Source organism: Pristis pectinata, chromosome 25, assembly GCF_009764475.1.
Source record: "Pristis pectinata isolate sPriPec2 chromosome 25, sPriPec2.1.pri, whole genome shotgun sequence".
Lineage (NCBI taxonomy): Eukaryota > Metazoa > Chordata > Chondrichthyes > Rhinopristiformes > Pristidae > Pristis > Pristis pectinata.
In genome coordinates, this window is record NC_067429.1 from 22,516,336 (window position 1) to 22,660,514 (window position 144,179).

Sequence of the window (144,179 nt, forward strand, 5' to 3'; positions counted from 1 at the left end):
AAGATCACTTTTAAATATTTTAATGGACATTGATGTAACGAAGCGGAGGGCACAAGAGGTACACTTACTACTTTTATGGACATTATGAAATATTACTCTTGTTGCCATCCACCTTCAGAACAATCTGTATAACCAACCAATCAGTCCATATGATATCTAATGATTCTGATGTTGAAATTCTTTTAATTTTAAAAGGAGGCAACCACCATCTTGTGGTTTTTAAAAGATTCACTGTGTATCAGTTAAATGATTCCAGGAACAAAATTAAATTCAAGGGCAGTTTGCCATAAAAATTGTTCCTAGATGCACACTGCAGTCAGTGAGGTCATTGCAAACTTTACTGTCACTGGAATACAGTCGATAAAAAGTTTAAAGGATAGGTTAATTATGTCAATAGGTTTACTCCATCTTTATGAAAGTATATTTCAGACATGCAAAGGTGTACTGAAAATCTGATCATGTATACCGAACATTATGATGTTTGATACCTTGCACCACATTCAGTCAATTGGCATTTATATCTAATTTTTTTTTAAGGTTTATCTGAGCTTTGTTGTTATGCATCATCTCAATTATTTCAGAAATACAATTTAATACTTCGAAATTCTAGACAAGAAGTTTTAGTTCCCAGAAAGTAGGTGACAAATGAATTGATAGATGAAGTAAGGCAAAACTAATCTTAGAGCTCTCAGTGAAATGATTTGTATAGTACTAATAAGAAGGAAAGGAAGTCTGAAAAATGAAAGTTTTACCACTTTAGAAGATTATTGCTAAGTCTGAAAAATTATACTTTTGAAATAAAATTGTTGTCTTAGATTGGACTTTACTAGAAATTATTGTATTTTGAACTTTTAAAAAAAGGGCGATGCAAAAGCACTTGCTTTTTAATTACTTGTGGTGTTAAAGAATTCAAATCAAATAGCTCCCATCTCAATCATCAGACTATGCCATGGATTGATTGTGTCAGCCATAGCTCAGTCGTAGCATGTGTGTTTCTGTATCAGAAACATAGGCTGCACTGAAGGAGTGCTGCACTGTCAAAGAAGCTAAACCAAGGTTCTTAGTCCTCTCACTAGGATGGTACTATTTCTTGTTCTTGACAGGCAGCCCAAATAATATTTGTCTCCTGAAACAACAATGCCTAAAGAAAAAATAATCTGGTCATTATCTCATTACTACCTGTGTGATCTTCAGAGGGCAATATGTTCTCTGCATTTCCTGTATTACAACCACTGTTCAAAAGCATTTGGTTGGCTGCAAAGTGCTTTGAGATATAAAAGGGATTACATAAATGTGACTCTTTTTCTTTTGGACTGAGCAGGAATACAAATGAGCTTCAGCATCTCTAGGCTGAAGAGCAGAAGGCACTGATCATTTTAACAGTTCTACAGTGGCATGCAAAAGATTGGGCACCCCTGGTCAAAATTTCTGTTACTGTGAATAGCTAAGCGAGTAAGAGATGACCTGATTTCCAAAAGGGTGAAATTCTGCACCCTTTTTTCTCCAAATTTTGCTGCGTCCTCACCACAAAATTCAGCGTCAGAAGTTTGCAAAGGAACATCTAAACAAGCCCGATGCATTTTGGAAACAAGTCCTGTGGACTGATGAAGTTAAAATAGAACTTTTTGGCCACAATGAGCAAAGGTACGTTTGGAGAAAAAAGGGTGCAGAATTTCCTGAAAAGAACACCTCTCCAACTGTTAAGCATGGGGGTGGATTGATCGTGCTTTGGGCTTGTGTTGCAGCCAGTGGCAAGGGGAAATTTCACTGGTAGAGCAAAGAGTGAATTCAATTAAATACCAGCAAATTCTGGAAGCAAACATCACACCATCTGTAAAAAAAGCTGAAGATGAAAAGAGGATGGCTTCTATGACATGATAATGATCTTAAACACACCTTAAAATCCACAATGGACTACCTCAAGAGGCACAAGCTGAAGGTTTTGCCATGGCCCTCACAGTCCCCTGAACCAAACATCATCGAAAATCTGTGGATAGACCTCAAAAGAGCAGTGTATGCAAGACGACCCAAGAATCTCACAGAACTAGAAGCCTTTTGCAAGGAAGAATGGGCAAAAATTCCCCAAGAATTGAAAGACTCTTAGCTGGCTACAGAAAGGGTTTACAAGCTGTGACACTTGCCAAAGGGGGTGTTACTAAGTACTGACCATGCAGGGTGCCCAAACTTTTGCTCTGGGCCCTTTTCCTTTTTTGTTATTTTGAAACTGTAAAGGACGGAAATAAAAAAGTAATCTTGCTTAAACTATTAAACAAATGTGTCATCTTTAACTTTATGCCTTTTGGAAATCAGGTCATCTCTTACTTGCTTAGCTATTCACAGTAACAGAAATTTTGATCAGGGGTGCTCAAACTTTTGCATGCCATTGTATCCCCAGAGTCACCTAACACTCTGACTTGCTCAGTCCACGCCCGGTAAAATATCGTAACTATGGGCATGTCCAGTTTTATCATTCTCCTCACCAACTTTACCAATATTTACACATACAGTTATCTCTCAATGTACGATAAGCACATATCCCTCACAGGTCTCCTTCTAACCATGGACTAAACATTAACTCATAGTCCCTCATCTCTGCTTGCAACATCAACAATGAAGAATAAATTGACCATGATAACTTCTTTTGTCACTCTTCCTTCTTAACATATAATAAATAAGTTAAAAGGAATCTTGGAAATGTTGGATTTGAATATTTTCATTGCAAGGAATTATCTTGGGTGAAACCCTTTATGAATACATATATACTGAAAATGACTTGCACTAATAAGTGTCCACTTCATAGTATTTTTCATCATTTTTTAATGAGAAATCTGTCCATTAGCAAGTCAGACTTACCCTGAAGGCACAATGTGAAGAGGAAAAAGTTTCAGTACCCATTTGGAAAATAATTGCAAAGTTATGGGCTGCTGTCCTCCAAAATGCAGATTAGTATTACTCACAGCACATCCTGAAATCCATCTATAAATAATTGATTAATGTATTTCCTTGTTTTAACAGAATAGCTCTTGCATGCAGATAATCGGACACTGTGTTGCAATTAAAGATTTCCTTTCCTTCTTATTGGTGCCGTACAAATCACTTCACTGAGAGCACCAAGGTTAACGATGCCTCATTTTATCTGAAGCAATAATTAATTTCAACAGGAGGCATTTTTAATAGGGACAGAGCATAGATTATATGATGATTTAAAAATATGCAAATCTACTAATCAAGAGTAGGATCTTCAATGACATAATGCACTTTGTTAACTTGCAAGGTAGTCTACTTAGCAATTCTACTCTGCCCTAGGATATAAATGATCACTCCTACCTCTCCCCCAGTACTTAATTTCTCCACCTCTTTCCAACGTGTCTGTGAAATGAAATGGATTCAAAATTCCCCACTACCTGCACAAAAGGGTTAGTTTCCTGATTTCAACCTCACTACAGAGCTACTGCAATGGTGGTACCTTGCGGATGGTCTTTAGAGAGCCATAAGGACAAAAGAACATAAAAATTAGAAGCAGCAGAAATCCTTTCAGCCCCCTGTACCTGCTCCACCAATCGATAAGATCATGTCTGATCTTTTGCTTTGGTGCCACTTTCCTGCACTAAACTCATATTTGAAAAGTCAAATCAAAGTACGACTTTCACAGTAAATGGTAGGGCCCCATGGAGTGTTGTAGAACAGAGGGACCTTGGAGTTCAGGTACATGATTTTCTGAAAGCGGAGCTTCAGGTAGACCAGGTGGTAAAGAAGGCTTTTGGCATGCTGGCCTTTATCAGTCAGGGCACTGAGTATAGAAGTTGGGTGGTTATGTTGCAGTTTGTACAAGATGCTGGTAAGGCTACCCTTGGAGGGTTTTGTTCAGTTTTGGCCATCCTGCTATAGGAAAGGTGTTATTAAACTGGAAAGAGTGCAAAAAAGATTTACAAAGTTGTTGACAGGAAGAGGACTTTTTTCTTGGAGTATGGGAGACTGAGAGGTGTATAAATCATGAAGGGTATAGATAGGGTGAATTCACTCGGACTTTTTCCCCAGGGTTGGGAAAACAAAAACTAGAGGACATAGATTTAAAGTGAGTGGGGAAAGATTTAATAGGAACTTGAAAGGCAACTTTTTTTTTACACAGAAGGTGGTATGTATATGGATTGAGCTGCCAGAGGAGGTGGTTGAGGCAGGTATGATAATAACTTTTAAAAGACAGTTGGACAGGTATGTGAATAGGAAAAGTTTAGAGGGATATAGGACAAACATGGGCAAATGGGACGAGTTTGGATGGGCATCTTGGTCGGCATGGACCAGTTGGGCCGAAAGCTCTATTTCTGTTCTGTCTGACTCTGTGATTCAATGACTCGTATCCCTTAATTCCTTTAATATCTCAGAAGGAATCACTGGTGAACCTTGGCTGTACTCTCTCTATCATAAGCACATCCTTCATTAAGTAGGGGGAGTAGACCTATACATAAAATTCAAGGTGTGGTATCACCAGGGCCCTATATAATCTAATCAAGAAATTTTCCAACCTCGTACTCCATCTGCCATTTCCTTGCTTTGTAACATCAGCAAACTTGGATGTATTAAAATAGACCCCCTCATCCGAATCACTGATAACAAAAAATAGCGAAATGCTGGGGCTCCAGCATCATTTTCAGAGCTACCTCACTGACTATAGCCTCCAAACCCAAAAAAGGCCCATTGATTCCTACTCTGTTTTCTCTCTATTCTTTAATCCACATCAATACCATGTTACCCTCAATATACCCTCAATACCTTGCATTGTATTTTTGTTCAGTAATTTCTTATGTGACATTTTATCAATGGCTTTCAGAAAGTCTAAATAAACATCATCGGCTTGTTCACCATCATCTATTCCACTAGTTGCAATGTCAACATGATTTCCCTTTCATAAATGCAATGTTAACTCTGCCCAATTCTATTATTATTTTCCAAGTGCTTTGTTAACAATGCCTCAATATTAGATTCCAGCAATCACCCATCTACTGACTAAGTGGTCTATAGTTCCCTGTTTTCACTCTCCCTCCTGTTTTAAACAATGGGATTACATTTGCCACTTTCCAATCTGTGGGAACCATTCCAGAACATATGGAATTTTGAAAATGATGACCAATTTATCCACTACATCCAAAGGTAACCCCATCTATGCCCTAGGGGATTTGTCAGCATTCAATCACATTAGTTTCTCCAAAACTAGCTTCTAACTAATGCTAATTTCTTAGAGCTTCTCATTCACTTGATACTTGTTATACTCCACGGCACTTGGGAGTTTTTCTATATCTTCCTCCACAAAGACAGATATAAAGCATTTATTTATTTTTCCTGCATTTTTCTTATTCCCCAATATAATTCCTCCTGCCTTGGTCTGTAATGGACCCACATTGATTTTTGTTAAGTTTTTCCAAACATATATAGATGTTCTTATGATCTGATTCTCACTAGCTCTCGTTTTTATTTACTTAACCTGGCCTTATCAATGGCTTGCTACTCTTTTGCCGAATTCTAAAATTTTCCCAATCCCAAGGCTTTCAGATTTTTTGGGCAATATTATATGCCTTTGATTTAATAGCATCATTTTTTCTTAGTAGCTACAGCAGGACCACTTTTTCTGTTATTTTTGCCTTAAAGTACCTTGTTCTTTAAAAGTTAACTACTTTAGGTTAACTGTCATATCTTTTAATGTAGTTTTCCGTTTTACCATAAACATTTCCTGCTCTTGCAGTTTGCTTTCTTCTGATTTAAGACCTTAGTTTCAGTTTACCAGCAGCCAAATCAACCATAAGGAGCATCATGGCTGAGATCAAGCTATTACTACTGTCTACTTTGCAGGTGGAGTCAGTGAATGTCGAGGGACAGCAGGGGCATTGATGTTTATGTCCTCTTCTTTATCAGATTGATTACCAACCCTAGTCCTAGGCAGATTGTAACTCTGCCTCAGTAAAAGCTTGTTTCTGCAATGGTGAGCCCACAGCTGAAATAGCCCTTGAAATGCCATACATTGACCATATAACACACCTTCAATGATGCTCTGCAATTTCCAGATCATTTTGCTCAGTGCCAATAAAAGTATCTTGTAAAATTGTTGCACCATAACCTCTTGCTCACAGTCTCCCTGATATTAGATTACTGAGTAATGTATTACTAGACTCAATAAATTGTTTATAATTGTTAGATTTTACAATGAGACATTCTTAGTATCTATGGTTTGCACTTGTGGCACAATACCTCAATCACCTGTTTGTAGAGCCTTTCTCTAAAAGGCAACCAGGTTTACCTTTTGTTCACATGGTTTTATCATTCTGTCATCTCCCTTGTCTCACACACCTCCACCAGGAATAAGAAACAGCTTTCAGGTGTACTCTGATGTGGAGAAGTACAGTTTTCACCATACACAGGAGAGCAGAAAACTTTGATTTACTACAGTCAGAAGGACCCCAGGTGAGCAGGAGTTGTTGCTGGTTGTCCATTTACTGTGATTTTGTGTCTTCTGTACAATTTGGTGCCAATAACAAAAGTTGTTAGAATAAGCACAACTCAGCAGAGGGCCTGGTGCATCACTATTAGTGGCCTCGAAACTGTGATTCCCAACACTTCACTGTGGGGGAACAAATCTAGAACATAAGAACAGAGGAGCTGGAGTAGGTCCATGACCTCCTCAATCCTGCTCCGTCATTCACTAACATCCAGGCTGATCTGCATTTGGCCTCAGTTCCACTTCCTTCCCCTTTCCCATTACTGTAAAGACCAAAAATCTAAAATGTAGACGCAGGACATCTCCCAACTATTAAACTTATCAGCTTGGTGACAAAGTATGAGGTTGCAATTCTTTTGTAAACTTCCATTCTCTTATAGATGGATGGATGGATTTTTTGAAGCTTAACAGACTCGATTGAGGGATTGACAAATAATTTCTGTGGAAAGAAAACAATATTGTATGTACAGTGTGAGCGCATGGTTAGGGACCGTTCATCATGCAGATGATGATCTTGGTGAAGTAGAACTTCAATAATCCAGCACCCTCGTGACGAGGTTTTCTGGCCCACTAGGTATTACACCTAATGATACTTCTCATGTTTTACTTGTTACTCAGCAGTCTACTAAATTTTCCAGTGAACCCTATAAGTTTAAAGGGAATGGGAAATATACAGGCACTCTTGTGCTTGTTCTTTTCCTGTCCCTGGCTCTGGCCACAAACCTACACACATTCATGACCTCTGGCCTTCGAGGCACCATCTCCAGCCCCAGCCCCACACCTGGCCCGCAGACCAATACCCAGTCCCACACCCGGCCCACAGACCGGTAACCAGCCCCAAACCCGGCCCACAGACAGATACCCAGTCCTGCACCCAGCCCACAGACCAGTACCCAGCCCCGCACCTGGCCCACAGACCAGTACCCAGTCCCATACCTGGCCCACAGACCGATACCCAGTCCCATACCTGGCCCACAGACTGATACCCAGCCCCACACCCAGCCCACAGACTGATACCCAGCCCCACACCCAGCCCACAGACCAGTACCCAGCCCCAGCTGCACTCTGGTCCCCTGTTCTCCCCACACACCCAGCTTGTACTCTGGACCCACAGCACACATTCTGGACTCATGAGAGAGCCAGAGAGTGAATCATCAGGATTTCTAAACAACTGGATGTTGGATTATCTGAGTTTCACTGCAATTATTTTGTAATAAAACAAGTATTTGAGGAGATTCAAAACAGATGCTTTTAATTGCTGCAGAATTTAGGGTTTTACATGTTTTGTTTCATTACTTGCAACCACTTTCTCTTTCATAGAATTATCAGTTAATTCAGTCAGATCCTCCCTGAAAAAGAAAGAAGTCAGACACACTAATTAGAACATAGAACAATACAACACAATACAGGCCCTTCGGCCCACCATGTTGTGCCGCCTTTCAAACCACACCTAAGACTATCTAACCCCTTCCTCCCACATATCCCTCCATCTTAAATTCCTCCATATGCTTATCTAACAATCTCTTGAACTTGTCCAATGTATCAGCCTCCACCACCACCCCAGGCAGCGCATTCCATGCACCAACCACTCTCTGGGTGAAAAACCTTCCTCTGACATCTCCCTTGAACTTCCCACCCATTACTTTGAAGCCATGTCCTCTTGTTTTGAGCGTTGGTGCCCTGGGAAAGAGGTGCTGGCTGTCCACTCTATCTATTACTCTTAATATCTTGTATACCTCTATCATGTCTCCCCTCATCCTCCTTCTCTCCAATGAGTAAAGCCCTAGCTCCTTTAGTCTCTCCTCATAATCCATACTCTTTAATCCAGGCAGCATCCTGGTAAATCTCCTCTGCACCCTTTCCAATGCCTCCACGTCCTTCCTATAATGAGGTGACCAGAACTGGACACAGTACTCTAATCCCAGCCAGTTGATGGACATTCATCAGATGGAGGTCTCTCACATTTATTTATTTGCACAGTGTTGCAAATTTTATTTCAGGCAACTCAGGTTTTGGGAATTCAATATCCTATTTGTACTTTCGTTTATAATATTCATTAATTCCCAGAAAATTGTGCTTGCCATGTAAGAATTTGAGCCCTGCTGGTCTCTGAAGGACATCATTTGATCAGGTGATGAATTGAAGTGTCACTATCAAATACTAATTTTACTTTCCATTTCAGATTGCAATTCTCTCATTAAAATCAAGGCTGCACAATTTTCAAGATGATCTTCACATTATATAGGAGAGGTGAATAAATACCAACTAAGATCTCAAAAGTGAAGTGGCATACACCCACCAACAAGGTGCATCAGGCTGATGTCAGGAATCGCTCCATTGCATTTCCCAATTGGTGCAATGAGACCGGAAATGCTTGCAAATGCTACTCCTGATAAAAATAGATATTCAATTACATAGAGCTGAGAAAGCCAGCACTATGCAATCTAATTTCTAGGCAACACTGATTTAAGTAGGTTTATTAGATTGAAACTGAAGATTGCGGCACTGGCAACTTCTTAAAAAGTGCAGCATTGATGGAGGGGAGATTGACTGTAAGGCTGGTCTCAACTCAGCTCCAAGTACATGTTGTCCCATAATACCAAATTGTTCATTAATGTGAGAATAAGTTGGTAATCTTATCTGAAGAAGTCACAGTACATTATCACAGAATCATTGAATAGTACAACTCAGAAATGGGCCCTTCAGCCCACCTCGTCCATGCCGGTCCATGCAATGCCGATCTGCACTAATCCCCATTTTTCTGCATTTGCCCTCCACATCTTTTCTATCCGAGTACTTGTCCAAGTATCTTTTAAGCATTGTAATTGTATCTGTTTCTACCACCTCTCTCCAGCAGCTTTATCACATGGCTGGAGTAAAGAACTTTTCGCTGAGTTGGGTTTGACCACTGTAACTGTTACACTATAAATAACAATAGGACATTTGATGCCTACCATATTGCAAATTTCATCCTCCAAAAGTATCATTCCTAATTCTGATCCAAAAACATTAAATTCATACATCCTTGCCCACTATTTAGCTCCTCTGAAGACGCATTAGTTAATGGTTCTCTGCTAATAAATCTCCCACCATTGTACACATCAATGAATTGACGTTGTGCAATTTGGTTTTACAATTAAATCCCTAGGGCCTCACTGAGTGCATCCTTGGACTTTGTGGGAGGCTAGAAAAGAAATTGCGGAGGCTCTTGCAGAGATATTTGCTTCATCATTAACCACCGGTGAAGTTCCCGAAAACTGGAAGTTTGCTAATGTTGCTCTGTTGTTTAAGTAGGGTAGCAAGGATAAGCCAGGGAACTACAGGCCAGTCAGCCTGACATCAGTAATGGGGAAGTTACTCGAGAGAATTCTGAGGGACAGGACCTACCAACATTTAAATAGGCAGAGTCTGATTTGGAAGATTCAGCATGGCTTTGTGCGTGGAAAGCCGTGTTTGATGAACCTTTTATTTGAAAGGGTAACCAAAAAGGTAGATGAGGGTAGGGCAGTAGATGTCGTCTATTTGGACTTTAGCAAGGCTTTCGACAAGGTCCCGCATGGTAGGCTGGTCTGGAAGGTTAGGTCGCATGGAATCCAGGGAGAGCTAGTTCGGTGGATTCAAAATTGGTTCATAGTTGGGAAGCAGAGGATGGTGGTTGAAGGTTGTTTAATGCTTTAAACCATCACCGTGCCCAACGGCTCACAGGAACTGAGGGGGAGCCGTCTAGGATACCCTGTTCCAGGGTGAAGCGAGTTTGAAAGAGGAATGGAGCCTGTGACTAGTGGTGTGCCACAGGGGTCAGTGTTGGGACCCTTGTTATTTATTATTCATATAAATGATCTGGATGCGAATGCACAAGGCTTGATCAGTAAGTTTGCAGATGACACAAAATTAGTAGGTGTTGTTGATAGTGAAGAAGGTGATCATAGATTACAGGGGGATCTTGATCAGTTAGGGAAGTGGGCCAAGGAGTGGCAAGTGGATTTCAATACAGATAAGTGTGAGTTAATGCATTTTGGAAAGTCAAATCAGCATAGGACTTATACTATGAATGATAGGGCACTAGGGAGTGTAATGGAACAGAGGGACCTAGGAGAACAAGTGCATAGTTCATTGAAAGCGGCATCACAGATAGACAGGGTGGTGATGAAGGCACTGAGCATGCTGACCTTCATCAGTCAGGGCACTGAGTACAGGAGTTGGGACATTATGTTGCAGTTGTATAAGTCATTGGTGAGGCCCCACTTGGAGTGCTGTGTACAGTTTTGGTCACCCTGTTATAGGAACAATGTGGTTAGACTGGAAAACTGCAGAAAAGATTTACGAGGATGTTGCCAGGACTAAAGGCTCCCTAGTGCCCTATCATTCATAGTATAAGTCCTATGCTGATTTGACTTTCCAAAATGCATTAACTCACACTTATCTGTATTGAAATCCACTTGCCACTCCTTGGCCCACTTCCCTAACTGATCAAGATCCCCCTGTAATCTATGATCACTTTCTTCACTATCAACAACACCTACTAATTTTGTGTCATCTGCAAAAAGGTCTCTCTTAAATCTTTCCCCTCTACCCTAAGTCGAAGTTTTGGGCTCCCCTACCCTGGAAAAAAGACTGTTACCATCCACCTTATCTATGCCTCTCATAATTTTAAACATTTCTATAAGGTCGCCCCTCATTCTCCTATGTTCCAAGGAATAAAGCCTTAGCCTAGTCAACCTCTCCCTATCACTGGATCTGTGTACACCTGAGAGGCAACTTTTTCACACAGAGGGTGGTAAGTATATGGAACGAGCTGCCAGAGGAAGTGGTTGAGGCAATTACAATGGTATCTTTTAAGAAGCACTTGGATAGGTACATGGGGGGGTGGGGCTCAGAGGGATATGGGCCGAACTCAGGAAATCAGGACTAGCTGGGTGGGCACCGTAGTCCGCATGGACTCGTCGGGCTGAGGGGCCTGTATCCACGTTGTATTTCTCTGTGACTATATGACTCTAATTAAAAGGCCTTTGTTTTGCACATACTTTCACTGAAGGATACTCAAAGGAAATCAGCAAAGTCCATGCCTGTCATTGGGTTCAGATGGTCACAGATAAAGAGGCCAAGGTGGAGGGGGAAGGTTGGAGTGCAACTTTGTTCAAATAGTACAAGTGTTGGGTCAGCTGCCAGAGGTCAGGGATGATGGGACTGTAGTCACTGGGGGTGGGGGGGTGGGGGGGAGGGGGGGGAAGGGGCAGGGGAGGGAGGGGAGATAGGATCAGTAGCTATGGGGGGGCAATATAGATTGGTGGGGAGGAGCAGGTAAGTTAGGTAACCAGGGGTTCAGGTTGGTATGGGGGTGCAGCATTGTTGGTGCCCAGAAATGATATGGCTGAAATTGTAACACAGGTTCTATAATTGAGTGCTTATTGTGACCAAACATTTTTAAGTGGTGACAAAGATAATCCCAATCCCACAATGTGACAGTGTTTCAGCTGGCATCAGAATGCCCAGTGTCAGAGATTATTACATGGCTAAAATTTAGCAGATCTCAAAGGCACTATTACTGTCCCTCTTGTTTCAAATTCTTCCAAGTATTTTCAGCTGATCCAGCCCTGAAGTATTTTTACTGGCATATCACAACTCAATGGTGAATTTGTGTAAAGTTTTAATACAAAAACAAGATTATTCAAACCTGTTAAGATTCTACTTGATAACAGTTCAACTAAACAGTGTCGGATAGAAATAATTATGATAAAGAGACCAGTTATGCCTAACCTAACCATTTCAAATGCACCTTTTTAAAAAAATACTGTGGTAGGAACACTAAATATTTTACAATTAAATATAAAACGCATCATATACATGGATAGGTCAGTTACATTTCTACGTGCGAGTTACTAAAACAGCTTCCAGTATGAGAATGTCTCAAGTGTTTACCACATGAATGAATGTAGAATCTCCCCAGTGGTGACCTTGGGAGACAAACAATGTTTACACAGCTAATTCCTTGGGGTGGATTGGTTCATTTTCTGGTTTCATGTGACTATTTCATTCCCAATGAATAGTTTATGGTACAAATGGAATAATCAACAATATCAAGAAGCTGCCTTAACTTTGCTCAAAGCACCCCATACAAAAATCTTCTGAGGAATTTCAATTTTTTGGCTTTCATTTTAAACCTGTCTGCACTAGTTTGTGAAGAGGCACTAAAGATCCGGCTTTAACTGCAAGATGTTCCTGGCATCGGAAATATTTTAATTTAGTGTTGGATGTTGACTTGGGTAAGCGATTTGCATTACATGACACTAACACTGTACTTTCTTGTAAAGTGACTAACAATATGATACAGGAAATATCACATGGGGTAGAAAAGAATCTGGGTCTGTTTACAGAGCTGCTCAGATTACATAAACCCACATCAAAAGGCCTCTAGATAAATAGAAATTAGTCTCTAGGCCTCAGTTGCATAATCAGGATCAGCCTCCACTGACAGCTCTTTCAAACAAGCAAGTAGCATTAGAGGGCCATCTAGCCCACTAATACAGCCCCGAGATTTAAATCATTCCAGAGGAAGAATTAAATTAAATACTCAACATGTCTGCCAGTTCTTTATTTTCATTTATAATATTATCCTTTCTTAAATTATTCTTGACCACACTTCATCTTTTCAATAACTATAAAAAATTCTATTAAGCTTAATATCTCTTACTAATTACTGCCTTGTATTTCAATTTGGCAGCTCTTATGTCTTCCTTTACTACTAAAATTATATTAATCTTTAATTAAGAAAAATAATTCCTCTAAGGGAATGAGATTCTGCGCATGACGTTAAATTTTCCGAATAGTGAGAAGTTCAGCAATATCTATAATTTATTATTGCCATTAGAAACTTCATTATTGCTGATTCTGCAACATTTCTGTCTCTCTTTAGAGCAAAAGCATTGAGCAATTACTCTAAGTTCTGCTCATTGTATTAATTAATGTGAAGATAGCAACAGCAGTGTTGAGTTGTAGGGTATTTCTGTTGGCAACTTGCAGATTTTAAGGTTAATTCTGCATGCCAGCAGTTGCAGTCAGAGAGTGCGAACAGTCTTGTCATCATTGGTAGATCAGAATCAGGACCAATACAATCAAAATTGTAAAGTCCGAAGTAGGGATATTTGCCGATGATTGTAAAACATTCAGCACCATTTGCGACACCTCAGATAATGAAATAGTCTATATCCAAATGCAGTAATACTTGGACAACATCCAGGCCTGGGCTGATAGGTCACATGTGACCTTCACGCCACACAAGTGCCGGGCAATGGCAATATCCAACAAGACAAAATCTATCACCCCCTGACATTCAGTGGCATTACCATCACTGAATCCCCTACTATCAATATCCTGGGGGCCACCATTGACCAGAAACTGAACTGGGAATAGCCATAAACACAGTATGGCTACAAGAGCAGTTCAGAGACTAGGAATCCTGTGGTGAGTAACTCACCTCTTAACTCCCGAAAGCCTATCCACCATCTACAAAGTTAAAGTCAGGGGTGTGATGGAACACTCTCCACTTGCTTGGATGAGTGCAGCTTCAACAACACTCAAGAAGCTCAACACAATACAGGACATAGCAGCCCGCTTGATAGGTACCCCATCCACAACCATTCACTCACTCCACCACCGACACACAGTAGCAGCAGTTTGTACCATCTATAGGATGCACTGCAGCAACTCACCAAGGATCCTTAAACAGCACCTTCCAAATCCATGACCTCTACCAACTAGAAGGAGGAGGGCAGCAAAAGCATGGGAACACCACCACCTGGAAGTTGCCCTCCAAGCCACTCACCATCCTCATTTGGAAATATATCGCCGTTCCTTCTCTGTCACTGGGTCAACACCCTGGAACTCTCTCAGAATTGTGGGTATACCCACACCTCAAGAACTGCAGCCATTCAAAATGGCAACTCACCATCACTTTCCCAAGGGCAATTAGGGATGAGCAATTAAGTGCTGGCTCAGGTTGCAAAGCCCACACGAATAAATAAAAATAGAACAGAAATCAAACTCCCAGTACCTTATGATTTCCACTCCAGAGTTTAAAAAAAACACAAGTGAGGTAATTATAAACATTGCAGCTATAATCTTTCACAGCTCCCTCAATTCAGAAATTATCACTTCACATTGAAAGTTTAACTGGATCTCTATTACTCAGAAAGATTAGGCAAAAATCAGGAAATAAGAGATTTTTGATGTGGAATTTATAGAATGTATAATTAAACATAGTGATGGAACAGGTAGGAAAACTAAAGTTAGAGAGAGCAAACTAACCATGATATATTCAGGCGACTTTCTATAGGTGCAACTTATATGGATTTCCTATAGGCATTTAATACAGGTCAACAAAAGATACTGTCATTTAAAATTATAGCTCATGGACTTGAAGGACAATCATTAACCTTTTTTAAAAAAAGTTTTGAATAAACTGTTATTGATAGAGATTTGGTATAATGGATATGCACTTGAATTGGAATGAAATGATAGTATCTTTCTTAAGAGTTCTAACTATTAACTCTATTTAGTAATGTCTTCAAAAGCACAATATGAACCTGAGAATCCAAGTTTAATGATTAAACAAAGATTGGAGGTTCGGAAGTAGACACAAGTATAAAATGACTTTGATAGATTGAGTGGGCAAAATTATGGCAGATGGATTTCAATCCAGGACATCCAATTTGGACTACAAAAGGATGGATCCAAGTATTATTTAAGTGGTGAAAATGTAGATCGTGCAGGTGTACACAGATCCAGTAAATATAGTAGTCATGTATAAAAATAATGATGGAAAATGCTAATACTTTGTTAACTTTCCCATGTAGGGAGCCTTGTTGGATCATATTCGAGGTCCTGCAGATATCAGAGTTTGGCAAGGATGGAAGGAAAAACGTAGAGCATAGATCCATCAGAATGTCACCTGGAATCAAAGGTGATGACAGATTACATAAACTGTTCCTGGAATACAGAGGTTTAAGAGACGAGTTGTTTATAGTCTTAAGCATTTTATAAAAATTGATAGGGTAGATAGAGAGAACTCTTTAACATCGTCAGGGGAAGGGTGTACAACCTTAAAGTTTTGTATAACATAGGCAAATGGTTTCCATTTCTAAAGGCATCCACAGAAGACCTTGAATCAGAAAGTACATAAAATCATTCAACATGGTCACATTACCTCTACAGTATTTTAATGAATGGCATCAAAAGCACATAAGACTGATAAGAAACAATTACTAAAAGTGGAGAGAGAGGAAACCTTTTCTTCTACTCGTTGGAACAAACAGATATACAAATGTTGGACTTTTGAATTTAATAATATTATGGGACCTTGTTTGTACGTACAGGTGTTCATAAGTCAGGCACTTATAACCAAAGGATGGCCTGTATTAGTGAGACCTCATCTGGAGTACCAAGTACAATATCGGTCCCCTTACTAAAGTTAGAAAGTTAATGCATTAGGAGAAGTTCAAAGAAGGTTTACCAGGTTGATACGTGGAATAGGCTGATTGGACAGGCTCGGCTTGTATTAACTGCCATTTAGAAGACTGAAAGAAGACTATTGAAATACATAAATCTTGAGGATTCTAAGCTGGGTAAATGTGGAGAGGACATTTCTTCTTGCAGGAGAATCCTCAATTAGGGGTCACTGTTTCAAAATAAGGGGTTGCCCCTTTAGGACAGAGATAAAGTGATTTTCTTTTTCTCTTGGTAGATCATGAGTCTTTGGAACTCCCTTAAAGGAAGGTAGAAGCAATGTCTTTGAATATCATTAAGGGCAGAGGTAGGTACATTCTTGATAAGCAATGGGATGAAAGGTTAGCAACACAGAGATGAGGCTTCAATCAGACCTGCCATTGTGTTATTAAATGGTAGAGCATACCCAAAGGTTTGAGTGACCTACTCTTGCTCCTAATCCATATGTTTGCCAGGCCTTGCAGGAGATGTCAGAAAACACTTTTTCATGAAAAGTATGGTAGAAGTATGGGACAATCTCTCACAAATAATCACCACATACCAAATAAATTAATGATATTAAATTTGATTGATAGGTTTCTGATAATGAAAAGTATTAAAGGATTATGTAGTTAAGGCTGGTGGAAAGAGTTAGGTTACAGATCAGCCTTACCTCATTAAATGGTGCAGCAGGTTTGTAGCACTGATTGGCCTGTTCTTGTACCTAATTCAACTTGGAAAGTTACAATTGAAACTGTTTTCATGATCCCTTCAAGCAGTGCATTTCAGATCATAAATATTTACTGCAAGATATTTTTTCACCTTGCCGTTACTTCATTTGCCATTGTGTTAAATCTAGTTTCTGACCTCTGCCACTGGATGCAATTTCTCCTCACTTTCTCCATCAAAATCCTTCATGATTCAGAACACAGTCATCAAATCTCACCTTAACCTTCGCTGCCCTAAGCAAAGCAAACCCAGCCTCCATCTCTCCACATCTCTGGCTCCATTCTCATAAATTTCCTTTGCACACTTTTCAAAGTGTTAATATCATTACTGAAACGTCCAGGGTAATGCTTTCAAGGTCTAAGCAATGCTTTATAACGGTTACATGGCTGTCTTGTTTTGTAACCTAAGCCATTTTTATGAAGCCAATGATCCCATGTGCCTTTTTAGCAGCCTTTATAATTTGTCCAAACACTTCAAAGACTTGCACATGTTCAAATATTCCTGCATTCCCTTTAAATTTATACCATTTAGTTTATACTGGGTTCAAACATATCAGTCTGAGCTCTCTCCCTGACCTATCCTGGCCTCAAGTACAATTTTATTTAACATACTCACTTGCCTTATGGACTCTTTACACAATCTCAATGAACAGGAGATCTAAGCAGTAACTATGGGACTGCATTAGTAATTGAACAATAAGTAGATAAAGGATGTCACAATTACTTCTCTTGGGAACATTACTGATCCAAAATGAATAGTCTGTGGATTTGAAGGCATATACAAGTCTGTTGTGTTATGGTGAATGAGTCAAGTTCTGTTTTTGTAACATGGGAAGGCTGAATTTCATTGATGTTTCTGTACATTGCATTCCCCACAATTATGCATGGGCCCACTCACTAGTGGAGATAAGTCTAATGCTGTTGTGATACATGAGCAATCAGGAAACATTCACAGCCTACACTAGCATTTTGGTGTGCATTTGATGGGTAGTTTAAGCACATCTGCAGGTTGAAAAGTCCAGTGCAACTATGGAACAAGTACTCTGTGTTGAAATTACTCCAAGTTGTGATGATGAGAAGGAAGTTCCTCTAGCAGAACACATCAAAGTTGACACTAACCTGTTTCAAAAGATGTTGGGATGGAAAATTATCCTGGCATCAGGCAGCAAATGTACTAGTCACCAATTATATAGATTTGCTCCATATTTCAGTTTTATTAATGTCAACAGGACTGAATTCTGGGCAGAAAGAAAGCAGATGATGACTGTAATGCCACCTGTTTTACCTCTCTGTCCATGCCCCAAGTATTAAGGGTAAAATGTTCTCTATTCACCTTGGAACTGAAATTGCACAGGTTGTAAGCAGAAATGAGCAAGGGTAGGAGGAATAATACATCACTTGCATTGGATCACTGATATTGCCTATTCTATCCACATAGAAAATCCTACCCCTAGCATCCTCTTCCAAGGCATCATGTACAATAGAGGTTGAATCTGAAATGGCTTTAAGATAATGAGGCTATTCTGCAGAAAGTCCAGATTTATCCATATCCTGCAAGTCCCATTGGCAGGATCCACTTTCAATTCTTGCGCCTGGAATGCCTTCTCTCACTTAATTTGTCAGCCTCCAGCATTAGGAGTTCCTGTCACCCAGTATTAACCTCCTCCAGCCTGGCTGGCATTATAGGTTTGAGCCAGGGGGCCTTCCAACATCAGTTCAAATTTCCCAGCAAAGATCCAGATTCTTGAACTCTCCCGGAACACTTCTATTGGACTCCAGCCTGGGTAACCTTAGAACATTTAGCCCTAGGAACCTCACCTAGCCATGAAAATCTGCTGTCCCCAAAACCAAAATTAAAGGGCAAGAATGAAAGAGTAAAATTCTAACTTTGTAAATGACTGAAATGCCTAATTTTTACAATGTATTGTCTGATATATCTTGACCTTTATTTAAAGGCACTAATGCACAGCAATAGCTTGCTTCCAAGTTTCATTCAGCAATGATCCTAGCAAAAGATAAAATAATTATCATTAAAATCACAGCAAGGAATCAACATTCAGGAAGAGAATCTCCATCAGAGAATCTCCAAGTGCCACCCTGAGGTCTTCTATATCATTACTATCGGCCAGTGAAAAAAGTTAAACATAGTGATTAACATTGATTCAATCTATTGCTTCTATTTCTTATTCTCTTATGTCCTTATTGTGTGTGTGTGTGTGTGTGTGTGTGTGTGTGTGTGTGTGTGTGTGTGTGTGTGTGTGTGTGTGTGTGTGTGTGTGTGTGTGTGTCTCAGTCATGGAGTGCATGACAGCAAGAAAATTGACTAAAACCTCTTTATAGTAGCACAAACCCTCATGGAATTGGAAGAGTCACTATTCATCAGCCTTGTATTACTGACAGAGACAGAGGTAACCTCTCCCCACACAGGCCTGTTATGCTTACATAACACATGGTGAGTTATTGGAAAATCAGATACAGAAGGTTTCCAACTTATGCAAGAGTTTGGTTCCAGAAGCCATTTCTATGAGGTGAATTTTATGCAAGTTGGATTTCACTGAAACCATATGCACATTTATTATTTTACTTTACACTTTAATATTAGTAGTTCCTCTGCTATCATATTCTATGCACTGCATGAATACACAGTATTCCGCACAATTGTGCAAAAATAATCATGGATTAAGCAGACTCAATAGAAATAAAAATAAAACAACACAAATAAACTGGAAAGCAATTTAACATTAACCTCATATGTCTCAAATCCTACTGTTGGTTTGCTTGTTCTAAGCAGTGTTGGTGGTGGTGGTAAGATGCTGTTTAATTCATCAGATGAGTTGGATGAAGAGGAGCATGGAGCTGGCAAGGGCTGTGTGGTTGCTGCTAGGCTGAAGATGCTCACGACCGTTCAATCTTCATTAAGAACTTGTCCAGGCAGAGAGGCAGAGGTGGAAGAAAAATATAGGGGGGATCCTCTCCAGGATTGGGAGACAATTCACTGACTATTAAAACGTTACCTTTCTGTTACTAGCAATCAAATCATTCACTTGGCCACAGTAAGAAGTCAGCACAAATAAATATTAAGAGCTTAATTTGTAAATCAAAGCATGGAATACTACATAGAACAATCCATTATCATCCCTGTGCTATTCCTTATTGCTTGCCTTCTATGTGCCTTTGTTGCTATTGTGCTTATTCCCAATGGCAACCCCATCAAGTGCAACATGGCCCAGCATGGATCGTAGTGGGCCAGATCTCAAATAACAATGAGTCAGAGTACAGGAGGGAGATAGAGAGCTTAGTGACATGGTGTCATGAGAACAACCTTTCCCTCAATGTCACCAAAACAAAAGAGCTGGTCATTGACTTCAGGAAAGGAGCAGTGTACATGCACCTGTCTACATCAATGGTGCTGAGGTCGAGAGGGTTGAAAACTTCAAGTTCCTAGGAGTGAACATCACCAATAGCCTGTCCTGGTCCAACCATGTGGACGCCATGGCCAAGAAAGCTCACCAACGCCTCTACTTCCTCAGGAGACTAAAGAAATTTGACATGTCCCCTTTGACACTCACCAATTTTTATCAATGCACCATAGAAAGCATCCTATCTGGTTGCATCACGGTTTGGTATGGCAACTGCTCTGCCCGGGACTGCAAGAAACTGCAGAGAGTTGTGGACACAGCCAGCACGTTATGGAAACCAGCCTCCCCTCCATGGACTCTGTCTGTACCCCTCGCTGCCCTGGTGAAGCAGCCAACATAATCAAAGACTCCACCCACCCAGATCATTCTCTCTTCTCTCCTCTCCCATCAGGCAGAAGATACAGGAGCTTGAGGGCACATACCACCAGGCTCAAGGACAGCTTCTATCCCACTGTGATAAGACTATTGAACAGTTCCCTAAACGATGAGGTGGACTCTTGACCTCACAATCTACCTTGTTATGACCTTGCACCTTATTGTGTACCTGCAATGCACTTCCCTGTAGCTGTGACACTTTACTCTGTATTCTGTTACTGTTTTTACCCTGTACTGCCTCAATGCACTGTGTAATGAATTGATCTGTATGAACGGTATGCAAGACAAGTTTTTCCACTGTACCTCAGTACAAGTGACAATAATAAACCAATACCAATACAAGAACCTGCTTCAAGTTGCACCACCTTGTCTCAGAGGCAGGAGCGTGGGTTGGCTGACTGGCAGAAAACAACGAGGACACTGAGTGGCAGTGGTAGGAGGATGTTATCCAATGAGAGGGCAGCAGGTTTGTCATAGATTCAGTGTCACAGTCATACAACACAGAAACAGGCCCATCGGGCCATCAAGTCCACACCAACCACCCCTCTACACTAATCTCATTTTATTCTCCCCACATTCCCATCGTCTTCCTCCAGATTCTATCAATCACCTGTACATTAGGGGCAACTTACAGCGGTACCCATGGCCATTCTTGCAGCAAGCAGACAGTTATACTGCACCTCCCAATAGTTGGGTGTCTTTGATTTGTGTTGCAATGGAAGCTTTGATACCTTTGATTTTGCATTATAGTTCGCACCACAGGTGTGTAATAGAGTTCTCACCATTTCCTTGCTGGAAAGAATAAGGTCCAAGCTCTTGGCAAGGCCCTGTGCTAAGATGGTACCAGGCTCCTCAATGATCCTTGATGCCAAACCCAGGCTTTCTGGCAGATTTCCCATGCAACAAACATACTGGCGTGTAGATCCTCTCGCCTTCCTGAAACATCCTGCCTTTCAAATTTTTCAAACTAAATCCTCTACAGGAAATCTTGCATACAACCTTGCCATTTGGTGAAATGATCCTTGACCAGCTTTGGCCCTGCCCTGGCTATAGCAGATTCATGCCTGGTGTCACAGTATGTAAAGATCCCTCCAGCATGCTATCCTTAAAGGAATATTCAGAGCCAGTAAGTGGACCTAATGCCAGGGTGTGAAACCATGTAATGGTGAGCATTCATCACCGCTGACTAGCCAAGGTGAAATATTTGTTCCATGAAAGGAAAAAAAAGCACAAGAGTACCATTGTGATACAGGTAGAGGGGGAAATTAAGGATGGAATGCTTACACCATCTGTAGATTGCAAATCTGAAGACATTCTGGGACATGAAAAGGAAAAATAAATATGAAGATACCATAATCTTTGTGGATTCAGTGTCCCCAGAGGTCAGGGACTCAGCAATCACCCTTCCATTAGGATCAGCACTGACCACATGTGGGCATTAGGATATTCAGCTGCAATTTGTCCCCTTCCACTCAATTCCTGCAAGTGAAACAGAAGTTAATTGCGGGTGCCATCCAATCTAATTGGGTGCAGTCTGTCACAGGAGATTGTGTGTGAGGCAAGAAATTGTGCTGAGTATGTTAATGTTAACTGCCAGTCATGTTCAGTCAAGATCATTGGGGGGGGGGGGGGGGGAGCGGGGTGCAACCGATGAAGATGGGGGAATTGAGCAGCATCTCAGGCTAGTGTAAGTGAGACATCCAGGGAAGCATCAGAAGTCCTTCCATCACCTGCTCTGCCTACAACACAATTTCCTTTTAAGAGATGTATTATAATTTTTAGCAACAATGACTGCTCTTAGGGGATGAGCATTGGATATAGAACAGTACAGCTCAGGAATGGGCTCTTTGGCCCATGTAGTCTGTGCCAACCAAGATGCCAATGCTGGCAAGTTATGACTTGGACCCTCTGTCAACCAGCAGCACATTTAACACTGGTGCATGTAACAAATATTCTATATGATCAGGCAGCACCACGACTGCTCACAGCCTGCATTACCTTGAACATACATGATGTTATTGTGCAACACAATCTTCACATTTGTTTTTAGGGGCTGTCCAGTTAATCTCTCAGAAGCTTAATTTTTTAAAACAGAAGTCATTCTTGATACTGCTTGCTGTACATTATAATGACACAATTCATTGTAGAAAGCAAGAATTTCAATTAATTTTATCATTAACCAAAGAATAAACCATATCTAACCTCTGCCCTTTCTGTGATAGACCTGTTGAGCAATAGTAACATTGGAAGTACACCCCAGAAATAAAAACAGCACCCACAAGGGAAAACTTTTAAAAACTGGCAAAGAAAAATAATGCAAATTCCACTGCTTAACACCAAATGTACCCTCAAAAATCAAAAATACAAAGGACATACCAGTTTCTACCTTATTTACCTAATGGTATGAGACTTGATGATAAACCATGTCATACCAGGCATATGCTTTCAAAGATTTCTAAACAATCCTACTAGCAGGACTAAATCCAATATTCCCACTCACATCACCTTGTTGTGCAAGTATCTTGTTTCAAGCAGAAAATTCCACTGTCATATTTTCTATTAAACAATATGCATATTGTTTGGAAATACATTTCCAACTATTACAAAATGTTAAACCTCAAGATTTCAAAACCACTGTCACCAACTCTGCCTATCCCCCTCCCTCACTCTCTACCTGAGCACCACCTCCCTTCAACCCCCATGTGCCAACGACCATTTTCCAATGAACAGCAATGCCCTGATATTGGGGAATCAGGATTTTTTCAACAATGACTTATACACTGATATATAAAATGTTGCATACAACTCTCTACATTGATAATGCATATTATCTATTGTTCTAGCTTGGAATAATCAAATATATGTGGTGATGCTATTTGAAAAGTTCAGTCCTGCACTAAACTGCTCAGGCAGAGCAATATAAAAGCAAGATACTGGTGATGCTATAAAAATGAAACAAAACACCAGAATCACTCAAAGGTCAGGCAGAACTTTTGGAGGGAGAAACAGAGTTAATATTTCGAAAGACTTTCTGAGCCGGGGCATGAGCCAAGACAAAATGAAATTAAGCATCCATAGAATGTGCAAGGTCTTTTGGAGGATTTCTGTATAGTTTTCTCAATTGTTATAAAATGCACAGAAATGCTTCAGCATACGACTCATATTAAGCACAGCAACCAGTGGTTGAAGTTAAGCTGCATTTTCCCTGTGCACAACAGGAGTAGACTGCTGCTGTACTTGCCAGTGTGTGGAGGTCACATTTGCATTAACATGAGAACTGTAGTCTGGGTTTCAAACACACAGCTAACTGGTTCAGTAAGATAAGAACCCAAATCACCAATTTCACTACACATTTACATTTCAATATTAGCATTGCTCTGAAGCAGAAACTTTTTCAAGTTTATGTACAAATAAAACTGATTTGAAATTAACAAATGGTTATTTTAAGAGGCAACACATGCAGCAATACTAACGTCAACCTATTGGGACTGTGGACATATTACAAAACAAACAGGTTTAAATTCATTCCAACCAAAGATAAGGATTCAAATTATGATTATAACAAAACACAGTCATGGCTACTGCCTATACTGGTCCATTCTGGGTTCATCAGTCCTTTACCTTCATCTGGTGGTTTGAAATGATTGGGAATACCCTCATTCTCTTCAACAACATTTGATGACTTGTCTTACTTATTTGGAAACCTTGGAAACATAATCTGATATCTTCAATGATCAATGGTCAAAAGCCCAGCCAACCTAATCCTTCTCATATCCAGACAGAATAACACTGGGCAGCTTGGAGGAATAATTATCTTAACTAATGCATTCTAGATAGTATTACAGGTGGAATTTCAAGCTCAGCTTTCTTTACAACACTAAGAATCATTACTGAAGAGTTAACATTGAGGTGAACGTTCTAACTGATGGAAAAAAACTGATCTTTGCTTTCTCATAAAATTGAACATATCCCATTGGTTGGTTCACTTAAGCTCTTGGGAATGTCAAAATTCTTCCGTTTTTTCCACAATAAAACTGCTGCAGGTATTTAAATTTTGGACAACACTGAACATAGGTGACAGCTGCGTTACAGCTGGGTAACGGAAGTCCGCCCTGACAGAATTCACAAATCCTACTCAAAAACTTGAGATACGTTATAAAATTAGCTTGTGAATTTATGTGGGGACAAAACAAATAAATAAGCACAAAATGTGAAAAATCAGAGAACATGCCTCACAATGAAGAGTGTGGCAGTGCTGTACTATGAGACATCTACTCACATCGCCTTTGCCACACCCTCTCCAGTCTGAGGAGATGTGAACAGATGTCTCAGAGGGCAACGCTGCCCGCTCTTCATCATGAGGCATTTTCTCTGACGTGCTGCATTAATGGGGAGCTGCAATGGCTATGGCCAGCCCTTTAGAGCAATACCTCGGGTTTACTACACTTACACTGTCACCGCACTTTAACCCATTCCTTTCCTGAACTCCTTCTTCACCACATATCTCCTGTGAACCCTGATCCTCAAATCCCATCGCTTTCCCTGATAATCGCACTTTCCTAATCCACAAACCTTGCGCGTCAGAGAAATTGCCTTACGGATGAAGAGCACAACAGCCCTGCACTCTGAGACATCTGTTCGTGTGCCCTCAGACTTTAGAGGGCGAGGCACAGGAGGGACTCAGCTGTGACTGCCAACCGAATCGACGCAGTGTCATGATTTGCAAACCTTATTGCTCCAAGGCATCGAGCGACTAAAAATAAAAGTTTGTTGCTTCTTTCACATGAGCCTTGTCCATTCCCTGGGTTTAATGTTGGCCTCAGCTGTCGAGTAATGGCAGCAGGTCACTTTGTCATCACTGATAAAATGACTAAATAAAAGAGAAGAGGATCCCATAAGAACTCATCTCCACTTGGATTTAATCGGAAAAGGGGGTTTGTGTTACAGAAAATCCTGATACAGACAGTATTCAAGGAAGACAACCCATCCATTACACAGACAACACCTGTATGTGTTATTAGGAAGTTAAACAATATTAGTAATGTGAACCGTGGATGTTCAGTCCCTACATACCTCCATTCCCCAGCTCGTATCCTCCTATCTGGACACTACCCTGTCTCCCCGGTCCAATCCCTTCCCACCTACGTCCGTGACACAACACATGCTCTCCAACTCTTCCATAGCTTTAAGTTCTCTGGCACGCACAACCTCATCTTCACCATGGACGTCCAGTCACTATATACCTCTATTCCCCGTCATGATGGCCTCACCGTCCTCTGCTTCTTTCTCAACCAGAGACAGAACCAGTCCCCTTCCACTAACACTCTCCTCTACCTGATTAAACTCATCCTCTTAAAAAATAAAGAGTCCTGAAGAAGGGTCCTGACCCGAAACGTTGACCATCTGCTTTTCTCCATGGATGCTGCCTGGCTTGCTGAGTTCCTCCAGCATCATCGTGTTTTTCATTGGTATTAGTAACGTAATATTTAACAAATACAAAACTACTTCTACAGTACTGTCAGTGCCATCTTTCAAATTAATCTGAGGTCTGCCAGACTGTTTCTGAGATTCCATGAGCATCAAACACTCCACTTGAAGAGAGGGAATCCTTCAACACAGCCAACACCAGTGGTGGAATGAACACAAAATGCTGGAGGAACTCAGCAGGCCAGGCAGCATCTATGGAGGGAAATGAACAGTCAATGCTTTGGGCCTGATGAAGGGTCTCAGCCTGAAACATGGACTGTTCATTTCCCTCCACAGACACTGTCTGACCTACTGAGTTCCTCCAGCAGTTTGTGTTTGTTGCTCCAGATTTCCAGCATCTGCAGTCTCTCTTGTGTAACACCAGTGGTGGATCGGTTGGTCATTCCTACCACTGTTGTCTGTGGAAGACTTGTGTGGAAAAGAATTGTGGCACTTTTTGATACTACTAACTCCAACCATATACAAAATATCTGGCGATCATTCTCAGACACTTGATAAACTGTTGAACGTATATTCAGACTCTTGCTTTCAGTTATCAGCACTGATCTGTTTTATTTTCTCATCTACTAATTAATGTTTCATGTCAAAATGATTTTAGTTATCAGAAATGTCGATGTACTTCCCACTGCATCTTTAACACTCCTTGACCACATACAGCAGGACTTGTGCAATGAGTTCAGACCCTCAAGGGTGTTTACTGATGGTCAATCAATGTCACAATTTGTGTATTGTGCTTGGTTAATGAGATGAAATAGATCCAATTATCAAAGTATATAACTTTACATTCAATTGATTGCCAAGGTAGCTGCCATAAGAGAATATTCAAAAAGTTTACTAAATTAAGTTGACATTCTGATTCTGACTAATTAATTCTTTATCCAGCTTCGTTAAACGCATTATGTTTATTTATCAGGGAAGAAATTACCTTGTTTACCTTAACATACTGATCTGTTCTTAAGTAACACAAAGCATTCAATTATCATGAGAAAATCAACATTGTTTGGCCTTCAGGGAAAATGACCTTTCACAACAGCTTGGATTTCTATATTGCCTTTCAGGTGGTTAAAACAAAATTGCAGGATGTTTCAGTGGAGTATTACCAAGCAAAACTTGACACAAAACCACACTCTGAGCTATCTTGTTAGTCCTGGGCTCCCAATGCAAATTCCAAGAGTTATTGAAAGGTCTTTGTACATTTTCATAGTCTGTCCAGGACCAAGGGCCAGGGATTCAGGGAACGATAGGGCCAGTGGTTGATGTTTGGGATGTAGGATCCTATCAGTGAACGAGTTAAGTGGTTGGGAGGATCAGAGTTGGGGCTGCCAGAAGATTGCAGGCTGAGAGGCAGTTATTGATGGATGTGGGGGCAACAGGGTGATGGGTGGGGAACTGGAGATCAGGGCCTCCATCAGGAGTTCACTCGGTCAGGGTCCAGGGTCATGGGTATTGGGATCATTGGTAGGGGTGAGGTCGGGGCTGTTGGGAATAATACTTCAGGGACTGCAGTAAAATGATAGGTGGTATTTGTGGGTCTGTGCAGGGAAGTCCAAATAAGATTTATCTTACAGGGATTCCAATCTGCCATTGTTGTATTAAAACCTTTTGTCCTGAAAATGTTCAACAATGACAGCTCCAGGGACTACTTTGCATAATTTTCCATGCAATGTTCAAAAGGGAGTATTGCCTGAGGAATGACATCAATCCATTATACATAGCAACATGACACATGTGTGTCTGCGTGTGTGTCTGTGTGTGTGTGTGTGTGTGTGTGTGTGTGTGTGTGTGTGTGTGTGTGTGTGTGTGTGTGTGTCTGGGTGAGCTGATACCACCTGATAGGAAGCTGCTCCCAAATATCCATAGTCAAGTGTTAAGATGCAGAAGGTGTTTGCACCTGCGCACACTCAGGGGCTGAGCTCCAGGCCATCAGCAACACTTTCACTGAAACAACTGAGACGATGGGCTTTGCACACAACAAAGGTTCTCTACCAACTTGGCCCTGCTGCACCACCCTGCCCTCTGACGATAGAGGTTTGTGGTGAGACCGAGGCAAAAATGTGGACCACTTCCCATAAGTCAGGAGCTGCCTTTCAGGCATGGATGCTGAAATTTGCCACCACCTTCAATACGTCAGTGCAGACTTTGATCGATTGAGGAAAATGCTACTTGAGGATCAAGACCTCAAACTTGACACAAAATACAAGATCAATTGGGCAGCAATGATCCTGGCCATCCTATTTGCTTTGGAGACCTGGACTACCTACAGCAGGCATCTCAAGGCACTTGAAAAATACTAACGCTGTCTCTGCGAAGTCCTCCAAATTCAATGGACAGACAAGAGAGAAAATGTTGGTATCCTCCCTCAGGCTACCATCAACTGTACTGAGGTCCTAGCTGCACCCAGTCCAAAACATTGGGTAGGCTGATACCCGACTCCCAAAACAGACCATCCATTCCAAGCTCTGTCAGTGGAGGAGATCACTAGGCAGATAGAGGAAAAGACAAGCAAGTGCTTAAAGCCTTCTTGAAGTGCAATGCTCTGCCACTACTCCCCACCATTGCTTCTGACCCAAGCCCAACCCCATCCTCCCAAGTCTGCTTCCCCCCACCACCAACTATTGCCCTGTTTAGCTCCACTGCGAGTATAGCAATATTGACTATAACTGAACATAAGGGTGACACAGCTGAGTCTCACAGCTCCATTGACCTGGGTTCACTCCTGACCTCCAGTGCTATCCGTGCGAAGTCTGAACTTTCTCTCTGTGATCGCATGAGTTTCTCCTGGTACTCCAATTTCCTGCCACAGCCCAAAGATATGCAGATCGATAGGTTAATTGGCCACTATAAATTGCCCCTAGAGGGTAGGTGAGCGATAGGACTTGCGGGGAGGTGATGGGAACGTGGGGAGAATAAAATGCAATTAGTGTAAATGGTTGCTAGAAGGTTGGTACAGACATAGTGGGCTGTGCTATATGACTCCATGAACATAATGTAGCCTATTGTTGGGACAGCCTTGAAAATAATTTTAATCAGATTTTCAATTCAGCAACAGAGACTTTAATGGTCTGTGTACAATTTCAACAAATCAAGTACAAAGACTTAGTTCTTCAGCAGCTCTAAGATTGGGCTTTGTTCAATCAATATCCACGTCCCAGAATTTATTCTTGAAATAGACCAGAAGTTTGATTGAAATATTAGGATACTGAAGTTATTTATGGAGAAGTAGGTTTTGCCGCTGTGTTAATCAGCCATTATCTGCAAGCCTGTGATGTTAAAAGGGAGCAGGGTTTTGTCTGAAAGGAAATGAAACAAAATGCAATGTGTTTCCAGTATTTGGGAATCATTACCAACAAAATAAATTTAAAAATAATCACGTCCATAACTCGCATTAAATGACCCCAAAATTCAATTATACCTTCTTTAATTGTGTGCATTTTCTCCAGTATAAATGAATGACTGACCCACGTTTATGAATTAATCTTCCCAATGAAAGAGTTATTTTATCTTGCAACAGATTTTCCAGCTGTGAAATTTCATAGAGTAGAATCACAGAGAATTTTTGATACAGCAGATCTTTCTGTCCATTGTGTTCATATCAATTGTAAAAGATCTCAGCCTTAATCCATCTTCTAGCTCTTATTCCGTGGTCCTGCAGGTTACAACTGTTCAAAAACATAACTGAGTACTTTTCAAAAGTGATGAGGATTTCTGCCCTTACCACTCTCTTTTGAAAAAATCTTTCCCATCTCCTCTGTAATCCTTTTACCAATTACTTTAAATCTATGCCCAATGGTTTTTAACCCACTGCTAAGTGAAAAAGCTCTTTCCTATTTACTCTCTACTGGCCCCTCCTAATGCTGGAGAAAATTCATTTTGTCCTCTGTTCCAAAGCCTATCAATCTTTCCTCACAGCAAAACATTTCCAGTCCAGACCACATCCTCATAAATCTCCTTTGCACTTTTCTCCACTGCAGTCCGATTTGACCTTCCCTGTCATGTGGTACCAGAACTATACACAGTGCTCAGACATTCAAATGAATACCTGAAATGGATCCTGGACCAAAGATTTACCCACTCTGACCAATTTGAAGCACTATGTGTTCCTACTCTTCCACAAAGTGAACTAATTAAACCACTATCTTTCAGGCATTTTATCATTTCCTCAGGTCTACTGGTCACACATCTGAATAAAACGATGACTGACACTCATAGGCCCATTTCATAGTTACAGCTGGCTGGTGGTTCCATGGAGATTTCTGACTGGCAGGCCAACTTCCACTCCTGACTTCTGCCCCTTTGCTTTGAAACACAGATGTCAGGAATGCGTATGCATCCGACCTCCCAAATCACAACTGGACTCAGTTCCCAGTTTAGTGGTGGATCTCGATACTGCACGTTGTTTCTAGCCCCATATTTGACATGTACAATAGGGCCCCATTCACTTGAATGGCTTGTAAAACTCCCTTGACAGAGCTTGAAACAGAGTGTCTGTTTAGGGAGTTGGGTGACAGGCAGATAGTGACACCGTCTACCCAACATTGTCAACTGAGTGCAACTAGGACCTTAATACCAGCAGTGACTGGCTTTATTCACCATACGTCCAATGTAACCCATTCTTGCAAGTATGCTACACTAATAAACAAATTCCATCAAAAGCTGCATAGCTTGAATAGGAAATGCACGAGATGGCAATTAAGGTGAATGAAGTAATAAAGGAAACGATGTAAAAAACAGAAAGAGATGAACTATGGTAAAGGAAAAACATCATACTACCAATTCAGTTTATCAAACTACTTAATCATACTTCTGCAAAAGGCCATGGTTTATCATACTGTTAGGATAATCTTATGCATCATGGAGTAATTCTACAATAAAACCAGTGCAAATGATTCTGAATGACTTTCTTATCAAATGTCAATGTCACAACTGGACAAAGAACAGATACATTGTGAAATACTATTCCAGCTTCATCAGGCGCATCTTGTCCCTTTAACCCCATAAAATGTTTAAAGGAAGCTTTATATTTTTGTTTGTTAATTATTAGGATATGGGTATGAATAACAAAATTCCAAATTGGATACGTTGACCGGATTTACTCAACTTCTGCTTCTGTCTGGAAGTTCTAAATGTCATTGTCAATACTGTGCACATCACTATCTTTATGCAGCTGCTGATTAGGATGCAGAATTCTGAGCCATTAGTATCCATTACCCCATTCATTCACTCCCAATGGCCACCCCACTCCTGATTACTCAATTCAGATAGGGAAGACAGAAACTGGACCTCAGGTGCATACTGCAAAGCTCTGCCTATCTAAAGGCCCTTTGAATTCTTGTCAGGGGAAATAAGCAGCAAATAATGAGCTCGCTGATTTATAGGCAGTTACTTACAAATGAAGTATAGTTAATTCAATGAATTCTCCAGTAACACCACAAATCACAAGTATCTTTGTTTCCTGCCATCCGGCGTTACTATGACAGCAGAGAGGGGCATTGAATTGTAGAACGATTGTCAAGAAGGCTTCTGAAGGCCCCTTGAAATAAACAGCTGCTTCCACTTTGGATGGATGCATCCTTGGAGGGTGAAAAGCTTGGTAAAATATGGAAAACTGGCAGGGATCAGGCATGTGTCTTTGTGGTGAGCAGAAATCGCGACACAGCAGGAACAGAGATGTGATGCAGCTTTACAGAAGTGGAAAACAGAGATCATGTGTTAAATAGTTTGACAGTGTTATTAACAAACAGGTCCTTATGCTACTCCTAATCTACTCACATTCTACACTGCAATAGAGTTGAGAGATGGTGACACCATGAAGAATGAAGCAGATGGGTCTTAACAAAGTGGAGCAAATAACAAAGATTAGTACCGACTGATCGCTGACTTTCTCTCACCTAGCTCAAGTTTCCCACTGGTGTTAGAAGAGGGCATTGAAACCTACCTTCTAACATCTTGCTTTATGTTAACTGAATTTACATATTGGTTGCAGAAATTAATTCATTTATCAAATTATGGCCCAATGATGTAAAAACCAAAAATATAATTGGGTCAATTCACAGAAAGACATATTCATTTTAAAAACACACTTATGTAATTAGAAAATAATTTTGAATAACTTGGATACCCGAGGCTGGGATGGAGTTCCAGTGGCCACCTCCAGGCAAGATCACTTTAGGTCACAATGTGGCAGCTCTCACAAGTACAATGAAAGCTTGCTTCTATGTGATTGGCCTGAACCGAATACAGACCACACGTGTGTAAAAATTATGGAATTAGGATCCAGGGCTACATTATATGTGTCTGAACTCCACTGAGTGTCAGCACATCAGACATCAGATTTTTAACAACATACAAGTAGGTCATTCAGCCCATTGAATCTATGCCGGACCATGGAGAGCTTAGAAGGAAATCACTCTCATCACACAGAAATCCCTGATTTTCCACTAGAGCTTATTTTCTATTGAAATTCAATCACAAGACATACAAAACCATGGTGCTGCACAATCTAGTTTCTAAGCATAGGAACATAACATTACTCCTGACACCCAATGTTTCCAGATCATTGATAACAGGCAATTCTTTCCCATTTTATAGTTCAGGCATTACAGAATGATTTAATTATGCTCACCCAAAAACTTGAAATTGCAATCGGAAATGAAACTGACAGTAAGTGACAGTAAGTTCAATAACAAAAATACCATCGATGACATGCACTCATCTTCATCTGCTCAATTCTGCGATCTGAGCTATAAAAGATAATTCATGTTGGAACAGAAACCTGATGAAATTTACAAAAATTTCCCTTTTTACTGTGTCTGCCCTTTTTGTTTTTGTTAATTAGGCTACTTGGAAAGATGAGAGTGTTACTGAAACATTCAATTCATACATTGTTGGCAGACATCCTTTAAGGCTGGATGCTGGCCTATGTGTCTACTCAGTGTTCACTTCATTTGTAGGTTAAACCTAAAAATAACTTTTTATTCATTTAGAAATCATTTGTAAACAAACCATGCTGCAGTTGGTTGAACAACAGCTCAGTTTTCTCCCCATCTTTATTCCCTTATTTGAGTCAAGAAGAGTCAAAGGATCAGTAACTGTTGTTTGGCTCAGGTTCATTGATCTTCAATTTAAAAAGCTACAATTACACTGAAAGTCTGAATGATTGCTGACAGCTAGCCGCTCAGGAATTCATGGAATATCACCTGACACTGCTGTTCTGAAGCTAGATCATGAATCTTTTGCCTAAATTCTGGGTATAAGAGCCACGATGCTTGGATTCTTAGCAGCTTTCCAATGTGCTTCCTTGTTAAAATGCTTTTTTTAAATTGTTATAACTCATTGTACTGTAAAAATTTGCCAGTATTAGAATTATTTCAAAGTCCACAAAATACAATTAAAGGATTTCTATCAACCGCAGAGTTATGCTTCACCTTATGTCCTTACAACGTGCCCATTGTGGCATTAGGTATATTGCAAGCTGATTACATGTCCCTCATTTATCTCTCTCCCTATGGCTGCACCCTACATCAGGGAGAGCTGTATTCTCTACCATCACCACACCACCATTATTCTCCAATCTAATTATAAACATTGAATAAAAAAAACATTTTTATGATTGTGCACCTTCTAACTCTGTCATGACCCTGGGTTGGGATGTGGGCTGGTCCCAGTTAAAAAAACCCAGGACCTATTGTAAAGTACAGCAAATCAGTAATGTTGGGTATGGGTGGTGGCAAAGCACATTCATCTTTTTATAAAACCAACAGAGATTTAATGTTCAACAGCAATGTAGTGCTGGCACAAGCAAGTTACATTGTCAACATGAAGTTACGGGGCCAATGGAACATCAATCTCTACTCACAGCAGAAGATGTTAAAAGTAAAGTTTTTCAATAACATGATTTGTTCTCATGCTTCACCAATGGGCTGCATGTATACTGCTTCATGTACTAAGCAAAAGTAGTGTGGGGAATTGATGGTACACCTTTTTCCTAAAAATGTTTCAGGGTTGGTATTTCTCAAATAAAAACACAGATGAGAAATAAAGGACTGCAGATGCTGGAATGTAGATGAAAAGCACGATGATGCTGGAGGAACTCAGCAGGCCAGGCAGCATCCGTGGAGAAAAGCAGGCGGTCAACGTTTCAGGTCAGGAACCTTCTTCAGGACTGAATTAAAAGGGATGGGAGGGGGGTTCATTTGCCAACTTGGGTGGAGGTAAAAAAAAATCCCATGATATTATTTAAAACAATAGCAAGGGAATTCGTCCTTAAGTTGTGGTCAAAATTTAATCCTTTAACAAATTACACTGAGTAGGTTTTCTCATTACTGGTACAATCCTGTTTTGTTCACCAGTTGGCTGCCACATTTCCTCCATTCCAACAGTGACTGCACCTCAATTCTTCTTCATTAACTGCATTTGGGACATCTTGAGGTTATGGATGGTACTATATAAATGTAATCTTTCTTTCTTTGTTTAACACTTCAAGTTCACATTGCTTTAATGGAAATACATTTCAACCCTCATGGCCAGCCCCTTTGTAATCCTGCAAGAGTGAGATTTTGAGGGTTAGTCCTCTGCACATAAGAGCAACAAAAACTTAATTTCTGGAGTCTCGTGCATGGTTCATTTATCACCACATATTGTCGTTAATTTTATTTAAAACTCATTAATTGTTAAGTATATTATTTAGGGGCAGTGACCAAACAATGCTTTTTCATAAGTTTTATTTAAACCTCCAGCTGCAACATCAAGTAGAAATAAATCAAAATAATACTGGGATGCAACCTCAAATGAGCTTTCAGCAGTGCGGTTCAACATAATCATTCTCTCGATACAGCTGCACATCAGCAAAGCTGTGATGGGGAAACAGTATCTAGAAGGACCATGTCAATAATCTAGCTGCAAAAGAAAGGCAATGCCTCAGGTACCATTTCTTCAATAGATATGTCCTCAAAGCTTTTTGTTGCAGTCTCACTAATATTTTTACTCCACTGCCACTTGTCTTCATTACAGATGAGGCAAATAATGTTAGCACCTTCCAAACATTTAGAACATAGAATATAGAACAATTACAGCACAATTCAGGCCCTTTGGCCCACAAAGCTGTGCCGAACATGTCCCTACCCTAGAAATTACTAGGCTTACCCATAGCCCTCTATTTTACTCAGCTCCATATAGCTATCTAACAGTCTCTTGAAAGAATCTATCGTATCCGCCTCCACCACCGTTTCCGGCAGCCCATTCCACGCACTCACCACTCTCTGGTTAAGTGAGAAGGAGAATTTGAAAAGGGAAGTGGGGAGTAGTTTGATTTGGTTTTTGATCAAACTACTCTCCAATTTTACATGGGAAAATGAGGCTATAAGTGAGCAATTAACATCACAATCATTATATCAGGGGAAGAGTAATTTGATGTAACTGTGTTGAGGCTTAATGCAGTAATATCAACAACAATAATATCTGGTATGTGATCCTAAAAATATTTTCCTCCTTGTAAGATCCTTCTGTGAAGTCAGCCAAGAGCATAATCCTGAAGCATCTCCTTTGAAGAAATGATTTCTGGCCATATTGTTGGGCCAAACTGGAGACACCCCAACAATGTAAGCCCTGCCCTAGCTCAATTCCCAGTTTGTTTTATGGCACAAACATTTTGCTTCAGTGAGTATTCTTCCATGTGCATTCTGTGATCCACTTCTCTCTTCGACTGACTAACAATTACTTGTGACTCATCACCTCCAAACACATGGTTCGAACAAAATCTGACAGTGGAAGATCATTCACTTCACAGTTTATACTGCATGCTGATTTATAATAGCTGTGAAATAGATTAGACCACCTGAAACTAAAACAGTCCATATTCCTAATAACAATGAATAACTGTTGGCCCCTGCTGTTTCTAGTCACTTCAGAGGACTCTGCCAGTATTACAACGTGAATTCCAATGGTGCTTTACTGTGAATTTGTAATTAGATTCAGATTAGTTTATGGTCACATACACTAGGGTGCAATGAAATTCCTTGCTCACTCGAAGCTCGCAGAGTAAACAGTATACACAGTAATAACAAATACAACAAAAAGTACAGCACATTTAAGGCAAAAGAATAACTTACAGGTCCTCCTCAGGTTACGAATGCCTGAGTTATGGACAACTCGTACATTCGATCGGGTGTTTGGGAGACCAGAGGGATTGGATTTGCAGGCTGCTGCATGCTGAAGGCATCTTCTGCCAGGTACATGTAAATATTAGAGAGAAAGGAATAGGATTTGTTGCTGAAAATAAATGAAGAGGAGTAGGAGGAAGACTTGAGTGTAGCATAATCATTGGTATAGACCGAATGTGTCAAATGCCATGAATACTGTGTACTAGTTTGCTTCTAACTACAGATGCTCCAGCTTACACCTGAACCCTTGGTTGTCCACATTTGCATAGTTAGCTTAAGTTGAATTCATCATAAACCAGTAAGCCATTTTCTAATTGGATTAAAACATGGGTGATGATATGGAAGTGCAGGAAAATCTGTAAGACAATGATTAATTCCCCATAATTTGGTTGATCAGTGCAATCATGTAAATAAATAGTGGGCTGAAATTTAATCCAATTCTATATTGCAGAATCATAATCACATTTTTGGATTGAGCGGAGGGTGTATGATGGTTTTTCATGAATGTTATTGCACTTAATTCCATTTAGTTGTTGGATCAATGAAAAAGAATGTACATTCAAGAACTGTTTTGGGAAGATTGATTTATGTCAGGAACCAACAGGCAGAAGAATGGAATTCAGTGAATGTCCCACGGAATCTTAGTGAAGGAGTTCAAATCCTCGCAAAGAATTGATGCTGCTGAAGAAATTATTAGTATTCTAATTTGTTGTGGGATTGTGCCAGTAAGCCATTATGAGAAAGGAGTAAGATGACGATAATAGGAACAATGGCTGCAAAGAAGCTACGTGCAGACACAGTAAAAGCTGTGACATTTAAGGAACAGAGTGAGTCAGTACTTAAATGCTTAAGAAGAGGAAGGAGAGCTGTAGAAAACAAATTAATATCTCAATCAATCAACAATAGAGACGCGTTATAAAATAAATAATTACAATGGTCATAGAATGCCATATCGTTATTAATAACTGTGCACAAATTCTTGTCTTGATTGAATTTATAAACATTTAGGAAACAAGGTATTATTATATAAACAATGCTCTTAAATGCACAGGCACACATAATGTACAATGCACGGTGGCATCAAGGACAGAATTATGTTACGTATTTAGCATTTATATCCAGTAAAAACTCTGTACCATTAGAGCATTAGACATAGAAATACCATGTGTGCTATCTAAAGTTTCTCTCCAATGGCAGCTGAACAAGCCTGCACTGTTGTCCTGCAGAGCACCATTTCAGCACATGACCTCATGCATCAGTGAATTCTTACCCTCAAAGCTATGCAGTTCAACCAATGTTGGCTCATTGGTACCTCCTGAGTTAGGAAAATGTGAATTCAAGCCGCACTATATGACCTAAGGAAGTAACTTAGGCAGACGCTATGTTGACGCCGGAAGCGTGGCGACACTTGCGGGCTGCCCCCAGAACACTCTACACAAAAGATGCATTTCACTGTGTGTTTCGATGTACATGTGACACATAAAGATATCTTATATCTTTACCTTATCCACAGCAGGCAACTGCTGCTTGAGCTGAGGTGCGAAATTGAGCTGAATACTAAGGTGCTCCATTCTTCAAGCAAGGGGTAGGGCTTGCAAGAGGAATCAGTGGTGGTGGAGTGCTGGGGAGTGGGGGGGTGGGGGTGGGAGGTGGAAGGACACAGCCTTGTGCAGGAAACCCTGAAGTTAGCGACATTTTAAACACAGCTGCAGAGTTGGTGTCATTTTTAGCATTCTTGACCAATTAAAATCAGGAGATACATTGTGAACCCACAAAGTGCCATTCAACTGTGGCATTTGACAGAAAATACATTAAACCTGTTGAAAGTCAGGCAGAGTTGCTAACACAAGGCCCTGCTCATTCCGGCATTATTCACAGCTAGTTCAATTGCCCACCCAGGCAATCAAGCAGTTACTTGCCTTTTGCATTTAAGTGTCAACAATTGCAAGTTCCTGCAAACAAGATGCAAGAAATAGCAGAAGCAGATCATTCAGCTCCCTGTTCCTGCTCTGTCGTTCAATAAATTCATGCCTGGTCTTTAACCTCAACACCACTTTCCTGTAGTAACTCTAGATCCCTCGATTCCCTGAATAATTTCACTCAGTGAGTGAACTTCCAAACCCAAGATTCACCACTCCTGAGTGAAGAAATTTCCTCCAATCTCAGAGCTGAAAAGCCAACCCCATATTGTGAAACCATGGTTCCTGATTCGAGGCATCCTGCCCACTTCTCTTTTCTCTAAATTCCATTCTGCTTCACCTGTTCTCACATGACATGTGGTGAACCTTTGCTGTAATCCTTCCATCTTGCTCTTCCTTACGCAAAGAGACCAGATGTGCAGAGTGACCCACTCTCACCAGGGCCCATTATAACTGGAGGAAAACCTCTGTACTCTTGTACTCAAGTCCTCTTGCAATAGAAGCAAACTTACCATTTGCCTTCCCAGTTGATTGCTGTACCTGTGCATTGACTTTTTATAATGTGTGTACAGGGGGATCCAAGTTCCTTCAAATACCAACACCTTTCAAATCTCTCACCATTTAAAAAATACTCCACATTCCTTTTCTTTGTCCAAACTGGATGACCTTGCATTATATTCCAGCTGCCATATCCTCACCCATTCACTTAACCTGTCTATATGCCTCTGAAACTCGCACTGTTACCCAGCTTTATATCATCAGCAAACTTAAGTAAGTTACATAATCCCTTTATCCAAATCATTGATATAGATTTCGAAAAACTAGGGTCCCAGCACCACAAAATCGCCACCCAACCCAAGTGGCCCATTTATTCCTACTCTGTTTTCTCTCCATTAACCAATCCTCAACACACATCAGTATATTACTCACCACCTCCATCCCTCCCATACCATACACTCTAATTTTATTTAAAGTCTCTGGATGACCCCTGGAAGGTTGCAGAGGCAAAAAGTTCCCTTTTTGGTACTGATGGAATGAAATGAAACAGGGCTAAGTAAAGTGAAGCTGAATTAAAAGATGAGCCACAATCTCAATGAACCGCAAGGCAGGTAGGAGGGGCTAAATGGGCTCCACGTGCTTCTGCTGCTAGTGTTTCTGCACCAAATCCATGGTTAATAATCTCTAAGCTCAATAGTCAAAACCCTAATCACTACTACTGTATAGCAACACTATGACCACTCTGATCACTTTGCACTAAAATAGATTTGTGTTTTGTTCTAATTGAGCTTTTTTGCTTGTAAAAATTGTGTACGATTTATGTTTACTTTATGCTTTTCTTGTGAATGCTACTTACATGATGCTATGTGCCTGTGATGCTGCTGCTATAAAGTTTTTCACTGCACCTGTGCATACATGTACTTGTGCATATGACAATAAACTCAACTTTGACTTTTAACATATCCAACTCCAAACCACTGCTCCCGATTTTCTGACCAAAAATGCAGGTAATATTCCTACTGTTGCCACTTTTTGTTCCTCCAGACATATCTTTGGTTCTTCATGTCAGTACTTTCTGAACACTTTGTTGGAATAATAATAAAAATGGGGTAGATCTGTGATATGTGGATATGACATGTGATTGAAATAGTTGTGGAAAAGGCAAAAATGTGGTTTTACTTTTTGCCTATTATATGAAAAAAAGTTTTGAAGTATTGATGAACAATTACGGTAACAGATTTGTCAAAAAGTTGAATGTAAAACTCTCTGTCCAACGTTTTAACAACTAATTTGTTTAACTGACGGACAACAATGCGATTTATGTCACATCATCTGCAATAAAACAAAAAATTATTTCCCAAACATATATTTATGAACTTGTGCTTCTTTGAAGGTTGCAGCAATAAGTGATCTGTACACACAGATTGGTGATACACTTTGACAACTGTATTATCATTATCATAATCATTATAATTACTTTTCTAGTTTCAGGCTGTCTAAACTGCAATTAATAGAACAATGCAGGACTTAGTGAGTCATTTCCAGATGATTATCTCAGCAATTATAGTTTAGGCTTTGATCATGAGAAAAGCAGGTTACAAGTGACTGGGGGTGGGCACAAACATGACATTGATGGCATTCATGAGAAATGGACTGTGAAGACTTGAATAGGCAGAGAGAGTTTATTACATTGTCTTTCCCAAAGTTCCATGGTTGCTGCTAACTACATTTAAGCTGTCATTGACCCTAATTACTCCATATGGTTCAAACTTTCTTCCTACAGTTTTGACAAAAGCAATAGCGACTCTTGGTTTTCATAATTCACACAGATCTCTTGTAAACCACAAGTGAGGTAGAAAGCCTTAAACAATAGCATATTACAGCATGGGTCATAAGGTGTCATTAGATGACCTTATCTACTACAAAAGAAGACTAAAACTTTGAAACAAAATTGTGAGCAAGATAATACACAGAGCCATTAAGGCACAAATGATCTAAGTATTTGGAAAATAATGAAAATAGACTAAGAACACAGGGGTTAAAACTCCTTTGCCTAGAAAATCAACCAGCTAACTTTTTTTTGAGGGCCATGTGATTGCAAAATCCTCTTTTCTTGGAGATAAATGCCACAATGACCCTATGGGTCATAACACGTCACTTTAGGAATGCTGCTACAAACACCACACAAGTCACGCGTGTGATGGGTTCATTCCCTGTACAACACTCCTTTTGGGGCATGGCAGGGAAAATACTTAGGCACTGTAGGGTAAACCATGCTTTACTGTCCATCACTAGGTTGGAACCCTGTAAGGCAAGTCCTTCAATTAACAGTGATAATTCAAGCCTCCTCCTCCTCCCCCCCAATATAGAACAACACCCCAACCTTCACTCCTGATTTATCCATATCCCCAGGCATGAACTCTCAAATCTCCAATGTCTCCCAAGGCAACCTTCTGTCTAATGCTCCACCCCACCATACCCAATATTCTTCCAGTGCCCCAACCTGCTGATCTACCAAGGCTTTAAAATCCTCTACCAACCATGCACCCCACTTGCTGATCTCCTCAGAGCATCCCTCTCACTGAATGGTCCCCAGAACTCTCAGAGGTGGCCCCAATTCCCACCTCCGCACAACAATTCCATCCTTCTAATTGGTTACCCCTCCATCCAGCAGGCCCTGCCTATTTCGCACATGAACCTTCAGTCCCAGGTGGTATATTTTAAAGTATTTAGGTATATAACGTCGGGGGTCCAAAAGGGAATGGTGGGAGGTACCTTGATGCAATTCCAGTTGGGTACACTCCAGAATTTCTGGTCACATGATCCAGAATATATTTCACACACAGCTGTCATGTGAGTTTTGTCCAAATATGCATCTGTGAAGATGTTATTAGAGTCATTTCTTGTAACAATACATTTGGATTGAATAAGCTTCTGAAGAATTCCTGATACAGTCCTTAAATTGCAGGAATTCCATGTTACGCACAAATATTAATTCAAATAGTAAGTTGCCAATCTGAACCCTGTCTGACTGGCAGGGAAGGGATAAACAGGATTAAAATAGTGGTCAGATGGAAGCCAGGTTTCCACTCTCACTATTTTAACTGTTGGGATTCTGAGAGCTACCAGCAGATGGTAGAACTGCTGTCTTGCAGCACCAGAGACCCGGGTTCAATCCTGACCTCAGATGCTGTCTGTGGAGTTTGTATGTTCTGCCTCTGACTATGCGAGTTTCCTCTGGGTGCTCTGGTTTCCTCCCACATCCCAAAGACGTGAGGGTTGGTAGGTAAACTGGCCACTGCAAATTGCCCTTAGTGTGTGTCGATGAGTGGTGGAATTGAGGGAGAATTGATAAGAAAGTGGGGAGAATAAAACAATGGGATTAGTGTAAGATTAGCATTAATGGGTGTTTGGTAGTCACTGCAGACTTGGTGGGCCAAGGGCAGCGTTTCCCTGCTGTATCTCCCCATGCCTCTATAAAATGTGAACATTACCTGATGGCATCATCACTAAGCAAGATTTTAACGTAAAGCCGTAGGTGGGGACTACCCAGCACCAAGTGTATAATTGAAGCTCAACGGCAAGCAGCAGAGTGGCCAAAACAGTCAAAGGCAATGTAGATTTTCAATATTTTGTGAGCATTTCTAAAGAGCCTGGAGGAGGAGTTAATCAGTCTCTGTTTCCCACATCTTTAGTGCCTACATGCCTAGTGGAACCAAAGGAAACCCCCATGGTCAGAATGTACAAACTCCACGCAGAAGTGGAGGACAGAAACCAGCCTCTGTCTACACTTCTCACTGCCTTGGCAAAGCAGCCAACATAAACAAAGACCCCTCCCACCCTGGTCATTCTCTCTTCTTCTCCCTCCCCAGTTGGGCAAAAGATACAAAACTCTGAAAGCACCTAACACCAGGCTAGCTTCTATCCCGCTGTTATAAGACTAATAGAATGGTCCCCTAGTATGATAAGATGAACTCTTGACCTCTCAATCTACGTCGTCATGGCCTTGCACCTTATCATCTGCCTGTACTACATTTTCTCTGTAACTGTAACACTTTATTCTGCATTCTGTTATTGCTTTTCCCTTATATGACCTCAATGTACTGATGTGATGAAATGATCTGTATGAATAGCATACAAAACAAAGTTTTTCACTGTACCTTGGTACATGTGACAATAATAAACCAGTTTACAATACCATACTTCACGTTTGGTGGAACCGGCTGGAGACGAGTTTCTAGCCGTTCTTCTATCCCATCATGAACCTTGTACCACGGAATGCACCCTTTAGTCTTGGTAGACACTTTAAAGTTATTAACGTTGATCATCATTAAATTCAAGTTGAAGTTTATAAAAACTATGGATGACCATCTATATCTGCTTTGAGTCTTTGCTGGAATCCAAAACAAATTTTACAGTCCTGTTCTCTCCCCAAAGCTATATATATGTCTCCAGTTGAGATGTTCATCTGCTATCTTGTAACAGTAGCTTTAGCCCACCCTGTTGAAAAGTGTTCCTTGTTCCAACATCTATTTAAAAAATGCTCTTCTCACCTCTTTCCTCACATCTTTAATACATAACCCTTTGTTATGAACCCAATTTTTTAAAAACTATATAAGCCATTCAAACTGTTATTTCAAGGAATTATTATTACATTTCTCTACTGTAGTGGAATTAATCCAGTATCATCAAACTCTTCTTGTAATTATAGTCTCCAGGAATGTAAGAATGGGAGTAGGAAGTCCAGCAACTCAGGCTTTTTTCACTTATCCAATGAGGTGTAGCTGATCTGTGTCATATATTCCTTAATAGCTTTGGTGAGCAAAAATCTGGCAATTTTGTATTTGAACAATTGTGCTTAAGTCACAGCTGGGGTAGTTGGGGGAATGGTGGGAACAGGGGAAGGGATAATGCAATGAAGATCAAGTCCAGCAAGACATACATGGAGGTGAGAATGGACTGGAGATTCAAGCCTTCATCTGGCAAATCACAGGGTTAAGATGGAGATTGGGGGGGGCAAGGGGGGGTTTGGTGGCCAAGGTTTTATGTGGGCAGACCCAAAGGTGAAAGGCAAGGAAGGGTTTTTACCAAAAAGAGGTCCCAATCTAGTATTGCGTTGTCAAGACCTTGTTGTCCTGGAAGTCTTGGGATTGCTGCTCTGGGACAATTTAGTCCAAAAGGTGCATTGCACAGGGACATCAGAGGTGCAGTGGCCAGCTTTCAGACTGAAGTGAAACAACTTGGAAACAGTTATTATCACATTTCACTCTGGAAAGAAATTGATATTGTCACATAACACTGAAGAAACAGCAGTACGCGATTTCGTTTTGAGCCAAGTACAGATTGGAGTTGGTCCACTCATAACAAATTGGTAAACTTTTCCACACACTGCTCAATTATCTTTACTACTGTCATTCAGGATGGTGCAAGAGTCTGCCAATTCACCATGAACCTGTTTACATGACAAATGTAAAATAATTTCACACCCTATAGGTCCCAGTGTTATTCGAGGTTTCCAAAGGGATTAGCGCCTTCTCAGCTAGGTCTCAATGAGATCACTTAGCTTTTGATCCATAATTGGGTCAATAGTCTACCATGTTTTTTGTCAAAAACAGTCAACAACAGGAAGAATTTTGTTGAGGAATTGGGGCCGGGACCAAGGCAACAGAAGGAAGGAAAGGAAGAAATGCCCAGTATCTAGGATATGGAAATAAAGAAAGCAGTCATTGCTTACATCTTGCTCAGCAGTGAGATTGTATAATTAATCGTAGATACAACGACTAAACTGGCCCTAATTTACAATATCCATCTAGTTCAGGTAGATCTGGAAAAATTCCAGGTGGCAAAATTAATCCACTTGAATATTCTCTTTTGTTAAGGAGTGATCTAATGAAACTGAAAGTTTAAAAGGAGACTGCAGAAAGTTTCCACTAATATTTTTTACAAAGGTCAGAACGTTACATTGCAAAGAATTTTGAGTCAATTTTTCAAAACTCAGAAGATTAAGAACAAATGAAATTTTGAGGTCTTTTTAAAATTTTAATTCTTCGTTTAAGCAGCGCATTGTGCTTGAGTTCTTCATAATGATATTTAACCAAAAACTCAATCAACTTATTGCATGGTTCTGGAAAAATACTATTTTTTCCTTGTCTGGACATGCACATTGACATCAAATAGTTTTTACATCAACGAGCAAGATTCATTCTGCATGCATGCCTACAACCAGCATAAGCCATTTGTATAAAACCAGGCCTCACGAGACAGGCAAGGTCTGCTTTAGTGTAGCTTAAAGGGACCTGGCAGAATTGATCAATGTCCACAACATGGATGCTACTGCAGACAGGTCCACTTTAAGACTTGTACATTCCCCTTCCTCCTTCTCCCAAACCCACTCACTTTGAAGGTGCTTCATTTCCCTTACCATGGAAACCAGCCCATTATGTCTCTAACCATCCTCTCCATCATCACATCCTTGAACTTCCATCCCCAATAGGTTGTTAGCAAAAACCCCACCCTCCTTCCACCATTGCCACAGTCCAATTCCAAGTTCCAAATCCCTATAATGCTTCAAACTGAAGTCCTAAGCCCCCATGTCCCAGTCCTCTCTGAAGTGTCCTCTCCAATCTGCAACCTGGCGGAGAAAAGTTTGTTGTGGGAGTTTAATATTGCGAGCCAAATTCTACTGTGCAATACAGCTTGGGTGTAGAGTTGGTGTTATTCCATGCCATAACATTGGTTTAATGCCCCTTTTGTGACCTTGGCTACCAGCAATGGAGGAGGTGCCAATACATCAGCACGACTGCCCTGCTGGACAACAGGAGGTACAACATTGTGAAGTCTCGTGTGAGTAAATGACAGGTGAATGAGTATATGCATGGCTTCATCATTTAGGCTGTGGATGCACGTTGGCATGAGAAACCAAGTTATTTCGGTCCTTATACTGGACATACTGAGCAGCCTTTAATCCAATTCCCAGATGTGTCAGCAAAGTGCAGAAGCTACCCCAGTCCTCCAGATATCTACCCTCTTCCCTAACCTTCCCAACACCCATTTCTTCCCAACCCTCTCCCATCCTGCCTCTTCCCCAGCCCTCCATTATCCTGCGTTTTCTCTGGTCATCCCAATACCCTGCTTCATTGCCAATCCCTCTGATATCCAGCCTCCTCCCTAACCCTCCCCACATCCTCCCTCTTCCTAATCTTCCCAACCTCCGATTTGATTCCTAGTCCTCCCAACTTTCTGCCTCTTCCCCATAGAATGAACCCTTCCCCTACCCCTCTTGAAGACCAGCCTCTTCCCTCATCCTGCCTCTTCCCAATATCCTGCCTCTCCCTAGCCTGGAGTTCCAGCTCTGTTGAAACCAGTGTGAAGTTCAGAGGCAGAGCCGGGTACTATCTCCCTGATCAGCCATGGGCCTGCCACCTGGAGGTAGACTACATCTGGTGGAACAGCGTGCTCCTCAAGGATGCTATCGGGAATTTATTCCTTCTTCCAGTGTGCCTTTGGCTGTCAGTCACTTCCTAGGGCTTGTACACCCAATCCTAACCCCAATCCTTGTTAATTTTGTTGCTCAGTTTCCAAGCTGCAAAGATCCTCATTGGCCTCAATAAATCTCAGCTGGACCCACATGGGGAGCCTATCCCCCTGTCCCATCAAAGCTCCAAGCCCCCAGGACACAAGCCTCCTGCCTCCGTCCAGTGGCCAGTCAGGCACCTCTCCTCCAGCCTGGCCCTTCTGCTCAGACTAGACCTTCCCACTTGCTGCCTGCCACCGTCCAATCATTCCCTGGCACTTGGAAAGGCTGTCAGCAGTGGGTCAGACACAGTCAGTTCCTTGGAGACCCTTTGGTGTCCATGAGTCCAGATGAAGGGTCTAACTCGAAACATCAACTGTCCAATTCCCTCCTTAGATGTTGCCTGACCCACTGAGTTCCTCCGGCGTCTTGTACATTCAGTCCTTTCCTGCTCCAGAGCAGGTATGTGCCAACTCAAGTCGACCTGCCTGGATCTCTGAGGAACTAACACTAAACCAGTGGGGTGATGGGCAAATGGCCACTTCAGACCATTTGCCTTTCTCGGAGAGCTGGCAGATTCTTGTGTGTCAGACAATCCAGCCCAATGTCTGCAAAAAATAACTCCCTATTTCTGTGTTGTTATTTCTGGTGACTTTCTTCAAACCTATGGTGACAGCTCCTCCGACTGTGCAGATTTGGAACTTCCACTACCTATGCTTTGGTTTGTCATCATTATTCAAGTATTTTTCTATTTATAATGTTTTGTTTGGATAATTCCTGTTCAGTATATCATAGAACACAGAACACTACAGCACAGTACAGGCCCTTCAGCCCACAATGTTGTGCCAACATTTTATCCTGCTCTAAGATCAACCTAAACCCTTCCATCCCACATAGCCCCCTATTTTTCTATCATTCATGTGTCCATCTAAGAGTCTCTTAAATGTCCCTAATGTACCTGCCCCCACAACCTCTACAGGCAGTGCATTCCACGCACCCACCACTGTGTAAAAAAACTTACCCCTGACATCCCCCTTTTACCTTCCTCCAATCACCTTAAAATTATGTCCCCTCGTGTTAACCATTGTCACCCCGGGAAAAAGTCTCTGACTGTCCACTTGATCTATGCCTCCTATTGTCTTGTACATATCAAGAAAGCAGTCAGCAAATAAACTGAATACATAATCTATGATTTATGCTGGTGTTGGGAAAACTCAGTAAAACTGTATTTCACAAGAAAGCAAGAAAATAGGATCAGAAATAGGCATCCTGGCCCCTCAAACCTGCCTCCCAGTCAATATAATCATGGCTGATCTGCTCCAGGCCTCAAATCCTTTTCTGTACCAGTTACCCATTGCCCTCAATTTACTGATTTTTCAAAAAAATTATCTACTCCTCTTTAAATATCCCCAATGATTCATCCTTCACAACCCTCAAGGGGAGAGAATGTTCAGAGATTCACCACCCTCTGCGAGAATAAATTCCTATGCATTTCGGTTTTATATGACCTCCCCTTATCTGGTAACTATGTCCCCTCATTCAAGACTCTCCCATGAGTGGAAATATCCCAAGATCCACGCTGTCATGCCACCTTACCAATCTTACTCATTTTAATAAGATCACCCCTCATTCTGCTGAAACCCAAACAATACATATCTAACTTTTTTAGCCATTCAATGATAGGACAACCCTTTCATCCCAGGAACTAACCAAACAAATCTCTTCTGGACTGCCACCAATGCTAATATATCCTTCCTTAAATAAAGGGACCAAAACTGTACACAGTACTCAAATAATATTCTGCGTTGTCATGAAGGGTTCTATACAATTCCTTTCATGATCAGCAATCGTGATTTAGGAAGTCCAAGTCAATCTGGCTAACATTAACTGTTCATTTCTGTTCTATATTTTTAAAAATGTAAAAACATAACTTATTTCTTACACTATCATCCTACACATGACTCCCACTGGAATTTGTGCCTATCCATTGCATCGGCTGGAATAGGTTCTCGATCATGAGTCTTAAAATGGTGCAAGGAAGAACAGCCATTTAGAAATGAAAGAGAGAACTGCAAGCATCTCCTGGTTTAAAGCACCAAGACACAAAGGGAAAAATGGGGCAGAAGAGATCACCTGAAGCAAAGAGCTTATGCCGGGTATAATATTTGTGTGGCATTTTGTTTCCTGCAACTGGATCAAAAAAATTAAAACAACCAAGTGTCGCAGTGAATTGAGATAAAGTTAAGATTTCAAAAGAAAGGAAGATTTCATTAATTAATGAGTTGAGGTCAGAGGCAGTACTACAAGGAACTTTAACACAATAGAGAAAGAGCAAAACTGCGAATGACAGAGATTACATGCAAAGTATAAGAAACTCAAAAAAAAATTAGGGATATATTTATAACATCATTCAGCAATTATATTAATATTTTGAAGCAAGGAAGAACTGGTATTGCAAATTGCAACGTTTCTCTGTTTATATTCATTATTTTGGGTAGACTGCGCCATATAATAATTAATTAAAATACCCCCAAATAGCTCATCACTACATGTCCTTATATTGCTTTATTTGATTTGTATGTTCCAGATATTTTGACTACTTAGCAAAAACTATTGTTGCTGTCATTCCTACACATAACAATTATCCAATGTTAACGTAGTCGACACTTTTATGGCAAAGAATGTCTTCAGACCTCATTTACAAAACAATAACTCCATCATATATTTGAAATGATTGCCAATGTTCCAGTTCAAATTTCACAAACGAAGCATGCAGTGGTTATTTCAGCTCTCTTGATTGTTAATTGAAGTGCTTTGTTATCCAGACAATGAAAGCAAGAAAATACCATGGCAGATGAGTCAATCTCCGCCATACAAAAACCGTGATTCTGCTTTATGAGACAAACACCCTCAGTTATGAATCCATTATGGACAGGTCAGCAGGTTGATTTTTATGGTTAAGTGACATTTCAGAGATTCTGAATGCATTTTGAATATTTGGCAATTATTAAAGGAAAATGGTCCCCGGGGCCGTCCAATATAAAGCTTACACTACAACTCCTTTTGTATTTTCCTAAACAAGACTTCCTTCTTGAAGCAATTCCTTTCATTAATCTATTTTTTCATTTTCTGGAGGGACACTTAATACCACTGTTATCACATGATTTCTGTGGCTTAATTCTATAGGACTTTGAGAATGACTGATGGATGAAGTCTTCACATTTTTCTCTAATGTGTTGAAGTCATTTGCCATTTTCATCTGGCCCACTACCAGCAATTGGTTTAGTTAGGCATACAAAGGATGAATGGTGTTTTGATCAAATTGTACATCATAGGTCTCAAAAATATACAAAGGACTTGTGCATTGACCATTTACATTGCAGATTTTGGAACAATAGTTCAACTAGAATTGACCTTAACATCTCCCCCCAAACCCCCCACCCCGCCCCGATCTGGAACCGAAAGCAAATTAGTATGTGGACATTGATTATGGTTCACGCTATGGTGTGGTGACCTTCTTGACTGAATAGGCCACTGATAATGTTTAAATGTAGATAAAACACAAGCACATGGATGAGTTGTCCGAATGCAACTTGTTCATATGAACCATACCACTGCATTGGACAGTCAATTAAGGAAAGGAGGGAGGAATCCTTTTAAATTGCAATCATTTTCAATAGATGTTCAGTTTTACATCCAGAAATATTTTGGCAACAGTGACATATTTTGAACCATAAAGCATATTTACCAAGAAAATAAATAAATACCTACAATAAAGATATCATAGATACAAATGAAAAGTTAAAAGTCTGTTTAAACAGAGTCATGCCCTAGAAGTAATAGGCAGATCTGCTGGTTTTTATCCACTTGACTGAGCAGCACATTAGAACTCCCCAAAACAAGCAGGTACAGCCTTCCACTCCAGATAACCATGCAGCTTGACTACTCAGTGGGGTAGTGCAGACTTCCTCAGATTCCCCAACTGCTGCTGAATCTGAACAAGTGCAGAGGACTTATCGAAATGAATGGGAAGGAAAAGTTGCCAGAAGGTCAGTGGAGTTTGTTTTATTGTGCACTTTTAGTCACACCAATCCATTTCTGATCCTGCACTGATTTATGAGGTGTGACAGAGCAAACTCATAGCTATATGAGATGGAGACAAACATTTGGGAGCAGCTGAATTTGAGATGAGTGCTCCACAAACCCTCCTGGTTGCCAAGCACAGCACAGCAACAAGTGTGGACTAGCCGAATCTTGTTGAGTGTGACTCGACTTATTCCTTTGGCTTATACCTTTGTACACTCCTGAGGGGGTGCATTAGGAAATACGAGACATCTTAAAAACAATAAGTCTTCAAAAGAAAAAATCTGATGGGAAAAATGTTGAGAAATTCTTTCAACCTGATGTCACACCTGAAAATATTCCAATGTAAGGGCAAGGAAGACAAGTATAGACTGGGAAGAACCAGCTGTTGATTTTCAGAGACTGCCAAACTACCTGCAGAGTTGGTACTGCAAAATTCCAGAGTCTGCGAATTTGTAGAACGTATATATGGCTTCAGACTTGACCAATAAAACCATATCATTCTCATGCACACTCTAAATCTCATCCTACACTCTTGCATCATATATTCTTCTTAGGCAGTTCCTCAGGAAGGAATACGACCTACTTCCACTCCAGTTTGTGGGTCTGAAGAGACCGATGAGGCAATGTGGGAACCCACCCCAAAGATGCTGCTCAACCCAGAGTTCCTCCAGCATATTGCTTGTCTGGTTATGAGCCAGATTCATAGGCGTCAGTGGGGATGTTGCATTTTTGCTTACAAAAGGAGACCTTGAGCACATCTTTGAACCTTTTCTTCTATCTACCTGATAACCTTGTCAAACCCCAGAGATTAATTAGAGTGCATGTTTCAGGAGTCTGGTGTCAGGCATGAGAGTCTGCCCAACAGAGATAACTGAGCATAGCTAGGCCTCAATGCTGGGGATGTTGGCCTGGGAGAGAACACTGGCATTGGTTGGCTTATTCTTCAAATGAATTGTGGATTTTGCAGAGTCAGTATTGGTAGTGCCTTTCCAGTGTCCGGAGGAGTCTGCAGTATGGATTCAGGTTCTAGAAACATAAAGGAGGGTAGGGCTCAATATTGCCTGGTAAACCATGGGTATTGTGCCAGGTCTGAAGTCTTGATATTCAAATATTCTTTTCGTCAAACAAGCAAAGGCTATCCTGCCCCACTGATGATGAAATTCACCATCACCTTCAATATCTGCCTTTGCTGAGAGTTTGCTCTTGAAATATGAGAAGCTGTCAATGTTTGCCAGGAATAGAAAATCAAAAAAAACTGCAGATGCTGTAAACCTGAAATAAAATCAGAAAATGCTGGGAATACTCAGCAGTTCAGGCTGCATCAGTGGAAAGAGAAACAGAGAAAATTCACATTATATGTCAGTGATAATAAATCTGATTCTGATAATTAATATTTCAGGTCAAATCACTTTCAGCATTTTCTGTTTATTAATGTTTTCCAGGATCTCAGCAAGAATGTTTATTGTCAAAGGGCACTGTTGTATAGTGAAAGTATTCCCTCATACGCTCTATGCTTATATGCATCAGTGGGAGCACACAAAAAGAGGACCTTTATCTTGTAGATGTTGCCTGTAAGGACCATCTTCTAGTATGCTTCAGTGAACGAGTTGATAATGGCTTGGATCCTATGAGCAATTGCAAACACAAGTGTAACCTGCATACTGAAATAACTACTGAGGTTGGGGTTATCTTGGTCCTCAAGAGTAATCAATGGAGGTTGAACAGATTCCCCTTAGATCTGAAAATTCGCTCCACTCCCTCGGGGGATTGGCTCTGTTGTACACCCATTGGTTAGGATTATGGTTTACTAGCCATCATAAAACAAATGCAAGATGATGGTCAACTTCAGTGGGCAGCCAAATTTGAGCAGAGTGATCAATGATCCTTCCCACTTGCTAAGCACAGCAACATGTATGGACTAGCCAAGTCTTGTTGACGATAACATCTTACTTCTTGTGCTTCACACTCTGTCTGCAGAGGTGCTATTAGTAAACACGTGATGTCTAAAGGCAATTTCTAATCTTCAAAATCAACTGTTGAGCAAAATGTTCAGAGATTCTTTCAGCCTGATGTCACACCTACAAATATTCCAATGTAATAACAAGAAAAATATAGACCGGGAGGAGACATCTGTTGATTTCCAGAGACTGCTAAACTACCTGTGGAGTTAGTCCTACAACATTCCAGGGCCTGTGAATTTGAAAAATGGTAAATGGCTTCAGGCCGGTGATGGATCAATGAAGCTGTGCCAGTCTCGGACAAAGCGTGAAGCTTCTACGACACTGTGGTACCAGCTGATACACAGGATAGGTTAAACACATCGTAAAGCTCTCTCTAAATAGTTCATCAAAACAAGGAAACTAACAAACAGACCATGTTCAAAACTGTATAAAGTTCCCTTATGGCCACAAGAGTAAATCATGCTAGCTCAGGTAAATATAAATACCTCTGTATGCAACTATCAAACATGCCCAGATAAGATAGCTCTAACTTTGCATAAAAATTAAGGTCAAGCCTAATGACATTTGCTGAAGAGTGTCCCAATTGTTGGTCAGATTTTAACACCGGCAAGCCTTGGACAGCTAGGAATCTCAATTAAAGTTCCTTACATTTGCATACATTGATGAAGTTCCTTCTTTCATCCTATCTTTGGAAGTAATGTTGGTGGGGAGGGGGGGGGGGGGGTGGTGTTCTTTGCCCAGTCAGATCCTGAATGTAAGCTAAACAAGCTTTCTCCAGTCCTCATCTGTATTACATCTCTTTCCCTCGATGTTTCTTTGACCATTGTCATTTCCAAAATTACTGCCTGTAAATTACTCTTCCCATCTTTAAGTTGTGAGATTTCCCTTCACTGTATGTGGTATGAGTCGGTGATACAGCAGCTGCTTCGTTCTCTGTGAAAAGTATGTTCCTACCACACAAAGGAATCTCAGATTGATAGGTGAAAGTACATCAGTGGCACCAAGTGGTGTAACTATGGAGATATAATCAAATAGGCTACCTTCTTCTTGGGCAGTCCCTCAGGATCTAGGATAATTTACTTCCACTCTGGTTTTGTGGTTTGTCAGGTGATTGTTAAGGCCAATGTGGGGATCGCAGACTCTTCCCCAGATGAGGCAGGTGGTGCCTTATGGGATGGGGCAGGTGGCTGACGATACCGGGCCATTGACCCACTGTCCACACAGAACATCCAGCACCCAATTACACTAATTATATTCCATCCCATTTTATTCTCCCCATATTCCCATCAACTCTACCACTCACCTGCATACTAAGGGCAACTTATGTTGACTAATTAGACCGACCAACCTGTGCATTTTTGGGATGTGGGAGGAAACTGGAACAGCCAAGGAAACCCATGCGCTCACAGGGAGAATGTGCAAGCTTCACACGGACACCACCAGAGGTCAGAATTGATCAGAGATTGTTGAAGACGTCAGACTGCAGCTCTACCGGCCAAACCATGTGCTGCCCCTTCTATCATTTACACAGGGCTCCCAATGCATGGCCGTGAGGTTCTCCATACAAACCCCAATGCTCCAGCTCCACTTGGAGGAGTCAAGGGCCAGAGATTCCCAAGTGTCAGTGAGAATGTTACATTTCTTCCAGGAGGTTTTGAGCACATCCTCTGTCCACCTCGTAAATTTCTCTCATGACAAAGCTGAGAATAAGGCACGTGTTGCTAGGATAGGCAGGCCCGGTAGTGTAGCGGTTAGCGTGACACTTTGCAGCGCCAGCGAGCCGGGTTCAATTCTGGCCGCTGACTATAAGGAGTTTGTACGTTCTCCCCGTATCTGCATGGGTTTCCTCTGGGTGCTCCGGTTTCCTCTCACATTTCAAAGACGCAGGAGTTAGGAAGTTGTGGGCATGCTATGTTGTGGCGCTGGAAGCGTGGCGATACTTGCAGAATACTCTACGCAAAAAAGATGCATGTCATTGTGTGTTTCGATGTATATGTGACAAATAAAGATATCTTATCTTATAGGCACACTGGTTAAGTACAAAGTAAAGCTCCACCTACACTGCCTCATCAAGCACATTCAGGAAGATATACTGAATAAAGTTTACTTTCAATTGTTACAAATACTTCAGCTGAGTAAAAGCACAAATTGCAACAGTGTAAACCTCGCTCTAAATTGATTCATCAAACACAATCTACTCAGATACGTGTTAAATTCAGCAAATGTTACTTCTGACACTGTTGAAGAATCCACAGCAGTGGATGAATACAGAATATAACTCATTCTTCACATGATCACACCAGATGAGACCGGTTGATGCACGGGATAGGTTTATGTGCAATTACACTGTCAAATCACAAGATGAGCCTTAAATGGATGGAAGAAGCTTCCTGTGGCACAACACATCTCAGCAAATTCAAGGTCCGGAATCAATCTCAGTAAAATCCCTCAAGTGTAAAACCACTATTTCAACCATCCTTGATACGGACTTAAAAACAGAAAACCCTGGAACTAATGAAGGATCCTTGACTGGATATGTTACTTATGTTTCACTTTCCACAGATGCCGCTGGACTTACCGAGTGTTTCCAACGTTTTTTTGTTTTTATTTCAGACTTTCAGCATGTGCAGTTTGTTTTTGACTTTCATTTGATCCTGACTTGCCCTGTGAATCCTGTGACCAGTTGGTGCAGTGATAATTAAACTTCTCTTTCTCCACCTTCCTAAAACAGCTCACTTCAAGTATCATTTAATATAGAAAAGGAAAACCTAAAGTCTCTGGAATGAATATTTAATTACTTACCTTTATATTAAATCATACTTTTTTTTGTTTCCTTTTTCTTTCCTTTATACATGGCCTAAGCTCAGTCACATGTCAGCTACTTGCTTCAGCTCCACCTACAGGAACTCCACTGATATCTATAAACCTGTGTCTCGGGGACATCACAAGAGGTCAGGATCTATATCACAAAGTAGCTCAAGCCACTTCCACTTCAGGTACAAGTTCTCATGTACAACTCAGCTCCTTGTCCTCAGAATTATTGGACATAAATGCATGTTGTATAATCAGTGCTGTATACCCATAGCAAGAAGCACTGACTCCCAATATTATCACTTTTCATATTCTACTATTTAATGTTTCTGCCCCCACTCTCCCCCACCAACTTTTATCCAACAGAAAGTCTCCCATCTCTTTGTGACAGGCATTCTGCACCCTTCATCCTGTTGGTGAGTGACAGTTTGAGAGAATTAAGTAAGAAATGAGGCAGAAAATTTACAGTCTCCTGAGAGGTTGTGCATCATATCTAATCCTTGAATGAGAAAAACGGATGCACAAGCCAAAAGTGCAAGGCTCATCAGAGGTGTCAGGGATGGGATCAGAGTATTTTCTGAAGGAACCATGATGGGCAATAAATTGTTCAAAAAGCTACTGCAACAATAGTTGATCAAAAACTCCCAGGTCATGCAGTGTGAGTTCAGAAACAGCATCACTCACACAGCACAGGTAACCAACTGTATAAAGTACCTGTAAAGTTCTTTCTAATTTACTTCATTAAAAACTGAGCAAACTCAATTGCTCCTCTCATTAATCATTCTAACTTATGTCCAGGATGGGTTGCCTGCAGAATGAAAATAATAACTACATGCAAGCACCAAAAAAATACAGCAGAGGTATGAGGCTAGCTTTACATATGAGTAAGCCCCTGTCTAATTGTTGTATTAAAGATTGAACAATGGAGTAGCTGTAAAGGAAGCTCCCAGTAGCTGGTTACATCACAACTTGGTAAAGTTAGAGTCTGGTGGCAATCTCAGTTCTACACTTTTGCAACACATGCAAGGTTTTCATCCAATTCAACACTTAGGTTTTTGTCTTAACATAATTAACTCCAAATCCAATGACCTTCCTCCAATCATCCCACTTTCCTGAGATACTATTCACTTAAGAATCTGTAAATGGAAGCAGAGGCTGTTTTATGATTATTACATTATGTTATCTTTATGATTTATAACATATTTATGATTAATAGTTTTTTGTGGAATTATGATTTTAGTATTAATTCCCCCCCCCCCCCATTTACATGAACTAAACACTGTTACCTACTTCAGCTTCCCCACAGTAATTCCATTCAGTCTGTGGTGTCTCTTCAACATAGATTGAAGAAACAGGCTCTTCAGCCCCACTGATCATCAGGCACCCATTTTTACACAAGTCCTAGCCAAATCCATGTTATTTTCCCTATATTCCTATCAACCACTGACCTAGATTCTACCACTAGGAGCATTTTACAGTGGTCAATTAATCCAGCGACTCACACGTCTTTGATGTGGGAACTGGAACACCCGGAGGAAACCCATATAGTCACAGGAAAACATGCAAGTTTCACGTAGCATGGGAAATTAGGATTGAACACAGGTCGCTGGAGCTGTGAGGTACTAATTGGGCCACCATGCCATCTTAAAGCTTAACAGGGGACAAATATAGAATACAAATTCCTCTGCGTGTGTGTCAAACAACACAATTACCTTAAAATGTGAGTTAAGCTCCTATCAAACCAGAGACCAAACCAAATTGTAACAGGCAAAGAAACTCCCAGTACTGGTTACCTTAACAAAACCCAGGTTTGGCAACAGTCTCAGCAAATTTCCTCACCTTTGCAAGGGCCTATTCAGCTCCTGGTTTCATCTCGTCTTCAATACCAAGGGTTTCTGGTTGAATCTGAAATGTTCTGTGAATCCAGTGACCTTTCTCCAATCCCAGTTAATATGGTGATGATTCAACTTCTCCATCTTGCTCATTTCTTTTTTTAAAAAATAAAAAATAGACTAATAATAATTCTGGAATCAGTAACTGGAAAAAATTAGGTCTATTTCGTGACTATGAATTAATAATATTTGGTTGATTTTCATACTTTAACATTAAATCATTCCCTTCTTTTTGTCTGCTTAATTTATGTGGATTAAAATCAAGCACACTGCCATGTACCAGATCCACATCTCTCCCCTAATAGCTTTTCTGACCCTGAGTAGCCAGGGATTTCAGCACATCTCCAGGTGGCATCACAAAGCTACCAAAACTTCTTCCACTTGGAGCTACGTGGCCAAAGACCCACTCAGCTCTCAGTGCACTCACTGTCTAAACGAGGATGAATGCAGATTGCACAATCAGTTCTGACTCTGATCACACACCTGGAAACTAAAGCTTCAAGCAGGGTGTAGAGACTTTTGAAATTACCATAAAATTCCCCCTTCCATCCTCCAATTATGGGATCCCACAATTCAATGTCCAGCTTGTGCATTGTATAATATACCACAAGGCCTCCCCTCACTTTATATTATGCATTGTTCCCTGAACCTGAGAGAATGATTTATGGGATGAGGTAGGAAATAATACAATCCTTCCCATTGTCTGAAACTAATCAATTTCCTACAAGAAGAAGGGGCTGCGTAGGCAGTAAATGCAGGGATTGTTAATGGAATGATATAGTGGGATATTTAGGCTATCAAATGGAGGATTTCACTACATCAGCAACATCTCTCCCCTCTCGCACAGTCCCTGCCCTGACCAGGGGTTTAAACCTGTCGCCGGGTGACATTATAAAGAAGCCAAGATTAAGTTCACAAAACAGATGGGTTTCAAGATATTTTTAAAAAATCAAGGGATATGGAGTTAGCAGAGGAAGGTAGCGCTGATGCAAAAGTTCAGCCATAAGCTTACTGGATAGTGCAGCAAACACAATGACTAACCCTAGAGAAACAAAGGACTGCAGATGCTGGAATCTAGATGAAAAACACAATGACGCTGGAGGAACTCAGCAGGCCAGGCAGCATCCATGGACAAAAGCAGGCAGTCAACGTTTCAGGTCAGGACCCTTCTTCAGGACTGAAGATAGGAAAAGGGGAAGCCCAATATATAGGAGGGAAAAGCAGAGCAGTGATAGGTGGTCAGAAGAGGGGAGGCGGGGTGGGCACAGGGTGGTGATAGGTAGATGCAGGTAAGAGATGGTGATAGGCAGGTGCGGGGGAGGAGGGGAGAGCAGATCCACCAGGGGATGGGTCAAAGGTAAGGAGAGAAAGGAAAAAAGGGTTGAAAAAAAAGCTAGGAATGGAAATAAGAGAAGAAGCATGGTGGGGTGGGGAAGGGGGGTGGGGATTACCTAAAGTATGAGAATTCAATGTTCAAGTTGTGAGGCTGCAAGGTTCCCAGACAGAAAATGAGATGTGTCATGGTAAGCGTAGAGGTAGTGGAGAACAGAGCATTCAGAAGGGGCAAGGTTGGAGTGGGTGAAGGGGGCAGAAGAGACAAGATGGCTGATGTCACGCCGACAGTTGGCTATGAATAGGTCCAGGGAAGGTAAAGGCCCATTGGAGGAGTCCAGGTGGAAGAAGAGGGCTGGAGGCAGGAGAACGGGTCATTAGGAGGGGGAAAGAGGACTCCTTACCGAAGAAGAAGGCACGGAGGCAGAGGCAGCAGAAAAAGAGCTCGGCATCATGCTGGGCACGGAATTTGTTGAGGTGGGGGCGTAGAGGTATAAATGTGAGGCCTTTGCTGAGAACAGACTGGTCAGGGGGGATGGTAAAGACTCGGCAGGGCTTAGAGTTGGGGCTAGAAGGGGAAGGGTGGGGGTGCTGGGCTGGTGAGAGAAAAGGGTGAGAGGGGTTGAGAGTAGTACAGGGGTGAACAGAGATGTAGGATAGGAGGTGGATGTAGGGGAGGGAACAAGAGGGGGAGGAGAAGGAGGAGAGGTCGGGGAGGGGATAAGGGGGGCTGGGAGTGGGCTGGTGGAGGTGCAAGGTGGGATATGAAATTAGAAGTAGATGGGGGAAGAAGCAGAGCAGAGGCAACAGCTAGCAATGCCTGGAGAGAGGGAGACCCTGGGGAGGAAGGGGTGGGAGGAGCAGAGAGTGGTGGTATAGAGGGCTTCTTTAGGAGGGAAAAGCAGAGCAGTGATAGGCGGACGGAAGAAGGGAGGTGGGATGGGCACAATGTGGTGATAGGTTGTTGCAGGTAAGAGATAGTGATGGGCAGGTGCAGGGGAGGAGGGGAGAGCAGATCAAAGGAGGGGGGCTGGGGGGGCCATATGACAGCCGGAAACTCCGACTCTAGTGGGGGTCCTTGGCCTCCTCTACTGCCAAGAGAATTCCAAGCACAAAATGGAGGAACAGCACCTCATTTTCCATCTGGGAACCTTATAGCCTAACGGCACGAACATTGAATTCTCCCTCTTTAGGTGATCACCACCTTCCCACCCCACCCCACCCAACCATGCTTCTTCCCATTCCTAGACTCTGTTTTTCCCATCATTTCTTTCCTCTCTCTCTCCTTACCTTTGACCCATCCCCCGGTGGATCTGCTCTCCCCTCCTCCCTCGCACCTGCCTATCACTATCGCTTACCTGCATCTACCTATCACCACCCTGTGCCCACCCCGCCTCCCCTCTTTTGTCCACCTATCACTGCTCTGCTTTCCCCTCCTATATATTGGGCTTTCCCCTTTTCTTGTCTTCGGTTCTGACCCGAAACGTTGACCGCCTGCTTTTCTCCACGGATGCCGCCTGACCTGCCGAGTTCCTCCAGCATCACGGTGCTTTGCATCAGGATGACTAACCCGCCTTCTCCGGCCCTTATTTCTTATACCATGAACGTGCGCAGAACTCAACTCTGCCTCACTGATAGAAGCTGGACCAATGATGAACAACATTTGTCACTAACTCAGTCAAACAAAGAACAAAATGTGGAGCACTTGAATAAGCTAGATGCACATTGCATGAGCTTTTGTCTCTCGTGTGTATGTTCACTCTGCAAAAAAAAATACTTAATGAACGATTAAGATCTGGCTGCACACGCGTCCTTCCCCAGCTACAGCAAGGTCGCAGATTGTGAAACATCCCATTCACAGATACATTGCCGCCCGACATCACGTGGGCCCGCAGCCGCTGCGTCGCAGAGCACCCTGGGTAATGTAGTTCTCACCGACTCATTCGCCTTCTGTTCTTCCGGTGGGAAGACTACGTTCCCCATGATGCACGACGAGCCCACCCCCCCCCCCCCCAGCGGTGAGCTGTGATTTGCTGCCTGCTGCAGGGAGCGAGTCTGCGCAGTGGGAGCGTGTGGGTGACCGTGGCGGCTGGCGAGCGTCGTCTGTCTCCTTCGTTGTCCGGGACTGCTCCGAGAAGCCAGAGATGGCCGGGAAAGTTCTGGAAACCATCGGGAAGTTTGGACTCGGGCTGGCCATCGCCGGAGGGATCGTGAACTCGGCGCTTTACAACGGTGAGCGGTCCCCCGGCGTCAGGTTGTTGGTGGGGGCCCGCTCCCTGGGCCCAGGCTCGCCCGCGGGAGCCCGGCCTGTGGGCCGGAGCTGCCGTAGGGGGACGGGGGACGGGGAGCGGGGACCCGCTCCAGGCCCTGCGAGTGGAGCTCTGCAGCTGTTTCCGAGCCTTTATCGTGGCTCTCAGGCGACTGGGTCCAGGCCCCACGCTGCGCCTCGGCATGATGCAGTCTGCAAGTTGATTCAGAAGTTGCAAACTTGTTCTGTCACGTGTAAAACTTCCTAACTGGGCTGAAGGCAAAAGATCATTTAATACTTTGGAGTTTGCTGACTTGGAGGACGGTTGGTTATACGGAGCTAGGAATTAGCATTAACCATTTTGCTGTTGTCCAGAGGACAATATCTTCTCAACTGATCAGCTATCTTTATTAGTCACATGTACATTGAAACACACAGTGAAATGCATCTTTTACGTAGAGTGTTCTGGGGGCAGCCCGCAAGTGTCGCCATGCTTCCAGCGCCAACATAATATGCCCACAACTTCCTAACCTGTACGTCTTTGGAATGTGGGAGGAAACTGGAGCACCCAGAGGAAACCCACACAGACACGGGCAGAACATACAAACTCCTTACAGTGGCTGGAATTGAATCTGGGTCACTGGTGCTATAATAGCATTACACTAACTGCTACACTACCATGCCTGCATGAAGGGTCATTGTTCTGAATTGATGTAGTTGTTAACTTTTCACGAAAGCACATTGGGTGGAATGCAATAGTAAAAGTTTTTAATGGGCAATGATAAAGTGTAGATGTCAAGATATTTCCCTTACGGGATTGTGGTAGTGGACATGTTATGTTTTGCAATTAGTATACATATGCTAAATGAATGCACTTTGATAGCCCATAAAAGCGCTAGTAAAGGAAACTTAAACCATGGCATAGAGATGCACTTGGAACAGTTGAAGGCTTCACTCTGCTTGTAGCCTTTCAAGGGAAAATAAGTTGTCTTTATTGCACACCCTATTTGCCCTTGAGCTGCTGTAATTTATTTTTCTGAACGTTATCTTCTATGCTTCATTGCCTGGCCACTGCAGTGAGAGTGGTAACACAAGTGGATGGGGTGGTAAAGAAGCTGTATGGTGTACTCGCCATCGGATGGGTTGTTGAGTATAAAAGTTGGGAAGTCGTGGTAGTTGTATAGAACTTTGAGGCCACATTTGGAGCATCATTTGCAGTTCAGATCACTGCACTACAGGAAGGATTTGGAGGCTTTGGAGAGTGTGCAGAAGAGGTTCACCAGGATGTTGCCTGAATGTAGGACTGTTCACCCTGACTACTGCTTGTTTAATATTCATGTAACCTTATGTTCTAGCTTCACCAGTTTCGTATCTCCAGTTTCTGGTGGGTCTGGTCATGCTTCCAGCTTGCCCTGACATATTCCTCATTGAAGCAGAGTTGGTTATTTGGCTTGCTAAAGCTGGAGGACTTGGGGATATTTCAGACCATCAGAATCCAATTCTGCCTCCTATGGGGCCTTTTGGATGCCCAAATTTAAAATGTTCCTTTTAAATCCAATGCTCTAAAATGAATAGAACATCCTCTAATATTTTACCAAATTCAACTGATTGTATTTGCTGTCTGCTTGGTAAGATCACTTGATACTGAAATTTGTATCATTCTGAATATTTTCCATGGATGCAGAAATTAATTTTGTCGTTCAGGGCAGTCCCTTATGGATTGAGGGTGACTTCCATTCTCATTCTGTAGGCTCTGAAGTGGCTGGGACCAACGTTGGGTTTGCAAGCTCTGCCATGGATGGGGCAGGAGGTAGTAGAATGGTCTAATGAGTAGGTGGTTTGGGATGAGCTACATTCCTGACACTTCTGGGCTTCCTTGTACTCCTGATGAAGAGACCTGAGTTAGTAAGTGCTGCCCAACATGCTGCTTCCTCATTTTGAGCAGACTTTGGCCAGAAGCTTCTGCAAGTAGGTGATTTTCTTTTTCCAAGGAGTCTTTGGGATCGACCTTGGGATTTTAGCTCTTCCCAGTAATTTCTTGCCCTGATGAAGCTTGTCATTGAGTGCTTGTTTCCAGAGTCTGATGTCATTCAAACATTGTGGCCCCCATCGGGAGTGAGGGGGGGGGGGGGGGGGAGTGTATTGAATTGTCAACATTTTGGGTCAAAACCCTGTATCAGGACAGACCCAAAACGTCAACAATTCCTTTCTCTCCGCAGATGCTGCTCGACCCGCTATGTTCCTCCAGCAATAGTTTGTTGCTTCAGATTCCAGCATCTGCAGTCTCTTGTGTCTCTTTGTAATTAAAGTCTCGATGCTGAGGATGCTCTCTTGGGAGAGGCCACTGACGATGATTTACTTTCCCTCCCATTGGATTTGGAAGATTTCATGGAGGCAGTCTTGCTCCCCCTCCAGTGATTTAACTCCGTCTCTACAAACTCATGTACAGACGCAATCAAAATGTTCCTCCATTCAAGAATGACCTTTCAATTACATAGTATGTTTCACAGCTTCAGGTTTCTTCAAAGTGCTTTAGGCCAACAAACTATATTTGAAACGTACTAGTTTTATGGGCAGTCAGCTTGCAAGAGTGGAACACAAATAGGTTTGGTAGAATGCCTTTTTTTAAACATAGTGACACATTGTTTTCACCTCACTGACAAATTGAAAATTATTTCCATTATCAATAATCAGAATTGATTAATTAAGCATCAGACAAAGCTTTTAAAATGGAGCAGATTGTATTTGTGTGTTTATTTTTTTCCCTGAAGTATGTAACTGCCAAATGAGGGCAAGTGATTTAAAGCAGATGAAAAATACTATGATGCTGGAGGAACTCAGCAGGCCAGGCAGCATCTGTGGAGAAAAGCAAGTGGTCAATTTTTCGGGTCAGGACCTTTCTTGAATGGCCAATTAAGCACTGAAGCATAAAATGGAAAGCATAGTGGCCAATTTACAAACAGCAGGCTTCCAGCTTTGCCATTGAGGTAATGACCAGATCATTTTAGTAACATTGAGCGAAGAAGGCCAAAATGAACAATTGGTCCTTAGGTGAGTTTGGAAAGGTGCTGTTAAGTGGTTACAGTCATATGCATCCCATTGTTTTGTGACTGAGTACAAAGCTGCCATGGTTTTTTTTAAGAAAGAGCATTTAATTGCCTCCCAGGGTTGTATATAAAATGCCACTTAAAGTGAACCTACAATCCTTTTTTTAAAGAAAAGTGATACCTGACTTTTATTTCCTTAGTTGATGCTGGGCACAGAGCAGTGATATTTGATCGATTTCGTGGAGTTCAAGATCTGGTTAGTGGTGAAGGCACACATTTCCTTATTCCATGGGTACAAAGACCAATCATTTTTGACTGCCGATCACAACCAAGAAATGTTCCAGTTGTCACAGGTAGCAAAGGTGAGTATAGGAATTATGCTTGCTTATGTTTGGTTTATTAATTAACATTGTACTGATCTTACTACGTTATTGTAAAATATGATATTCTTGAGGATTAGTAGGGATATACTGAGAATTTGAAGAGTTAATGTGCAGTTGAGTTGGTAGGATAGCAATATAGATTTTTGTCAAAATGGGCAGTTAGTTCTACCTTTATATTAAATTAAAAATGATGAAGCCACAATGGAGTACAAAATTGAATGTGTTACAGCAGTTAATGCAGTGTTAAGCAAGAAATGGCTGCAACTTGCACAATGGTCTTGAATTGCCCAACTTTGTTTCCCTATGTTACAGATTTACAGAATGTAAACATCACACTGCGTATTCTCTTCAGACCAGTGACTGACCAGTTACCCAGGATTTACACCACCATTGGTGAAGATTATGATGAGAGAGTCCTGCCATCTATCACAACAGAAATCCTGAAGTCTGTTGTTGTGAGTGTCTTGCTGTTTAGAGTGATGAGGAATAAGGATAAATACTTGTATGAACATTTTTAATTCTACATTTGCTGCACATTACAAAACCAGTGTTCTGCAGTCTGACCTGTCCACAATGGAAATTTTTCACCACAAACTAAACACCAGAACTGTACTTTAGCTGCTTTGACTGCAGTGCAATAGCTTTTGCCCCTTAATTTTTCTTTTTTGCTTACAAGTTGCGATAAGCTGGAAACACACGTTTGCTTCAGCAGTTGGTTGTTACACTTTTTCTGTCAACCTCTATTTCAACAGAAATGAAGAAGTTGAGGGTGGGTGTAGGATCTGTACAGAGTTAAGTGCCAGCAGGTAATATTCATTTGCACACCCTTCATTGAGCTAGTAGACCACTTTATAGGGCTTGGAGGTCAGGCAGTTTTGTGTGCAAAATAGGTATTGATGTTGGAGAAATTTGCATATAAACCCAAAAGAAGGTGAGAGGAGAGAAGGAGATCTGAGGGGTAAATTTTTTTTCCACAATGTGGTGATTACTTGGAACCAGTTACCAGAGGAGGTGGTGGATGCAATAACAACTTCTAAAAGGTGTTTGGACAGATACTTGGATAGAAAAGGTTTAGAGGAATATGGGCCTAATGTAGGCAAATGGGATTAGTGTAGATAGGCATTACAGTCGGCGTGGACAAGGTGAGACAAAATGGCTCATTTCCGTGCTATAAATTTCTATGATTCTATATTTGCTGTATGTTAAATAGTACACAGTTTCATTTACTATTTCAAATAGATGGCAAGGGTTGTTTATTCAGCCTTTTGCAGGATATTGGATTGGGTACAGTTTTAAAATTGCACTAGCAAGATGTGCTTTATTGTTTTCAAGTAATGGTGATGCTGTCTCCTGGAAAATTTGCATTTATTCTTGACTATAGATTTTTATTTATAAATTGTTCCTGTTTATTCCAACAATATTCTAAATTATTCCAATAATGAAATAGATATTTAAAAGTCCAATCTACCTAGATAAAAAGAGGACTGATTTTAAATTCTGCACAACAGCAATGTATTGCATCCATATCCAGGCAGGTATTTGAGCTGGAGGAATGAATATTAATCATCTGAACAAGTTTTCAGATAGAACAAATGGCACAGAAATTAGCCATTCAGCCCACCCCGTCTATACTGCCAATTACATTCTTCCTGTCTTATTTAATTCTATCAATTTAAACACCCACATGTATGTGTCATGGATCCGTAGCTTTTCCACATGCTGTCCTTGAATTGTACCATTTTAAATTGGATTCATTTCCATGTATTTATCCAAATGTAACTTAAAACAGAAATATCCAATGTTAGTGGATTTCATGTTATCATAGATGTAATATAATTTATGGTGATTTCTACTCTGATTATAATTTATTTGTTAAACCAATGCAAAATTGTGAACTTTCCAGGCCCGGTTTGATGCTGGTGAGTTGATCACGCAGAGAGAGCTGGTATCCAGACAGGTTAGCGAAGATTTGACAGAGAGAGCTGCTACTTTTGGACTCATCCTGGATGATGTGTCATTGGTAATATTTGTCTTTTCATCTGCTTTCTCTGCATTTTTATGGCTGTTTAGATTATTCAATTGTGCTTCAGTAGTTTAACTTTAAACATTCTTTGAGAAGAAATTTTAAACCATGGTCCAGTAAAGTTAAATCTTGTGATTTTTGTGATATATTTTGTTCCAGTAATGAATTTGATTGCTTCTGTTATATTAGGAATAGCTGGGGGAGGAAGGGGGGGGGGGGTTAGGGAGGTGACAATGACAGTTGTCTTTGCTAAAAAGCTGTATGAAATGTGAATTCTGAGCTTTTGAAGTCGACACACTATACAACTATCTATCTCCAAAAATTATGACTGTAACAATCTGAGTTTGGGAAACGTTATTATAGCATTTAATCCCAGAGCAGTCCAAATCTTTTTACGCAAATATGGTCTAAAACATCAACTCCATTAAAGATGATTTATTTCTAACATTGGAATTAAGGAACAGCAGTCTCATAGTTTTCAGCGAGAAACTGAGGCAAATGCAAATATTTTTTTAAAATCTGCAGATGCTGGAAGTCTGAAATAAAAACAGAACATGTGAAAAAACTCAGCAGGTCAGGCAGCATTTGTGGAAAGAGAAACAGTTAACATTTCAGGTCTGTGACTCTTCATCTTTTTTAAAGGTGAATGGACTCAGACCTGAAACATTAATTGATTCTCTTTCCACAGATGCTGCCTGACCTGTTGAGTTCTTCCAACATTTTCTGTTTTTACTTTAAAGTTCAGTATAATTTTTATTGTGTCTTTCATCACTGAACAGAATATGATGTAATTATGGGAAGTTTGAATATCCCAGAACAGAAGTGCACGGGATGGAGGTAATATTGCTGCTTGACGATAAAGCAGCTTGGTAGAAAGGACTAGAAACTAAATAGTAGGAGGTGGGTTCAACATATTGGAAAAGAATGGATAAAGTAAAAGGGAAAGAGAGTGCAGGAGAGGTTATTGAAGTCTCCGGAATAAAGAATAAGACAAAGTGTAGAAAGGGATAAGAATTTGAAAAGAGGGGTGTTGAATACAGGACTGAAGATGTTATATTGAATGCATGCAGTATATGATATAAGGTTGATGAGCTTGTAGCGCAGTTAGAAATTGGCAGATAGGACATTGTGGGTGTCACAGAGTCGTGGTTGAAAGAAGATCACAGCTGGGAGCTAAACATCCAAGGATACACATCCTATCGAGAAGACAGGCAGGTGGGCAGAGGGGGTGGGGTGGCTCTGTTGGTTAAAAAAAATGAAATCAAATCCTTAGAAAGAAGTGACATAGGATCAGAAGATGTAGAATCCTTGTGGGTAGAGTTAAGAAACTGCAAGGGTAAAAAGACCCTGTTGGAGTTGTATATGGGCCTCCGAATAGTAGCCAAGATGTGGGGTACAAATTACAACAGGAGATAAGATTTCTTTATTAGTCACATGTACATTGAAACACAGTGAAATGCATCTTTTGCGTAGAATATTCTGGGGGCAGCCTGCAAGTGTCGCCACGCTTTCGGTGCCAACATAGCATGCCCACAACTTCCTAACCCGTACGCCTTTGGAATGTGGGAGGAAACCAGACCACCCAGAGGAAATCCATGCAGACACAGGGAGAACGTACAAACTCCTTACAGACAGCGGCCAGATTGAACCCAGGTCGCTGGTGCTGTAATAGCGTTATGTTAAAAGGCAATGTTACGGTGGTCATGGGGGATTTCTGCATGCAGGTGGATTGGGGAAAATCAGGTTGGTACTGGATCCCAAGAGAAGGAATTTGTAGAATGCCTAAGAGATGGCTTTTTTGGAGCAGCTTGCGGTTGACCCCACTAGCGAAAAGGCAATTCTGGATTTGGTGTTGTGCAATGAACCAGATTTGATTAAGGAGCTTAAGGTAAAGGAACTCTTGGGAGGAAGTGATAGAATTCACCCTGTAATTTGAGAGGGAGAAGCTAAAGTCGGATGTATTGGTTTTACGGTTGAGTAAAGGTAACTACAGAGGCATGGGAGAGGAGCTGGCCAAAGTTGATTGAAAGGGGACTCTAGCAGGGATGATGGTAGAGCAGCAATAGCAGGAGTTTCTGGGAGTAATTTGGAAGACGCAGGATCAATTCATCCTGAAGAACAAGCATTCTAAAGGGAGAATGAGGCAACCGTGGCTGACACGGGAAGTCAAAGACCATAATAGCAATAGAGAGGGCATACAATATTGCAAAAATTAGTGGGAAGCTAGAGGATTGGGAAGCTTTTTAAAAAAAAACCAACAGAAGGCAACTTAAAAAAAGCAGTAAGGGGAGAAAAGGAAATATGAAGTTAAGTTAGCCGATAATAGAGGATACCAAAAGTTTTTTCAGTATATAAGGAGTAAAAGAGTGGACATCAGACTGCTAGAAAATGACACTGGAGAGGCAGTAATGGGGAACCAAGAAATGGCGGATGAACTGAATAAGTATTTTGCGTCATTCTTCACTGTGGAAGACACCAGCAACGCGCCTGAAATTCGTCAGTCAGGGCAGAAGTGAGTGTAGTCGTTGTTACTGAGGAGAAGGTGCTTGGGAAACTGAAAGGTCTGAAGGTGGGTAATTCACCTGGACCTGATGGACTGCATCCCAGGGTTCTGAAAGAGGTAGCTGAAGAGATTGTGGAGGCATTAGTAGTGATCTTCAAGAATCACTAGAGTCAGGAATGGTTCCAGAGGACTGGAAAATTGCAAATGTCACTCCACTCTTTAAGGGAGGGAGGCAAAAGACAGGAAATTATAGACCAGTTAACCTGACTTCAGTGGTTGGTAAGATGTTACAGTCCATTATTAAGGATGAGGTTTTGGGGTACTTGGAAGCGCATGATAAAATAGGCCAAAGTCAGCATGGTTTCCTTTCAGGGGATATCTTGCCTGACCAATCTGTTGGAATTCTTTGAGGCAGTAACAAGCAGCATAGACAAAGGAGAGTCAGTGGATGTCGTTTACTTGGATTTTCAGAAGGCCTTTGACAATGTGCCACATGAGGCTGCTAAACAAGATAGGAGCCCATAGTATTACAGGAAAGGTACTAGCATGGAAAGAAGATTGGCTGACTGGCAGAAGGCAAAGAGTGGGAATAAAGGGGGCCTTTTCTGGTTGGCTGCCGGTGACTAGTGGTGGTCTGCAGGAGTCGGTGTTGGGTCTGCTACTTTTCACGTTATATGATCTGGATGACGGAATTGAGGGCTTTGGCCGAGTTTGCAGATGATGCAAAGATAGGTGGAGGGGCAGGTAGTGTTGAGGAAGCAGGGAGTCTGCAGAAGGACTTGGGCAGGTCAGGAGAATGGGCAAAGAAATGGCAGATGGAACACAGTGTAGGAAAGTGTAAGGTCATGCACTTTGGTGAAAGGAATAAAGGCGTAGACTGTTTTCTAAATGGGGAAAGAATTTAGAAATCAGACGTGCAAAGGGACTTGGGAGTCCTAGGTGCAGGATTCCCTAAAGGTCAACTTGCAGATTGAGTCGGTAGTAAGGAAGGCAAATGTAATGTTAGCATTCATTTCGAGAGGACTAGAATATAAAAGCAAGGATGTAATGCTGAGGCTTTATAAGGCGTTGGTCAGACCACATTTGGAGTATTGGAGAGGGTCCAGAGGAGGTTTACAAGAATGATCCCGGGAATGAAAGGGTTAATGTATGAAGAGTGTTTGAAGGCTCTGGGCCTGTACTTGCTGGAGCTTAGAAGGATGGGGGGCAGGGGGTGGGGGATCTCAATGAAACCTACTGAATATTTAAAGACCAGGATAGAGTGAATGTGGAGAGGATGTTTCCAGTAATAGGAGAGTCTAGGACCAGATGTTCCTTTAGAACAGAGATGAGGAGGAATTTCTTCAGCCAGAGGGTGGTGAATCTATGGAATTCATTGCCACAGACAGCTGTGGAGGCCAAGTCATGGAGTATATTTAAAGCGGATAGGTTCTTGGATTAGTAAGGACATCAGAGATTATGGGGAGAAGGCAGGAGAATGGCGTTGAGAGGGAGAAATAAATCGGCCATGGTCGAATGGCGGAGCAGACTGGGCTGAATGGCCTAGTTCTGCTCCTATGTCTTATGGTCTTATTATAATATGCTTCCTTTAAGATGCCTCACAGCAAATTTCAATAATGAACAGTTAATTTGGTTTCTATATTTATTAAGGAGATAATACTAGTCAGAGTACTAAGTGTTTTTTTTACTTGCTTCCATTGTATTTTTATTTCCAATTAAATATGTGCAGTTTTTCTTTCATTTGAAAGATATCATCTCCAAAAATGCTCTTCACCTTGTGTTTTGGTGCTATTGTTAAAACAGCTCTATATTAATCCTGCTCATCCATGCTCTCCTTCCATCCTGTACCCTTAATATTTATCCAGTTTTCACTTGAAAGGTACAATGATCTTGTGGCTGTCATTTATATCCCTCAGCTCTTCAGTACTTTAGATTTGGATGGTATCCAAACCAAAGCAGGACTTCAATCTTGAGTTAGAAAATTGAGAATTCAAGTTCTGGTACATAATCCATCAAAAATCAGCCTAGAATTGCACATGTTCTGATGATCATTGTGTGGTGTCTTATGCTAACATAATAAATGAATATAGCAATAGAAAGAGGCTTCGTGTATTACAATAGCAATGCCCTGGAAGCATTGGTTGACTTGTGGGTGGAAGAAGGATTATAGATTGAATTACTTCAAATTCTGCAGACTTGAAAAGGAATAAGTGAAGGATGTCTAAAGCAGGAAGACATAATTTAGCATTTAGGGTAATGGTGGCTGCTTACTAAGTTTTCACTTTGGGTTGTTCTGGTGAAAACTGAAGTTTTCAGAACCACCACTTAACTGGCCTTTTAGACTAGAGCTGCTTCAAATCCAGATTACTCGTTGACAGCTACTAGTCTCTGCTGTGCAATGAGGTTCCCATAAACTGAAAGTAAATATGCACTTGGTGATTGCAGATTTTTTGACAAATGAAGTTGCTAGGTGATTTGAGTGTGATTGTTGGTGGAAGAATGTAGTTTAAAAGCAAATCAGAGCAAGTGTATGTGAGTGACTGTAATTGATCCATTACATGTGAACCTATATATAGAGAAGCTTTCAGAACAAAACTGGGTATATTAAAGTAGCCAACATAATATTGAGGTGTATATGGTAATGCATAATTGTACCTTGGTTATGCAGTCTGACTCTGGTGAAAAAGTGTCTGATCAGTACAAGATGATGTTTGACAATTCTGTGTTGTGAGGTTGTATCAATGGGAAAAATTCTCACCATTTATCCCATTGATACAATTTTGAGAATCCAATTTTCAGAATGCTGAATTTTTGAGATTCTGATTCCTAAAATTCTGTACCCCAGTAAATATACCATGAGCAGCTACTACTTAGCAGTGGGACCATGATCTTACAATCTCTGCAAGAATGTCTCACTTAAAAAATGCAGGATGAAAATGCACAAAGCAAATCCTACTTCCCTCATTGTCAATCTACTGCATGAATTACAGCAATTATGCTTTCTGAAAATAGGGAAGATAATCTCCAAACTTCTGTATAATTGGTTTGCTGACTGTGTTTGATCATCCATTTTATATTCTGATCCCACTTTTTTTTCTATAGACTCATTTGACCTTTGGCAAAGAGTTCACAGAGGCTGTGGAGCTGAAACAGGTTGCACAACAGGAAGCTGAGCGAGCCAGATTTATTGTAGAAAAGGTGAGTGCTGGGTGCATACCTACTTGCAATCCAAACAAGAAAACAAATAATTTATGAGAGTAAAACTAGTAAGAAGTTTTAAGCTTGTCAACCTGAGCAGTCATTCCCTCTAATCTGGCAAATTCTAGCAGTTCACTCTACCCCACTTGCAGTTAACTGCCCAATTAGATAACAATCTTGCATAAAGATAATTCTAGTTTCTCATAATGAATAGAAATTAAATATTTTTATATTGTGTTGTAATTGCAACAAATCTTAAAACCGTGGAAGCTTTTTTTGAGGTGCTGCATGTTTCTGTAGTACTGCACTAAAGAATCACCCATTAAGATGTTCATTAGTAAAGAATTTGGGGGAAACTTCTGTGGCCAGGATGGTTTGAATATGGAATTAGCTACCACATGGAATAGTTGAAATGAATAATGTAGATGTCTTTAGGGGATATTGGATAAATTTGTTAAGGAGAAGGGAATAGAACATGCTAATAAAAGCTAGGGTGGGAGGAAACTGGCAGAGTATAAGCACTGATGTATACAGATTAGGCAAAGAAACAATTTTCCTTCTGTAAGGCATTGCAACATTGTTTTGTTGGACAGGCTGAGCAACAGAAGAAAGCAGCCGTTATTGCTGCAGAAGGGGACTCCAAAGCTGCAGAACTGATCGCTGACTCCCTCTCACAAGTCGGGGATGGTTTGATTGAACTGAGAAAACTGGAAGCTGCTGAAGATATCGCCTTCCAGCTCGCAAGGTCCCGCAATGTAACCTATTTACCATCCGGTCAGTCAACATTACTCCAGCTGCCCCCACATTAACAAAGACCTTTGTCACGATGTGTTGTGTGTCCAAAATAGCTAAACCTTTTTATATGTATGTCCTTCCTCTCAATACAATTTTTTGTACCAAAACAAAAATTGTATTGGTAGACCAGGGTGAGAAAGAATTACATTAGGAAAAATAGATCAATGATTGGTTCAATGTTTAATTTTTTTCAGCATTCTTTCCGATGTGCTGTGATTTGACTTTTTAGTCAGCTGTGGTTGATGAGGTTTATTCTCTCTGCTGAGGGAATTGCCAGATTTAAAAAAACATTCAAATGACCAAGATCCAAAGTTATGTTATCAAAATTTTTTTTAGAAAAGTACTGAAAGCTATATTCACACAAAATAATGTGGAACATTGCAGAATTTAAGTAATAAAAGTTAGTGTGGAGCAAAATGATACACATTGTGTTAAAGCATGGTGTAAAATTGAAATGTGGATTAAAATCAATGAAAGCATGAAAGTAATGATTGTTCCTTCAATACAAAATGCTGTAGAATTTCTGTATCTATTCTGTGCTTTGAATAGCCAGTCTGAAAAATTGTATTTAATGACTGTTGTAATGGATGCACAGGTAATTTGTTTTTTAATTCAATAAATATACTGAAGTCACTAATATTTTGTGCTAGTTGTTTAGTTTTAATTGTGGCGATATACTGCTATTATAAATTGCATGTGCAGAATGGCATTGAATAGATGCAAATGTGCAGTGCTACAATGTGGTGAGATGGACTTAATTCTAATTTCTTTACTGCTGAGTCCCTTTGTGGAGTTGAGGGAGGGGATTTGTGGAGAAGAGGGTCAAGATAAACATTTCAATCCTTTCTTGACAGGAAGGAGTCAAACCATCATCCCAAGGATTCTGCATGCTAGTAGCTAATTTAGAATAATAGTTTTGGACATCTAAAACCTGCCACTCCTAGTTCTTAACAACTCAGGAAAAACATCTACCTCGTTGAGTCCGTAACAGTTAGGTACATTTCAAAGGTTGCCTCTCTTGAAAATAGTAGTCTAGTTGCTTCAATCTCTCCTGATGACAGACCAGCAATCCTGGGAACCACCCGGTTGAATCTTCATTGTGCTCCCTCTAAAGCAAGTATATCTTTTTTTTTAGGTATGGAGACCAAAACTGTACACAATACTCCAACTATGATTTCACCAGGACCCTGTATAATGGTAGAAACTTATCTCTCGTACTCAAATGCTTTTCCAACACACCATTTGCTTCCTAAGTTTCCTGCTGCACCTATATGCTAGCTTTCAATGATGTGTGCAAGGATACCTGGGTCCCTTGGGATCAGGTGGGAGCTGTGCTGGAATGAAAGGCAGACATGATCTAGTCTGAAATGGTGAGTAGAGGAAGAGTAAGTAATGTTCCAGGAATCACTTTGCTCTGCATGAACAAATTCTTCCTTGCTGCTGTTAGCATTTTCATTGGGCTACCCCAAGGGTGAAATTTTGCAAGCAAACTTGTGATCTAGTAATTTCCTAAGCTCATTCAGTAGGATTTGAGCCTGCTACCTAAATAGAATTTCAGACAACTCGGTGATAAAGCCCCTCTTTTTCTCTGTTTGGCGGGGGGGGCAACAAAGATGGAGGGGATGTGCTGACAACTCAGTTTGAACATCAACATTGAGTATAATCCTCGCAACCCAGACTGTGGAGTTTTAAGTTGTCACTGAACTTGTTTACAAAGGTTAGGAACTCTTAACTTGTGCAAGTGGTAGTTTGTTTTGATAAGATGGGATATGTAGTGAAAATTTTGTAGAATTCTGGGAATTCTTTCCAGGATTATTCCTCTAAAATATTTGGTGCAGTACTTTTGTCTAGCCACACAGTGGCAGCAGAGGTTTTAAAATGAGCTTTGCGATGTAGGTGAGCTCATTGCAAAGGTCCCCTGCTCTTGAATACATGTATGAATGGCCACTGTTTAAAGTTTTGGAAAAGCCACTCCATCTCTGCCCTTAAATCTCAGACAAATTTTAAAGCTATTTTGAAGGAAGCAAAGATGTGGAAGTCAGCCCCAACAGATTGTTTGTGTAATCTCAAATCTAGAGTGCAGGGGTGCCTGTTCCTGCCTTACTTGGAGAAATCCATATTGTTCTCTTGAAGTTAATGTGATTGTAACTGCTGGTAAATGTCAAACTCCAGATCAATGAGAGTTTTTGAATGTAATAAAGATCACAATTATAGGGCATCCAATAGGGGGAGCCAGCCACCTAGGATAGTGCTCCCTTTAAGAGATGTGTACTCTTTCAATGATTTTAAAGTTCTAACCTCTTTATAGTTCTGATCCTCGTCCATTATCATGCAGAAAACATTACTTCTCCATTTGTCTCATTGCCAAAAAGTGGGAGTTTTTTCTGCTGCTTGAAGAGATCGTGTGATATGCAAGTTTTATGATTTTGATTTGTGACTGGTTTGCAGTCTGACTGCTGCCATCGAATGTACTTGATCCTTTAACTGATGCCATTACCATTCTTCCCCATCTATACTTGTACAACTTGCCCAGGAATGATTTTTTTTTGTTGTTAGAAATGAAACTCTTTAAAGAGAGCTGGGCATTGATTTGGAGTTTGAAATGTACAAGTTTCCAACTATTTATTAGCTTCAACGGGGCAATGCAAGTAGGTTATTCCAACAATGCAGCCTCGACGCGTGGGGCTCGTCTGCCGAAAGCTATTGATTGCTGTAGGAATATTGAAGCAGTATCTATCAGGGTGGACATGTATCTCAAACAGAAGTAACTCCAGGTCAGACAAAGAAGGTGAGTGGGGAATATTTGCAAGTTCATTTATTTTAAATATAAAGCAGCTGAGCCACGTGTCCCGTACTCTAGATAGGACAGCTGACACAACAGGTAGGGCTGCCATCTCACAGCTCTAGCAACCGAGCAATTCTGACCTTTGCTGCTGAGTATGGAGTCTGTACTTACTCCAATGAATAGGTTTCTTCCCACATCCAAAAGATGTGCTGGTTGGTAGGTTAATTACCTACAGTAAATTATCCCTGTATGGGTGGGTGGCAGGAGAGTCAGGGGGTGGGAGAGAATTGATTGGCATATGTGAGAAAAAAAGGTTACAGGGAAAATAAGTGGGGGCATGGGATTGGAACCAACATGGACTTGATGAGCTATGTGGTAAGGAAAAATTTAATTCATCATAATAATTAAAGGACAAATTTTGGAGCACCTTTCAGGCTTGATGTCTGCTTGCTGTTTCCACCAGTCAAGTAAACAATGTATGCTGGATCATGACTACTGCATCACACACCCTTGCTTCTACTTCCAGCACTGACCAGAGTGGTCCCCTTAACTGCAGAACAAGTTTTGGTCAGAGTCACATTGACGCTGAACCCTGGGTCACTAACTCAGCCAACCGATCCCAACATTACTCCCTTTGGTTCAAAGGCAGTCAAACTCCTCCAACATACATAACTATATAAGGCCAAGTCCTTGACTACAAAGTATGTCATTGTGAAATGATCATCTCTGAGGGTGGAAGGGAAGAAAAATAGTACCCCTTGCTCTGTAACTTTTATTGGTGATATAGTCTCAGTAGAAATGCCAAATGATACTGACACAACTTGAGGTCCACCTGAAGCTTTATGGACCCTAAGTGACAAAGGCAGTTTTTGCTGCCCATCATTAAGAAGGATGAGAGGATGCCAATATGCATTTCTGCAGACCAGTGGAAATCTTTTGAGGTGAATTGGTCACGCCATACCCTAACTGTATGATGATAAAGCATTTTATTGCCATTGAACCATACAGATCCAGGGACAAGAATATATTTACTTGCAAGGCAAATATATTGCGGTGTTAACCTTGGCTTGGCAATAGCACTTGCCTCTGTTAGGGGAAACTTCATCTTGTGATGAGCTGCAAGCTTCACCTTGTGATGAGCATATACTCTCAGCTAACACCTCAATACAGTGCAGGGTGTGCTCCATTGTTAGAGATATCTTTTGGATCAACATTTGACTTTAATCCCTTCTAGAAATTTTTGGGAGATATCCATTATCCATTACAGGGCATTAGCATTCCAAATAATAGCCAACAGGGCTCAGCTGGAGATGTAAGCAGACAGGAAGATGGTGTTGAGTTGGCCTGGTGGTATGGGTGGGTTGGTACTAGTGCTGATGAAAAGGAAATCAAAGGTCTGACAGTATGAAATGCAGAGGGTATTTCATGACAAAAGTCATGAGAATCCATTTCAAAAGTTAATGGTGTTGATACTTGCTAACAAACAGTTGAATGTGGAGGTAAGCCATCCACCTTACTGCTGTAGGAGGCTTTTTTGAATTCCACTCAGACTGATTCAGGACATTTTATTAAAATCATTGCAACACAGACATATGGACCCCAAAATTGGGTTCTGGCATAGAATGTAACTCTACCAATGGCAAATGTGTACTGGGATTATGAAATGTGCCAATTCTAAATTTCAACAACAAACTGGTATTAGAACTGTACAGCATACAAAAAGTCATCAATAAAAATGCACAGCTGACACCTACGGGCTTCTAACAAGCTTTGCCTTGGTAAGTGTAAAGCTGTACTGTGCAAGGTTGTAATGTCTGTGTTCTGGGGTTGTTCATGGGATTACATTTTAAATTTTGCAAATGTTGTAACCAAAGTGGTTAAATACTTTCCTATGAAGTCTTTAACCAGGTGTTTTCTGATGATGAAGAGGTAGACTGAGCTTTAACTGTGGTTTGGGTCTTAAAGTGAATTACGCAGTTGGCGAGATGCCACCAATCTGAGTATGCACGTGAGATAGTTTCTCTTCCATTTGTTGACTGTTAATGCTAATTGCGAAGCTAATGCTAAGTAGTTCATAGTAAATTGACAAAGGGGAATTAGTTTAAGTCTATGTAACTATCTCAGGATTGTACAACCCCGTATGATGAATACATCACAATGTGTGTGTATATAATGTATGTGCAAACCATTTTAAAGCGCAATCAAGACTTTTGCTATCATGAGTTATCAAGCAATAAAAGTTTCTTAAAAATGGTTCCATAATAGAGATTTGTGCAGTTATAATGTGGAATAATAATATAATCATTTAAGGTGTGACACAAATCTCAGATTGTATTCATTGCTTGTAATGTGCAATTCCCAGTGTGACTGTTTTCTTAAGATATTGCCTTGCATAATAAAACAGCGACCATATGCAAGGCTTCTCAAAACTAAAAACAAAATGACCAAACTGCAAATCTTTGAAATGTTGAAAAAATAAGTAGTAATTTTAAAACTGCTGGATAGAATATGAGAAGATATTTATTTTCTATGTCTGAGTTTGTTTTGCAATGTGGATTCATCTCTCAACATCTACTCTACTTATTCTGAGTAATTAATTTGAACAAATTAGAGAATTTTGAATGGAATGGTGTGTGAATTGTACTATTGCTATAATTGATGCTTTGATTTTGAATGCTCACCTGGTGTCAGTTATAATGATACATGGTATTTTTCTAATTAGAGTTCTGCAACGGTATGACTAATCTTCTTAGAACTGAAGTAAGTCATGTTGCAGTAGTCTGCCTTTTAATGACACCCAGCACAGTTCATAATTGCTTCTTTGTGTTGTTACCATAACACATAAACCAGTAGTAACTTGAGTCCGGCCATAAGACACAAGTTATTTAAATCCCACATACAGTTCCACACGCAAGATTTACTTGGCATCAGTAAAAAGTCACTGACATCTGACACCACACCAATTCTTTAAGTCCATCAACTAAATACATGTGCGTGTGTTGTGCCAATAGCAGAAGAAAGATGGCTTTCCTTCAGCTGCTTTCTTGCTGCAGCATGTCATTGCTAATCATTAAAGCACAAGGTGAGTACCAAAGGGAAAACTTCTCAAACTTGCAGCATTCCATTCAATAGAAATCCCCATTTAGCCCAAGCTCCCCTCAAACTTGGTTGTCTATTTATATTGCCTTCCTTTGCTTAAATGGTTATTTTCCTACCAGAATTCTTCAACCATTTCTGTCTTGAACCTAACGTTATCAGTGGGTGGAGGAGGCAACCGGCAATGATGCAATAATTAGCAATGATATGAATTAAACTTCTTAACTGCAAATACAATTCTCTACACAATGTACTGAACTGATCCATTTTCCCAAATTACAATCATAACCACACTCATAAATATTTCATTGACCATGAAGAGCGTGGTAATGATAAACCTATAAATGTAACAGCAAAGCAAAATACCATAAATGCTAGCAATCTGAAATTTTAAAAAAATGTTGGAACTGCTCAGCAGGTCACAAGCGTCTGTGGAGATACGAAGAGTTAATGTATCAGGTCCAATAGCCTTTAAGTTCTCTCTAGTGGCTGGCTACCCTTCATCAGGACTAAAGGTGAATTTGGATTAGATGAGGTGGATCGTATAGCCTCCCAGAGCCATAAACATCCTACAAACTAAAAATGTGATACTAGTAACAATTGTAAGTATGAGTATGTCCACTTTGATGTGAGATGGAAGAGATTGCCAGATTGAAGGCTGAGATAGTCAGTGAGAGGATCGAGAGGGATGGAGAAAGGAAAGTGAACGAGAAATGTCTGATCAGCCATGATGCTGTTGAATGGCAGACCAGGCGCAACGGGCTGAATGGCCTACTAATGTTCCAACTACTAATGTTTTTATTATCTTATGGTCTGGCATCACCTCAACTCCAGAACTGAGATCACTTCAACCCCACTCCCTGAACCGCAGTGCACAGATGACGTCTATGTGCATGTTTAGAGGCCAAGCTCCAGGCCATCGTTGATTTGTTCACTGAATCATACAAAGGTATAGCCTTACACTGAAAACAGCGATCCACTAACAACCAACCACAAGTGCACAATACCGCTCTTTGACAATAAAGCCCCCCAAATGAATCGTGTAAAATGTGGACCATCTCTGATATCTTGGGAGCCTTCTCTCAGTGAAGGCAGGCATTGATGAGTTTCACCACCCCCTCCAGTGCACGAGTACAGCCTCTGGCCACCTTAGGATAGAGCGCCATACTAGGGACGCAGCAGTTAATTTATCAGACGTAATCTAGAGATGTGGTCTCCAATCTAGGTCGAGCGAGGGATATACCGGACCACAAGCTGTGCGTTTCTGCTGATGACAATGATCCACAGAGCCTCATGGATGCCTGGCTTTAAGCTGCCAAATCTGTTTTGAGTCTATCCCATTCAGCACATTTGTACTGCCAGACAACATGACGGAAGGTGTCCTTGGGAGTTAGTCTCTGCAAAGGATGTGTGGTGGTCACTTCCACCAATGCTGTCATGGACAGATGTATCTACAGGTAGATTGGTGAGGACAAGGTCAAGTAGGTTTATCCTTCATGTTGGTTCCCTCAATATCTGTTACGGACCCAGTCAGGCAGTTCTGTCCTTCAAAACTCAGCCTGCCCAGTCCGTCATTGTGCAAACAAGCCATCCTTGGCGATGGACAATGAAGTCCACCACCCAGATGACTTTCTACATCATAGGGTCACACAGCATGGAAACAGGCCCTTTAGCCCAACTGATCCATGCCAACCAAGATTCCCATCTAAACTAGTCTCATTTGCCAACATGTGGCCCATATCTCTCTAAACCTTTCCTATTCGTGTACCCGTTCAACTACCTTTTTAAATGTTGTTAATGTACCTGCCTCAACCACTTTCTCTGGAATTTCATTCCACATACTGACCACTCTCTGGGTGGTTCCTATTACATCTCTCCCCTCTCCCCCTCACATTAAACCTATGGTCTCTAGTTCTTGATTCCCCAACCCTGGGAAAAAGACTGTGCGCAATGACCCTATCTATGCCCTTATGATTATATACACCTCTGTAAGATCACCCCTCATTCTCGTACACTCCAATGAAAAAAGTCCCAACCTGCTCAACCATAACTCAGCCCCTTGAGTCCCAGCAACATCCTCATAAATCTCTGCACTCTTTCCAGCTTAATGACATCTTTCCTGTAGCAGGATGAGCAAAACTGAACACAATACTCCAATTGCAGCCTCACCAATGTCCTGTACGACTTCAACATCCCACCTTCTATACTCACTGGCCTGACTGATGAAGGCCAGCATGCCAAAAGCCACTTTCAGGAACCATGTGCTTGTACTCCTAGGTCCCTCTGTTCTACATCACTCCCCAGGGCTTTACCATTCACTGTGAAAGTCCTTGCAACTTGCAGTGTTCATCATGGAGGACCATTGATACATCAGCTGAGAAAGGATGTAATTAGGAGGAGGTTTACTTGCCCAGGTTTGACCTGATGGCCTAAGACTTAATGGGGTCTAGGCTCAATGTAAAGGACAGCAAGGGCTATTCTCTCTAATCTGTATACCACTGTGGTGAGACTATCCTGTCAATGGGGCAACACATACACCATGGACTGGTTGCACTTGAACCAGAGGGGGACCAATATCCTAGCGGGGAAATTTGCTTTTGCCACCAGGGAGGGTGTAAGCTAGATTGGCAGGGGGTGGGACGTGAGAGATCAAAGTAAGTGAGGAGACAGGGGTACATGCAGCAACCAAAGTGTGTAAGCCCAGCAATCAGGATAGTAAAAGGGCAGGTAGGACCACCTGCTTTAAATTGCATCTATTTCAATGCACGTAGCTTAACAGGTAAGGCGGACGAACTGAGGGCGTGGATTGCCTCTAAGAACTGGGATATTGTGACCATAATAGAAACATGGCTGAGAGAAGGGCAGGACTGGCAGCTCAATGTTCCAGGATACTGATGCTTTAGGCATGACAGGGGAACAGGTAAGAGTGGAGGGGGTGTTGCCTTTTTGATGACGTTACAGCAGTGCTTAGAGAGGATATTCTTGAGGGATCATCTAACGAGACCATTTGGGTGGAACTTAGAAAGAAGAAGGGGATGGTCACCTTGGTAGAGCTTATTATAGACCACCCCTCCCCCCCCAATAGTCAGCGTGAACTTGAGGAGCAGATGCGTTGAGAAATTGCACATAGTTGTGAGAATAGTAGAGTAGTGCTGGTGGGAGATTCAATACACCTGGTACTGACTGGACCACCCAGAGTGCAAAGGGCCTAGATGGGGCAGAATTTGTGTGGTGCGTCCAAGACAGTTTCCTCACATAACACATAGAGGAACCTACTTGGGAAGGGGCAATACTAGACCTCCTCTTAGGGAACGAGGTGAGCCAAGTAACTGAAGTAGCAGTTGGGGAGCACTTTGGGTCCAGTGACCACAGTTCTATTAGTTTTAATATAGTTATGGAAGAAGATAGAACAGGTCCACAGGTTAAAGTCCTAAACTGGAGCAGGGCCAACTCTGAGGGCATTAGGCAGGATCTGGGGTCAACTGGGTGACTATATTTAAAGGCAAAGGAACAGTTGGCAAGTGGGAGGCTTTTAAAACAGTCATATCAAGAGTCCAGGGGAAGTATGTTCCTGTTAGGGTGAAGGGTAGACATATTAAGTTCAGGGAACCCTGGCAGACAAGAGATATCGAGGTTCTGATCAGGATAAAAAAGGAAACGTACATTGTGTTTAGGCAGCTGGGTACAAATGAATCCCTCGACAAATATAAAAAGTTTAGGACCAGGCTTAAGAGGACAAAAAGAGGGTATGAGATGGATTTGTCAGGCAGGGTTAAAGATAATCCAAAGAGGTTCTTCAGTTATATTGACAGTAAAAGGTTGACTAAGGAAAGACGAGGTCCTCTTAAAGACCATCAGGGCCACTTATTTGTGGAGCCGCAGGAAATGGCTAAGATTTTTAATGTCTGTTTCTCCTCTATGTTTACTAAGGAGAATATCATGGATGCCAAGGAAATGAGGGTAATAAGTAGTGAGGTCTTGGATCATATGCTTATTACAAGGAAGGAGGAACTTGCAGCCTTGAAATGCATTAAGGTGGGCAAATCCCCAGGCCTTGACCAAGTGCAGCCCCGGACTTTATGGGAGGCCAGGAAAGAAATCGTGGAGACCCTTGGAGAGATATTTGCTTTGTCATTAGCCACTGGTGAAGTTCCAGAAGACTGGAGGGTGGCTAATGTTGTTCCATTGTTCAAGAAGGGTAGTAAGGACAGGCTAAGGAACTACAGGTCGATGAGCCTGACTTAAGTTGTAGGGAAGTTACTGGAGGGAATTTGGCAAGTAGGGTTAAAGATAATCCCAAGAGGTTCTTCAGTTATATTGACAGTAGAAGGTTGACTGAGGAAAGACGAGGTCCTCTTAAAAGACTATCAGGGCCACTTATGTGTGGAGCCGCAGAAAATGGCTAAGATTTTTAATGTCTAAATCTACCATCACCTGGAGTGTCAAGGCCTGATCAGGAATAGTCAGCATGGTTTTGTGCATGGGAGGTTATGTCTGATGAATCTTTTGGAGTTTGACAAAGAGGTAACTAAGGGGATAGATGAAGGTAGGGCAGTGGATGTTGTCTATATGGAATTTAGTAAGGCCTTTGACGAGGTCCCGCATGGCAGGCTGATCTGGAAGGTTAGGTCGCATGGTATTCAGGGGGAGCTAGCGAGGTGGATTCAGAATAGGAAGCAGAGGGTGACGGTTGAAGGTCGATTCTCCGACTGGAGGCCTGTGACCAGTCGGGTGCCCCAGGGGTCAGTGTTGGGACCTCAGTTATTCATTATGTATGTAAATGATTTGGATATGAATGTACATGGCACGATTGGCAAGTTTGTTGATGATACTAAATTAGGGGGTCTTGTTGATAGTGAAGCAGGTTATAATTAATTGTAAAGAGATCTTGATCAGTTAGGGAGATGGGCTGAGGAATGGCAAATGGATTTCAACTTAGATTAGTGAGGGGATGCATTTTGGACATTCAAACCAGGGTAGGACCTATACAGTGAATGGCAGGGCACTGATGAGTGTTGTGGAACAGAGGGACCTGGGAGTACAAGTGCACAGTTCATTGAAAGTGGCCATGCAAGTAGACAGGGTGGTGAAGAAGGCGTTTAGCATGCTGGCCTTCATCAGTCAGGGCATCGAGTTTAGAAGTAGGGACATTATGTTGCACTTACATAAGTCGTTGGTGAAGCCGCACTTGGAGTATTGTGTATGGTTTTGGTCACCCTGTCATAGGAAAGACATTGTCAAGCTGGAGAAGGTACAGAAGAGATTTATGAGGATGCTGCCCGGACTAGAGGGCCTGAGTTATAGGGAGAGGTTGACCATGCTGGATTTTTATTCCTTGGAGCACAGGAGAATGAGGGGTGACTTCATAGAAGTTTATGAAATCATGAGGGGTATGGATAAGGTGGACGGTCATAGTCTTTTCCCCAGGGTTGGGGAGTCCAAAACTAGAGGGCACAGATACAAGATAGGAGGCGAGAGGTTTAGAAGAGACCCGAGAGGTAACTTCTTTACACAGAGGGTGGCGAGTACCTGGAATGAGCTGCCAGAGGAAGTGGTCAAGGCAGGTACAATTGCAACATTTGAGAAGCATTTGGATGGGTACATGGAGGGAAAGGGCTTGGAGGGTTATGGGCCGAACGTAGGCATCTGGGACTAGCAGGGAGGATGCTGCAGTCAACAAGGACCAGTTGGGCCAAAGGGCCTGTTTCCAGGCTGTATTTCTCTGTGACTCCATACACAGAGACTGTGATAGAGGTCTCTGCCATGTTTTCTGGTAAGTCTGAGTCTGTCACTATAACTACTTAAGGGTGTTGCTTGAGCGGTCTGTGAGGCAGCTCTTTCAATTTAGACACTAGGCTCTGGACATTTGTGGGGAGGAATACTGAGAGTAACTTTGCCACAGTTGATACAGAGGTTTTTTTGTTTTGTTTGAACATGGTGGCATTTAAGACTCAACCACCTGGGGGTGGGTCTGAAGTCACATGTAGGCCAGGGTGGATAAGGACAGCAGATCTCCTCGCCTGAAGGACACTGGTAAAGCAGTGGGGTTTTTACAACAATCTGGTATTTTCATGGTCCTCATTACTATCTTCAGTTGTGGTTTCTTTTTTAAATCGCAGATTATTAACCAAACTTAAGTTCCACAGCTGCCAAGGCAGGACTTGAATTTGATTGCTGGAAATGCTCAGCAGATTAAGCAGTAACTATGGAGGGAAAAATTGGAGTTAACGTTTCATTTTTCTTTGCAACATAGGAGGCCATTCAGCCCATTTAGTTTATTCCAGCTCTCAGAATAACCCCATCAGTTCCATTGCTCCATTTACTTCCCCGTAACCTATTGTCTTTCACACACCCAACAGGTCCACCCCAGATCCTTCCACCCGCCTCTTTCATGGGACTAATTGAAGTGGCCAATTAACCTACCATGCAAAACATCTTTGGGATGTGGGAAGAAACTGGAGCCAGTGGGGGAAACCTACCTGATCACAATGAGAATGTACATCATCAGAGGTCAAAACTGAACCTGGGTCACTGGAGCTGTGAGGCAGCTGTACTACCTGCAGCCCAGTACTACAGATGGACAACCTCAGAACAGGACAGACAGGTCTGGAATCAGATAGGATAAAGTAAGTTATCTGAAACTGTTGAACTTGAAATCAAGTCCTGAAGACTGCAATGTACTTAGATGGAAGATGAGGTGCTCATTGAATCATACAGCACAGAAACAGGCCCTTCAGCCCATTAAGTCCATGCCAAGCATCAAACACCCATTTACATTAATCCTCCACCAACCTGTTTCTTGTCTCCTCACATTCCCACTAACTTCGCCGGATTCTACCCCTCACCATTACACAAGGGGTAATTTACAGTGGGCAATTAACCCACAAATCCATGGAATGTGGGAGCACCCAGAGGAAACCCATTTGGCCTCAGGGAACAATGTGCAAACTTCCCACAGAGGTCAGGATTGAACCGTGGTCGCTGCAGCTGGGAGGCAGTGGCTCCTCCAGCTGCATCACTGTGCTGTACCTCAAACTTACACTGGACTCAGATGGATCGGTGTAGGAAGCCTCAGACAGGTCAGAAGTGGAAGTGGGGTAGAGAATTAAAGTGACAGTTTAGCAAAAGCTGAGTGCAGACTAAATGGAAGGGTTCTACAAAGCAGTCATCCCATCTGCATTTGGTTCTTCCAAGTATCCAGCAGATCTTTACCTGATCCACTGCACATTTCCAGCCTTCTCCTTTGGGTTTCAGCTTTAAGCAACAGCTCTGACCTGCATTTCACAGCTTTGCTTGATTTCCCTCTCTAACTACCCTCATTAATCAGTTAATGAAGTTAATCTGTTTAGGAAGCCATCATTAATGATGGCTCCTTAAACAGTGGGATCCCTTGGGCAATGCTGGCCTCAACCTATCCTGCTCTCTAAAATGCTAAATTGCCATTGGAGTTTGATGAGGATATGAAGGTAATACAGTTGTGTCATTGTATATTTATCTATGCTAATTTGTCATTTTATTTGTTGTTCTGGAATTTATTTCAGCAGTGACAATGGCAGACTGTTGGTGGTATTGCTCCCTAATCCTCTGGTGGCAAGTTCACTTCCACAATTTGCCATGAAAATAAATGGAACAGGACAAAGCAAGCATGGTGCTTGATAGAGTGGGAATGAGTTGCAGTACTTACAGACAGAATACCTGGAAGGGGAAGGCCAGGAGTGGGGGCAGGGTAGTTAACTCGATTGATGTGCTTCTTATGACTTGATAAATGTACATTTTGGCATCATGTTACCACCAGTATGCATTGGATTGTCTTTGAAACTGTGCAATCATAAACCATATTTCATAAGTTCAGTAAGTATCAAAACAAAAATATCATTTGGAACATAAATTCCTGTGTGTCAAAACATTTATTGTATTCCACATCTGAGAAGTAGAAGTCAAGATTAAGAAGGCAGCCTAGTGAATGATTGGATTTGGGCTCACCACAATTCTGTAAGGGTCTATGTGATGGTAACTTTCACAGCAGCTTTAATTATTGCCATTAACTTAAATCAAGGACTGGGTAAGTTAGAGGTTGAAAATCAAAGATAATAGGTTGTCCAACAATTTTGGTGAAATAGTGAAAATGTCTTGACACATTAAAGCATCAAGCATGCAACAGGATGTCACTCAGACTATAACGTTCTGCACTATAACACTGGGCTACAGCAGAGGTTCACAGGCTGTAGTGTGCAGACCCTTGAAAATACATGCGCTACCTCTGGGGTGAAGGGAGGGGAGTGGGTGATGGAGAGATTGTGTAATACAGTTTTAGTTTTATTATGGTGTAAGGTTGTGGGTGCTGGTAACCAGATGGATGGCAGCTGCTGTCATCATCCCTTGGGGTTGGAACTGGGCCCAGGTGCCACGTGTTTGGGCACAGACCAGAGATCAGCCTCTCTGAGGGCTCCAAGATCCCAACTGGATGTGGCAAGACTGGACAAAAGTTTGGGGTAGCTAAGTCTGGATCACCTTGCTTCCTCTTGTCCCTAGTCTCTGGATAGTCCCTTAACTTGGCTGTGGATGTGTTGGGTGGGCTGATGACTCTATCTTTGGTGCAACAACTTCCAGGCAGCCAGCCCAGAAGGACCACTGAGGAACATGGGCTAACACAATAATAGGGTGGATCATTTGCACACCGTTGAAATGCTCTGGGGCTGTCAGCGTGGAGTTTGCATGTCCTCCCTGTGATGCATGGGTTTCCTCTGTTTTTCACCCACATCCCAAAAATGTGAAAATTGGCAGGTTAACTGGCTGCTGTGAATTGCCGCCAGTGCGTGGATGAGAGGGAGAACCTGGGGGCGGGGGTAGGTTGATGGATATGTGGGGAGAATAAAATTGGTTGGGATTAATGTAAAAATGAACTCTTGATGGTCAGTGCGAGCTCAGTGGGCCGAGGACCTGTTTCCATGCTGTATCTCTCCATGACTCTAAGACTCTATAAATGGGATTGGCAATAGGGTCTGGGTCTAAGCAACTCTTTAAAACACTGTAGTGGGATTCTGAAGCTTTAAGTCCAACATATTAATTGTTAGAATAATAATGTTGGAGCCAATTTTTACCCTCACCTCTCAGATTCAGATTAGTTTATTGTCATATACATCAGGGTTCAATGAAATTCCCTGCTCATATGAAGCTAACAGTAAACAGTATACAGTACATGGTAATAATAAATACAACAGTAAATACAGCAACGAGCGCAAAACAGCAGAATGGTGCAAAGATTATAGTGTAATCTGAAGTAGTGCAAAAAGAAATGCTAAATTGACAATAATGGAATAACTGAGAGAGACAGAATTAAGAATATGGGAACATGGCAGCACCACCGGGAAGGGGATGTGAAAGAGGTGATTGGTTCAGAAGTCTGATAGCACTGGGGAAGAAGCTGTTCTTAAAGTCTCCTTTTCCCTGAAGACCATTAATGCTGACATTAATACAACACCAATTTTAAAATGTAGGCTCAAGTACCAGAAGGATATTCAACCCTATATCATGAGGTCAAAGAACAACCCACAACATATTCATTCTCCTGAAGAGATGACTGAGTGGCTGTAGCATGGAGAATTATTTATTTTCCCTTGCCCAAGGCTCCTGGGATTGACCATAGTCCCCACATAGCCAGCCCTTGCCAACATCAGCAAAGACTGGGAATGCCTGAAATTCTTGTGACTGAGTAAACTATATCTTCTCACTAATTCATCTGATTTTGTTTGTTTAATCAAATATGCAAAACACTTATGGTAGTTACTTGTGGAGGGGGAAACATTGCCCCTTAGTCTCTGCTGCATTTTGTGCAGCTCATTACTTCTGAGTTATTATGACACTTTAATAAGTTCCATATTGCATATCTTCCCATCAAAGGTGCTGTTTTCCATATTAAGAATCAGTACTAAAAAGATTTCCAAGCTGTATTTCATCTGTGAAGTTCAGGTTTGTGGAAGTCTGGGTCATATTTTAATGCATTTGATTTAAGAACTACAATATGGTTTGTAGTTGGGTATCACTTTGCTTTTCCACTTAGATGCTGCGGTTTGCAAGTGTTGAAACCAATAAAGAGCTCTTATCGTAACTCAAGTTAGTACTACGCAGAATTTTCCAACTCTATGTAGCCACTTCCTGCATAAGCAATTGCTGAAAGCTGTTGAAAGGAAGTTTAAGTTTTTTCATCAAGGGAAAGAGGGCAGCACTTTGCCACAAGACAGGTTAGAGATGTGCACTTTTAACAAATCTTAAAACTTATCTCTCAAAGCTGAAAATCACTTCAATAATAAAGATCATTATTTTTAAACTGTTTCATTTTGATCTAGTGTTGTAACTCCTTCACCTGTTTCTCAACTGCCTGGCATTTGTGAACTCAATCATGTGATAATTTACAAAATCTCAATTTGCCCTTATTGTTACAGAGTTGGTACATTCGATGCTCTCTTGAAATGGACGGTAGAAAAGTTATCACATCCCCTCTTACCCCTCAAAACCATAGAAATGCTTAGATCCTTCAGTATTTTCTTCCTCTAAAATTTGCAGGCTTTTATAAACCTAACGTTAGTACCCCCTTTGTCTACTTCATCCCCTCCTTGATTTCTATTCAAAATATATTTTTATTCAATTATGGAATGTAAGTGTTGCAGCAAGGCCAACAGTTATTGCCCATCTCTCACTCCTCTTGAGAAAGTGGTTGTGAGCAGCCTTCTTGAACCATCATCTATAGTCCATCTTGTATTGTTTGTAATCTTCATCCAGATTTCACAATTGGAAGATTTCAAAAGGAAAAATTATACAGAATTTGAATGAGGATCAATTGAGAAGACCTTTATAACCCATTCCTGAGTTGTGGCTTTACTGGTGTGGAATATTCTGTCTTCGATGTGGAACAAGTAAAATTTTCCTCAACCTTTTACTGTGTATTCTCTCAGGCCATTTATTTGATGGTTCTATTTCAACAGTTACATTTATCACAGAAGAAAAACATAATTGCTCATCGAGTCAGACACAGGATGTGACAACCATTACTGCTTTTGCTTCAGACTTCCACCATCTACATCATTTTGAATTTTGTTCTTTTTGTCTCGTATTCAGATTTACATAATCTTACATATTTCAGTCAGATAATAGACACAAATTTTCATTGACTGCATGTAGACAAGAGCAGTGCATCTAAGCCCTGCAGCTGTGCAAAGGATATGTAATAGTGGCAGCACTGAGAGAACTTGGCTTCATATTTGGTGTCAGTGATGTACCATCCACACAAAAAAAAACAGATAGCTGACATTGATTTCAACAGACCTGGTAAAGGTTCCATAAAACCAACAGAAGGATGGCTCTAGGCGTTGCACTATAAGCTGCAGGTATACCAACATTTCCGCATTGATATTACAGGTAACAAAAACATAAGGACATTAAAACCTGAAAGGGAAACATATTTATTTTCTAGTTGGATCTTAGGAATGAATTTTTTGATTAAAATGACTGATTTTTTGATGTTTTATTTGCAGAACATTACATTATATTGAATTTTGCAGGAATCCAGTGACTCCATGCATTTTTTATTCTTTTACTGAATAAAGACCTTTTTACTTGCTAGTTTCAAGTTTTTTTTTATTTTCAGACTATTTTCTAGTCAAACCAAATAATTTGTTATTGAACTTGAGAAATTATTTTCATTTTGAAAAAAAACTAATACCAAGATGGAATTTGACTTCCTATCGAGTACATTCTTCCATTGCATCTATCTCTTATACCCATGGAGTAATCTGGTGCAATTTGAGATGGGGGGGTTGGGGGTGGTTAAGGGACATGTTGCTCTCCAACTAAAGTGCCCTATTTTGGGAATATTTCAAAATTAATAAAAATTGTTATCTTACAAAATAGGGAAAAGAAAGTGTCAACTGTATTTTAACCGGTTTAACCAGGCTTCTCATAGAGTTGTGAGTCTTTGGAACTCTCTTTTTCAAAGGATGGTGGAAATAAAGTCTGTGAATATTTTTAAGACAGAGGTAGACAGATTCTTAATGAGCAAGGGGGTGAAAGGTTCTAAGGGTAGTTGGTAATGCAGAGCTGAGGTTACAATTAGCTTTGCTCCGGGTCTCAGGGCTGGATTGGTTTAATCTATGTGCGTTTGTGAGGTGCCATGTTGATGAAAGTTACCCTGACAAGTTGCTATCCTGTACAGTCACATCCACTCCAAAAGGGTACTCCAGATCCAAGTACTTGATATACGGAGGAAATCTTCAAAGAGAATAGGGCAAAAGTGTACCAAACATTGCCCTCATCCTGATGACCATCTTCGTGTGTTGCTGCAACAGGCAGTGTGTGGACTCAAAGTACATGGGCGCCAAGTGTTACTATGTACTGAGGTTCTACCTGTCCCTGGTGTTGTGAAAAATAGGCCTGGTCCCTTTACCACGCAACATCCCAATCAGCTGGATGTTGCCGCACTACCTGTCCTTTATGGATGACTTCTTCCAAGTAAACACCTTTGACCATAAGGCTATCAGGCAGTGGTCAGCGTGGAACGTACTGCAGACAGGGAGACTATGGATTCGGTGGGTTTGTTCCCTGAGTAGACAGTCCAAACCATCTGGCAGAATGCCTCATTGCCAGATTTGATCAACAAGCACCAAGACCATGCTTGGCTGGCGGTGAGAAGTGCCCTTCCAGTCAGGGAGTTCCTCTACAGACAACATATCACCCCTAATGTACACTGCCCTCGGAACAGCTGCAGTGGGGAAGAAATGGTCACCCACCTCTTTGCTAAGAGGGTGTGGAGATGGATGCAAGGATTCCTGTCTCGGTTCATCCCCAACAGCTGTGTTACAGAGGACTCCCTGATCTACAGGCTATTCCCAGGGACACACACTGAGACAGACATCAAGTGCTGCTGGAAGATCATCAACTCGGTGAAGGACGCCCTTTGGGCCACCCGAAACTTGTTGGTCTTCCAGCACAGCAAAGAGTCTGTAAGGGGAATGCTGCAGACTGGCACAGTCCAGGCTGCAGGAGTACGTGCTGAGGGACGCACTGAAGCTCGGTGCAGCCAATGCTAAGGCTCTGTGGGGAAGGACCACAGTCTAGGCCCCTTCCGCTGCCACACGCGGAGAGGCGGATTTGGGTGGGGAAGCCCCTCAAACAACGAAAGGGGTATCACCTCAGGGAGCCACATGAGTGGCAATGGTGCTATGTTTGTTTGTGTTCTTTTTTAAAGTTTATACTACTGAATGTAATGACCATGAATGTAAAAGTTTTCTTGCATTATTTCTTCTGTTGTATATATTTTTTATTATGAATAAAGTCTATTTTTGAAATTAAAAAAACACTCCTCAATCAACCACTGTATCCACAGACTGTCTCTTCTATCCCAGTTCACAATGACACTTTCTCCTCTTTTAGCTCATCATCCCTGTTTACTAATTCTCAAATTCTCTCTTCAATGGCCTTGCCTCCAGTCCCACTTCTGCTCATTGTCTGTTGAAGGCATAAGTTGGCTTCTGCCTCTCCATTGTGCTATTCTTTCCTTCACCCCAATATCCAACACACACACACAAAATGGCTTCAAGCTTCCCACCTTCCCCTTCTCTTTCCCTGTGGTACAACTCTTGTGACATGACCCCGATTGCCATATCCCCATAAGCAACAATGGCCTGAAGATCGGAAATCCCACTTGTAGTGTGTGGTAGCTGAAAATGTTCTAAACTGCAGCAGTTCATGGAGAGGAGTGGCCCTCAGCTGCCCAGCCTGCTATGTTTTTGGTCAGTGAAAGAGGCCACGTGGACTAGGCTGCATCTAATGTTCATACCAGACTGCTGATACGTATTTTATCATCCTTGTTCCCCATCACCAATGCTAATACAGGCTAAACTTTACTCTACAGTATGGGATTCAAATATTTTTACAATTTGGGAAATTAGGATAGGAAGGCACAAGAATATCTTCAACCAATAAACCTGTGTAAGAAATAACCAGGGAATGCCTGGAGTGATTATTGGAATTCTAGAGAGAGATGATAGAGTCACAGAGCAATGTAGCATGGAAACAGGCCCTTTAGCCCACTGAGTCCATGCCAATATCAACCACCTATTTACATTAGTCCTACATTAAAATCTCTGTTTATTCTCCCTGCATTGTAGTGCATCTAAATACAGGATGTATATATGATGTATGCACTTATGCCATAGGGTGGTTGGTGCAAGTAGAATAACCAAGAAGCAGAAATGTAATCAGTTTTCCATGCTTCTTAGTGATTCATTACCTTCCCAGTACAAACCAGGGATTATGGGCATGGTTAAAAATCAGATGGAGTTTGTTAATCTGCCTAAAGAGGGCAGGTTTTTCAGCCTAGCTCTTTTCTCCCTTCCAATAATCTCTACTTTGTTCATACCAAAGGAACAATCGTGGGCTGTAGTGAAAGCTTGTCTAAAACCAACAGCCTACGTGATTTAGTTTAATATAATGGGTAGTACTTTAACCCCATACTAGTGGATGGTTAATATAAGTCAATTTTAGACCACAATTAAAACACAGCTCTAATACACCCACTTCTGGCTTCAGCAGAAGCATATTCAGGTTCTGCAAATCATGCATGAGTCAAAATTGAGTCCTTAATTGGTGCAGGCTGATTGTTCTAATTGAAGAGTTCAACATCTTTAGGGGATGTTAATGAGACCTTTTACAATTAAATTTGACTCACCTTTAAATGTCTCTTATCTGGATCCTGGGAAACGTACGAGGTAAACAGGCATAAGAATAAGTTCAAGTGGATATTTAAACATGGATGATCTATCTGAATAAAACCTCACCTGCTACAAATAGTTCTTTAGTCCTTTCTGACAAACACTTGACAGATGGTTTCTGTGATAAGATGGCTTTGTGTAAACTTTGTAGCCTTTCAAACAAGATCAAGTTAGATGTAACTGACAGCAAATCAGAACATGAAGATCAGCACCTGCTCTGCTGCTATAACAATGGTCAGAATAAGCAGACACTTGGATTTGCCTCTGTTGTTGGGTGTTGGGTTCCTCGGGTACAGAGTGTCGTCAGTAATACACATCAAATAATCAGGGTCAGCAATCAGAGGGGTGATATTTTTCCATCAATGCACAATTAGTCTGCATCCACTCAAAGAAGTTTGTGGAGATGTATATCAGGTACCCTGGAAAAGCCTTGATCCACACATTCTGCAGCATCCAACATCCGGTGACCAGTGGTGTTCCGCAAGGATCTGTTCTGGGACCCCTGCTCTTTGTGATTTTTATAAATGACTTGGATGAGGATGTGGAAGGGTGGGTTAGTAAGTTTGCTGATGATACAAAGGTTGGTGGTGTTGTGGATAGTGCAGAAGGTTGCTGTAGATTACAACAAGATATTTTTAGAATGTAGACCTGGGCTGAGAAGTGGCAGATGGAGTTCAACCCAGATAAGTGCGAAGTGATACACTTCGGGAGATCGAATTCAAAAGCAGAATACAAGGTTAATGGCAGGACTCTTAGCAGTGTGGAGAAACAGAGGGATCTTGGGGTCCACATCCATAGATCCCTCAAGGTTGCCGTGCAGGTCGATAGGGTTGTTAAGAAGGCGTATGGAGTGTTGGCCTTCATTAGTCGGGGTATTGAGTTCAAGAGCCGTGAGGTGATGTTGCAGCTCTGTAGAACTCTGGTTAGACCACACTTGGAGTATTGTGTTCAGTTCTGATTGCCTCATTATAGGAAGGATGTGGAAGCTTTAGAGAAGGTGTAGAGGAGATTTACCAGGATGTTGCCTGGATTGGAGAGCATATCTTATGAGGATACGTTGAGTAAGCTAGGGCTTTTCTCTTTGGAGAGAAGGAGGACGAGAGATGACTTGATAGAGGTGTACAAGATGATAAGAGACATAGATCGAGAGGACAGTCAGAGACTTTTTCCCAGGGCGACAATGGCTAACACGAGGGTACATAATTTTAAGGTGATTGGAGGAAGGTATAAGGGGGATATCAGGGATAAGTTTTTTACATAGAGGGTGGTGGGTGCATGGAATGCACTGCCGGCAGAGGTTGTGGGGGCAGATATATTGGGGACATTTAAGAGACACTTAGATAGACATATAAATGATAGAGAAATAGGGGGGGGGTGCGATGTGGAAGGGAAGGGTTAGATAGATCTTAGAGCAGGATAAAATGTCGTCACAACATTGTGGGCCAAAGGGCCTGTACTGTGCTGTAGTGTTCTATGTTCTATTCCCAGCCCTCTTCTTTCCAACAAAGGGTGCTTATTAGAACACAAGGTCTCCTTTCGGACAGTGTTCATAACACTGTGAGGCACCCCACCAGTGAGGTACATGAGCACTGAAATGAGAATCTAGTAATCACCAGGTGACTCAAAGAGCAGGTCTTCAGGACATTTACAATGTGCTTCAGGTACCCAGACAGGTCAGAAGGCTTCTGTCAGCACACACCAGCAAGAATCTTCAGAATTATATATATTTGTGTGATGTGGGTGTCACGGAGAGGGACAGAATTTAGCGGTCATGCTTCATTGCAATTGGAGAAGCTGGTGATAAACTAGCTTCTAGTCTTCATGGTGAAGGTACTGCCACACAGCCATGGGGGAAGATGTTGCAGGAATTTGACCCAGTAATAATGAAGGAACAAAAAAATATACATTTCCAAAACAAAAACAAAAAGTGCTAGAAATACTCAAAGGTCAGGTCATGTGTGGAAAGAGAAACAGAGTCAACACTTCAGGTCAGAGACCCTTCATCAGGACTGAAAAGGAGACAAAGGAAGCTTTTCACAACTCCCACATGCTTTTGTCTAGGTTCTTCTGTCCATCTTGTCACTCTCTCACTGCTCCCATTCACTCAGTGACCAGATAACCTGGTTTACCATTCATTTCCATAGTTAGCCTGGTTTCACCCTATCAGAGGCATCCTCCATCCCACCCTCCCTGCAGCTTCACAACCTTCTTTTGTCTCCCTTTCAGTTCTGACGAAGGTCTCCAACCGGAAAGACGGACTCTCAGCCTTTCTCTTCCCACAGATGCAGCCTGACCTGCTGAGTATTTCTGTTTTTGTTTTAGATTTTCAGCATCTGCAGTTTTTTTAAATTTTCATATACTTTTCTAAAATCAGGGAGGAACGTTTCCATGCACATGAACATCGTCTTGCTGATGGAGGGCATGCATTTGGGAGACATTGCTGAGGAAGTCTTGGTGAGCTGCTGCAGTGCATCCTGTAGATGGTACACACTGACTCTCCTGTAGACCACTGGCAGAGGGAGCCAATGTTTAGGGTGGTGATGGGATGCCAAACAAATGAGTTTCTGCATCTTGGATGGTGCCCAGCTTCCTGAGAGTTGTTGGTGGCACACTCATGAAGGGTAATGGAGAGTATTCCTTCATGCTTCTGACTTATGACATGTTAAATAATGGAAAGAATTTAATATCAGGAAGTTGGCCAATGACTGCAGAATCATAACTTCTGACTCATATGAACTTTAATGGTGGGGTATTCCGGAGAGGAGGTTAGGGGAGTCACTTCCTTCAGCAGGGTGAAAGGAAGAGCAAACTGGAAGAAAAAAGTATACTATAGACAAGCTTTTCCTGCCACCTGCCAGGAAGGGCAGAACAAGCTGTGGATGGTTGACTGATTGATGTGGCGTCAGGGTGTGGGTTGTTTCCAAGGCAGCTGATCCAGTTGTTCTGTGGCTGAGGACAGATGGACTAACATCCAGAGAGGAAGAGCAGCAGGGACGGAAGGAAATATTGAGGCGGGGGGGTAATTAATGATCTAAGTAATAAGGAAAAATCAAGCAATGCAATTATAACAATGGCATCGAAGCTAGTGCTCTGAGAATTTAGCAAAAAGGGTAATAATTGCACAAATATGAAGAAATGCGGTTGACTGCAGAACATATCTAAAGGATATGTTTAAAAAGGATTGAGATATCGTGCTGTTGGATTATGAAATGAGAATATGAACTTGGTAATATTTAAAATTAATTTTAATCCTGCATGAGACATATCTGAATAGACTCAGCAGCTCTCAAAATGCATCATTTTCTGTTTAGGTTGATTGCAGATGTAGATCCGTTTTCAATCATTTTATTTCTCTCTATTCAGTACAATCCTTTTTCCTTCCTCTCTCTTTCCCTTTCCCCACACCAGCCGCCACCACCCCCCCCCCCCCCTCCATATTTATTGTTTGGACACCAGAACTCAGCTGTCAAACAGATCTGATTCAGAAGCAACCTAGTGGGAACTGAGGGGGTGGATAGGAAACACTTGGAGACAGATGCTGCTTCATTAGAACTCAGCAGGCATATGTGAAATAACACACAAAAACTAATGTTCCTGACCACTCTATCCTATATTTTCCATTTCCTTTTAAATGTTGATGACTTAGAGGCTTCTGAACTAAAATTAGGAATATTATATCAGATTGATGTGAGCAACCTTTTCAAAAGGGAGTCTATTGGGTTCTTTAATATGAAGAGTTGGAGCTCTTCATGCTTCTTACATCCAGCGCCAAGTTCTCCCAGGTATTGTGCAACACTGGTTTGCTGCAGTGTGGAATTCCCTGTAAATTCTACCCGTCATTTATGGAGTCATCCTCATATTTTGCAAGAACAACGTTCCATTTCTCAGAGTAGCTTTTTTCTGTCTTCTGGAGTAAACTTTAAAAAAAAACACATGCTGCAGGCAGTTTCTGCTATAACTTCAGGACAACTCAAAATGAGGTTAAAATAAATCAAAAACCTTTATCAACCGAAAAGAGTGAAGTTTCATCACATTTCATTCAGGTTGAGTGTAAATCTGGCTCTCTAAGAAGAAAGGTCAGTCACACAGTCTCCTCCAACATTATACTTGGAATAAAAAATTAAAATAATTACAGGTGGGAGATTTGTTGCTCAGTATGTTATATTTTTCAAAGATGGGCTAGATCTTCCCTCCGGAACTTGCTGGGGAACATTAGCAGGAATTTCATTGGTTGCCTGGTTACACTAACAGCAAGGCATGCTCTTTGGCCAGGGTTCATGACTTAAGTAGATCTACATGGAACACAGAGAGCAGAAATGTGCTCAAAATTGTCAAAGTCGGCCAAAGTACAGCAGTGCCAGTCAGAAACAAGTGTGATCATTGAACTGGGACTCGCACCATCTTCTTAACAGTTGGTTAAATAGGATGGGTAAAGAGAAAGGAACCAGGCAACATTCTCAATATTCTCATTTTTCAAATATTTATGCCCTAAGTTCTTCTGCAGATTACCTACTAGATCTCAAGCTCAGAAGAACTTTTTACCCACTTCTATCAGACTTATGAACCAGTCATCTTTTTCACATCCCCTTCCCGGTGCTGCTGCCATGTTCTTGGACTCTTAACACTACCTCTCTCAGTTATTCCGTTATTGTCTCTGTAGCATTTCTGTTTGCACCCTTCAGATTGCACAACAATCTTTGTACCATTCTGCTGTTTTGCGCTCTTTGTTGTACTTGTACATATTATTCACGTGTATGCTGTTTACTCTGTGAGCTCGTGCGAACAGGAAATTTCATTACACCTTGGTGTATATGACAATAAACTAATCTGAGTCTGAATCTGAATCTGCATCTGAAACTAGTAACTAAGAATTGTAGTAGAGGCATGTGTTCATTCATCACTCTGATTTTCCTCCTCCACCCGTAGTTAGTAAGATCCTTCAGACAACCCAGTTAACATAAAGTTTATAATGTGACAAACTGAATTCAGATCAAGTTGATGGTGGGGGACCTGGCAATGCTAATTCCATTGAATGTAAATACATGTGGTTAGACTTTGTCTTGTTGGAGATGGTCATCACCTGGCACTTCCATGGCGTGAATATTACTTGCCTCTTCTCAGCCCATGCCTGATCTTGCTGCATGCAGTCATGGACTGCTTCATTTGCTAACGAGCTGTAAGTGGAATAGAATAAGTGGGCAGGCACGGTAGTGTAGTGGTTAGTGTAATGCTATTACCGCGCTAGTGACCCGGGTTCAATTCCAGCCGCTGTCTGTAAGGAGTTTGTATGTTCTCCCCGTGTCTGCATGGGTTTCCTCCGGGTGCTCCGGTTTCCTCCCACATTCCAAAGACGTACGGGTTAGGAAGTTGCGGGCATGCTATGTTGGCGCCAGAAGCGTGGTGACACTTGCAGGCTGCCCCAAAACACTCTACGCAAAAGATGCATTTCACTGTGTGTTTCGATGCACATGTAACTAATAAAGTTATCTTATCTGATCTTATAACATGCAACCATCAGTGAACATCCCCATTTCTAAAGCTGGAAGGAAAATCAGTGATGAAGCAGTTGAAGGTCACTGCCCTGAAGAACTCCTGCAGTGACATCATGTGGCTGGGATGATTGACCTGTGACAACCACAGCCGTCTTCTGTGCAAGATGTGTTTCCAACCATTGGAACATTTCCCTTTGATGCTCATTGACGTCATGTTGTGAATTCCAAAGATTTACCACACTTTTTGTGAAAAAATGTCTTTTCATCTCTGTCCTAAATGACTGACCTCTTATTTTGAAATTTTGGCCCATGGTTTTAGAAGGTCCAGCCTGGGGAATCATTAACTCTACACCAACCTCTAAGGATTCAGTATGTTTCAATGAGATCACCTCTCATACTTCAGAACTCACGAGTCTGTTTAATCTCTCCTTGCAGATGCAAAAAATAATTAAAATAGCAAGTGACATGTTACCCTTTATTGCAGGGGGATTGGAGTTTAGAAATAGAAGTATTGTTACAATTGTACACGGTGTTAGTGAAGCTGCACCTTAAGTACTGAGTATAGGTTTGGCCCCCTAATATAAGAAAGCATATGCTAGTATTGGGGGCAATCCAGAAGAGATTCACTCAGCTAATTACTGGGATAAGAGAGTTGACTTATCATGAATGGTTATAATAGTTAAACCTCTATTCTTTGGAATGAGGTATGATCTTACTGAAACATATAAGATCCTAAGATCTTCTATCTTACCTGTCCAAGATCTTAGATTTTACCTGTCATAAGTGCTACATCAGAGCAGAAGGCTATACTGAGTAGGTGGCCAAATGATACAAAATTGGAAGTGTGGGGAAATCAGAAGAGACTATTCAGAAATCAGACTGAGCGAGACAAATGTAGGCAGTACAACAGCAAACCGAAATGAATGTAAGTATTTGTAAAGTACTGCAAACAGGAAAGAAAAATAAGAAACCCAAACACTCCTTGACTGGTATTGAATAGCTATAAACTTAGCTGAAAGCAATTCAGGAATCCTAGAAATTTCACCACTAACTGTATCTAAAATATGCAGAGCAGCAACTAACAATGCTAATAACTTGTTTAACCAGTTTTTCAAAATAGATTTTTAGAGGAAGTTGTAAACAAACTGTTTGGTGGTCTTTTCAGATACTTCACCTATTGTGTCAGTTGTGTGGTTGAGATGGAAAGTAGCTTGAACAAGTCCAAGAGCATCGATACTGACCTTTAACATTAGACAAAGTAAACTTGAGCATTAACTATACAATAATAATCTGGTAAATTATTCCCAATTAAATAGAAAAGATGGAGAAAATTCAGTTTTTCACCCTTGAAAGAAAGTGCCATGGTATTATGTAAAAAGCAAATGGATGTTACAATGGGACAACGCAGAGAGCTTCTGATGGATGAATTAAGATTGGCTGAAAGTGTTAATTATCTTTACCTATTTTGTTTACCCATGCTAGAAGTGTTACAGCTTATTTTAGTTACTGCAGATACACTTGTGTTTGCATGTCAGCATTGGAGAAGGCACTATGGCCAAGGAATTGTGCGCAATTACAGGCATGCGACATGATCATTATGAGGCACATGTGCATCCGTTTCAGTCCCACGCTACCGACTGCTGAATTACACTTTATTCTTTGCTTGCTGTGGAGCACATACAGAAAATATGACACAAAGGGGCAGGGCCAACTTAAGGATCTCACAGAGAAAGAGAAACATCCGTTGTGTGTTTTTTCCTGGTGCCCGAGTTGTTTCATTCCCATATCTACATTACTCCTTGGTGTGGGTTAATGACAAAAAGAATCAAAGTAAAGTGGGGAGAGAGAGAATGAATTCAAACAGCGCAGGAAAATAAGGAGAGGGGGACTTGGACTAATGGGATTTCTCCCTTGGTATGGACCAGATGGGGGAATGGCTTCTTCTGCACTGTCCCAAGATAAAAGCATCTGAACCATCAGAGGATCAGGACCATTGGAGTTTTTGGGTTTAGGGTCCAACAGGTCAGTTGGGGAAGACCATAAGACATAGGAGCAGAATTAGGCCATGCGGCCCATCAAGTCTGCTCCGCCATCTGATCATGGCTGATTTATTTTTCCTTCTCAACCCCATTCTCCTGCCTTCTCCCTGTAACCTTTGACGCCCTTACTAATCAAGAACCTATCAACCCCTGCTGTAAATATACCCAATGACTTGGCCTTCACAGCCGTCTGTGGTAATGAATTCCACAGATTCACCACCCTCTGGCTAAAGAAATTCCTCCTCATCTCTGTTCTAAAGGGACGCCTTTCTGTTCTGAGGCTGTGCCCTCTGGTCCTAGACTCTCCCACCACTGGAAATATCCTCTCCACATCCACTCTATCTAGGCCTTTCAATGTGCGGTTAAAACCAACATATTTGAGAAGATGGGTATTTGGACCTCAGGGGGTTGGGCATGACATCAGTGAGTTGAGGAGGGGGTGAAGTTGATGCCCAAAATGTAGGACATAAGTAATGGGGGAGGGAGGGAAGTCCCAGTTCAGCCATTGAACTCTATTTATTGTGGGAATCACCACTTGATGCACTTGGACAGCCAAGAATTTCCAGAATGACACAAAACGACCCAGAAATGGTCATAAGCACTTTTCCCAGAGAGAAGTTTTCTGTTGCTGTGTTATTGAATTTCTAGGTCAAGGTGCTATCAATGTGCACACTTCCAGTTCCTGTTGCGTAAACTGCAGACTAACTCATACAGAGTTAGAATCAGGCTTATTATTACTGACTTATATGACATGAAATTTGTTGTTTTGCAGCAGTGGTACATTGCAAAGACATAAAACTACAATAGATTACAAAATAGTGCAAAAAAAGGAACAATGAGGTAGTTGTTCATGGGTTCATGGACTATTCAGAAATCTGATGACGGAGGGGAAGAAGCTGTTCCTGAATCATTGAGTGTGGGTCTTCAGGGTCCTAAACCTTCTCCTTGATGGTAGTAACAAGAAGGGGGCATGTCCCGAACAATGAGGGTCCTTAATGATTGTTGCCGCCACCTTAAGGCACCGCCTCTTGAAGATGTCCCCGATGATGGGGAGGGTTGTGCCCATGATGGAGCTGGCTGAGTCCGCAACCCTCTGCAGCCTCTTGTGATCCTGTACATTGGAGCCTCCATACCAGGCTGTGATGCAACCAGTCAGAATATTCTCCACTGTACATCTACAAAAATTTGTAAGAGTCTTTGGTGACATACCAAATCTCCTCAAACCCCTAATGAAGTAGAGCCACTGGTGTGCTTTCTTCGTGATTGCATCAATGTGATAGGTCCTCTGAGATGTTGACACCCAGGAACTTGAAGCTGCTCACCCTTTCCACTGCTGACCATTCAATGAAGACTCATGCATGTTCTCCCGACTTCCCCTTCCTGAAGTCCCCAATCAATTCCTTGGTCTTGCTGAGGTTGAGTGCAAGGTTGTTGTTGTGACACACTCAACCAGCCGATCCATCTCACGGCTGTACACCTCTTTGTTGCCATCTGAGATTTTACCACAACAGTAGTCTCATCTGCAAATTTAAAAATGGCACTTGAGCTGTGCTTAGCCACACAGTCATGAGTGTAGAGAGAGTAGAGCAGTGGGCTAAGCATGCATCCTTGAGGTATGCCTGTGTTGATTGTCAGCGAGGAGGAGATTTTATCACCTATCCATTACTGACTGTGGTCTCCCAATGAGGAAGTCAAGGCACAGAGACCTAGGTTTAGAAGTTTGGTGATTAATACTGAGGGGATGATGGTATTGAACACCAAGCCGTAACAGCAGCCTGACGCATGTTTTGCTCTTGGCTATGTGCTCCAAAGCAGAGTGGAGAGCCAGTGAGATTGTGTCCACTATAGACCTGCTGTGGTGGTAGGTGAACTGCAGCAGGTCCACATCCTTACTCAGGCAGGAGTTAATTCTAACCATAACTAACCTCTCAAGGCACTTCATCACAGTAGATGTTGCTACTGGGCGATAGTCGTTGAGGCAGCTCACCCTGCTCTTCTTGGGCAACAGTATAATTGCTGACCTTTTGAAGCAAGTCGGAACCTCAAATTAATCATTAATTTAGCCTAAACCTTCACCTCAGAAGACTCATCTGTGCTCTTTGCAAATCAGATTATAGGTTTGAGATAAGATTGCCCTAAACTTGCCTGTTGTATGACAGGATATCCAGTTACCCTGGTGGGGACTAACCCACACAAAGGGAAAAAATTACAGCAGTATCAACTCATACGCACCTGAAATCAGGTGCTTAAAGTAGTCACAAGGCTTGTTACTTCACAAGGCTTGTTACTTCACAAAGCAACCAGGCAGCGGAGGAGCCATTGTTCCATCCACCCACTCGTCTCACTTTATTGTTCCAGTAGCAGAGAAGAGCGGCCAATATGAGAAGGCAGACATTATAAAAGAGGAAGAATGGGGTAAAAATTGAAACAAATAAGATCATACCATTAAAAATATAAAAGACTAAGCAGGAAATTATTACAAATTATAACCACTGCACTCTGTTACTGTAGAGTTTTTGTCAGTAAAATAGAACCAGGAGTCCACTAAATACAAAGTCAATAAACTGTGCTCTCGCTGGCTAATTTGATGTTAATCTACTCTGTTTAAATAATGGATATTGTTCTATTGACAAGCTTTGCCATTTCAAGGGATTTGTCAACAAATACAGAAAGAACAGCTCATTTTTGGAATTTCCCAGCTGGTGCTGCAGAAGCCAATTCATTGGTGGAAGATAAATAAAATGAGATTCTGGTAAGAACTGCTTATCAAAGTCCAATCAGAGCTTCTAAATAATTGTTCTCCTTCAGAGGATTGCTACGAAAGTGAGGTTGTTCTCTTTCAGTACAAATGTTTAAATGAGCTGATGTCCTGGGGTGAATGAACCATTTAAGTTCACTGGTTAAGTTTCAAGTTGTGACTTTCAAAATGGAACACTTTAAAATTAGAATCCCATGTAAATATTTGTGAATATGAATTTAATTTGTTATGATCAGGAAATAATAGGACGCAGTTTGATATCCAGGCTTGCTTATTCAGTCAATATCCAAAGAGATGGACACCAAGAAGAAACTTTACATTTTCTGACAGAGAAAATGGACAATGTTGGAAAGTTTCTCTTGGCTATTTCTTCATCATGAGCTTTTGGTTACCATGACACAAACAAGGGAAAACAAGAAAAAAGTAAGGATGAGAAAATACAGGCAATAATAAAATCAAGAACTTGCTTTTATGTAGAACCTTTAATATGGTAAAACATCCAAAAGCATTCCAAAAGAGCAGTAAGAAACTTTAATTTGGACCTGAGTCACATTAGGGGATATGAGGATCTATTAGCATCCTATTATTAGCCAAAGAAGTAGGTTTTAAGGAACATCTTAAAGGAGGAAAGAGAAGCAAAAATGTTAATAGAGGAAATTCCAGAGCTTAAAGACTAGGCAGCTGAAAACATAAGCTGCAATGGTGGAGCAACTAAAATTAGGGAATGAGTAAGAGGACAGCATTGGTTGAGCACAAAGATCAGAAATTAATCACTTATAGATCCAACAGCTTTGCAATATCATGGTTTCTTCTTACTTATAGTATGCAGCATGATTCAAATTACCTGATAATTCATTTTCAGCATTTTATTTCTATTGTGCTACTATTGCATTGCCTAATTTACCAGATAATTCAATTTTTTTGATGTTAAAAACTTCAAGTTATTAGAGCAAATCATACCATACAAAGCAACAGAAGTGTCCTTAAATTAACTCAAAGGATAACTGTATGAAACCGAAGCTGAGTTGTATAAAGGTCCCTTAAGGCCAACATCCTTGTGGCTTTTGAGATGTCACATTCTAAATTGATTGTGGTGAGGATGGTGCAAGACTTAGGAAAAAATTGATAATGCTCTGTGTAAAATACTGTCACTTAAGACTAAGTAGTAATGGTGCTAGGGTGGGGCAGGATAGGCGCAGGCTGGTGGGAGGGAAATCAGGGTAAAACTTGAGAATGGCTAAGAACTTGTTTGAAGAATGAAAAGCAGTGAGTATTGTTGGAAGAATTATATGAAAATATAGGGTTGAAGTTAGGTGAAGTGTCCTAGGGTTCAATCTTGCGATCCCTACCATTTTTAATTTGATTGCCAACTTTGAATCAGAAGCTATATGATGATTAGATTGAAAGATAAGCAAATTGGAGAGACATTTAAATCAGAAGGGTGGGGTCGTGGCAGGCAAGATTGTGGTCAGGAACTGGAAAATGCGTTGGGTTCAATATTTAAGTAAACAGAAAATGGCATTGATATTTAATGCTGACACATTTATTCTCAGCTATTTCAACAATTTTCATTTAGTACTTAAGGGGAACAGCTTGGAGCTCAATGAATGTTGTTGATGAGGCAGAGAATGAAGTTAGCAATCTTCATTAGTAGACCCAAGACCCAACACACTGCTTCAGAACGGCATTTGGTGCCAAACTATCTCAGCAGAATAGTGAAACACATATTGGGGGAAGGATGTTATTTTTAGGACAAACCTTTCCAAAATGTCATTTCACCCTTGCCTTTGACCAACTTTCATAAATTCTTTCCTGCTCAGTCATTCTTAGGAAAGGCCTTATTATGTTTGATTGTTAAAGGCATACACACATTCAAGCTGACAAGGCGGAGTATGGTGTACCACCCTGGATATTAGTGTACATAGGAGGCATTTCGGAGATGAGTCATGGGACAGGTGACTGAGTTATCTGTAACCTGGAAAATGGTCTATTCAGCCTTGAAAAGAAGCAGCTAGAAAAAACTCTGATGGGTCAATATAAGATAGCAAGCAGATCAGAAGAATGATACTAGAACACTAACAAAGTACGAAAGTAGGAACACAGTCACTGAAAATCAAGAAAAACTGCAGATGCTGGAAATATAAAATAAAAAGAGAAAATGCCGGAAACCCTCAGCAGTGCAGCAGCATCTGTGGAAAGTCAAATTCACAGTGTCCCCAGGTTACAAACATTCGACTTAGGGACACCTGTACATATGAATGAGCTCCCAAAATATTATTAAACACAAAAGTACATGCAATTGTTCCTTCAAACAGCAGAACTAGTTTGTTCTCTCTCCCCACTTTTAGTAATTGTTCTTTCAAATCAGTGTCATGTGCTTTTGATGGCATTCATACTGAAAAGGAATGGTTACCATATGGAGTGAATTTTGTGCATTTTCCGAATCAGCTTATGGATGTGTGTAATAACGGAACCCATTCCATACTCAGGGACACCCTGCAGAGTTGATATTTCAGGTCAAAGATCCTCCATCAGAACTACAATGAAAAGTCTTTGACCTGAAACATTAACTCTGTTTTTCTTTCCACGGATGCTACCTGACCTGCCAAGTGTTTGCAGCATTTTCTGTTTTTATTATAATAGAACTACAGGACATAGATACAAATATCTAAAAGGAAAATTTGAAAGTTTGATTCACACCTGGAAATGGTTTCTTAGTAGCATGGTAAAGGCAAAACCATGGAATGACTTAAGAATCAACTGGATATTCTGATGGGTAGCATTTCTGAATGGCGACACAAAGCAGCAGAAGTTCAAAGATTCAGGTGTCCACATATGTAGATAATTCAAATTATTTGAACAGAACTGATAATAGTCCTCCCACAATGCTGTTGATCTAGGATTTATACCCTGTAACGCTGAAGGAACTACAGTATATTTCTGAGTCAGAGTAGTGTGTGTGTTGGAGAAGAACCTGCAAATGGTGGTCTTCCAGCCACCTGCTGCCCTTGTTCTCATTGGTGGTAGAGATCATGGATTTGGAAGGTGTTGTCAGAGTAGACTGCAGAAGTACTTTAAGTGCATTTTGTAGCCAGTGTGGGCTGCAGATGCACCAGTGGTGGAAGTGATGAATGTTCAGGATAGCAGATGGGATGTCAATCAAGTGGGATGCTTTACCCCGGATAATGTCAAGCTTCTTGTCTGTTGTTGGAGCTGCATTCATCCAAGCAAATGACGAGTATTCCATCACACTCCTGACTTCTGCCTTGTCAATGGTGAAAAGGTTTTGAGGTATCATAATGTATTCCTGTTGAGTTTCTGGTTAATGCTGACCATCCAGGGTGTTAATAATAATGCCATTGAATGACAGAATAGGCTCAAAGGACTTATCGGCTTATTCCCATTCCTTTGAATGCTGATGCTTAATGGAGTGTAGTGAAACGTATGTGGATTCAGAGTAGTGTGGTAACATGAGGTTGCTGTGAAAATGTAATCAAAAGGTAATATGTTAATATCAGTATTCCAACCTGTTAATCTGGTCCATTGGTTTTATGCTCTGTCTGCTTATGCATTCTTCTTTTTATTTGGAATATTATTGAAAATGATTTGACAAATACAAACTTTCACTTAGAGAAATAAAAAAAGCAAAAGTTAAAGAAGAATGGCTTCCACTTTTGCACAAGCTTTGAAAACTGCAAATAAAAATTCACCTGCAGCTTGCATTGGCATGATAGGAACTTGCATAATGCATCACTTTGTGGCAAGATTCTCACTGCAACCAAGTTTACTGGGATCCTACTCACAGAAATAAACAGGAAACAAAGGACAAGTCAAGCCAGGCCACTCCAGCACAACTGCTAACTTTCAGTTATAGTGTGGCAATACAACAAACTGATAAACAAGTCACCTAGATAAACAAGTGCTTGGCTTATCAGCAGAACATAAATGTAGAGCAGAGCACTTCATTAGAATGTATGCATGGTGCAATATTTCATTCAGTAGTTTTCATTCTCAAGCTATATATCTGATGCTACCTATTCCACTTTGCACATCTCATTCAACAGCCTCTTAATTGTCTTTTCACAATACTGTGTGGCCCTGCCTCTTTTTTTTCCTGGACTCCCAATTCCTTCCCCCACTTTCTCTGTTGAGCTACTAGTTTCGTATATATTCTCTCTACCGCTGTGATAAGACTATTAAAAATTTAATGCTTTAGATATATTCTTGCATTCAGTGCTGTCTGTCATTGCTTTAAATTTTCCAAACTTTATAGCTTCATGAAGGTTTACTCTCACTCCCCTGTATCTACTTGTGTGGAAATGTGTTACAATAGTTACTCATTGTGACCCAAAATGATTTTTTGTGTATTTCACATATGTACTTCCACAGTTTCCAGAAAGTGTAATGATCGAACGTTTGATGAAAAAATTGACAACAGTCAACACTCTCAGTTATTTCACAATAAAGAGAACATGCAAAATGGTAATTGTGACCATATCCACTTAATTCAAACAGTTACACTATAATGTACAGAAGTTGAGACAGTTCCCCAGAGCAAATAATTGATTTAAACAGTCACACCTAAAATCTGGATCATGTTTAATTTTAACAAGATAGAAGACTTGTTTTGTTTTGAGGTAAATCTCATAAAATTATCCATAATGTGAGAATTGCATTGTTTGCAAAATTCCACGTAGTACTACTAATCACAATATGTGCCAGTGTGTATCAGATTTTTGGCATGTAGAACACACTCTGAGTGACATCATCCATTCCATTTCATAGCAGTCCATTCACTGCAATAACACAATTTAAAAGACAATTCACATAGTTGGCAATCAGTCCCACAGTCTGGTACAGAAGGCTCTGGGGGCTGACTGCAGAACTGGGAGATTGCTGAGAGTCCACACACAGCATCTGGGGGAACTATTCTGCAACTGCTATCATTTTGTCATTGGTTCTTCTGTAGTAATCCCAATGGTGGTGCTGCAGGAGCTGCCATCAGAGACAGATCAGGCAAGCCCAGAGATCCAGGGAAAGGAGGGAGAGCAGGGGCTCATGTCCAATCTGATGAACTGTTAATCTGGAACCTTGATTTTTATGCTATGTCTGCTTAGACATTCCTCTTTTTATTTGTCAAGAGTGTTCATGGAGTCTTATTTCCAGTTTCCCAAAGAACAAGACGCTAAGGTTTTCCAAATCATGAAGACAGAGAACTATGACCTGCTGTTGGCAGAACTACAACATGCACCCATGTTCGGACTGCTCTGCCAGAGATAAAGGTCAATGTCATCCAGGACTTCCCAGTTTTTGGATTATTCCAGGCAACAGTAGATCCTCAATTCCACATTTCCCAGCTTGCTTCATATGAGGCTTTAGAGTAAAGCCACTAATGTTCTCCACGCAAGGAGAAAGTCCTTCATCCTCATTACCTTCAGAAGCGAGAATTGCCTTGACTGGACATGCTGTTAGAAGATCATAGGCTTCCCCAAGGAGCGACAGACTGCATTCAGATTGGCACATCTGGCTGCCCTTCAGAACTTGGAGTATGACTTGAAACATTAGGACCATCACTCTCATATCTTACAACTATTAGTCAAGAGGTTTCTCAGAGACAGTGCCATGTATCTGAAAAGCTGGTATGGCTCTTTATTCTTAAACAGTTTGAGTTGCTTGTTGCATTTTAGCCAGTGCTTCATGCACAGCGCTGGATTTTGAAGGATCAGGATAATCCTTTCTTGTCTTCTGACTGCCTCGAAAACCCAATCACTCCCAATTATTCATAGTTTGTGAGAGTCACCACAGTAATAGGTTCATCATCAAAAGGTGCATGTGAGGAATTCTCAGCATGTCCCGAAGAATCATTTAGACAATTCAGGTGGAAATATTAAAGGTTCTTATTGAAGGTTGTTACAGAGCCAAGTGCCGTTATTAAAGTCCCCACACCCAAATGGGAAGTGCCATCCATACAATTATCAATCTCACCACTGGTCAAACCTGGAAAGCTTGAAGTTTGTGGCTCTCAATGATAGCACAACAGACCCAGTCAGTATCACTGCCATGCTGCCTGACCAGCTATGAGAACTCTGGTCCTGCTTTTCTATCATCTGAGATACCAGCAAGATTTAATGCAAATCTGTGACACATTGACGTATTAACATTGGCACATCAGACACCACGACAAAAACACAGTGCAGAGGTAGTGATCAAAACCTCGACATTCAGCAGCACAAGCTAGTAAGGTACAGGGGCAAATCCTCTGAAAAAAGCCTATTGTCACCTGCCTTCACTTTTTTAAAGCTCATTTTCAGGATCGGGCATCACCAGCAAGGCCAACATTTATTGTCCACTTCTAATTGCCCCTCAACAAGGTGACAGTGAGGCACTTTCTTAAACTGCTGCAGTCCTGGTGAAGGTACACTTACAACACTGTTGGGGAGTGAGTTGCAGGATGAAGGATGAAGGAATGATGAAGGACCAGAGATATGTTTCCACTTCACAATGTTATGTGAGTTAGAGGGGAACCTGCAGATAGTGGTGTGCCCATACATCTGCTTCTATTGTTATTTTTGGTGGTAAAGTTGTAGGTTTGGGAGATGCCATTATAGTAGTCTGGGTGAGAAATTGCTGTGCATTTTGTAGAAGGTATATACTGCAACCTCTGTGCATCTGAGGAGGAGGGAATGAATGTTTAGGGTGGTCGATGGAATGCTTTGTCCTGGATACATTAGTGTTGAGTTCTTTAGAGCTGTTTGCACTGTACTCACATGACAATCCCGTGTTGTAGATGATGGATAGGCCTTGTGGTATCAAGAGATGAGTCACTTGCCACAGAACACCCAAATTTTGACTTACTCTTGTATGTGGCTAGTCCAGCTGAGTTTCTGGTCAATGGTGACCTCCAGTATTTTGATGTTGGGAAAATCCGTAGTGGTAATACTGTTGAATGTCAAGGAGATGGTCATTGTCTGGCAATTCTGTGGCTCAGACGTTACATGTCATTGATCAGTCCGTGCCTAAATGTTGCTTAAGTTTTGCAGCATGAAGACATGGACAACTTCATTTGCTAAAGAGTTGCAAATGGAATTGGATGTTGTTCATCATCTATGAACATGTCCATTTCTGACCTTAGGTCATTGATAAAGCAGATGAAGATAAACTCTCCGAGGGCACTCCCTAAGGAACACCTGCAGTGACTTCCTGGGACAAGGATGATGACCTCTGACAACCATGTTCATGTTTCTCTGTGCAAGCTATGACCCAACCATCAGAGTGCTCTCCCTTTGATGCTCCCTGACTTCATTTTTACCAGGCATTTCAATGCTACACTTGATCAAATGCTTCCTTGATGTCAGACACTTATTTCACCTCCAAAATTCAGCTAATTGGTACACATCTGAGGTCTGAAGCCAGGTAAAACCCAAATTGGGCATCAGTGAGTAGGTTACTGGTGAGTAAGTGCCACCTGATAGTATTGTAAACGACAGCTTCTATCATAATGCTAATGATTGACCTAGACTAGAATTGGAGGATTGATCTTGCTGATGACTGGGAGTTGGAGAGAGAGGCAATAGAGAGGTCTCAGGTGGTAGAATCCTGGGGCTTCTGCCACTCAGGAACGACATGACAGCCTTTAGCAGAAGGAAAAGCTAGGGGTGGAGTCTTGCCTTCCGACAAACCCTATGAAGCTTCGTCTTTACAATAAAAAAATTAAACCAAACCAATTTAAAATAAAACATTTATTTTCCCCCTAGAAGATGCAGAATTCAAATTCTGTGCTAAAATCAGGGAAGCAATTTCCCAGCAGTACCCTTCAGAACTATTGGCCACACCCAACATGACTTGGCCTAATGTAAACTGCAAATTACAGGACAAACTTAACCATCTTTCTATTCACCTTTCTAAAGGCCAGGTAATGATTGCCAATTTATCCCATTCACATCATTATACAGGAAAGGTCTGAAGATGGGAACAACAAAAAAGGCCACCAACTCTATTGAAACTTCATTTTTACAAGGTCACCTTGGTGCTACACTTGGTCGAATGCTGCCTTTATGTCACTCTCACCTCCCCTCTGGAATTCAGCTCTTTGATCTACATCTATGGTCTGGAGCTGAGTGGTCTTGGTGAAACCTAAACTGGGCATCAGTGATGGGGCTGTTGGTGAGTAATCAACATCCATTGAGGAATCAGTTATAGTAATTTTGTATATATGCACAAAATGCAGGGTTGACCTTTCATTGGGAAGGAGGTCTCAAACAACCACCTTCCCCACAAACCCCACTGCTTGGATTCTGTCAAAGTTATGGCTGCTCACACTGTCTTTAGAAGTTTATCATGTTTAGATCTCCATATAGTTATTGTCCGCATAAACACTTCTAGAAAAGCTTCTCTAATGGATCGGAACCAAAGGAAGATGTTGGACCATGTATTTTCTCCAAGAGTTTTGAGGCAATCTGCCACTAAAACAATAAAAGGAAGAAATTACATATTTTTTTTAAAACAGCACAATGTAAATAACAGTCAAATGTAAAGCAGACATTTTGTCTACATGTACCAGATAGAGTTATGCAGCACAGAAACAGGCCCTTCGGCACAACTCATTCATGCCGACTAAGTTGCTTCCCTGAGCTAGTCCCATTTGCCTTCATTTAGCCCGTATTCCTCTAAACCTTTCCAATCCATGTACCAGTTTAAATGTCTTTTCAATGTTGTAATTGTACCTGCATCTACCACCTTCTCTGGCAGTTCATTCCGTATACCCACCACCCTCTGTGTGAAATAGTTGCTCCTCGGGTCTCCTTTAAATTCCTCCCCTTTCACCTTAAACCTATAATGTCTAATTTTAGACTTCCCTACCCTAGGAAAAAGACTGTGACCATTCACCTTATCTATGCCCCTCATGATTTTATATACTTCCATGAGATCACCCCTCAACCCCCTACACTCCAGGGAGAAAAACCCCAGCCTATCCAGTTTCTCCTTATAACTCAAGCCCTCCATTCTCAGTAACATCCTTGTGAATCTTTTCTGCACCCTTTCCAGCTTAATGACATCCTTCCTATAGCTAGGCAATCAGAACTGCACACAATACTCCAAGTGCAGTCTCACCAATATCTTGTATAGCTGTAACATGAACCCACATAATAACCCACTTCACCCTTAAAATTGTTCTATATTCTTGTTCAGGGGGGAGTTTCGAGATGCTTGAGGAATTTGAACACATGGAACCAAAATGCGACTGGTTTCCAAGCACATTCAATAATAAACTGAGGAAGAACAGTTATGTTGGCAAAGGCACAAAGACTTTGGAAGCTTTCCACTGAAGTGCTGATGCTACAATAATTTAAACCGCAGACTTCATAGAACTTTAATGACATACAAATAATAACAAAGAACTAACTATACACTGATATTAATTAATCAATCTTTCTTTCCCTTTGTGGTATCCTTCCTAATGGTTCTGCTGGCCTATTACTTCAATGTTCCCCTTTAAGCCTTCAGCTAGGTTGTTGTAAGGATGCACCCTTTCTATTGTGGTGAAAGCACATAGCAATAATGGATGACAGCAAGCAGCTCCTATCCTGGAAGAAGTAAATAGTGATATAACAGTCTTCCTTGGGGCTTTAAGTAGCTTGCTGGATACAGGACATGGGCAAAGGAATTGTCTGAGAACCCTTGCTAAGAGGAGAGATGCTGAGATCAAGTGAGTAGGTGGAAGTTTCATGTTCCACAATACTAGTGGAACTTTCCTGAGACTGCATAAAGCATGCTGCTGCTATCAAAGCTTTAAGACCTGTGTCAAACAACACAGATGATCAAAGCCCACATAGCCACTGCCTGCTCCCTGATGAAGATAGGGAGCTCCCAGTTCTCAAATCTCTGCTCATACAAAATAGCAATCTGCTCCCCGGTGACATCAAGCAGAGCTGTGATTGGAGCAGTCCAAAACTCCAGTGAGATAGAAAGACTTTGAATGCCCCAGTGGAAGCAGAAATCTGCTTCATCAGCCAGTGCCCTGGGAGCTTCTGCACCAGATGGCACTGAGCACTCACCTGAGGCAAGTTTCCAGTGCTGGATTCCAGAGCCTGAGCAGGTCCCCTATGACTTACAATGAAGCAGGCCTCACAAGAGCTTCTGCATGAGTGGCCAGTGTTACCTGTGGGCCAAGTGTGTGGTCGAAAATCATGGGAGTGGCATTCAGATGAGTGCTGCACACCACTGTACATTTCCAAAATCCTCTGTGTTTTTTCCTTTACAATTGATTTTTAACTGAAATTAAATCACATGGTAGAGAAAAATGTAGCACTACATGCTCAAATTTCTAGTCAATTATACATTCTTCCACCCTGTACACATTTAGAGCCATCTTTTCACATTTGCATTTCTTGGAGATAATTTAATGTGTATTAAGTTAGAGATGGAATCAGAAGTGCGAGCTATTTGTCAAAGATTTATTCTAGATATAATTATTTAGCACGAAACAAACCATAAATATATATCAGCACTAAAAATCTTTCTTGCAAATGATGACCTCAGTCCATGCATATTATCATCAAATTAATGAATCAGATTGTTATACACTGAAGATACGATAATTATTTTCAACTGTTAGCTGCCCTTTCACACCTGAAAGTATGAGCTAGTGGAATTTTGACCAGGTCTTGCCTGTAACCAGATGAACGATACAGTTCAAGCATAGACAAATATGCAAATCAGCATCACAAACTAGTCAGTGGAATTCAATTATAATTTTACAAAGGGTTGGAGCTTCCATTTGTGGAGGAAGAGGGAAAAAATACTGCCTGCTCCAGCTCTAAAACTTCACTGATCAGTTTTTGTTTCACCACATATCCAACCTAACCAGCTGAGAATTTCCGGCTTTTTCTGTTCTTGCAGCTGCAGAATTCTACCTAAAGTTTCAACAGTGGAAATTGAGATGGTGTCAAACATGTATACATTTTGTATATTGCATCTTCCGGAAAACACATACACCTACATACAAACGCAGCAGCAACAAATAATCTGAAGTGCAAAAATGTATTGTAAATATCACACAATTGTTGGTCAAACCAGTCGAGATCTATATACTTCATTCTTGTAACAAGCAAGGTAAACCACTCACTCACTTCTCAAGCATTACTCTGATGGTCCAACCCAAGAAACTGATAGGGAAAGGTTAAAAAAACAGTTAGTCATATAGGCTGTATTTTTGTTTGTGTTGTTTTAATTCAAACGTTGGAAACCGACAAATTTGGCACTGTAAGATCTGGAGCAGAGACATGGTTCTTTGATGTGGAAATCAATAGAATACCAGGTAAAATGTCAGTGCTTAGATGTTGATGAGTGATAAGATAATGGCAAAACCTCGGGTTAAAAATATTCGACATGCAAAGCATTCACTAAAGTGAAATATAAGGAAACAGGAAGGATGCTTACCAATTAAAAATGTTAGTAACGTTCAGATTTTGCAGACAAGAAAAAAATATAATGTCTCTAATCATAAACACACTCAATTCAATTCATAAAAACAAGACTTGGACAATACCATCAGTTAAACATACTTACATTTAGTATCTGATTAGTGACTCTGAGTATATTTGCAGAGAACCTGTTAGCAAGACTTTAGCCTACATTACTGCACCATCACTGACGGCATGTGCCATTGTACCTTGTACTGCAAATCATGAAAGTTAAACATGAAAAAGATATTCAAGATTATTTCTGATAGCTTTCAGGATAAAAGTGTGACTATGTAAGATAGGACCATGCAGATCACAAGGGTCACTGTCGTCCTGGGCTAGTTAAATAATTTCACAAGGATTACAAAGAATTTACAATGGCACCAGTGCTCCTTTAGTGGAGAAGAGAAATATTCAGCCACATTTCTGAATTTTATCCACTCCTGGCAAGTAAGAACAGGATGGGCTTCCCTGTGATCCTTCCTTTAGCTGAATTTTCTGTTGGAATTCACTGTCTGGATTTGCATATGATAATCGGGTGCTTGATATAAATAATTGCTTATACCTACTGTATATTGCAAGTGAACACATCCAAGAAAAGAAGGAGAAAACTACTTACATTGAACAGATGTTGAATAGAAGTAGTTGCTTGTTTTTCTCTTAGTATTGGCCTACACAGTTTACATGGAGCCTCGAATAACTTGTCCCTGGTCTTTATTCATGGTTACGAATCCGAGTTGCTGTTGTACTTTCCCAACCTGTAGCTTTCCATTGTCTCCACTTTCCTAGTCTCTCCTCCTCCTCATTACTCTGACGATATGTACTGATTGAGGACTGACCTTCAGTGTAATAGTGAAAAAAACCAGTTCTTTTCTTTGATAGAATATCACTGTCATCCAGGATTTCAACTGTGCTGAAAACCAAGAGTTTTGTTTTAGAATATTTTCTTCAAGTTGTGTCTGGCAAGAAATACCACAACTAGGGACTGAATATTGAACCATGAAACAGGAAAAGTTACTTATAAAAATAAAGCACTAGTGAGTCATTTTTATCTAGCTCCCTCTTTGCCCTTGTGAGGTAAAGATTTCCTTGTAAGTAAATTGGTAAATCTCATTATATAAATATCATGTATAAATATATGTCAATAGAAAAAGTTGAAACTTCAATTTGTCATAAAGGCAAACTCTGAAAATATTTATTTAAATAATTACTAGCTATGCATTTGAAAACCAAAGTTTTGAGCACAATGAGAATAACCTGATAAAATGACTCATAATAAGTGATCACTGTCTCAGTTATTATTTTCACTTCCCGAGAAAATAAGTTATCAGGATCAGTCTGATACATTACTACCTTATGATCTGTTAGTGCCTGCCCTTTCTCACAGCTATCCATTCACTATCATATTGAAATAGCCTTTCATTTCCAGCGCACCCTCCAATATATAGAATAAATTTCTTTATTCTGCGGACTATCAACATGAATTGATCTCATTTTCTCTTACATGTATAATGTGCAGCTTTAAAGCCTGACACCCACATAATGTTTGCCTCCCACTGCTTACACCCACAGCATAGATTCTCCTTATCTTCCTCTCCATAACCTGTCCTGACCCTGGTAGACACCCACTCAAAGAAGTGGAAATTGCTGACAAGTTATCCAACTTCCTTCAGTAGCACAAGGTCACATGTATTTGCAACAGGAAGATTGCCGAAGCTGCTGTCAGAAGGCGTGTCCAGTTTAGTTCTTACTGTAATAAAAACAGAAATTTGATGAAAGGTCTCTGACCTGAAACATTTTGTCTTTTCACAGATGCTGCCTGACCTGCTGAATGACTACAGCACTTTCTGTTTTTATTTCAGATTTGCAGCATCAGTAGAATATAAGTGAAGATTTCAAACTGCAGTTATCTAGGGTCCTGAGGTGACTGTGTACAGGTCTGATCTCACTACCCAAAGAAGGGCATTCTTGTGATAGAGGGAATGCAATGAGGTTCAAGAGATTGATTTCTGAGATAGGGGTTGTCCTGAGGAGAAATTACACAGACTGGCCCTGTACTCTCTAGAGTTCAGAAGAATGAGGGCATTGAAACATATAAAATTCCTAGGCATTTGACAGGGTAGATGTGGGAATGATATAGCCCTTGGTTGGGTAGCCTACAGCCAGGGGTCACAATGGGTCAAAACAAGGGTTCAGCCATTCAGGACTAAAATGGGAAGAAAGTTCTTCACTTACAGGGTAGTGAACCTTTGGAATTCTCTACCCAATACAGTTGTAAAAGCTGACTTGCTGAGTATATTCAAGCAAGAAGTGGATAGATTTTTGGATATTATGGTAATGAAGGGATATGTGGTGCTGAGTTAAAGGACCAGTCGTGATTTTCACATCGAGCTGAAAGACCTTGTCCTTCTACTTCTGATGTTCTTAAATTCCTTACATGCATGCAGGTTTGCTTACTTCTCCAAAATACAGGCTGCCACCAGTTTCATGTGGCAATCCTTGAAGAACCCAGAGCACCTCATGAATAAAAAAGACTTTAATTCATGCAGCATCCAAGTGGTCATTGGTAATGAGTGATGTTTTCTTATGGTCATTTAGCCTGAATGCTCATATGACTCTGTCATTCTGAGGGAGCCCACTTTTTCAGATGTCTTTAGCAGTCAACACTGCCTTGAGGAATAGATCTTGGGAGCCACAGGCACTATTTGTATGAGTTTTGGCACCTATATATATCCTTAACACCAATGCTGAATGATACTACAATGAAGGCCTTGGAATAACCAGTACTTCAGTGCAGAAAGGCATCTGCCTTCTCAAGATGAAATTCTGCTGTCTCCACCAGTTCATGGTTGCACTGCAGAATGCTCCAAGTAAATACACAAACCCTGTACAGTGGTCATTTGCTGCATGCTGAGCAATCTGGCTGAGAGGAGAGCTCAACCCATGCCTGAAACCATACAGACAGAACAGAAGGCTTCACAACCAGAGAAGAGCAGCGAGAACCAGGAGGACGAAGAAGATAAGCCAAAGGAGGAAGAGCCACCACCAGGAGTAAATGGCACAACAAAGACTAGACCATGATCACATGACTGTTGTCTTAGAGTGGTTACATCAGAACACGCCAATAGCGAGGTTTCCATGCAGACCAAGCAGCCATTGTCTCTTTAAAAGCCTGTTTGATTCTTATGTTTATCCATGTAAACAGAACAAGAGGACCTGAATCACCATAGAAGGCCACGGACTGAGTACTGGTAAAAATAAATGGCATTAGCATTAGATTTCTAACACGGACACGAAGGGCTGAAGGGCCTGTGTCTGTGTATGTGACTCTATGATACAGGTGAAGGCAAGTACTTCATAAAGATAAATCATTACCCCCTGTGATGATAAAAAGATCTGCATCCATGCCAAGGAATTCTGATCATTTCAATAGTTTTACATCTCTGTGACTATATGCTTCTCATTCAATTAACAGGATGGTATGCAAAAAGTGCTCACAAGTAAACTCTTCCAAAACTATTCTCAGAATTTCAGGAGATTGTCCGGTTAAATTCCATGCTTTAAAGGGTTACCTAACAAATCCATGAAGATCAAATAATTGATGTGCAACAGCTGTGACTAATGGGCATTTAAATCTATTCAAGTAATCAAAGAGTGTTGTCATGAAGAGAAACCATTCACTACCATGAAAACCTTTGCTCAATTAACAACGAGAGGAACCTCAGAGAACTCTGACTGAGTTATTCACTTAAATTCATTGATCCAATTGATGCAGCAAAAAACCTGGTGGGAACCTAATGATCCAGGTTGCACTCCAGACTCAATAATTGTTATTTTCTAAATGTTAATTAAGTGATTTTCCTGCCTCAGCCAGGATCCCTGGGACTCTGGCTCTCTTAATGCTGATACTATCAGATTTCATCATTCAGTAGTAAAGACTGTGCAGAGCTGAGGCTGGGTATCTCCAACACTGCAATGTTCATGAAGCCTCGTTAACAGCATTCAGTCATTCAGACAAGGGCATTGTTGAGACATAACTTCAGTAATGCTTTCAGGCACAATTCATTTTGGAAGGGAGATTTCTGTAGAATGAGATGACGTTGATCAGAAAGTTTTAACGTTAAAACAGAGGATTACCTTCCCAGGTATGTTATCTTTTGAGATGTAACAGTTTGTATCTGACTTAGAGGAAAAATATATGTGTATGAAGTGTCTGGCTCTCATCAAGGAACATATTAACCCCTTAGTGATTTGTTGACATTACAAGGATCATCAGTTTTAAATGCGACATTGCTCCTAAAGGTTGACTCAGTTGCTGCACAAGCATTGATTGCTTTTGTTATAGCAGTCAATGGTATCATTTTTCATCAGTAAGTGGTGTGCAGTGTGGATGGATGTGTAAGTTACTGGAGTCAGTGAGTCTATTATGTCATAATGTGATAAGTACCCTTCCTAGCTGCAGGTCCCTTATCAGCCCCTGCAGCTGGTAAGGGTACTCATTACATTGTGATATAATAGACTCACTAACTCCAGTAACATACACATCCATCCACACTGCACACCCACTTACTGAAGAAAAATAATACCATTGACTGTTACAGCAAAACCAATGATCACCAGGATAGATCTATGTACATAATCAGAATTTACATAATTAAAAACTGCACCAGTTTTGCTATTGCTGAAACTAAAAGGAAAATGTACTGTTTGTTTCTAATAACAGGGCTATGGGACATGCTCAACAAGCAAGACTACATGAACAAAAAGAGAAAAAATGAGTCAGAGTGATGACAGGCAGAAATGGCTAGTTCCACTACAGAGAGAGAGAAAGACCTAAGGTATTGGAGCAGAATTAGGCCATTTGGCCCATTGAGTCTGCTTCACCATTCAATCATGGCTGATTTTTTTCAACTCCATTCTCCTGCCTTCTCCCCATAACCCTTGATCTCTTTACCAATCAAGAACCTATCAATCTCTGCCTTAAGTACACCCAATGACTTGGCCTCCACTGCCCTCTGTGGCAACAAATTCCATAGATTCACTGCCCTCTGGCTGAAGAAGTTCCTAATCTCAGTTCTAAAGGGACGTCCCTTTATTCTGAGGCCGTGCCCTCGGATCCTAGACTCTCCTACTAATGGAAACATCCTCTCCATGTCCACTCTATTCCCAGCCTTTCAGTATCCGGTAGGTTTCAATGAGATTCCCCCCTCATCCTTCTGAACTCCATCGAGTACAGGCCCAGAAACATTAAATGCTCCTCAAATGTTAAGCTTTTCATTCGTGGGATCATTCTTATGAATCTGCTCTAGACCCTCTCCAGAGCCAGCGCATCACCTAAAGTTGATATTGAGCCCTGTAGGCTGCAACACGCCCAGACAAAGGACAAGGGTGCTGTTTCTCAAGCTTACAACGTGCCTAATTGCAACAGTGCATGAGGCCACAGACAGATCAGTCAAAGTGGGAATGGGATGGAGATTTGGAGTGTATACAAAGAAGCACAATGGCTCTTTTACCTCAGTTTAAGTCATTTTATCTCGCCCGATCAGAGACATTTCTTTTGATTTTCTTATAATAATTCATTCAAGGAATATTGGCTTTGAAAACTGAGCCAGCATTTTATTGCCCATCCTAAATTGTCCTTGAAGTGGTGGTGAGCTGCCTTCTTGAACCGCTGCAGTCCTTAAGTGTGGGTACACTCACAATGTTGTTTGGGAGGTAGAGCCAGGATTTTGACCCAGTGACATTGAAGGAATCATGATGTATTTCCAAGTCAGGATGGTGTGTGGCTTGCAGGACAGCTTCCAGGTGGTGGTGTTCGAGTGGTTTTGCTTCCCTTGTCCTTCTAGCTGGTAGAGGTCGTGGTTTGGAAGATGCTGTCTAAGTAGACTTGGTGAATTCCTGCAGTAAATCCTGTAGATGGTACAAACTGTTGCTACAGTGCGTTGGTTGTGGAGTGAGTGAATACTGGTTGACGGGGTGCCTGTCAAGCTGGCTGCTATGTCCTGTAGTGTTGAGCTTCTTGAGTGTTGATGAAGCTGCACTCATCCAGGCAAGTGGAGAGTGTTCCATCACACTCCTGACTTGAGCCTTGTGGATGGTGGAAAGGCTTTGGGAAGTAACGAGGTGAGTTTACTCACCGCAGGATTCCCAGCCTCTGACTTGCTCTTGTAGCCACATTGTATATATGGCGACTCCAGTTCAGTTTCTGATCAATGGTAACCTCTATAATATTAATAGTGGAGAACTCAGTGATGGTAATGTTATTAAATGTCAGAGGGTTCTAGCTGGATTTTCTCTTGATGGATTTCATCATTGCCTGGCACTTGTGTGGAGTGAATGTTACCTGCCATCGATCAGCCCAGGCCTGGAAATTGTCCAGATCTTGCTGAATTTGGATGTGGACCACTTCATTATTTGAGGATTTGTGAATCATGCTGAACATTGTGCAACCATCAGCGAACATCCCTACTTCTGACCTTATGATTGAAGGAAGGTCACTTCACAGTTGAAGATAGTTGGGCCTAGGGCACTTCCCTGAGGAACTCCACAGAGATGTCCTGTGACTGAAATGATTGAGTTTCAACCACCAGCAACCATCTTCCTTTGTGCTGGGTATGATTCCTACCAGCAGAGGGTTTTCCCCTGATTCCCATTGACTCCAGTTTAATCAGAGCTCCTGGATGCCATACTTGATCAAAGCCTTCCTTGATGTCAAGGGCAGTTACTCTCACTTCACCTCTGGAGTTCAGCTCTTTTGTCCATGTTTGGACCAAGACTGTAATGAGGTCAGGAGCTGAGTGACTTTGCCAGAACCCAAACTGAGCCTCTGTGAGCAGATTGCTGCTGAGCAAGTGCTGCTTGATAGCACTGTCGATTATCCCTTCCATCACTTCGCTGGCGATGGAGAGTAGACCAATGGGGCAGTAATTGGCTGGGTTGGATTTGTCCTGCTTCTTGTGGACAGGACATACCTGGTCGGTTTTCCACATTGTCAGGTAGATGCCAGTATCGTAACTGTACTGGAACTGCTTGGCCAAGGGTACGGCAAGTTCTGAAGCACAAGTCTTCAGTATTATTGCCAGAATGTTGTCAGGGCCCATAGCCAATGCCTTTAGCCATTTCTTGATATCATCTGGAGTGAATCGAACTGGCTGAAGACTGGCATCTATCATGCTGGGGACCACTGGAGTAGGCTGAGATGGATCATCCACTTGGTGCTTCTGGTTGAAGATTGTTGCAAACACTTCAGTTTTCTCTTTTGCACGGATGCGCTGGGCTCCCCTTGTTGAGAATGAGGATATCTGTGGAGCCTGCTTCTCCAGTGAGTTGTTTAATTGTCCACCACCATTGATGACTGGATGTGACAGGACTACAGAGCTTAGATCTGGTCTGTTGTTCTGGGATTGCTTAGCTCTGCCAATTGCATGTTGTTTATGTTGTTTGGCTTGCAAGTAATCCTGTCTCGTAGCTTCACCAGGTTGATCCCTCTTTCTGAGGTATCCCTGGTGCTGCTCCTGGCACGTCCATTCCTCCCTTGCCTTCTCTCCTATTGAAAGAAAACTTGTTCCCCTCTTTCCCTATTCTGAGGAAGGGTCTTGGACCTGAAATGTTTACTGTTTCTCTTTTCGCAGATGATGCCTGACCTACTGAGTGTTCCTACACCTTTGTGAATTAGTCTGAAGATGCAGTTGCTGAGATTCATCACCAATGTGACTCCCCCACTATGTAAAGCTGCATCCTTTCTGCCAAAGAATAATCTGAATGATAGTACAGTATCTTGCATTTTGGAGGAGCAGCACCAAGGTCAGGATGATTTTGTATTAATAGTTGAGTCATCATTTCCTGTCCCATAGGTAACATATTAAAAATAGCACCATCAAAGTAATTTCAATAAATCTTCAAAGAATGATTTAAAGCTTGAAATTAAATTACTAATATTACTAATAGCTATCTCATGAAATACCTATATCACCCTGTTTTGAGAGAACTTTAAGTGGGTGCTTCACAGGTCTAATACAACAGTTACAGTACTGATCTTGTGGATGCAGTAATGCTGCTGGCAGCCCACTCCATTTCACTTGGACAGACACCAGGTGTCTGAGCACAATGCCCACATAAGGCTCTTGCTCTTGATGGGCTGACAGGCTTTGGACTAGCTCTCTCCACTATATGTATCTGCAGTCCGAGATGGCTGTCTGATGGGGAAAGGGAGGGGTGGTTGGGAGGAGAAGTTCTCAGCTTGTGATGAGGCAGCAATGTCAGGCTTCAGAGGACTTCTCAGGGCGTCACAATAGCAATGCTTCTATGAGGAGACTGCAGCAGATGCACACTATGGTTTGCCTGACTGGGTAGAGGAGATGGTGAGGAATGACCCAATCTTCTGTGACCCAGACCAGATACCCATTGTTTCAACCTCCAGACCTGTGCCAAATGCAACTGATACATCCCCATATCTCCGCTGTCTGCTCTCTGCTCTCTTTAATTATCTTTGTGTAGTCAGTTCTCTGCTCATGTTGAGCGTTGCTCTGCTCCTGGTTGAGAAATGTCTGATCATGAAGAGAGATCTGGACACAACTGCTATATCTCCATTCCTGAAGAACATGAATTTCCTGGTGCTGGTTGACAGAGATCCAGCTGAATCAGCTGGAGAAAGCATTCAGCTGCTAGAATTTCTTGAGGACTTCACTTGTGTCTCCATGGCAGCTACTACCTCACCAGAAGTGGCTGGATGACAGAAGTTTCACTGGACCCTTGCATAGTTGTGTGTGTCTCTTCTGGAATGGACGAGATTCTCTCCTGACTCCTGTAAGTGGGAAATAGACCCCTCCAAGTTCCTCACCAACTCCTGCATTCTGTCAGACAGACCCAACCACATACCAAATATATGTCGCCATACACAAAAAGAGCAGGAGGAACTCAGCAGGTCAGGCAGTAGCCATGGAGGGAAATAAACAGTCAACATTTTGTGCCAAGATCCTTCATCAGCACTCTGTATGTGTATTGCTTCAGATTCCAGCATCTGCAGAATTTCTTGTGTCACCAAATATATGTCTATGTGCATTTGCAGCAGCCGTCTCATGGAAGCTTCTCTGTTGTTTGCATCCAAGTCCTCTAGGCCAGAATGGAGGATTCTGTCCCTGGCCAGTCCCCACATGAGTTTCCTATGCCTCCTGCCTGTCTGCAGCCCAGTAGCGCTCATGAAGCTCACCAACAAATCATTTATAGTTTGCTATATTGGAGAAAGGTGACATTTATGTCATTTTCTGTAAGTAACGGTGCAAGTACCTCATGGAATTTAATGCTACAATACTGATGTTGCCAGAAAGTTTAAATATCAATTGAATCATAAAGATCCCAATCCTTTCCTAGCCTGACATCAATAGACATTCATTTTCCATTCTGGGCCCCTGGATAATGAACAGGAGAAGAAAGAGTTATTTTTTCCTGCACCCGAAGACACTAGCCAGGATTTAGTGGCAAAAGTCATGTCATGGTTATAAGTGCTCCCATTATTGGAGAGTAAACTAGCCAACATCATTCAATGATGACATTTGTGAAAAAACAGAACTTGGGAAGCTCCTGCATCTCAGGAAACTTTGCAGATACAGCATCTAGCAATGTGACTGCATTGAAACACTTGCATTAAATTACTTTAATTTAATGTTACTCATTAAATACTTATTAAACTGATCAAAAGATTATGGCTTGTACATTCTTGTGTAGAAGGATTTTTAGGAAGGAAATAGAAAGGAAAATACTGCTAAATAACCTCTTTAGCAGTGTTTTTTTTTAGACTGATGAAGTCTCAATTCTTTGGATCTTAATTATTGCTGGAAATTTAAGAAAATAACAAAAAATTTCTGCCTCTTATCTTTCAAATATAAGAATGTGTGAACATGACTTAGCATGAGATATACAAACACTTGTATTTCCTGATTGAGACTCTGCTGCTCAATGAGCATTCTCCAATTTAGTTAAGGAAATAGACAGTTTCTTTCTCTTTTCACGAGAGCCCAGATGCAATGTTGAAATTGCCACATTGAAGTGAGTTCCTATTACAACTAATCCCAGAGCTAAAGCGCAAAGAAAGTCAGTGAACCAGTATAAGTATAAAGGAAGAGTACAAAAATATGGGGGAAAGTGAGATGTGACGTGGATGGAAATTGTTTGCAAAGAGATATGCACATTAAGCCAGTGGTCAAGAATGTGACAGGTGGGTGTCATGTGGAAATATCAAGTTGTGCACCTTGGTAGGAACAATACTTTTTAAAAGTGAAGAAGTAAATATTGGTGTACATAGGGATATTGAATGTGCTGATGCATGAAGCACAAAATGCAAACCTCTAAGTACTGCAACTACTAGTAAAGCAAATGATATGAGAACATATATGACAAGGGAGCTGGAATGCAAAAGTAAGAAAGTCTTACTAAGATTGTGCACAGCCTCATATGGAGTATGTGTACAGTGCTAGTGTCTCAGTCTAAAGAAGAATATTCAGTCCTTGCAGTCAAAGCTATGTAAATTGACTTGATTGATTCCAAGAAATAGGAGGTTGTCCTGTGGGAAGACATTAAATAAAATTGGTCTATGCTCACCTAAGGATTGGAAGATAAGAGTGATCTCATTGAGACCTACCAGATTCTGAGAGAAAATGACAAGGTTCAGAGTCCATTTCCTCTGACTGGACAGTCTAGAACAACAACAATAGGCTAATAAGGACTGATCCTTTAGGCAAAGAGTTGTAAATCTTTGGAATTATGTACTTCTGTGGCTTTTAGTGCTCAGTTATTGAGGATATTAAATTTTATGTGACCAATTTTTGCTCATTAAGGGAATTGGAACGTATTTGGGGATTGGGCAGTTAAGTGTGGAGTCAAGACACAGTATCCACCACAATCTTATTGAATGGTGGAGCGGGCTTGAGGGGTCATGCAATTTTATCCTGCTTCTCTTTCTCTTGTTGGCTGAATTATAAATATTAGTTATGACTTTGGGGAGAAAGCTCATGCTCTTCTTTAACTGATGACATGGAATCTTTGATATTCACAAGTACTCCACTGAAGTACCATCCTAGATTATGTGTGGCTTTAAAACCACAACCACATTTTAGAAATGCTGATCCCTAATTATTGTCATGGCTAAGCTTTCCACTAAACTAAATATGACCTTTTCCATTTCTAATCAAGTAAGTAACAATATTGCTTCATGAAGTTGTATAAACTTAAGCCATACTCTTAGTTACAGAAACTACTGGAAATACTCAGTAGGCTGATGACTTATTTCCTCAACTGCAATACGAGGCAAAACACTGAGCAAAATGTTCTGTTCGTGTGCATCGTACACAACTCAATGACTGTACTTAACATAATTTCACCACATGGCTAGATTCAACCAAAGTCACTTTGGGTTTTATAAAGACAATACAAGATGTACATTTCAAACGCGTAAATCCGCTCTTCATACCCACATTTCAAAATAAAATTAAGTTGTTAAGCCAAAGAGCTAAATAATATTTTATTTAATCAAACACCACTTCTATTACATTAAAATACCCATTCTTGTTTTAAAAATCATCACAGCCTCACCCCTCTTTTCATAATGTCCCTTAGCCCTGTAAACTTCTAATATCTAGGAGCTCCTCTCGTTCTGGTTCTAGGGCATCCCCGAGTTACATTGCAATCCCATTAGCATCAATGCCTTCAGTTGTTGAGCTCTTAAACTCTGGAATTCCCTCCCTAAATTCTACACTGCTCTCTCTTTATGACATGCTTTAAAACCTATATCTTCTGTTTCAACATTTCCTTAGGTGGATCAATGTCAAATTTTTGAGTTTTATCACTCCTGTAAACCATCTTGGAAAGTTTTACAACATTGAAGGTGTTATATAAACATGTTCATATTTCTTAGCTAATTATTGACCAGATCATTTCGGCAATTTTTTTTCAAAAACCTGCAATTTACTTTATATCAACTTGCTTTTTCACCTTCTGTTTTTAGAGTTTCAGAAAAACTCTTCAGTTTCCTTTGGCAAATAAGAATCCCCAACTTCCTCTGAATTGATTTTAATACATAAGCATTAAAGCATAAAGATGAAAAAAGTACACTTTTTTTTGAAGGTTTAGAGGGATATGGGCCAAACCCAGGCAAATGGGACTAGCTCAGGTAGACAACTTGCTCGGCATGGGCAAGTTGGGCTGAAGGCCTGTTTCCGTGCTGTATGACTCTATGACTCTAATTATTTGACAACTCAAAGAAAAACAGGAAGTGTTAAATGGAACTTCCTGGGCTTTGAGCAGAAGAGGAACGACAAAATGGTTCAAGGGGTCTTGAAAATCTAAATAGAATACCGTCAACTTCTAAACAACAGCTTTTCTCAATCAGATGCAACTGAAGCTTATTTTGAAATAATAACCCCTAGTTAGCTTATCTACAATTATAATTACTATTAAACATTTTTATCATCAGTGACAGTTGTCATTATTTTAACATACAAGAATGAATACTCACCAGAAAAGTAGATTTAACACGCAGCTGCTGCATGTTGCTAAGGACACATCTATTAATGGCAGAGTATTGCCTATTGCAGCTGCTACAGTTGGCACGAAAAGTGAGGTTTAACTGTCTAATCCATCTTTTCATCTTATTGGCAGATTTTGGAACACATGCAAATATGCAACAGTAATATAAACTGTTTCTAGCATAAACAGGTATTTGTGTTTGTTATTTGTGGTTCCATTTGGTACTTCAGATTTGCAATTTAGAAAGTGGAGAGGTTGTTTTCCTATGACTGGTCCATATTAGTTTGAGTAAGAGGCAAATGAATCTCAACTGCATTTCATTTGCAAGCATCCTAACTTATGATACCATGTACATTGTCATTGCAAAAGAAAACACTGATCTCCTCGAAGCTCTGCATTTTTAAAAAAATTGCAGCAACATTCATTTGATTTGTAGAAAAATGGAAATATCTGCCATTTCACCTCCCACCTGAGAGTACTATAATTTGTGATTACTGCTAAATTCCAGAGGTCAGGGCAGTTCTTTAACAGCAGAAAATATGACTGCCTGGATCAGCTGGTGCTATTTCACATTTACCACTAGTTATAATTCTGCTCCTCTGCATTTTCCATATAATTTTCAATCAAATTCAACAGGGAACAGTGGACAGCAATTAAGGTAACTGCTATATAATGATGGTGACTAAAGTAATTGTATTTTCCGTTTTAGATAAATTCAAGCTCAATTTACAGTAGTTGGTCATAATTGAAAATAGATTAGATAACACAATAAAAACTGGGGCATATTACGGGCATTATGTCTTATACAAACTCTTTGAAGTTTAGCAGCATCTGAGATGGGAACAAAATGAGATTCTGTAGGGGGTTGCAACAGTATCTTTCCCACTAATTATCTACTTAGCTCTAGCTGTGTGTTGTGTTTTGGTTTAATTTTCTCAAACATTTTGCTTCCAATTTTGGTCACAAGCTTAATGACTACCAGAAATGACCTTGTGTGGTGTACCTTTAAAAAGAGTGTATTTCCTGTAGTCTTATTTTAATATGTTGTTGTACAGGACACTGCTGTTTAGCTGAGAGTTACTGCCTTCAATAAATGATGTTCTGTTTATCGTTGTACCTCCTTTGCTTATTTAAGCACCAATGCAAAGGTGCCTGCAGACATTATATCTTGCTAAATAGCTGCTGTGCTAACTGTTCCACTGTAGCTATCAATATTGTGTTATGCCTGCCTTACAAATAGGGTTGACTAAATTCTCATTACCCACAGTACTATATCCAGCTGTTTTTAAGAAAGAGACATTTTTTTTCCAGCACCCAAATTTGAATAGTGTGCTTGAAAGTTCCTCTACATTATTTGACTCAAAGACGTTTGTGGGGTCAATAAAACGCCACGTATGGTGGTCAGCGCTGCTCCTTGCATTTTACGTGGCATAATGAATATCATCTCCATTGTGCCTCTAAATGGATGGAGTCCACACAGTGATTCAGGGAGCACCACTTCAGTCACCGGTACAAGGACCCTGGTGATACCTTTCCTTGCGGCATGAAGACAGTCAGGTTTTTTTTTCTGCAGATCATCATGATTGTGGTGTCCATGATGTCCCCTGGCATGTCCTCCTTTTCCCAAACATTCATGGCTAAAGCTTCCCTTTGCCTAGATTTAGAATTTGAGCCAGGATATTGTCTGAGGCCTTGTTGTTTGTCATTTGCCAAATGCCTTTCCAGCTTCTTGCTGGTTAAAGTTGGCAGCAATGCTGAATTGGATATATTTTCCTGTGGAATGGAGCCAATGGCGCTTGCATCACAGAGAGGTATCAGCTGAGGAATTCTTTACCCCTTGAAAATGTCCTTGATAAATTCTTCTCTTGATAAGCTTTCTTCTACCTTTGGCACTCTGTGGGATGGAGTCTTGGCACTAGGCCTTAAATTGGCCTTGACAACATTGAGGAATCTGTGCATGTCATGGTTATCACTACCTTGCTGACCTCCTGCACTTTTTCCACCCACTATCTATTCTTTTGTTCACAAGTTTTCTCTTGGACCTCAATCTTCAGGTGCCTGCAAAGCTGTTTCTTTTCCCTTGAGGTGTGGTAGACTGTACACTGCAAGAATATATTTTGTTTGTGATTGATTAGCTCCTGAGTCAATTTCATCAAAACATCCTAGTGTTTTCTATAAGAGAAGCCAAGTGTGTCTTCACAGGTACTGGTTCTGCATCTGGGAAGTCCAGCACTATGGATAATGCAATAGTTCCTGTTGTTGGGGATCATCAGTTTGTCAAGAAAGGCACTGTCTCAGAAAAGCTATCTTTGTGGGGTTGTTGAGACCTTCAGCATTGATTTCCTTCTGACAATGTTTCTGTTACTGCCCTCGTTTCAGGACTAGGCTGATATAGAAACAGAGGAGAATCAGTGGGAAACTGAAAGACTGGGAAAACTTTAAAAAGCAACAAAGGACCAGTAAGCAAGCAATAAAGAAAGGGAAGATAGATTATGAAAGTAAACTAGCACAAAATATAAAAACAGATAGTAAAAGCTTTTATAATTACATGAAGCGGAAACGGATCGCTAAAGTGAATGTAGGTCCCTTAGAAGATCAGAAGGAAGAATTAATATTGGGTAATGCAGAAATGGCCGAGGCTTTGAACGACTATTTTGTGTCGGTCTTCATGGTAGAGGACACATCTAATATGCCAAAGAGAGATGTTATGGATGCAATGGAAGGTGAGGACCTCGATACAATTGCTATCACCAAAGAGGTAGTGCTGAGCAAACTAGTGGCCTAAAGGTAGACAAGTCCCCTGGTCTTGATGCAATGCATCCCAGGGTACTGAAAGAAATGGCGGAAGTCGTAGTAGAGACATTAGTGATAATTTACCAAAATTCTCTGGACTCTGGGCTGGTCCCAGCAGATTATAAGACAGTGAATGTCACACCACTGTTTAAAAAAAGGACGTAGGCAGAAGGAAGGTAACTACAGGCTGGTTAGCTTAATGTCTGTAGTCAGGAAAATGCTTGAAGCTATCATTAAGAAAGAAATAGCGAGACATCTGGATAGAAATGGTTCCATCAGGCAGATGCAGCATTGATTCAGCAAGGGCAGGTCCTGTTTGACAAACTTACTGGAGTTCTTTGAAGATATAACAAGCACAGTGGATAGAGGGGAACAAGTAGATGTTGTATACTTGGATTTCCAAAAGGCATTTGATAAGGTGCTGCAAAAAAGACTTATACATAAGTTAAGGACGCATGGAGTTGGGGTTAATGTATTGGCATGGATAGAGGATTGGTTGACCAATAGAAGGCAGAGATTTGGGATAATTGGGTATTTCTCTGGTTGGCAATCAGTGGCGTGCGGAGTGCCACAGGGGTCAGTGCTGGGTCCACAACTGTTCACAATATACATTAACGATTTGGAAGAGGAGACCGAGTGTAGCATATCTAAGTTCGCTCATGACACTAGATTGAGTGGAAAACCAAATTGTGCGGAGGATGCAGAGAGTCTGCAGAGAAATACAGGTAGGTTAGGTGAGTGGGCAAGGGTCTGGTAGATGGAGTACAATGTTGGTAAATGTGAGGTCATCCACTTTGGAAGGAAAAATAGAAGATCAGATTATTATTTAAATGGTGAAAGATTCCAGCATGCTGTTGTGCAGAGGGACTTGGGAGTGCTTGTGCATGAATCACAAAGGATTGGTTCACAGGTGCAACAGGTTATCAAGAAGGCAAATGGAATGCTAGCCTTCATTGCTAGAGGGATTGAATTTAAGAGCAGGGAGGTTATTTGCAATTGTACAGGGTACTGATGAGGCTGCACCTGGACTACTGTGTGCATTTCCGGTCTCCTTACTTGATAAAAGATATACTGGCTTCAGAGGCAATGCAGAGGAGGTTCACCGGGTTGATTCCGGGATGAGGGGGTTAGCCTATGAGGACAGGTGGACCCACCTGGGACTATACCCACTGGAATTCAGAAGAATGAGAGGGGATCCTATAGAAGCATATAAAATTATGAAAGGGATAGATAAGATAGAGGCAGGAAAGTCATTTCCATGGGTGGGTGAGTCTAGAACTAGGGGACATAGCCTCAAGATTCCGGGGAGTAGATTTAGGACGGAGATGAGGAGGTACTACTTTTCCCAGAGAGTAGTGAACCTGGGGAATTCTCTGCCCCGGCAAGCAGTGGAGACTACCTCATTACATATATTTAAGACACAGATAGATTTTTGCATAGTCAGGGAATTAAAGCTTATAGGGAAAAGGCAGGTAGGTGGAGCTGAGTCCACGGCCAGATCAGCCATGAATGGCAGAGCAGGCTCGACGGGCCAGATGGCCTACTGCTCCTCTTTCTTATGTTCTTATCAGTGGGTGAAGAAAACATCCTTTTGGTCTTGGTATATTTATGCTGCATTTATATAATAGCATTTCAACCATCTATCAGAAGTATAAGATGCAGCACTTCACTTGAGGAAGTGTTTTTTGTCATACTGCATTTCTGTCCACAACAAATATAAGTGGCTGCCACTAGTCATGGCTGCTGTTTTCTTGAATAAGCTGAACATAAAAGAAACTGCACACTCAAAATTAAGATTGTGATCATGACTTTTCAAAAAATTATTTAAGTGTTATCTTGTTTCCTGTATTTTTTTTCTATTGACAGTCCTGGGCAATAATATAAACTCAACAGATTTTAAAGTGATAGTAATGTCAACATAGAGCAAAAGTAGCTCTGTAAGGAATTGTGATATTCAGAGGAATAAGACTTCCAATTCTGTACTAACTAAAGAGGGATACAGTGTTTGAAATTAGAAAACAAGTTTCCACAAGTTAATCAACAGCAAAAGTCATGTAAAACTAGGCTAGGTTAGAAGAAGCATTATTTAGTATACAGATTAGACATGGATGAGATGTGTCTGCAGCTAAATCTATTCTACGAGTAAATGGGGATGAAGACTAAAGTTTATCTTTCATTTTGACAAGGTGGTCCTGTATAATTTTCCATATAAATCAAGCATGCAAAACATGATAAAATAGTTAAAGATCCCATGTTACTTTCTTTGAGGTATTTCTTTCTTTGTTCCATACAGCAAAATGGTTAATTTTGCTAATTTTTTGTTTCCTTGTGATTTGTTGGATGCAAAATGACACCCTATTTTCTTGCATAAAATACTTTGGGATGTTTCTTAGATATAGTGGATAATGAACCATAACTTGCTGAAGTGGTATCATAGCTTACCGTAAGGCAATATTGCATTGACCTTTCTAGTATGGTCAACATACCAATGTAAGTACTCCAGAAAGGAGTGTAATATGGAATGGATTATTTCAAAAGCAAAACTGTTAGAGCTGGAGAAATAGAGAGAAGCAAAGAAAGACTGGATAAATAGAAAGAGTAGAAGAAAATAACAAATTTTAGATTAAACATTTTGGCATTAATAATTACAAGCTGAAAGAATGAGACAATGGGGCTTGTAAGAGTTAACTTTCAGTGCTAGCCAGCTTGATTAGTAGTTATTAATACTTATGACAGTGTAAAATATGACAAAACTTAATTTACTGCAGCAACTCTAGATGGTACCTACCACACAACTACAGCAGTTTCACCGAGCTCAATGGTGAGCAAGACACTGAGATGCTGTTTTTGAGAAGGTAATACAGGAAAAGCTATTCTTGATCATGTAGCGACTCACCGTCCGGTCAGGCGAACCGGTTCGGCAGTCGGGTCGCGCGGCGTCGGAGCGACGAGGCCCAAGATGGCGGTGGGCCTTCGTCGTCCCCGAGCGATGGGGAGAACCCACACGCGGGAAAGACTTGATGACGTAGCATATACGTCATTGCCGGTTGCATTGGGCGGGAACAGTCTCCCTTAAAAGGCCCGCGCAAGGCGGGAAAATAAACCAGTTCTTGCTTGGCAATCCTTCGACTAGCGTCTTGTTTTATTTCACGGTCCCACACAATGGACGACAACGCAGCAGCCAACGCAGTGGCCCTCAAGCTGCCCACCTTTTGGACACTTTGTCCCAGCATCTGGTTTGACCAGGCCAAAGCGCAATTCCACCTTTGGCAGCTCACTTCGAACTCCACGAAGTACTACCATGTGGTTAGCTCTCTGGACCAAGAGACAGCCGCCCAGGTCGGAGACTTCATCCAGTTGCCTCCGGAGGAAGATAAATACCCGGTTTTCAAAGACCTTCTGATTTGGACCTTTGGCCTCTCCCGTCGGGAGCGCGCCGCCCGCCTGCTTCATCTGGATGGCCTGGGGGACAGATCCCCATCCGCCCTAATGAATGAGATGCTGGCATTGGCCGAGGGACACAAGCCATGCCTGATGTTCGAACAGGCCTTCCTCGAACAGCTCCCCGATGACATCCACCTGCTGTTAGTCGACACCGACTTCAGCAACACCCGTGAGGTAGCCGCCCGGGCAGATGTCCTGTGGAAGGCCAAGCGCGAGAGCGGTTCGTCCGTCAGCCAAATCACCAGGCCGCGAGCCCAACGCCCGCCTCTTCCAGTCCCAGCAACCGAGCAGCCATGCCCCAGGAACACAGATGACGACACGGGTGACCAGCTGTGTTTCTACCATCAGAGGTGGGGCGCGGAGGCCCGTCGATGCCGCCCACCCTGCAAGTTTCAGGGAAACGCCAGGCCAGCCGTCGCTGATGGCTACGGCGGCTGGCCGCCGACAGAGCCTCCTATTCGTTCAGGACAAAAAATCTGGACGGCGTTTCCTCGTTGATACTGGAGCAGAGGTCAGTATTTTGCCCCCGACCGGCCGCGACACTCGTGACAGGCCACCAGGTCCTCTACTCAATGCCACCAACGGCACAATGATACGGTCTTTCGGTAGCCATACACTTCAATTACAATTCGGTGGCAGCCGTTTTACCTGGACCTTTACCCTTGCCACTGTCGCCCGACCACTCCTAGGAGCCGATTTCCTTCAGGCCCACAACCTGTTAGTCAACCTGCGAGGGAAGCAGTTAGTCCACTCTAGCACTTTCCAGACCTATCCCCTGGGAGAAATCAGCCTACCAGCCCCACGCCTGGACTCCATTTCCCTTTCTGGCGATGATTTCACCAAGCTCCTAGCCGAATTCCCATCAATTTTGGCACCTCGGTTTACAAATTCTGGGCCCAAACACGGGGTACGACACCACATCATTACTTACAGGGCCACCCCTTCATGCCTGAGCATGACGACTACCTCCAGACAAGCTCCGCCTGGCAAAGGAAGAGTTCCGTCACATGGAGGAGCTGGGGATTGTTCGCAGGTCAGACAGCCCCTGGGCTTCCCCCCTGCACATGGTCCCCAAAGCCACCGGAGGGTGGAGGCCCTGCGGCGACTACCGCAGGCTGAATGATGCCACCACCCCGGACCGCTATCCCATCCCTCACATCCAGGACTTCGCAGCGAACTTACACGGGGCCCACATCTTTTCCAAAGTGGACCTCGTTCGGGGATACCACCAAATCCCGGTCCATCCGGATGGCGTCCCCAAAACTGCAATTATCACCCCATTCGGCCTGTTCGAATTCCTTCGAATGCCGTTTGCCCTCACGGTGGATGCATCCAACACCGCGGTGGGTGGGGTACCGGAACAGCTAATCAAAGGCCGTTGGCAACTCTTGGCATTTTTCAGCACCTCAGACCACCCGAGCTGAAATACAGCGCTTTTGATTGGGAACTTCTAGCGCTGTATCTGGCGGTCCGGCATTTCCGGTACTTTCTAGAAGGCAGGCCTTTCACCACTTTCACCAATCATAAGCCTTTGTCCTTTGCCTTCTCCAAAGTCTCCGATCCCTGGTCAGCTCATCAGCAGAGACATTTATCCCACATTTCTGAATTCACAACGGATATCCAACATGTCTCTGGAAAGGATAATGTCGTTGCTGATGCACTTTCCAGACCGACCATCCACAACCTGTCCTTGGGTGTCGACTACACGGCCCTAGCTGACGCACAGCAAGCCGACGACGAGCTGCCCAGCTACAGAACCGCAGTCTCGGGCCTGCAGCTCCAAGATTTCTTGGTTGGTCCAGGTCAGCAGGCCCTACTTTGCGACATCGCGACAGGTCAGCCCCGCCCTATAGTCCCTGCAGCCTGGCGGAGATACGTTTTCGACTCGGTACATGGGTTGGTGCACCCGTCCATCAGATCAACTGTCCGACTGGTCACCAGCAAGTTTGCCTGGCATGGCCTGCGCAAACAGGTCAGTGAGTGGGCCAGGACTTGTCCGCACTTCCAGACATCGAAAATCCAACGACACACCAAAGTCCCGCCACAGCAGTTCGAGCCTGCCCATAGGAGGTTCGACCACATACACGTCGACCTCGTAGGCCCTCTGCCGGCTTCAAGAGGAGCCCGGTACCTCCTTACCATCGTGGACCGGTTCACGAGGTGGCCAGAGGCAACCCCCCTGACTGACATTACGACTGATTCCTGCGCCCGGGCGCTGCTCAGAACTTGGGTCTCACATTTTGGTGTTCCGGCCCATATCACTTCAGACAGAGACACCCAATTCACCTCCAGTCTCTGGTCTGCATTAGCGAACCTGCTAGGGACGCAGCTGCACACCACCACGGCCCACCATCCTCAATCAAACGGGTTGGTAGAACGTTTTCACCGCCATCTGAAATCAGCCTTGATGGCCTGCCTGAAGGGTCCTAACTGGGTTGACAAGCTGCCTTGGGTCCTGCTCGGCATACACACTGCCCCCAAAGAAGACCTCCGCGCTTCGTCAGCTGAGCTTGTGTACGGGGCACCTCTAGTTGTCCCAGGGGATTTCATACCTACCCTTCGAGACCAAGGGGAACAACCCCCAGCAGTCCTACAAAGACTGCGCGAGAAGCTCGGCAACTTGGCCCCGATTCCCACCTCGCGGCACGGTCAAGCCCCATCCTGCCAGCCCAAAGAACTACGAGACTGTAAGTTTGTTTTCGTTCGCAGGGGCACACCTCGGGCGCCGTTGCAACGACCATATGAGGGACCATTCCGAGCCATCAGGAATAATGGATCCACCTTTATTTTGGACGTTGGGGGCAGGGAACAGGTTTTCACGACGGACCACCTCAAACCGGCCCATTTAGATCTGCAACAACCGGTCGAGGTTTCAACGCCGCGACGCAGGAGGCCGACCCCCTAAGTGGCAGCAGGCACAGCCCGCGGACCTTGGGGACTGTATCACCGGTTCTGGGGGGGGGTGGGGGGGGGGTTGTGTAGCGACTCACCGTCCGGTCAGGCAAACCGGCTCGGCAGTCGGGTCGCGCGGCGTCGGAGCGACGAGGCCCAAGATGGCAGTGGGCCTTCGTTTTCCCTGAGCGATGGGGAGAACCCGCGCACGGGGAAGACTTGATGACGTAGCATATACGTCATTGCCGGTTGCATTGGGCGGGAACAGTCTCCCTTAAAAAACTCGCACAAGGCGGGAAAATAAACCAGTTCTTGCTTGGCAATCCTTCAACTAGCGTCTTGTTTTATTTCGCAATAGCAACCGCTACAATCAGCCACTTTTTGATTTCCACATTAGACAAGAACAGATTAAAGTCCCTGTAGCAGTTTCTCCTAAGTTAGGGCAAGCAGTGTTAGCCCCCCAGTGATTTTGATAGAAAATGAAGGGTTAATAAACATTACAGAGTAAAAATTGTACAATGCCTGAAAGCAGGGCTGCACGGGGCTTATGGCCTCATACCAATTATAATCTATCCTGCATAAAGTCAAAGGTATTGTGTTTGATAGAACAAACTGTTAACCCTTAATACACACTGACACCTTTCATCTGCAAGCTTACGCCAATTGTGGAACCCCTGAATTAAATCAATCAGCCTATGGATTATTGGGGGCAGGGGGAGGGGGGAAAGAGATGGAGAGAGTGAGAATCATGAGGGTGCGAAGGAGGGAATCGGGAGGGTTGAGAGGATCACTTGGGGAGTGAGAAAAGTAAAGGATTGCTGCATAGAGAAGTTCAAGGTGGAATGAAAGTAATCAGACAGTGGGGTAGAGGATCAAGGGTGGGGGTGGGGGTATGGAATTGCGAAAACCTGGCAGTGTCTGAGTATATTTAAAGGAAATTCTGGAACTATCCTACCAGCACACCAGCTCCCAATCACATTTAGCTGCCAGGCTGCACTATGTAATAGCTCTTCTCAGCCAATTTCTCATTCTTTTATTTCCTCTTTCAATTTCTTTCTGTTCCATTTCAAACTTTCATGACTTCAGTTCCACCAAATCAAACTCTTTTTCCGTTTTTTGAATGTGATATGTATTTTCAATAATAGCTTGATTCAGAGATATTTGTTGCAATATATTATTGTGAATAGATAATATTTGAGTATCACAGGCTCCAATTCCAACGTTATTTGTTACGTGAGAATGAAGCACATGGTTAAATAAATGGTACAGTGTTCTGACCCACAGAACTGTTGCCCTCAAATACATTGCACAAAAATAGATACAAGTATATCAATATTTTTACACAATCACTACGTACAATATACTTTTACTTTTTTGAATATACACTTCATACATTGTATCAACGTCTTCTTAGTTGCACCAGCTATTCTGCTGCCTACGAGAAGACCACAATGACATACAACCCACAGATAGTACCTCTGCATGGCGGTTTCAGACTGTAGATACTTTGCCTGAAAAATGTGGTTTCTTATTTTAGTTTCTTTTGTGGGTTAGTCTTAAAAAGATTATAGTTATACGATTGCTGTGAATTTTGTGCTTTTTTACAAAATAGTTCCACAATTATCTTGTTTGCATTTCCTCTGGTACTTAGATGAAAGCATAATTTAAACCATGGAAAGAGTTGCACTAACATGTTTATCACACCGCAGTGAAAAGTGTGTTCTGCAAGCTTTAAATGTTTCTAACATCAATGTACAGGAGGTACTTTAGAAGGCATGCCTGTTCTAAATATATCCTCTGCAATGCTTATTCTCCACACGCTAGGATAGGTCTATCAATCTGTGGGTGAGGTGGGTTGGGGGGAACTATTAGGTCATCATCTCAGTAGCATGACTTAAGACGGTACCAATTATTACTTTGCTCTTCAGCATTATCTGCTGAAGCAGCACCTTATACCAGGGCACAGTTTAACAGTGTATCTTACAATTCAATTATCAGTAGATTACTTAACTGCTGGCAGTATTATTGCCAAGTCCAGTCCAAGTCTCACTCAACACAAGAACATGATAAATAAGAGCAGTAGTAGGCCATTTGGCCCTTCAAGCCTGCATTACCATCCAAGGTGATCTTGTAACACAATGCCACTTTCCAGCACCATTTCCCTTAATTCCCTTAAATTCAGAAATCTATTGATTACTGTTTTGAATGAACTCATTGACCAAGACTCCACAGCACTCCAGGGTAGAGAATTCCAAAGATTCACCAACCTCTCCAATGAAGTAACTTCTTCATCCTACATGGCTTGCCCCTAACCCCAAGACTAGGACTCCTGATTCTAGACTCCTTGGCCAATGGAAGTCTGCATTCAGTTTTTCAAGCCCTGTAAAAAAAAAGTTTCAATGGGATTTCCTCCCATTCTTCTAAAATTTCTAAATATTTGTATTTTCTGACACTCTTCCCTAGAAATCAATTAGAATGAACACATAGGGTACTGGCTGTGTTTCTTCCTCACATAGCTTGTGGTCTCTGAGACAAATAAAACAGAACAAAGAATAAAACTTGGACCTTGCACTCATTTGTATGCCTCAATGTAACATCACATAATGCATGTATTATTATGGATAAACACTGTGGCGATGTCTTGTATATAATATGCCTAATAAAATTTAATAGATTGTAAAATTAGGCCATCTCATTTTGGCCCCCGCTTACTCCTAACTGGACCTGAACTAGCCATTAAAACCTCCTGGCGATAGCTTCATTTCAGCATTAGTAAGGTAATACGCATGGTAACAGGCTGCCATCTGAATAAAAGCCTTGCTGGATGTGTAGACCAAGGCACATTTAGGAAGCCTGGCATAGTATAATGAAGTTACAACAATATGCAGATAGTAATTTATAGAGCTGGCTATCAAGTTAACAGGTATTGTTTTTTTGTTGGACATTTGACTTTTTTAAAACTTTCCTCTTGGCTCTATGCTTTCAACTGTGCAGTGGTTAAATTACTAGACTAATAATCCCAGAGAGCAAGATGAAAATGCGGGGGACTGGCTGATTTTCTTACATAGTTTAGGGACTCTATGACAAGCAGCATGGAACAAGAATTGAAAATTCAGACCCCGTGCTGATTTTATATGAATCAATATCATTAACAATCCAGAGACACAAGTTCAAATCCCACCAAGGCATCTGTGGAATTTAAACTCAGATCAATAATCTGGAATTTCTAAAAACAAAAAGACTATTTTTGGTAATAATTACCACAAAAACTACCAGATTGTTGTTAAAATCTATCTGGTTTACTGATGTCCTTTAGGATGACAGTTTTCCATCTCCTATTGTGGTCTGGCCTATATGTGACTCCAGTCCCACAGATATTGATTCAAATGCTCCCAGGGAATCCCATGCAAGCTATTCAGTTGTATCAGACTGCTAGGTTAAAGCAGAAAAAAAACTGGATGGATCATCCAGCATTGGTCTTGATGTTGCTCTCACCAACCTTACTGTGCCAAATGCATCTATCTGTGACAACATTGGTAGAAGTGACCATTGTACGGTCATTCTGGAGACAAAGAACCATCTTCACACTGAGGCACACTCTATCACGTTGTGTACCACTGCAATTGTGCTAAATGGGATGGATTCAGAACAGATATGGTAGCTCAAAACTGGGAAACCCTGAGGTGTGGGCCATCAGCAGCAGAAGTGTACACTGTACAGTTTGTAATCACATGGCTTGGCATATCCCTCGTTTTACCATTACTCCAATCCAGGTTCAACAAGGAGTGCAATGAGACAGCCAGGAGCACTTTCAAGCGGATTGAAAAATGAGCTGTGAACTTGGTGATGCTACTACACAGGACCACATGTGTTCTAAACAACAAACATTGCATAGAATAGACAGAATGCACTCCATGATCAAGGGATCAGATCAAAACTTGCAGTTCTGTCACATTGAGTGCTGAATGGTGGTGGCCAATTAATCAGTGAATGGGAGGAGGAGACCAAGACCCATCCTCCACCAGCCTCAACAATGTCAGGGCCAAGCATGCTTGCTAAAGTCAAGGCTGAATCATTTGCAAACATGTCCAGCCAGAAGGGCTGAGGAGATATCCACCTCGCCTTCCTCCTGCGATCCCCACCATACAAGCCAGTATTTGGACACGTTGATCCCATGACATCAATAAACAGCTAAAAGCACTGGTTACAGCAAAGGCTATGGGACCAGAAAACATCTCAGCTGTGGTAATGAAGACTTGGGCTCCAAAACTAGCTGTGCCTATGGTAAAGCTGTTTCAGTAGAGTTACAACTGAAATTTACCCAACAATGTGATAAATTGCCCAAGCATGCCATGGCCACAAAATGCAGAACAAATCCAAAGCTACTAATTAATGCCAAAATTGTCTGTTCTTAATCATCAACAAAATGATGGGAGGTGTCATCAATAGTGCTGTCAAGTGGCACTTACTCACCCATAACCTTCTCACCAGTTTGGCCAGAACTACTTGACTCCAGACATCTTCACAATCTTGGTCCAAAAGTGGATAAAATAGTTGAATTCCAGGGGTATGGAGAGTGTGAATGCAGTTAAGATCGAGGCAGAAGTGTGGTATCAAGGAGCCCTGGCAAAACAAAAGTTAATGGGAATCAAGGGGGAAATTAAGTGGTTGTGGTTGCTGGACATCAATCAGCCCAATCCCAGAAAATCACCACAGGTGTCCTTAGAACATAGAACATTACAGCACAGTACAGGCCCTTCGGCCCACAATGTTGTGCCAACATTTTATCCTGCTTTAATATCTATCTAACCCTTCCTTCCCACATATCCCTCCATTTTTCTATCATTCATGTGGCTATCTAAGAGTCTCTCAAATGTCCCTAATGTATCTGCCCCCACAACCTCTGCCAGCAGTGCGTTCCACGCACCCACCACCCTCTGTAAAAAAAAACTTCCTCCAATCACCTTAAAATTATGCCCCCTTGTGTTAGCCATTTTTGCCCTGGGAAAAAGTCTCTGACAGTCCACTCAGTCTATGCCTCTTATCATCTTGTACACCTCTATCAAGTCATCTCTCATCCTCCTCCTATCCAAAGAGAAAAGCCCTAGCTCACTCAACCTATCCTCATAATACATGCTCTCCAATCCAGGCAGCATCCTGGTAAATCTCCTCTGCACCCTCTCTAAAGCTTCCACATCCTTCCTATAATGAGGTGACCAGAAATGAACACAATACTGAGGGCAGAGTCCTGGACCCAACCTCCTTCAGCTCTTAATCAATGACCTTCCTTCCATCACAAGGTCAAAAATAGTCATGTGCCACAACTGGTGAACAATATTCAATGCCATTCACAATTCCTCAACAAATGAAGCAGTCCATGCCTACATAGAGCAAACCCTAGTCAACACATGGGCATGGGTTGATAAGTGGTGGGTAACATTCATGACACAAGTATCAAGCAAAGTTGATCTGCAACAAAAAAGAGCCTAAACATCTATTTTGTTCAATGGCAGTACCATCCCCAAGTCCCCCACCATCAGCCACCTGAGAGTCACTATTAACCAGAAACTCAGCTCAACAAGCCACATAAGTAATGGGGCCAGCCAGAAGCTGGGTATCCTGTGGTGATGACTTGCCTGGTGACAGGCAAAACCTTTCCATTATCTACAAGGCACAAGTCAGGATCATAATGGAATACTCTTCACTTATTTGGATACGAGCAGCTCTAACAATACTCAAAAAGCTTGACACCATCCAGAAAAAAAGTCTGCTTGATTGGCACCCCATCCACCACAGTAAACGTTCATTCCCTCTATCAACCACAAGTGAGGGACATATCAGGCCATGAGGTTACAGATTTCTACTTCTGTTTATAGTCCACAACACCTTAGAAATGCCCAAATTTGAGATTTGCCAGAGATATCCTGAGTTTATTCCATTTAGGGTGATTGTAGTGGCATACAGCACAGTGGGAAGTGTCTTGGTGTGAAGTCAGTTTGGTGTGGACTGTATAGTAGCAAGTTCAACATTGTGGGAGAACTGTCACCAGAAAGAGTGTGATGGTCAAAGAAGGTGGCTCACCACCAACTTCTCTAGGGTATTTAGGGATGGACAATAAATGCTTTCCTTATCAACATCCCCCCGCAAAAAAAACAATAAAAATGAAAGGCCTTTGTTTTTACTGCTTGCAATTAATTATTGTCCTCTGCTGCCTTTATTGGCATTTATCCATTTGCCAATTGGGATCTTTGAACTAACACTTTGAACTAAAAGAGGCCGAGCACCTACAGATGGATCTAAACAACTGAGGCCGCTTAAGGGATGCTTTGTGCCCTCCAATATCATATCTTTAAAGTGTGATAAGTCACCTCACTTTTTTCAGCACTGATGGAGCCGGGTTTTTAGAGGAAGCTGCACCAACACTTCTATAGAACATAGAACAGTCCAGCACTGTACAGGCCCTTCAGCCCACGATGTTGTGCTGACCTAAATAAACCTACTCTATGATCAATCTAACCCTTCCCTCCTACACAGCCCATAACCCTCTATTTTTCTTACACCCATGTGCCTAAGAGTCTTTTAAATGTCCCGATTGTATCAGCCTTTACCACACCCACGGCAGTGCGTTCCAGGCACCACCCACCACTCTCTGTGTAAAAAAAACCTACCTCTGACATCTCCCCTAAACTTTCCGCCTCTAATCTTAAACCGATGTCCTCCGGTATTGACTATTGCCACCTTGGGGAAAAAGTGCTGGGTGTCCACTCTATCTATACCCCTCATAATCTTATACACCTCTATCAAGTTGCCTCTCATCCTGTGTCACTCCAAAGAGAAAAGCCCTGGCTCACTCAATCTTTCCTCATAAGACATGTTATCTAATCCAAGCAGCATCCTGGTAAATCTCCTCTGCACCCTCTCTAAAGCTTTCACATCCTTCCTATAATGAGGTGACCAAAACTGAACACAATACTCCAAGTGTGGTCCAACAAAAACTATGACTTGTAAATGTCATAGTTCCTCCAACATTTCCTCTGCTTCAATACCACTTGGTCACACCATGCCATGCTTTACATGATATTGCATTAAAGAATTAGCAGAAGCTTGATCAAAAGGTAGATCTGCGTAATTCATCAAGATGCCACCAAACAAGTCTAAAGGCTCTGGCACATCTTCATGGCGAAGAGGGGAACCTGTCTCACTAGAGACAGGAGAGACAAAAGGCCATTGTGCTCATATAGCATCTGTGCTCAAGATCTTTACAGCCACCATGCAGCATGAAGCTGGCACTTGGAGGTGCAGGAAATTAAATATGAGTGCAATTTCTTTGTTGCAATGGTGATTTATGTGGATAGTATTGCAACCCATCTTGAGAGCATTCCCTTTAGCAGTATCTCAAATTCTACAGCCAACAAACAGGTTGAAATGGTACCCCATTGCTCGACACAGTTGCATACCTACCCTTGTGATTCACTTTTTTATTGTCCTTGCTGATACTAAATCAAGTCCCCTTCCGCTGCTGCCAGGTTGAGATGACTTTTGGAGCAATTAAAAAAGAATTGTGGAATTGTGCACAGTGGCACAGTTAATGGAGCTGCTGACCTCTGGTGCTGTCTGTCTGGAGCTCACACACTCTCCTTGTGACCATGTGGGTTTCCTCCCACATCCCAAGACTGTGCATGTGGGTAGGTTAATTGGCTGCTGTAAAGTGCCCCTAGTGTGTAGGTAGGTGAGTAGTAGAATCTTGGGGGACTTGATGGGATTGTGAGGAAAATAAAATGGATTGGGGTGG

The 144,179-nt window shown here is 41.6% G+C and overlaps 1 protein-coding gene and 1 long non-coding RNA gene across 2 annotated transcripts; one reads left to right on the forward strand and one right to left on the reverse strand.

Annotated features, from left to right (window-relative positions):
• Positions 1 to 7,753: 7,753 nt before the first annotated feature.
• LOC127583054 (uncharacterized) lies at positions 7,754 to 59,939 on the reverse strand. The gene is made up of 3 exons (XR_007958201.1): positions 59,768 to 59,939; positions 56,761 to 56,908; positions 7,754 to 7,836 (listed from the first exon to the last, which is right to left on the reverse strand). It is a non-coding gene; the product is annotated as an uncharacterized LOC127583054 (long non-coding RNA).
• A 271-nt stretch (positions 59,940 to 60,210) lies between these two features.
• Positions 60,211 to 72,979, forward strand: phb (prohibitin). Its single transcript, XM_052038538.1, has 6 exons — positions 60,211 to 60,377; positions 63,641 to 63,802; positions 64,136 to 64,278; positions 65,727 to 65,843; positions 71,452 to 71,547; positions 72,141 to 72,979. Exons 1-6 carry the CDS (start codon positions 60,290 to 60,292, stop codon positions 72,354 to 72,356), a joined length of 822 nt encoding a protein of 273 aa, XP_051894498.1. The 5' UTR covers positions 60,211 to 60,289; the 3' UTR covers positions 72,357 to 72,979.
• Positions 72,980 to 144,179: the final 71,200 nt, after the last annotated feature.

Bases quoted from the DNA above. Each gene is read 5' to 3' on its own strand.
- phb (XM_052038538.1), top strand. From the start codon at position 60,290: ATGGCCGGGAAAGTTCTGGAAACCATCGGGAAGTTTGGACTCGGGCTG. The intron at 60,378-63,640 runs GTGAGCGGTCCC...TTATTTCCTTAG, and splicing joins GAACTCGGCGCTTTACAACG to TTGATGCTGGGCACAGAGCA. The intron at 63,803-64,135 runs GTGAGTATAGGA...CCTATGTTACAG, and splicing joins AGTTGTCACAGGTAGCAAAG to ATTTACAGAATGTAAACATC.